The sequence below is a fragment of the Cibotium barometz genome, chromosome 17 (genome assembly GCF_041138505.1).
Source record: "Cibotium barometz isolate CiBa-2024 chromosome 17, ASM4113850v1, whole genome shotgun sequence".
Classification (NCBI taxonomy): Eukaryota; Viridiplantae; Streptophyta; class Polypodiopsida; order Cyatheales; family Cibotiaceae; genus Cibotium; species Cibotium barometz.
Genome location: NC_141062.1, coordinates 53849730 through 53993908, shown reverse-complemented (window position 1 = coordinate 53993908; position 144179 = coordinate 53849730). Strand labels below are relative to the sequence as shown.

At 42.7% G+C, this 144179-nt stretch overlaps 1 protein-coding gene across 1 annotated transcript; it reads left to right on the top strand.

Moving 5' to 3' along the window:
* Positions 1–47199: 47199 nt before the first annotated feature.
* LOC147630174 (nonsense-mediated mRNA decay factor SMG7-like) lies at positions 47200–77998 on the top strand. The gene is made up of 8 exons (XM_086811817.1): positions 47200–47420; positions 63775–63851; positions 63968–64561; positions 64683–64805; positions 64908–65128; positions 74950–77158; positions 77237–77487; positions 77740–77998. Exons 1-6 carry the CDS (start codon positions 47285–47287, stop codon positions 77060–77062), a joined length of 3264 nt encoding a protein of 1087 aa, XP_086667943.1. The 5' UTR covers positions 47200–47284; the 3' UTR covers positions 77063–77158; positions 77237–77487; positions 77740–77998.
* Positions 77999–144179: the final 66181 nt, after the last annotated feature.

Here is a 144179-nt window from a genome sequence, read left to right as displayed (position 1 = left end):
TGTAAGGGCCTGAAGCTTCAATTTCTTCTTTCCTTTTTTGATGTTATACATAGGGACTCCATCTAATGTTTCTAAATGAGCCACACTACTTTTGGAGAATTCAAGAATTCTATGAGGGCCTTAATTTTCTTCTTTCCTTTCTTGACATTACAGATCAACACCAGGTCACCCACATGGAACTTATGCTTTTTGATATTGGCATCAAACCAATGTTTCTGTCAGCACTTTTTTGTCCACATTTCGATCATCACATATAGTCATTTTTCACCTTGGCCCCCACATGAGGCCATGCCCAAGACCATAGTCCATTAGCACTTTGTTGCGAAAGGCCCCATTTGAAATCATGTATGACTACGATCATGAACAATACATCTATCATCCATAAACTCAACCAGTAAGCCAACCTTAGGAATGGCAGAGATAGATAACAAGTTCTTCTTGATCCTTGGTATATATAATACATCTAAAAACATGATTGTTCCACCATTTGTAGCAATGAAAACAATTTTACCAACACCTTTTACATGATATGGGGTGTTGTTTGCATAGGTAACAATGTTTTCATATGGAGTAGATTCAAGTGATGAGAACAAATTACGATAAGAAGTAATGTGCTTACTAGCACCACTGTTAAAACACCAGACATGTACATTTGTAACAGCCATGCATATATCCTTATGTAAAGGGTTAAAATTGCACTGCACAATGAAAACCCAATCATCATGTGCATAGTTTACATATTCTTTGTTTCTGCATTAGATGCTGATACATTAGCCAGCCATACCTGAGTCTTTCTTTTTCTCCTTCTCTAGCCATTTACTGCACTTGTTAATGTAGTGACCAGGTTTCCCGCAATAGTTATAATTTTACTTTTTCTTTGGCTTGTCACCTTCCTTATCTATACAGGCTTATCCGATGACTCTGATTTCAGCTTATAACTACCCTAACAAAGAGATTTACCTTTTCCTCTTTGTTAACTACTAGCAAAAGCTTGATCTCCTATACGCATGACAGATCTGTTTTTCCTGTATTTCTCTTCTTGCAAGAGCATAGAAACCAACTCCTCAAATTTCAAGGCATTTGGATTACCTTTTATCATGAGTCTGGTGGTAGAAGCAAAACCTTGATACAAGTTCAATAACACATTGAAGAGTAGGCACCAATGAACTATGAAGATATACTTCATCAACATTGCCCAACTACTCCTTAAAATCCTTAATTTTTAGGAAACCGTCCATGGAGTCTCCCTCATCCATATGCTCTGACTCTAATTGCTTGTATATATAAGCATCACGTGCTTCATCACGTACCTGGTACAATGACACAAGTGCATCTTAAGCTAGTAATTATAAATGACCAAAAGTGAGGAATGATATTCCTCTTGATTGACAAAGCAAGCAATGTATGTGCTTGCGTATCTCTTCCATCCCACTTTGCTTACTTCTACATACGAAGTATGCTATGCTGCGATAATGCACCATGTGAAATGATTCAGTGTCTGCAGATGTGCCTTCAACATCATGTTCATCAGAGGAACCACGTTGTTTCTCAGTACCAACCACAACATTCCACAGCCTTTTGGCTACCAATATATGTCGCATGATATAGGACCATAATGAGTAGTTGGTCTTATCCTCAGCGGGTTAACATCTAAAATACATCATTGTTTGCCATTTTTGATAATACCCAAGCAAGTAATCACGTATCTTGCAAAGTGCTCCTTTGATGCAACCAAGGTAGCTACTAATAAGGCCACTGACAAAATGGAGACTTGCAAGGTGTATGAAAGAAATGCGGAGTATAGTGAATAGAAATTTTACTCGTAAGATGCAAAGATTGATGTCACTGAAGTGAAGCCCATAGATAAGATCCGATGAGGTGAGTGTGTGTTGATGCTTTCTCATGTATTTACACACCCATTATGTAGTAGATTTGATAAAACTACTCCAGAATTCGATGAGAACAATGTAAATCCACTCCTCGAAGACATTTGTGGAAAACCAAAAACCACGCAACGGCCCCCCACAAAACATGCCCGGAATGAAAATCTTAACGAAAAACTTTAGTACAAAGTATCGATTTACGATCCTCTTCCTTCTCCGAGAAGGGATCCGATTCAAGAAGATAGGTGGCTCAGGGTGAAGGGTAGGTAACAACATAGGGGCAAAAGGAGTGTATGCTCTGATACCAAATGTTAGAAATAGGGTTGCAAGAACACACACACACACACACACATAGTGGAGAAGCTTGAGACACACAATGAGATGATAGATAGATCATGAATGTGTGCTGTATAAAGATGATAAGTATACCCCAAGATGGGTGTATACTAGCACGAGGGAAAAAAACTCTTGAAGAGGAAAAAAGTGCCTCGATTGGTCCTAGTTTCACATACATCACTACCAAATATGGCTACGATTGGCAACTATTCATGTGATGTCCAAGGTAGGTACCAAATACCTAGATTTTGAAGAAGATATGAATGTACCTAGTATTTCTCCCAACATGGTTAGTGATAAGATTAGTAAAAAAAAAGAATGAATCATACAACACTTATGCCAACACTTTCAATAGTGAATCCTGTGATTCATCTTATAGCTCATTAAAATTAAAATATTAGAGGAAGTGCAAGGGTTACTAAGCCAACTAAAGCAATCTCTTAATTAAGAGACTTTATTTACGGATGCTCAATGGTGGTTACATTATGTGAAAGTGGTCAAAGTTCATGATGGATTTACTAATTAAGAAACTTTCAATCAAGAATCACTCATTGCTCAAGTTTGCACTAAGATTTATTGATTTTTGCACTTAATCTTGTAAAATTTACAATTATTCATTAAAAGAAACTTGTAAATTGCGCTTTGCAAATCACATTCTTCACAATCTTTAAATAGATTTATAAATTGTACCACTCTGCATAGTAACTTTGCATAAATATGTAATAGAACTGAAATCTTCAATATGTACCCTTTCTTTATTAAAAAATTACACCTTTCATGTCCATGTATTTCCACATCAAATGGTCCTTGAACTCGTTCAAAAGATCAATCAAATCCTTCTTCTCCTCTAGTGAACCAATTTAGGATCCTCTCCAAGTTTTGCAATGTCTACGTCTTTAACTTTGGTCAGGCCATCATCAAAGACACATGAGCATTGAGCCTTAGTACACACACTCTTCTCTATATTATAAGATTTAAAGTGATATGGTCTAAGATCAGGTTCTTGGCTATCCTCTCTTTCCTGTAGGACTCATTGGGCTTCTTCTTTTTCTTAAAGCTAATGATTTATTATTTACAACACCTTTGCTCAAATTTAAACAGTGTTCTCACAACTAAGATCTCAACTTTCATTATCGATCGTTTTGTCTTTGCAAAACGTTGGAGTGCTTCTACCCTAGTTCTAAATCTAAGTCTACCTATGAAGCATCTTCGAAGGGATATACATCCCATTTAACTAAAACTTCTACTATAGTTCTATTTCTAAGTTGTCTCATCTTCTATCCAAAATGTATTGAGGTTTGACCCTCAAACTCCCATCTTCCTGAATCCTAGCAACCATGTACTTCAACTGCATAGAAGGTTGGATAACCTCAGAAAACACTGAACTACATGTCTTCTTATCCCAACCTTTATCCAAAAATTGTGGCATGCATGCCAGACTTGTTGCTTTAACTGTGAACATTGTTTTTGAAACCTTCGCTGGAAAGGTATTAAACAAGTCTACAAAAACTGTGAGAGGCATGCATAAAGAAATTTTTATTATCCTTGTGGCAATATTGGGCCTCAGAGCTTTCTGTACTTCTTTGAAAAGCTTAGCCCTATATGCCTCTGTAACACTAAAATGTGGGAGAGGCCAATCCACTGAATTCCATGCCGGAAGGTCTTGTTTTCTTAACACACCATGTGTGTTAGCATTGCCTAGCAACTGATAAAAATCATCAGTAAAAAATATACCCGATTGAGTTAGCTCTGTTGCACATCGACCTTGGTATTGTTGTTCTCCTATCGATCCATGCAAAACATCTATAAATCCCAGAATACAATCGATGTTTTGCCATGTCTCATACGATGAAGGGTATAAATCTGAAATAAAATAACACAAGAATGTCAATAAGCAAAGAAAGAAAGCTTTATCTTAAAAATCCATACACCTCATAAAGAACAAAACCACAATAGAAAAATATACAATTAGGCCTGTGTTGCGGAAGATCATTTGGATAGTCTCGCAAGACAAGTCCTTTATGCATGTACACATGCTGAATCAAAACTTCTTTCACCGATATCTTCCCTTTGGTGATTTTAAAATCTCGTACTCTTCCCTTCCATGACGCCAAGAAAATGTTTTTTGTCTGGGGTCTCTTTCTTTTGCTAGGTTGCATGAGCACCCATGCTCCTTTCAAAACACTAAACCTTTCCCAAGTTCCTTTCGTTTTGACTGTACTTGAATTCTCTACTACCGAAGAAATAGAAGAAGCAGGTCGACGGGTAAAGATGTATGGTATAATTCTACCTTCATAGCATTATCATCCACAGAGTATCTTCCATAAGAACAGCCATAGTTTTTATTCACCATGGAGACCTTGTGAGTCTGTAACCACAGCAAAGTAATGTAAACAAGATAACAAAGTGAAGTTTCAAGAAAGAGAAAGTGGGCAGACAGTTGACAAGAAACATCTTACTCTAAGCCAAACAGGATTAAGGGAGCAGTTTTGGAAAAGAAGAGGTTGCTACACAATGAGGCAGTGGTGTAGAATGGTAGACCTTTCGAAGGAAAGGCAGCACAACATTTTAAAGTTCAAAGGAAGGTGGAAGCGAGAAGGCCCTTGTCAGAGAAAATGTCAGACTAGATTCTATCTTCATGTCCAAAGATCTTGTGAGAATAAAAAACCAATCTCCACATTAATGTAGCACGCTTGTACCTACATAAAATATTGTTTCTTTTATTTATTTTCTCTTATTTTTGTAAATTTCCAACGTTACGTTGGCCCTCTGTTGATTGGTTGAGAGCTTATTTTTCCAAACCGTAAAAGGCCCCAAAATGAGCTCTCTTTTTTCCTAATGTGATATAGGCTTTCTAGCCTTATCCCACTTTACACATCATCATCCATGTGGCAACTCCTTTTCCACTCTTTTGGTCAACACTCACACACCATTCAATATTACATATGGCATTCTTATCTTGCCACAATATCTTGCACCTCTACGGTGCTTTTCCACATACACAAATCACCACGATTACATCTCTCAACACCCCCTCTTAATCGAGGTGTTCCACAACTCACCCATCACCCATCACCCATATCAATATAGTATTGCACAATCGCAATTGCTACCTCTCAACACTCCCCCTCAATCATACATTGGAGTGTCCATCAAACGAACCATCTTAGACACCTAGTCCATTTTGAGCCGACTCGCGAACCACTGAGTCTAATTTGAACATAGAAGTTCGGGTGGGAACCAACCCATGCGCATGCACCTCACACGTGCATCGCTCATGCACACATCACGACAACCATTTTGAGCTTCTCGGTGAGCTTAGGCAAGGCAACCCTCATACCAATGGGTGAGAACAAAAAATACATATCTCGTTTTGAGCACACAAGCTCGGGCACAATTGCCCATCATCAATTATGGGTGAGAATAAAAATTACAAAGTCTTTTGCTCATCATCAATTATGGGTGAGAATAAAAATTACAAAGTCTTTTGGCCGAAGTGAACCCATGTGTCAACACATATACATGGATATTTTATACAATCCTAAAATCAGATTAATCATGGTGCAGGATATAGATTAAGCAACATAATTAAGGTGGATTATACCACACTAAGAACTCCATAAGAGAGAGAGAGATTGATTGCACATGCAACACTCAATTCTATTACACATATCTCAAATGTTAAACAATCCTAAAATGAGATTGATCATGGTGAAGTACATAGATTAAGCAACATAATTAAGGTGGATTATACCACACTAAGAACTCCATAAGAGAGAGAGAGAGAGAGAGAGAGAGAGGAATTGCACACTTAACACTCAACACATATACATGGATATTTTATACAATCCTAAAATGGGATTGATCATGGTGAAGGACATAGATTAAGAAACATAATTAAGGTGGATTATACCACACTAAGAACTCCATAAGAGAGAGTAAGAGAGATTGCACACTCAGCACTCAATTCTATTACATATCTCAAATGTTACACAATCCTAAAATGGGATTGATCATGGTGAAGGACATAGATTAAGAAACATAATTAAGGTGGATTATACCACACTAAGAACTCCATAAGAGAGAGTGAGAGAGATTGCACACTCAGCACTCAATTCTATTACATGTCTCAAATGTTACACAATCCTAAAATGGGATTGATCATGGTGAAGGACATAGATTAAGCAACATAATTAAGATGGATTATACCACACTAAGAACTCCATAAGAGAAAGAGAGAGATTGCACACTCAATCCTAAAACGGGATTGATCATGGTGAAGGACATAGATTAAGCAACATAATTAAGGTAGATTATACCACACTAACTCCATAAGAGAGAGAGAGAGAGAGAGAGAGAGAGAGAGAGATTGCACACTTAACACTCAATTCTATTACATATCTCAAATGAGCCATACAATGATATAGGCTTTCTAGCCTTATCCCACTTTACACATCATCATCCATGTGGCAACTCCTTTTCCACTCTTTTGGTCAACACTCACACACCATTCAATATTACATATGGCATTCTTATCTTACCACAATATCTTGCACCTCTAGGGTACTTTCCCACATACACACATCATCGCGATTGCATCTCTCAACAATATCCACACTCACATAATACATAATAGAAGAAGACTACACAACCGCACACTACATGTGTTGTGTTTAACTAATGTCCACACAATGTGGCTAGCTAGACGCGGCCATTTATTGCCACACACATGCTACTGTATACCATGCTAGCACATATCGTGTGTGGCTCCAGCTATCATCGAGCTTGTAATCTTAACAGCCCCTCTCAAGCTCATGATGTACAACCAAAGATGAAGATGAGCTTGGGCTATAACCACTCCCCCTCAAGCTCATTGCATGTACTCCCACATGGTACGGAAGTACTCAAAGTTCTCTCTCCCAAGTGGCTTTGTAAATATGTCAGCAACCTGCACTTCAGTCTTCACATACTTCAAATCCACTATACCATCCAATACTTTCTCCCTGACAAAGTGATAGTGGACCTCTATATGCTTGGTCCGTGCATGAAAAACTGGATTATTGGCCAACTGTATGCTGCTCATGTTGTCATAATGTATGACAACCTTACTCTCAATAGGCTCACCCAAATTAGTCAGGAGTTTCTTTAACCATACTCCTTCACATGCAGCTATGATTTCTCCTCTGTACTCAGCCTTTGTACTAGATAAAGAAACAGTGGGTTGCTTCTTGTTGCTACTCCAACTCACCACTGTACTCCCAAATGTAAAGGCATAACCACTAGTAGATCTCCTGTTAAGAGCTACCTGCCCAATCCGCATCTGTGTAGCCATATACATCTAAGCGTTTGTACTAGATAAAGAAACAGTGGGTTGCTTCTTGTTGCTACTCCAACTCACCACTGTACTCCCAAATGTAAAGGCATAACCACTAGTAGATCTCCTGTTAAGAGCTACCTGCCCAATCCGCATCTGTGTAGCCATATACATCTGTGTAGCCATATACATCTAAGCGTTTACCATGCTCATAAAGAATACCATAATGTGCAGTGGTCTTTACATAACGCATGATCCATCTCACTGCATCCAAATGAGGCTTCCTAGGGCTTTGCATAAACCGACTCACTAGCCCCACAACATAACTCAAGTCTGGCCATGTAATAGCCATGTAAATGAGGTTGCCAACCATTTTCATATACATAGATGGATCTTCTAACTCTTCACCAAAATCAGCCCTCAACTTCAGATCTTGCTCCAAGGGTGTACTCATGGGTTTAACCCAATCATCCCATATCTAGCTAACATATCCAATGCATATTGACGCTGGACTAGCCATATTCTTGCATGATCTTTGACCACTTCAATGCCAATAAAATATCTCAGATCACCCACATCTTTCATATCAAACTGCCCACTCAATGCCTTCTTGACATGCATAATGTAGCATGATCACCTATCAAAATCAAGTCATTTACATAGATGACAACCACAACAATCCCATACTCTGTCTTCACATATAGTGAAGAATCTGCCATAGAAACTTGAAAGATAAAAGACAGATAGTGAGAGAGAACACACACACAAGAGCAAACCCTAATAGATTGATGTAACCCTAACCATAGAGGGAATCCATATCCACACTCACATAATGTATAATAGAAGAAGAATACACAACCACACACTACATGTGTTGTGTTCACACACAAAATAACCCTAACTAATGTGTCCACACACTGTGGCCAGTTGGATGCAGCTATTTATTGCCACACACATGCTACTATCTACCATGCCAGCACATATCATGCCTCACTCCACCTGTCATCAATCTTGTAATCTCAACACTTGTAGAGCATTCCCTCTATCAATTGATAGGGGTTTGCCTTTCTAAAATGAGGCATTTGGCTCTATAGAAGTGGAGTGTTCTCTCTCTCTCCCTCTCTCTTACAACTTTAATCTAGCACGTGTGGTGTGCTTAGGGTTCGGGTTTGGGAGTGATTAGTGTTAATCACTTGTTTCCTCTTGCTTCCTCTCTCTTACAACTTTAATCTAGCACGTGTGGTGTGCTTAGGGTTTGGGTTTGGGAGTGATTAGTGTTAATCACTTGTTTCCTCTTGCTTCCTCTCTCCCTCTTGCTTAAGTGATTAGGGCTAGGTTGCATTACCTGTTGGATTAGAGCAACTGCCTCGGGGTGACAACGAGTGTGAGAGGACGGTTGTTGACAAGTGGCTATGTACCATCTCGAAAAAAAAGTAAATTTTTTAACCACGATCGTACCTTCCTAAATGTATGCCCATACCAATCTTAGCCATGGCGTACCAACCTAAGCGTACGCCCTAACCTAAGTGTACGGACGTACCATCCCAAAAAAAATTTTAAGAAAATTACCACGATTGTACCTTCCTAAGCGTACCCATACTAACCTTAGTCACAACATACCAACCTAAGTGTACGCTCATACCAACCTAAGCGTATGGACGTACCATCCAAAAAAAATCAAAAAAATTCTAAAATTTCCAAATCTTTAGAGGTGCTTATGGTCTACCTCCCCAACTTACTAGGGTCATTTTTCAGGGATAAAGCACCTCAAAAGACAATTTTGAACCTTAAGGGTGTGTTCACGCACAAGGTAAAAGAGAGTCAAAACTCCTATTTCAAGACTGCATGCACGTCGTTGAAGCTTCTTGAAGCTTCCCTGCATACCATGGACGCCTTTTGGTCATGGTTGCATGCCCCCAATGCCCCCATTCCATTTGGCAGCACCTCGGCGCCCCAATTAAACATTCACATGTGGTCGCCATGCTACACATGTTTGGTCGTGAGGGCGAAAAGATTTTTGAAGAGCCCTCATCTATTGGAGCCCCTCCATACATGCACCTCGGTGTGGATAGATACCCCGAGAACACTCACGTACCTTCTTCTCTATCCACCACGGATCTATTTCCATCCCCCACCCTTGCACCCCCTCCATTTGCGCCACAACTTGATATTCCGATCTTAGCACAAGCTCTAGGAAGGGGAGTGTCACAACACTTGCACCCACAAACCTCATATACACAACCTATGTGGGTGAAAATTTTCAAGCTTCTGCCAAAATTCCATAGAGTTGGAGACCCCATATACCACATCGAGGTCTTTAATCAGATTTGTCATAGGCATTTGAAATTTTTGAGGATGCAATCAAAGTCCATCTCCTTGGACTCATCCTTGAAGGCAAAGCACTGCAATGGTTCCAATCCTTGGACTCTCGGCACAAAGGTGCTTTCAAAGCAGTGAGAGAGGCCTTCATACTTGGCTTTGCACCCTACGGGCCCAAATGGAGCCATCATCCAACTGTTTCCAATTGGAACAAAAACCTGACAAAACATTATGCAACTACATTGCACACATCAAAAGTGCCTTGATTCGCGTTGCGAAGAGAGGGAAAATTTGAGTGACAAGCACTTAATGGATAATTTCCTCTTGGTGTTGCACAATCCAAAGCTACACAACCACACGTTGGTCAAGGACCCCTCCACCTTTGATCATGCCTACAAATGGGTGATCTTTCTCGATGACAACATGCCTACAAATGGGTGATCTTTCTCGATGACAACATGCAAGAAAACTATTCCCCACCGCACCAATGTGACAACCTAGAGCTCATTTGTAACATTACCTTCCTCTCCTCCAGGGTCTCAAGCCTTACTGGTGGCACCACCCTAAACTAACTACTCACACATAGCGCCACCACGACCTTCCCCAGTACCAATCTTTCCATTCCAACCATTGCCTCTCCAGGAGAACCCTATTGCTCATGGAAAGATTCAAACTCGGTCCATTACTACACTTGTGGAGCCCATCCACTTCGCCATTCCTGAGGCACCTATAACACAGCATCTCCCTTTGACAGTGCATCACAGCACACTATAGGTGCACCCGCCACACCGAAACCACCTCTTTTGTGTTTCCTCTACCAAGGACCCCATACAGTGGACTGAATGCCCATAAAAGAAACGCTTGCCAGTGACACCGTAATGTCATGGCTCTGTGGAATTGACCATTAATTCAAAGATTGCACTTTGCAATTGTTTTCTCACTCTAGAGTCGAAGGCATGCCATCCCTCAACGTGTTGAGCGTTTAACGTGGGAAGATTACGTCTATCCCATTGAATGTCATCATACGGTTTTAGGCCAAGCTAAAGAATGCCACATCCCAAAAGAAACAATGCTCTAAACACATTGGCCACTGAGAAGATCGGGTTAGCATCTGCACTGGGCTCACATCCTCCTCCTTTGGGAGTGATGATCGTGCCAAAATGCCACTCCCCCATGCAGTCCACCAAAAACTCACCAACGAGGAAAATGACTAGCCACATATCCCAATGCCATCCTTGAGGAGCAACGTCTTTAGGAGGCCCAAGCACTGGTAGAGCAATACCAAACTCACCTTGAACTGCCACCATTTTTGTAACCTTTAACCTAGTGCCTAAGTGCACGTTGTCCCCCATAGAACCTGAACTTCTACACCAGGTAAGGCTGGAGCCCCCACTTATGTTCAAGGCCAAGGAAGATCCGTCTGCCAACATGATGTTGACAAAACGAAGATTTTTCCCCACATGCGCCTCCTAATCCTCCAGTGCCTATTCCACAAACGGCCAAACTATAATCCCATGTTCACATCAAACAACTCGATGAAAACAATGATACAGAGTCCGACAGAGACTCACTTGGTGCCCACACAAGATTTGCTAAGGTCTTTCACCCTCCTATATGGCACCCAAATCTCGACCTCCACCCTTGTCAAATAAGGACCAAATTGAACTTTCATATACTATTGCTGGTCCACCTTATGATCAAGGCCCCACACCTCAGCACACCTCAGCAGGCTCCTACTCATCAACGTGACATGGCCGGCCTTTCAGCCTTCCTTTCCTCCAAAATCCAAACACCCATTGGCACCTGTTAAAAGGTAGTCCAAATTTATGGAATGATCTTTGAGATTGGATGGAAATAAAATTGCAGGCTTTTGTGGAGGAGGGAGCTAACTTAGATTTCTTGGATGAATCTGAGCCCCTTTATTTAGACTTACTCCATCACCATAACCCACAACCCAAAGGCGCACCAACAATTTGTGTAAATGCGATGGGCCACTACATTGTGAAGGTGATGACACCAATGCAGCCTTGCCCATTTCCTATAATGGACATGTGGTCAAATGCATCCTGGATGGTAGTGCTAGCGTAAGCATCCTCATAAGAACATGTTGTGGGGGGCCAACCTCGCCTTGATCATACCACATTGGTCATAAATCTTGCGGACAAGAAATCTACAAAACCCTGGGCCTAGTGCATGACCTCAAGGTAAAAGTCTATGACATGACATTCCACCTCACATTTGTAGTCATGGACTTTCGTAATTCCACCTATGAAAACATCTTAGGTATCCCCTTCATGCTACAAACACAACTGATCCATGACTAGGACATACATCATGTCTACCTTCGCAAAGGGTCTCAAATGCTTAAAGTCAATTTATATACCTGGCACTCATATCCCATGGCCAAAGCTCCCTTTGCCAAAGACTCTGTGACCACCGCCACTAGGAGCAACGAGCTCTTTGGTTGTGCGATGCTTTTCATCAAGCCCTTGATGACACACAGGCATGTGCCATGCACGGTTGCTTCTGTCAATAGTGATGAAGTCGACCATGGCTGGCTGAAAATCCTTGCTACACTCAACACCCTCCCCGATCGCAAACTCAGAATGCAATTTGTGCTCCCAAATGGCCAGACCCTTAATGAACCCTATAAGGCCATTGCCTTGCTTTAACACCCTGAGTGTAAGTGTAGCTCCACAACTTGAAACAACCACCCTTAGGGTCTGGATAGATTTTCCCTTTGGTAGAAATATGCAAAGAAAGCGTGCCTTGTTGTCTCCCATAGCTAGCCACAATCTTTTGCCGTGGTCTCTCTAGGCAAACCATCTCTTAAAATTACCCATGCCAAAATTTAGTTGCCTAGTGGAAATCGTATACAAATCCTTGGGTCCTTTACACAAACTATACATACTGTATCTAACCCATTAGCTTGTAAGTTTTATGGTCCACACCAATCTCATATTCTTGGAGGTGTGGAAAGCTCTTAGAAAACCCACACTAACAAAAACAAACACTTATCTTCAAATATCACACGAAATGCATCTAATGAGTGTTGGTTATTTCATTCCTAAATTTTCTATTAGAAATAACCAATTGGAGTGCATATTTCATGTCATAGATGCAAGAGAACTCCAAGGCCATATTATCATTGAAAAAGAGTGGATTGATGCCACTCACGTCCAAATCAATTGGCGCGAAGAAACGGCCACAGTCCTCTTGTGTCCCCCCCTAAGAGGAAATCATATACACATGCTCACCCCCGACTGCCCTTCCACCTCACGCCCCATCCTCATCACCGGTAGTCTCCCATGTTTCCACACCCCATGCCTCACCAAAGCCGGTCGAAAGGCCATTGTCAACAATCCCTCTCCACTCTACATCCTCGACCACCCACATCAAAAGCAGCCCGAACTCTTGCCTTTATCATGATAATCAATGGTGGGTGCCCAAGAATCTTCTTGAAACTCGGGGCTTCTACGATGGCTACACAGAACTATGGATCCCCAAATGGCCATCTCCCCCACCTAAGCGCAAGAATCCAACTAAGCTAACAAAAACCAACCCTAAGACAAAGCTTCAACATTGGCTTATCCGACCACCGCTTGTTACAAGCACAAGGTTACTATGAAGGCAACACTTGCCTTTGGCTACCCAAGCATGCCACCTGTGCTCATCCCCCACAACAACTCCTCCTAGGAAGCCATAACAAAAGGTCCCAACGCCATGGGTTAGGCATCCCCAAGCACAACGAAGCTAACAATGTTGGGTGCCTACCAACGTGCTTAAAGCTCAAGGCTTCCATGAAGGCAACACATACCTGTGGCTCCCTAAGCCACAGGCCTTTGATGGTGGCTCCCTAAGCCACCATCAAAGGCCTATCCTCAGTATTGACAACCTCCACCTAGCTCAAAGCCTCATCGACCAAATCCCAAGAAGCCTCGACAACCATGGACGTTCATCACTCGGCAGTGATGGGTGCCCACACAACTCTTAGATGCCCAAGGCTTCCGATGAGAACTCCATCATTTGGCTCCCACGGCTTAACCCCCAGCAGTTCACCCAAACCACACCAACCAATCAACAAAGATGGTTTGGCAACAAATATGCAAGCAAGTCCCCTCCTCCTCGACAAAATCCTATGGACTTGCCCACACCCCACCCGTGAGCACTCAAAAGCTCAATTTCCCACCCCGGAGCCTTGACACGACACTCCCCCTCGCCCCTCAACTTCGTCTCACCAAACCAAGGGGCAATGCTACAAATGGCTGAGCTTATCCAACCACTCAAAGATAAACTCAAAGGTAAGCTCACACATTTAGCCACCTGGCTAATTAGTATTAAACCCTATTTAGGGGCACTGACCAATAAACACATGTAAAAAAAAAAAAGATAGTCTCTTGGTGATTAGGATCTAGGTGATTAGGACCACGGGCACACCTTTTCCCCTTGCCCATGCACAACACCTGCAATTCTCACAGGTCTCTATCCTATGCGCACACACTGCACAAAGCTTCATCATTAGAAGCCATCTAGATACATCTCTGTGGATGGGGGGACCATGGAGGGCACAAGCCTGAGATCAATGGTACAACTTGTTGCCTGGATTTTCTTAATCACCCCCACTTCACCCAAATAATTGTGCTTCATGCCTAATTAATCCTACCCTTAACTTCTTCTTTGGTTCCACATGTCTGGATCCTTGCCATCAACTACCACTGATATCAACATAAGATCCTAGAGCTCCATATCAGAAGAAGATAAACCACCAAAAGAAAAAGAGAGAACACTACAACCTGATGACTCCACATCCACGGGAGCCAAGATACCCATCACGATGTCTTGACAACGATACTAGAACTTCATGGAAGACAATGTACATAAGGAATGCCATGGTTTCCTCAAGCACTCTACACTTTCTGGTGTGCAAGTTACAGCTGAATTTATATTCCTCAGGCAGGCTGTCAAATCTTCTATTCACATGGTACCTCAGCCTGTCTCAATGGAGACAATATGATTTATATGCACAAAAACCTTTTCACCTTCCACAATTCTTCCTGCCTCTGTCAGTTGTTTGAAGGTATCCCAATGGTTTGAAAGAAAATCTCTGTGATGCTCCAGTACAAAGCTCATTAGTGAACTCCCTGTTGAAAATATTATGGTATATGTGGAAGTTCCTCTGAGCCTTGCACTTGTGAAGAAAGTCAAATAGGAGCAAATCTAGAGATTTATCCTCTTCTGGTTCCTTTTGTTTTGAAAGGGAAGACTCACCTTTCTGCTCTAGTCTCTTGCTTTTGCCTGAACAAAAATTTATATATCATGAATTCTATATGCTGACATATGCAATCAGGGAATGTATAGGATATCACCAAACAACTCTCTTCATGAGCACACATGAATCACCTGGTGATTGCTGTGGTCTAAGTATAGCAGCAGAAAAGTCCAACTTCCTCTTGCTTCCTCTTGAAAGGAGGGGCCTGAGAATCAACTGTTCCAAAGCAAAAACTTTTCTCATCATCAAGGAAGAAATCCCCAGGGCCAAAGAAAGCAAAACAATGAGGAAGAAGTGAAAACCAAAAGGGACACAGGAATTTGCAAGAAAACACGATGCAGGGCCATTTGGAAAATGTCAAGTGCTCTCCTCGCATTTTGTTGCAAATTCTCCATTTCTATTGACATCCATCTCCAATCAAATGCTAGGAACATCTTACAGTGTCCTGGACAGTAGATGATACTAGGAAGAATTCCCCAGGGCCAAAGAGAGCAAAACAATGAGGAAGAAATGAAAACCAAAACTAATACAAGAATTTGTAGGAAAACACGATATAGGGCCATTTGGAAAATCTTAAGCACTCTCCTCACATTTTGTTGCAAACTTCTAGGTCCTATTGATATCCATCTCCAATCAAATCCTAGGGTGATGTACCAGATTCCTGGGTAGTAAGATTCAAGAATTCTATGGATGGAAGAAATATATATCAAAAAAATTGAAAAGAATATAGATCTCTGACCTTTCTTTTCCTTTTCCATGCTGTTGGAGTTGCACTGGTGATTCTTCTACTCTCTTCTAGACTTAAGCTGCAGCCTAGGTAACCTGGAGATCTAGCAGTGGTAGTAGTTTTCAGGCAAGTTGCAGTGTGGATGGAGTGTGTTGGGTAGGAAGTGATCAGAGGGGGAAGGAAAAGGATGATGGGAGGGTGCTGGCAGGGATGAAAAGACGGGGAGGGAAGAGTGTTAATGGATCTGATTATGAAATCATGATTGGCACAAGTTCCAAGGCAAAAAGTGCCATTCACACCTGCCAAGTTTCAAACTCCAAAAGATCTGGGTCCCATCCACACGTGTGAAAAAACGACTACATTCCACAGGTGTGGTATTTATTAGCTACTTTGTTTGTATTTTGCACTAATCTTTTCCCTCTTGTTTAATCTCTCCTATCTAGGCCCTCCCCTCTCAGCTCTCTTGCCTCTCTACCTCCCTACTCTGCACCATCAGCATCCTGACCAGAAGCACAGGTTCATCCCCAGCACAGGGTTCTCATCACCAGCACAGCACACCTACAGATAGCTTCCAGGTCAGTGAGACACTCTATATCCTTTTCTTCTTGTTTAATAGTATATTAGGATAAGGTACTGAGTGATGTGATGTAGCTTAGATATTATGATAAATATTATATGCATTCCTTAGCTTTTTCCACTGCAACCACAAGCAAGAAGACTTTTGAATTGGGCTTGTTGAGTGAAAGATTGATCACTTTTTGCCTTCTATAGACTCAATCCATCTTGCACCAAGTTGCAAACACAGTGAAATGACTGAAGGCATGTTCCAGTATGCTGCCTCATGAATTTGTAGGAAAACGCGAGGAGAAGGCTTTAGGAATTTCAAACAGCCCAAATCGCATTTTGTTGCAAATATAAAACTGTTACTGCATCCACCCCTATTATTGTGATTTTGTGTCTTTCTAGGCTATTCAAGGTTGTACACTCCTTGCATAAACTCAATCCATATTGTTTTTAGTTGTAAAGACAGAGAATTCACTGTAGAAATGTAATAGCATGGTACTTCAGGTATTTGCAGGAAAACGCGAGAGGGAGCTGTTAGGAATTTCAAATTGTCAAAATCGTGTTTTGTTGCAAATTTATAAATGTTGCTTCATCCACCCCTGTCATTGCCTTCTTATATCATTCCATGTTCTCCATGGCTGTAATCTCTTTCCATTACTTTGTATGCAGCTTTTCAGTGTGATGCAAACAAGAACCAAGTCAACTAAGGAGGGCTGGCAAGGGGCCAGGGCTTGCAGCAGCAACAACTGGGGCAGGTATCAAGGCATGTAGTGTGCCTCCAAAGGGAAGAGTTGCACATGGCAGCAGGAAGGCGAAGCCAATGAGCCTGCTCCAGCAAAAGTCCAAGAGATTGAAACATGGTGCAGGTGTGCTAAAGGAGATCAGGAAGCAACAGAAAGCTATAGGCTTTGCAATCCCCAAGGCACCTTTTTAGAGACTAGTGAGAGACATATGTGATAGTTGGCACCTTGGTTTCAGGTGGAACAGGACTGCCATTCTTTCCTTACAGGAAATGGCAGAGGATTACTTAGAGAAATATTTTGAAGATGCAATGCTGGTAGTAGCCCATGCTCACAAGGTAACTCTGATGGCCAAAGACTTCAACACTTTGTCCAAAGTGAGATGGAGGTATGACAAGCTGGTCCATCCTGTGGAATGGCAGGACATAAAAATGAGAGACATATTATTAATTCCACCTACAAGAAAGTTGAAGGTAGATGAGGTTAAGGTTGTTGAAGTAACCCACAGAGGGAAAGCTGCTTATGATGAGGAGTCACTCAAGCAGCAAATAAAAGAATCCAAATCTGCTATAGATGCGGAGACTGTACAGATGGAGCTGCAGATACAGAGAAGGTTGCAGGAGCTGGGCCCTAACATAGTTGTCCATATTGAGGATGAAACTTCAGAGAATAATTTTGACTTGACAAAACCATGCTTGGCAGCATTGGCTCATAAGAATGAGTATTGCTTAGATACTATCATTCTTGCAATGCTCTAGTAAGTGTCTTTTATTTTACATTTGTTTGCAAAACAATAATTATTGTACCTCCTCCTTTACACCCTACCCTAATTATTGTTTGGTCCAATGTAGCATGATGAGAAGCTGGCTTAACCATGCTGTACAGCATACAGTTCATATTATTGATCCTGCCATTTCCTTCAAGTTAAGAGATCCAAAGGAAACTCCCATGGATATTTCCAATTGGTTCAAACACTGCGATTTTGATGTGGTCGATATTTTGCTACTTCCATACCATAACAAGTATGTGGGTGACTGCTTCTTTTGGGATTTTTCTTCAAGATTGAGAACTCTTGTAGCCTTTGATTTCTTAATGCTTTTTTCCTTATGCAGTGATCACTGGAGCTTTGCTTCTATTGACATCCAGCAGAAGCCATGCTTTTTATTCAACTCTCTTAGAAACACACACAGAGAGCTGAAATTGTAAGTGGTGTGTGTGCTATTTTTAACTTTAAACTTCATTATTTTGATTTAATGCAAACTAACTGAATTATATGTATTGCAGTTGTATTAGAAGGCTTCTAGATGCATTGGATCACTGTCCTCCTAATGTCAATCTTTTAGATTCAATAGAGCCAATAGATTTAGAGGTAGAAAGTCGTTCCCTCTACTGATGTCTATTTCATGCTATGCCTTTAAACTTATTGAATAATTTTGTTTTGTTCAGATATTAACAGTTTCTAACATATCTTTCCAAGTGTCCAGACACCACAACAAGATGATTCAAGTAGCTGCGGGGCTGGAGAGTGCTAATTAGTGCCAAATATATACTTTCAAGCTATTTTAAGATAGGACAGCTAGAGCTTGTAAGAAAAAATAATTTTCATTTAGCTTCAAAATAATTGATATTGGTACAAAGTGTTCTAAATCATCATATCTCATTGCAGATGAGAGAAGATAGCTTCAGCTCGAACTATGTATATAGTTTCAGAGCTGATACAATTTGGAAGTTTTTGAAGTATGCCTTCCCCAAACCTATTGTACTAGCTACTGTCGAGTTGGGTGAGAGATCTAAAGTCCGAGAAGGTGTCATACACCTTGATGACACAGATGATGCTGATGTGGTGCCACAGGAACAAGGACCTAGTGCTGATGAGAAGAAGCCACAAGAACAAGGACCTGCTGCTGCTGCTGATGTTATTGAGGACAAGATGGAGCAGCAGTAAGCAGATGCTCTAGGGGCAGTAGAGGAGACAATGGAGCGCATTTAGTATAATCATTTTATCATCATGTGTGTAATTAGGCTACACCTACCTTAGGTTAACTCACCCTAATCAGGTTTAGGGTTTAGATTAGCAAGCACACCATAGACATGCTTGAGGTGCCATGTCCAATTCTTAATAGATACTTAGTCATGATTTTGGCTTTTGTATGTAGCTTGTATTTTGTGCATAACCACCCTTTGATTTCGAGAATGAAATCATTATAGGAGGGAATTATTTGTAACAAAGGTCTTTTAGGATGCACATGGGGGATGGGCCTAGGCACATGGGATAGGGGCATTTACACATGTAGTATTAGGGTGTGTGGGCCTTGGGGCTATAAAAGGCACCATCCCTAGGACTGTTGTACCCTTTTTTATATCTTCTTGATTATTTGATATGATAGACATCTTGTCTTTGTAGAGTACATGGTACTACCACCCTTGGGCTTTCATGGGAGCTCGCCTTTCATGTGTGGGTTAGCACATGGCTTCTCATGGATATGACTTACATCCAATCCCATATCTCAGCTTAGTTAATGATCTCTACGTTATAGATAAAGTGGTTGTTGGTCATGAAATGTATAGTTTTGGTTATAGTAGGTATAACTAGCTAAGAATAGGCTTAGAAAACATGCTAAAAACCACCTTCATATTATGGAGTGTTCATTATGGAGTGAGGAGCATTCACATATAATGTTATGCCATTTGGAATTTATAAATGCCTTGGCAAAATCTTTCAAACACTACATAATGGAAAACTTCACATAATTGTTACACAAATTCATGACAATTTTTTTGATGATTTTATAGCTTTCTAGAAGAAGTTGGGCACCTAGGATACCTAAGGCAAGTATTCAAGAGGTGTTAGGAGAAAAGTATTTCCTTAAATTCTTTTAAATGTTTCTTCTTTTCCTCCTTCAAGGGACAAATCTTCTTGTGGGGAAGGATCCCTTGTAATCAATCCCCTTTTCAGAATAATAAAAGATCTTGTTGCTACCTGTTTTGGCCTAGAGAGAGAAAATATTCTAGAGAGAGATAATTTAATTTTTTGATATCTTTGGATGGAAAAATATCCCTTCTTATTAAAATAAATTCCCCCAAAACAGAAGTTTAAAAAGAAATAACTAAGGTGCATTAAAAGACCTTAGCCTAAGGGTCAAGATTTTCTAAAAATTTTGGATTAAGGTTCTCATGGACCAATAAGATTAATCCAAATGTAGGGAGGAGATAAATTGAAGAATAAAAGAAAACCCCCCAAATGCTCACATAAGATGAAGAGTGGACTAAGGACCAAAGAAAAGAGTTAAAAAAAACTGAATTTTGACACCTCAGAGTGGGGATATTCCTCTCATGAAGTAGGCACCTTTTTTCTCATCATTACCCCCAATTTTTAATCAATAAAATGAGATATTTCATCTCTCCTCTCTCCTATTTCAAAACTAGATCCAAAAAGTAAGCTGAACTGACCAAGGTCAAAAATTGACCAAACAGATCTGGAAAATTCTAGAATCAGTTTGCTTGGTTAGAGGCTCAGTTTTTCCTATAAATAGAAGCCTCCCCCTTTGTAAAAGCTTAATGGTGTTTATGCACTGTTACTCTACTCTTGTCGCCCTGAGCCATCTACATTGAATTTCTTAATAATTCAATTGTTTTTGGCCTAATCCTCTCCAAAGTGAATTGGTGGCCACTCTTGCTTCAAACAAGAGTAGAACCCTCAATCCCTCAAGCAAAAGGAGAGCTTACAAGCTCCATGTAAGCTAATTTTCTTACTTATTTATAAGTTTTAAATATATGGTTTTCTTGATTTTTATGTTTTACAGTTAATTGAATTAAATTCAAATGCTATGTTTTGCAGTTAATTGAATTAAATTCAAATGCTATGCCTTGATGAAAGGCCACCCCCTTCTCTTCTTTACATTCCAGCCTTTCTTAATCCTAGAAAGATTAACTAAGGAATTAATTAAAATCTTCTTATTGTTTACTCTCTTGAATTTAGAAAATTTTGTAGATTAGAGTTCTATGAATCTAATTTGGGTTAATTTAAGTTAAATAAAGAATGATAAAAATGAGAAATGGTCAGCCATACAAAGGAGGTTATGGCAAAATTTTCTAGAATTTTGTGGAAAAGAAAGTTTATTTTTATGTTATTTCAAAAGAGTAATTCCCACCATTTTTGCATCTAAAAGAAATATTCTAATTACTCCATGTACATATTCACCTATGAATATGCATGGATATCACTAATATTAATTATTAAACTTGATTTTTATGCATAGAAAGATGCATAAAGGAATTTTTTATTACAAAAGTGTTTTTCTTATTAAAATTGATTTTTATGCATAGAAAGATGCATAAAGGAATTTTTTTATTACAAAAGTGTTATTCTTATTGAAATTGATTTTTATGCATAGAAAGACGCATAAAGGTATTTTTTATTATAAAAGTGTTATTCTTATTAAATTTAATTTTTATGCATAAATAGATGCATAAAGAAATTCTTTTTTTAATATAAAAGTGTTATTCCCATTGAAGTTGATTTTTATGCATAAATAGATGCCTAAAGAATTTTTATATCAAAATTAGAATTCTCTTAAATTCTATGTTTAGATTCTATCAGTAATTGATAAATGAATAATTAAATACTCTAAGAGAGAAATTTCTATCGTTTTATATTCACACGGTTTGTAAAAAGAAAATTCAGGAAATCTATCAAGATCGAATTATTCAGATAAATGATTAATTTATTCCTCATTGGAATTCATAACAAATACCAAGTGTCCAACTGTTGTTGGTGACTACATCACTATTGGCACATGGATTTCTTGGGAGGAATGAAAGATCCAACATACGCAAAGACTCATGAGCATATGCAAAGGTGCCTAGCGTGCAGGGTCAGGAGTATGCTAGGAAGGGGAGGTCTATGTCTTGGGCGGTAGATTTTGTGTTTTTGGACCTCCCCTTTGGATATGTTCTACATGGTTCCATCTCTAGGCCTCCTTGTGGGACACTATCACTGAGGACCATGTGCAATATGGAGTCTCTTTGGTTGCATTGACACTCTTTGATTCAAGCTGGTTGTTGATTATGGCACACACACACAAAAGAGTGCAAGACACAAGAGAGATAAATGGCTAAATTTTCTTCTTACTTCTTCTCTTCTCTACAACCGTATAACTAAAAGATAAGAGTACATACATAAAGGGAAAGTACTCTCCTACAGCAACATATAAAGTAGTCGGCCTATAGTGTGAACCCGACTATATGAGCTACTGGCACTATAACTATGCCATAACTCTAGTACTCCAAAGTGGCTATCACACAACCTGTCATCCACTAGAGGCATATCAACCATAATCTCACCAACCATGCCAGTGAAATAAGTGCGAAAGCTATCACCCAGGCAAGTCATCAATGTCCACCGTAGCACTAGTTGAGCTTGATATCTCAACATATTTGTCTATCTCAGGCAGATTTTATATCCTTGTAGATAGACCCTAACTGATGTTCCATCTTATCCAACATTTGTTTAGAGATTTTGGTTGGTCTGAATAAGTTAAAGATGTGAGACAATCCTATCAGTATAATGCGTTGAATGGACTCATTTTTTATACTATGATTATAAGAAGCATTAATTCTACCATATATAAATAATTTATCCATATTTGGGATTCACGGCCACAATATGCTTGAAGAATGTCTTAAATCACTTTATTTACCCTTTTTTATTAGCCATCTGTCTTTGGATGATAAGCAATACAAAGATCCAAGGAGGATGTCCCTATAGCTTCAAAGAATGTGGTATAGAATCTCAAAGTAAACTTTGTATCATGTTTGCTTATGCTCCTCCTAGGAAATCTATGCAACCTGAAAATCTCCTTGAGAAAAAAAATTACAACATCTAAGGATATACACATATTCTTTATTGGAATTAAGTGGGCAATCTTTATCAATCTTCCACTACTACTAATATGGAATCATAGCCTAATTAAACTGAAGACAATCTGGTGATAAAATGTATACTAATACATTTCCATTTCATCTGAGGAATGTCCAGAGGATGCAATTTCCATTGCTATTTGGCCCTTTTAGCCTTTACCTTTCAACATATCAAACATTGCTTGACATGATTCAATACTAGCCAAAAGAAGCTATCATGAAATTCTATTAAAGGTTGGATGGCGATAAAGGTTTTTATGTAACCAAGATATCTTGTTATAGGGCTATCATGAAATTCTATTAAAATTTTCTCTTTGATTACACTAATATCAAGAACACTAAGTCTGTTGTTGTTGTAATAAAGACATCCATCTTCTTCCTTACATCCTTGAACTCGATTCGATTTCAGAGGAGGTTTCTTCCTACCACAATGTGAGTTTGCTCAAGAAGTATGTTCCAAATCCTAGCCAAGAAGATTGGAGATCAGGCTTATGAACTTTTACTTCCTCCACATTTGATGTCGTGAGTTTGAACAAGAAGTATGTTCCAAATCCTAACCATGTGCTTGATAATGAACATATAGCTCTTCCATTTGAGGGTCAGATAGAGCTTGAAAGACCTCTTAGGAGCAGAACTGTGTGAGAATATATTACCAAATGGAAATTTACCTAGTCAAAGACGCAACTTGGGAGAAAGAGGATTAGCTATTCAAAGAATACCCCCACTTTACAAGATGAGAACATCTCGATTCTTAAGTGTAGGTGTCACCATTTGGCTGCCCAAGTGGTCTTCCTCTATTTTTGTGCCAAGGTATGGGAGGCAAGGGAGCTTTGTGCCGCACGTATTGAGGCCAGGAATTGTGTCACCTATGGGAAGCCAGGCCTTGTGTCACCCGTAGTGCGGCTAGGACATGGAACCCACTGTCAAGGATCCCGGTTTAGGCTCCCATTGAGCTAGTTCCATGCTCGGGAAGACCCGCTATTTACAAGTTCCAGGAATGGGAGATATTTCCATTACATAATGTATATGCATGCATCTGTGCCTATTTGAAACTATTTTTGCATGACTTGTTTTCATGTGAATGCGTGTTATGACGTGTCTAATTTATAGGCAGGGGAAGCCCACTCGTGAACCGTGTGAATGCCCTGTATTTTGATATGGTTTGTGGCATATGAATAGGTGGTAAGTATTCATTTAACCCTTGTTTGTTATTGCAAAGGTTTTATTACCTTAGTAGTTCACATGTATTAAAGCTAGGCACTGACCACACCACTGGCTCAGTGCCCAAGGCCCAAGGTTAAAAGTGTGGCTAGCCCAAATGCTGGGCACCCACATAGGGCCTCATAAGTGTGTGGACACTTTAAGGAGGTGCCCACCATTAATTATGGTGGGCTATGCCTCATGGCACAAGGGATTTGGACCCCTCCACGTCCTCTCCCCTATTCTTCTCCACCTCTTTGCACTTTCCCTTCTCCTAGAAGCTGGCACCCAACTCTCCTTGGCTCACTTCCCTTTTTTTGCTGTGGGCACCTGCTGAAACCCTAACACCTTATGTACCAATAGTATCGATTGTACTTGCTATGTACCTATTGTGGTCACCTACTGGTACCCTGTTGGTGACACCCTAACAGTATTGTACCAGCTATACCTGCTAGTACCCTGTTTTGCTGACACCCTAACAGTATTGCTATACCAACAGTATCGACTGTACCTATTGTGTACCTACTGTGAAACCCACAACAGTACCTGCTTTCTATGAGCACCTGCTAAAGCCCTAACAAAACTTGTTGATGTACCTATTGTACCTACTACAACCTAATAGTACCTGTTGTACCTTCTATACCTATGCTGTACTTGCTATGGGCACCTATTGTACCTACTGTGTCAGCTATACCGCGTGTACCAACCACTGTACCTGCTAAAATCCTAACTGTACCGACTATACTTACTAAAAATTAAAATTGTACTCCCTTTTGTACTTGCTAAAATCCTAACTATACCAACTGTACTTGCTAAAAAATCAGAACTATACTCATGGATATACTTCCTGAAGCCCTAATAGTATTAGCTTGTGTACCGGATCTTCTACAAGTACCTCTTCGTGTACTTGTAGAGTGTGAGCACCTATTTATGTGCCTACACTTAGGAGGACCAAGCCCGTTCCTCTGTGAGTTGTGCAAGCCAAGCTCTCGAGTCCAACAACATTTTTCACCGGCAAATACCTATTTGGGTGATATATCTTCATATTATGCATTGCATGGATTATCTAGCTAGCAAGCCCTTGGAACTTTGTACACAAATAAAATACTCCAATAATATACTTCAGTATTGAGGGGGGGTTGGCCCGTTTGCAGCCCCAATGGTGGTGTATTGTGCAATGCTTCTCTTTTGCATATTATCTTGAGCATTGATTTATCTTTCAGTGATTATGTGTATTGTGGCTAGTTCATTTTAGTGTTGATGAGCGTATTGTTCACACGAGACGGTGCTCAAGGAAGTTCACACCTAGTCGGTGTAGTTTTAGTGGTATCAGAGCACGGTTGTTTCCCTCTTCTCAGTGGGGAAACGGTCGTTTAGGCATTGAGCATCATGTGAACAACCATCATTCACAATGGATAGCCATGCACACAATGGACAAGGGCCTAGTTCAAGTGGCCAAGCAAGGGGTACTCATGTTTCTGAAGCCTTGGGCAATAAGCATATGAATACAAGTTATGTAGAGAAGAAAACACATGTCGAACAACCTTCTCAAGGCAAAGAGAAGATGCATGAAGATGAACCAGGTGTATTGAAGGCTAAGATGGAGTACGTGAAGAGGCACTTGTATGCCAAGGAAGAAGAGCTCAAAATGTTGTATGAGAACCCGCAGGTTCACAAGCTTATGGAGGCTACAAAGGCTGAGTCTATGGTGGCACACATGATGGATTCTATTGCAAAGGAATTTGGTGTGAACCCTCGTGAGATAGCTCTCAATTATCTCATACGTAGTGGGGATGTGGTGAAAGGACTTGTAGATGAACTTTGTGTTAAAGAGCCCCCATATGTGGAGATGGGAAATGATGTATCTCACAGGGTTAAATCTTATGTATATAGGTATTAGGCTTTGGTGACTTCAAAGAAAGCCTTCACTCCCCATGGGTCAAGAAAAGAAAGAGATGTACATGGAAGAATGAGTGGCAGACATGCTGAACATGTACATGTGATACATGTGATACATGCTTCTCATCATGGGGAAAGTGATAGGCATGTAAGCCGCAACACTTTGCCTATGGAATTGGCCAGAGAAGAGCCCCATCATGGGCTGAAAGCTATGTATAATGTTGAGCCAACCAAGGAAGACCATGTGTCATTGGCTACTCATGCCACCGACGAGTATGCCCATGGTGAACAAGTTTCATGCAGGGACCCTTATGTGAATGTAAGTATTGGGAGACCACCGTTGCATAGATCACCACTCATTGCATAGGGCACCTATCTCGGTGCCACATTTTTCTTGCCATGGACATATGCATGTGCCTACTGTTGCCCCATTGGACAAAGGAAGAAAACGTTGGAAGATGGGGGGGGGTCACCATGCCAAGAGGCTTAGAGAATTTCAAGTAGGTGACAAATTTGTGAAGTTTGAAACCTATCATGGTATGATGCAATCAAGGCAATGGCTTTTATAGCCTAATTTGCCTTCATTGATGAGGAATTATCTCAGAAATCCAAGATTCACCATGTAAGCATGTTTCTAAAGGGCTTGGCTGCCCATTGGTGGATTACAAAAAAGCTTTTTAGTAGCCTTGGGTAGACATGGGTGGACTTCAAAGAAATATTTTATGCACAGTTTTTGCCTCCAAATGCGATAGAGAAGATCATGGAGCAAACGGGACAAGATAGAGCAAAAGGACAATGAGTCCGTGCACGCATATGTAAACTGATTTTGGAAGATCTATTTGGAGATATCTCCATTTTCGCTTGTGGGGTGAACTTGAGAAGAAAAGGAAGTTCAATTCTGGCAGTCTATAAAGCCGGACTTGATACGCATCATAATGCTACTTTACAAGACTACATTGCAAAATCACTCTTGCCATCGAGAAATTGGAGCACAAATTGCAGCGTTCTGGAAAAGGAGACCATGCATTCATGGGCAAAGAAAGGGCTGGTCATAGCATGAAAAAGAGAGGAAATCATGCTACACCTTTTGTGAAAGATGTAAAGAGTGGTGGGAAGGCTGAAAATAAGGAGTCAAAGGATGCCTCTCAGAAAAAGCACAAGTTTAGCCTCACTCCTGAGCAAAGGGAGAAATATGCCGAGGGTAAGTGCTTCTCATGTGGTAGCCAAGATCACATGTTTTGTGAATGTCATAAGCACAATAATAAGGACAATGAGAAGCAACAAAAGGCTAATGTGCATGCCATTCCTAATGTGCAAGGGAATACAAGTAAGGATCACAAGGAGAGGATGGTTTGCAAAGCGTGGGGACAACTTAAGGATTAGCCCGCACTCTTTTATGTTTGCTGATTATGCCATAGATAACTTCATTTCTCTGGAGATGGCATCCCCATTGAACATTGATGTAACGAACATGGGACCTCATATTGAGGTGGAGACTACTTTTGTGGGAAAACAAGTGCAAGTGACCCCTATCATTGGAAAGTTGCACATACACATCCCCAGGGGTATCTTGATCATGAGAATTTCTTGGTTGCACCATTGTAGGGATGTGATGTGTTGCTGGGAAAGCCGTGGCATCACCACATTGAGCCACACAAGGAGTACAAGACTAACAAGATTACTTTTATACATAAAGGCTGATGCTTGCCAAGAGGGGGACTCCATCCCATATATATCTCATGTTCAGATTATCTCATGTTGTCGCATACTTCATCTTTGTTCGTGAAGGTTGAATATAATGATGTATGCGTAGATACTCTCACAAGTGAAAGGCTGAAATTTTTAAATGCATGCAAAGATTGCTTTGCAGATGCATTACTAGGAGAGAGATGTCCTCTTGAGAGACTTGAGGATCATCGCATGGATTTGGTGCTGGGTAGTTCCCAACCAAACATACCTACATATAGGGTAAGCGGAGCATAGCAAGAGGAGATTATGAAACAGGTGACGGAGCTTTTGGACTGAGGTTTGGTTTAGCAAAGCTCTTCGCCATATCACTGGTCTTACTAGTGCAGAAGAAGGATGGTTCCTTTCATATGTGTGTGGAGTACCAGGATTTAAATAAGCTTACTATCAAGAACCAGTTTCCAATCCCGTGCATAAATGACATCCTCGATAAGCTTGATGGGTCTACATTTTTAGCCGCATTGATCTTAAGAATGGGTATCACTAGGTGCGTGTGGCACCATAGGATAACACAAAACGGCATTCAGGACATCATTTGGACTATATGAGTTTTTGGTTTTGTTGTTTGGTCTTACGAATGCACCGATCATGTTCAATAGAATGATGGATCACATTTTTCGTGAGCATCAAAAATTCACAGGTGTGTTTTTTGATGATATCTTGGTATTTTCCAAGAATGAGCAAGAGCACCACCAACATTTGGCCATTGTTTTTGAAGAGCTTTGTAACCACAAGATCTTCATTAATGCGAAAAAGAGTGAATTTTTTCTTTCCAAGATTCACTATTTGGGACATCAAAGAATGGCATCAGGATGGATCCTGCAAAGATTGAAGCCATTCAAAATTGGAGCATGAAGTGCAAAGCTTTTTGGGTTTATGCTCATATTAGAGGCATTTTATCAGACACTTTGCATGGATTGCTTCACCATTGCATGAGCTCACTAAGAAGAAGGGTGTCTTCAAATGGACAGTTGATGAGAAAGAGGCTTTCGTTCACCTCAAGGATGTCGTGTGATGAGTGGGCCTGTATTACTTATTCTAGACTTGCAAAAACTTTTCTGTGTGATGCATCCGAAAGTTGCATTGGGGCTATCCTAAATCAAGAAGGACCCATAGCTTATGAAAGCCATCGTTTTCATGATGCAGAACTTTCTTTGTGAATTTGTGAGGAGTTGCTGGTTGTGATTCATGCCCTGAATATTTGGTAACACTACCTTCTTGGGGTAAATTTTATGGTCAAGACAGATCATCAAAGCCTAAGGTACTTCTTGACACAAACAAAGCTTTGGGAGAAGCATATGAGGATGGCAAACTTCTTATCTATGTTTCATTTTTAGATTATGCACACTCTAGGAAAGATAAATGTGGTGCAAAATGCATTGTCTAGAAAAGCATATGTGGTTACAGTGTCAATTGCCTCACATGGGGACTTGTCTTCCATGCATGAATTGTACCATACAGATACTAATTTTAGGCATATATGGATTGATTTAGTGTCTAGACATGCACATGCTTCTTATGTGATCAAAGAGGGGTATCTCATGATGAATAACTGCCTATGTATTATGTCAAACATGAAGCAAAAAGTCATTAACGAGTGCCATGCTCTTCCGTATGCAAGACATAGAGGTATAATGCCTACTATGCGCATGATTGAGCGTTACTTATTTTGGCCAAGAATGCGCAAAGATATTGTTACCATATTATAGTAGTGATGTGTGTGAACACACTTAGGACCGCCGGGGCACTTTTTCCCTCACTAGGAGTTTTTTTCCCCCGTGCATTGTATATACGCCCATTATCTTCTAGGGCTTGTTATCTTTCATTTTTGGCACTCATAATACACTACTGTGTTGTGCTCAAGCTTCCTCATCTTCTTGAAGTTGTGTGTGCATTCCTGCAACCCTAATTCCAACAATTGGTATCAGAGCAGGCTTCCTCCTCCCGGGCAGCATCACCGACACCTGCCGCTTCATCTCCTCCGATTGCGACGAGGTTTCACGAGCGTCTGCAGGTTAGTATATGCCGTGGGACGGCCCGTAGGGCTTGTTCGTTTCAGAATTTTGATCTGAAGTCATTTCGCCCTCCGTTTTTGCATTCCAAGTACTGCGCAGGCAAAATCGTCCTACTGTGCAGATTTTCTGTCAAGATTAAAATCTGCAGGACAGGTGCCCATTCGTCTGTTTTGGGCTGTGCTACATAGCACAGGTCGATTTTATACAGGTTTACCTCTTACAGACAGCATTTACATCTAGTAGTACAGTCATTGGCCATGGCTGACAACAACGATGTATTCCGCATGTTGGCTGCTGAGGATAAGTTGGATGGCACCAACTATCCATTGTGGGCATATATGATGCGACATGTATTGGTAGCAAAGGGGTTATGGAACATTGTGCAGGGTATTGATGCACGTCCTATTGTGGCTGGGAATGCTGCAAACACATCAGAAACAGGTACTGTTGATGATGGTGCAGGCACAAGTGCTGTAGCAGCTGTTCGAGAACCACCACTTTCAGCAGAGCAGATTCGTTGGGATGGTAGAGATGCGCAGGCTCATGCCTTGATTGCGCTGTCTGTCAAACGTACCATTATCCCACATATTCGCTCCTGCAGGACTTCTAAGGATGCTTGGGATGTACTTGCCACATTGTATCAGGCAAGAAATGAGGCTCGTGTTGCTTACCTCCGAAAACAGTTGGAGAGTGAGCATATGAACGAAGGTGATTCTATGGATAGCTTTTTGACAAAGATCAAGGATTTCAAAGAGCAGCTCATTTCTGCAGATGAAATCCTGTCAGACAGTTCACTTGTGCAGACTGTTTTGAATGGTCTACCAGATTCTTATCAGGGTTTTGCTTCCACTCTTCGCTTGATGATGAAAGGCAATCCCAATGCCTTATCATTTGAGGAGTTAGTTTCTGTTTTGCTGCAAGAAGACCAGTCAAGGCAAAACAGGAATATTATGCGTGTCGCAGATCAAGCTTTCGTTGCTAGTCAGAGAAGCGGGAAAGGTAAAGCTGGCTTTTCTTCTAGTAAGCAGAAATCTGCAAATGCTGCGCAACCAAAGAAGGAAGACAAAGATGAGAAGAAGGGTGACAAACAGAAGACATTTTGCAAGTACTGTAAGGGAAATGATCATGTCATCAAAGCGTGTCCTAAGCTGGCTGCGAAAGAGGCTGGTATGGCTGTTGCAGATGCCTCTCCTTCTAACAATGAATCTGCTAATGTTGTTCAAGATACAGAATGGGCATTCAATGCGCAGTGCAGTTATGACCCATCTTTGCATGACACATGTATGTCTGCAGTAGATTCAGATGTATGGTACTTTGACAGTGGTGCCACTAAGCATATCACCTCGCAGCGCAGTTTATTCACTTTCCTTGAGTCTGCTCCCACAGGGAATACTGTCACTTGTGCCAATAACTCCTCTTATCCCGTTAAAGGAGTTGGACAGATTGTGCTGAATGTTGCAAATTGCAACACCTTTACACTTTTTGATGCATTGTATGTGCCAGGGATCAAAAAGAATCTGCTGTCAGTCTCCGCATTTGCCAAAACAGGTTTGGTTGTAAAATTTGTGGATGACAGATGTACTGTTCATGATCTCTCTTGTGGTGACATCATTATAGCATCTGGTTCACTATGTCGAGGGCTGTATAAGCTCAATATGGATGGCAAATGTGTAGAGGATTCAGCATGTGCTATTATGGATACGCAGGCTATTTCAAATGCAAAACTGTGGCATGCACGTTTTGGTCATCTGAATTTTGCAAGTTTGCTGCGCCTGCAGAAATCTGAAATGGTGTCTTCTTTGCCTAAGCTTGAGGCACCTGTCAAGCATGTTTGTGAGGGCTGCATATTGGGTAAAATGCAGCGTGCTTCCTTTCCCAAAGATGGATCAGTGAGAGCTGAACGCAGATTGCAGCTTGTTCACAGTGATGTTTGTGGTCCCATGCAAACTCCATCATTTGGAAACTACCTTTACTTCGTGACTTTCATTGATGATTTTACCAGGCATGCATGGGTATATCCTTTGAAGGCAAAGTCCGAAGTGTTTTTGTGCTTCAAACAGTTTTTGGTTATGGCTGAAAATGTGTCAGAAAGTAAGATGGGCACCCTCCGTTCAGATCGAGGGGGGGAGTATATGTCTTCAGAATTTAATGCATTTCTGGCTGAGCGTGGGATAAAACACCAATGTACAGTGCCGTATACACCACAGCAAAATGGTGTGGCTGAGAGAAAAAACAGGTCTCTCATGGAAATGGCAAGATGTATGGTTAAGAGTCAAAGTCTACCACATGGTTTTTGGCTTGAGGCTGTCATGTGTGCCACTTATGTACTAAACAGGTGTCCCACCAAAGCATTACAGGTTGTCACTCCATATGAGGCTTGGCATAGCCGCAAGCCATCTGTTGGCCATTTACGTGTTTTTGGTTGCCTGGCATATGCATTAGTGCCTGTGCAACATCGCAGAAAATTGGATGACAAAGCTGTCAAATGTATTTTTGTTGGATATAGTGCTGAGAGCAAAGGCTATCGTTTGTATCATCCACAGACAAAGCGCATTTTGGTTAGCCGTGATGTTGTATTTGTGGAAGATGCAGTTCAGCCCTTGGTTTCATGTACTAAGGAGACAGATATCAGCTCACGTGATGTCTATGATACATTGTTGCCTCTTTTCAGTGGTGCACAGTCAAGTGCAATACCTCATGAGGCAATTTTTCAGCCTATGCAGGTTTTAAATGATGGCACAGATCAGCCTATATCTGATGCAGATGTGCATGATGCACTTGAGGATGAGAGACAAGAGATTGAGGGCTCTAGGAACATGCCTAGATGGCTGGTGCAGACTTTGCGTGACAGCAAGTTGGATGCCCCTTTGTCTAGTCGCACTCGTTCTGGCTCTCATGGTGCCTCTTATGCGTCAGATTGTTATGCATTGGCTGTTTCTAGTATGTGCGATGAAAGTGAGCCTGTTTCATTTGATGAGGCACAAAGTTCAGAAAATTGGATGGCTGCTATGCAAGCAGAATACGATGCTATTATGAAGAATAGTACATGGTCTTTATGTGACTTGCCCCCTGGCAAGAAGGCCATTGGCACTAAGTGGGTATACAAATTGAAGCGTAAGCCTGATGGCACAGTGGATCGCCATAAGGCTAGGCTTGTTGCAAAAGGTTATGCTCAAGAGAAGGGCATTGATTTTGATGAGACTTTTGCTCCCACATGTCGTATGACCACTGTTCGTAGCATCTGTGCATTAGCAGCTCATAATGGTTGGAATGTACATCAGCTGGACATAAAGACTGCGTTCTTAAATGGAGATTTGCATGAGGAGGTGTATGTATCGCAGCCTCGTGGTTTTGTTCAAAGAGGGCAGGAAAACAAAGTGTGCAGGTTAAAAAAGGCTTTATATGGTTTAAAGCAAGCTCCACGAGCTTGGTATGAAAAAATACATGCATATTTGACTGCACATGGGTTTCAGAATGGTCCAACAGAAAGCACTTTGTATGTTAAACGTGTGGATGGTGTACATCTAATCATTGCTCTCTATGTCGATGACATGCTGCTCACAGGACCAAATGAGAGTCATATTGCTAATTTTAAGGCTGATTTGAATGCCTCTTTTGAGATGTCAGATTTGGGGCATTTGCATCATTATTTGGGGATACAATTTAAGCAGTGTGATGGAGGTATTGCTTTGTGTCAGACAAAGTATATTGAAACATTGTTGCGGAGATTTGGCCTTGAAGACTGCAAGCCTATTGCTACTCCAATGGAGACAGGTTTGAAGTTGAGTCTTCATGATGCTGGAGATCACTTTGATGTCACACTCTATCAGACAGCTGTTGGTTGCCTCATTTATGTATGCATTACGAGGCCAGACATTCAGTTTGCAGTCTCACAGGTGAGCAGATTTATGCATAGCCCAGGCATTAAGCATTGGCAGGCAGTGAAGCGTATCTTTCGCTATTTGAGTGGTACTCGGCATCTTGGGTTGTTTTATCCCAAGGGGGGATCATTGCCGCCAGATTTACATGTTTTTTCAGATTCTGACTGGGCTGGTTGTTATGACACACGCGTGTCCACGAGTGGTTTTTGCTTCATGCTTGGAAGCTCATGCATATCATGGTTGAGCAAGAAGCAGCCTACTGTGGCCACTTCTAGTTGTGAAGCTGAGTACAGGGCAGCTTTCACAGCTACGGTTGAGTGTGTGTGGCTCAGACGCCTTATGGCTGATTTGGGTGTTGGGCAGCCATCTGCCACCACCATCTTCACTGACAGTCAGAGCGCATTGGCAGTTGCGCGGAACCCAGTGTTCCATGCTCGTACGAAGCACATTGAGGTGCACTACCATTATGTCAGGGAGAGACTCTCTGCAGGAGAGATCAGTTTGGCTTATGTGCCAACACAGGATAACCTTGCAGACCTTTTCACAAAGGCTCTGCCTCGTGAGAAGTTCGAAGCTTTTCGCAAAGCTTTGGGCTTACTCCCTTTTGTGGATTCATCCACATAGCTAGACACTTCCCTATACATGAGTGCTAGCTCTTGTTCACCGCATCACTCCAGGGGGGATTTGTTACCATATTATAGTAGTGATGTGTGTGAACACACTTAGGACCGCCGGGGCACTTTTTCCCTCACTAGGAGTTTTTTTCCCCCGTGCATTGTATATACGCCCATTATCTTCTAGGGCTTGTTATCTTTCATTTTTGGCACTCATAATACACTACTGTGTTGTGCTCAAGCTTCCTCATCTTCTTGAAGTTGTGTGTGCATTCCTGCAACCCTAATTCCAACAGATATAGAGGCATATGTACGTACATATGCCTCTATATCTTACATGTATAGAGGCATATGTACGTACATGTATCACTTGTAAGAAAGTCAAGTATGTACATGTATCACTTATAAGATATAGAGGCATATGTACGTACATGTATCACTTGTATGGACTACAAGCCTATTTTGGAGAGCTCCGTTTGACAATATGGGCACTAAGCGAGACTTCTCATTGGCTTTTCACTCCCAAATAGATGGGCAAAGTGAGGCTGAAAATTTAGCTATGTTGGATCTTCTCAATACTATGTTGTAGACCAAAAAATAGCTTAGGAAAGTATCTACTATTGGTAGAGTTTACATGCAATAAAACGGTGCATGCCTCCACAGGAAAGGCCCCATTTGAAATTGTTTATGGTGGTAAACTGATATTGCCACCCATCCTACGCACTAGGGATGAGATCTTTACTCTATAAATTGAGGCATTGGCCTAATGAGAATTTGCTGGTTTTGATTATCCATGCCTACATTAAGCTATCAATTAATTGCTCACTAATCACGTCTTAATTATCATCTAATCTCTTTGTTAATGGTGTTGATTCTAGCATTTGATCCACCATAGCTCATCATATTGTTGTAATTTTAACATGGTATCAGAGCCTAGCCTAGAATCCCCATCAGTTTGTGAGCCCATTATCTTACTAATCACATGGCTAATTAGGATTAGTAGATAATTAATATTTTTACCTCTTTTTCAACAAACCCTCTGTACCCCCAGCTAGTGGAGGAGCTCTATCTCCCATCATACATCAAATTAGCTCAAGCCACTTTAGGCAAACATAGCTAACACACTTGTGCTCCAGCCCATCCAAAGAGAAGGTCAAACCGCCGCGCACAGCTAGAGAAATTTGCTAATTTGCAGGCGTCGTTTTTTTGAGGAGAAATTGAAATCTCTGCTTCACCAAATGCAATGGGTCTAATTCCTCTTTGGCCTAGGGGTTTTCAAGGGTGCTCTACAAGTTGGTGAGAAGACAGAATTTGATTTGATCAAGTCTATAGTGAGATCCAAGCTCTTCATCAAATCTGCAGGTGACTTTGGTAAAATAGAGATTAAGCATTCAATGTTTGGTCAAATCTTGTGTTTCTTGGCTTAATCCTCTACTAGACTAATTGCTATTGATGGCCTTGAAAGGATTTGAGCTCATTTGAACTCTAAGGCCTCAGATCTGGGCTCCCCACATACTCTGTTTTTTGCACACAAAACATAGGATTAATTTGCTAATCACTATTTTTTGGCAATTGAGGGTTCAAATTAACCATTAGGTTTCAAATACAGATCCCTATAATTCAGATTGCAATTCAGAGATGGTTTGATACTAATTCAGATTGCAATTCAGAGATGGTTTGATACTCCAACCATTCGGTACAAATTGGTTACCATTGATTTAATGTAATTTCTGGTGATTTTATGCTGATTGTAATCATCTCCTAAACACCAGATTGAGTTGTAAAAGGGTAGACACTGCCCTTGAATCTTGAAATTGGATCAAGAGGTAAGACCCCCTTCACATTATCATGAGTACGGCACAAGAAATGGCCAAATTTAATGGGAAGCAGTTTTACACATGGCAGACAAAAACCATGTATCTGCTCATGAGGAAAAATCTGTGGGGGCTAGTTGAGAGAAGAGATGAATGCCCAGAGGTGAGAGGGAAAAATGAGTAGAAGAGCAGAAATGAAAAAGCACTAGGACTTATTGCATTCAGTTTAAATGATGAAATCATTTATCACATCACAGGGATACAATGGGCAAAAGATGCATGGGATGAACTCAATAAATTATTTAGCACACAAGCTAAAAATTCAAAGATAAATCTGTTAATGCAATTTTACGAATCGGATATGAAAGAAAGTGAACCTTTAATCACACACTTGAACAGATATAAAAGCATTAAGCAACAAGTGGCAGCTATTGGCAAAAAAGTAGAAGATGATGAGGCACTAGCAGTGCTTCTGAAAAGTGTGGACAAAGGTGAATATGAAAATATTGTAGCAACACTAAAGAATGTACCTGAATTGAAGCTACACGAGATAGAAGGAGCTCTACTAGAGCAAGAGACCAGAGGCAAAGAGAAGAAATGGCTAGCTCAACAGCAGCAGGAGAAGAAAATGCATTCTACACCCGAGGAGAATTCTCTCGAGGACGAGGATGAGGACGAGGAAGAGGCAGAGTAGGAGGAAGGACCTTCACTTGCCACGACTGTGGAAAGCCAGGACACATGGCAAGAGACTGCTACAGCTAACCCAGTTGGAGAAGGAACGACATCGGCAAACTTCATGGAGGCTCCTAAGGAAGTGGAGTCAGATCATCTTTTTCTGAGTGAGAGAGAGAAAGAGAGAGTGAAACCCCACAACCCAATGTAACCTGCCCCAACAGAGTAAAACCACCTCTGAGCGATCAATGATGTAGGCCATGTGGTAGATAGATGTATGTGTGAGCACTTTAGTCAAGGTCATGGGCACTTGTAGCAGCCTTGGACACATAGAGAGAGAGTGTGTGTGTGTCAAGGACTATGAGTTTAGGGACTTGAGGCACTGGTCACAGACTATCAAGTAAGAGGGAAACTTGGTATAGGGTCCAGGTGTACTAGGAGTATTCACTTGAGGGGAGGTGTTGAAATATACAAGTGAATAGGGTGTGTGCGGGAACAAGCCCTTGGTGTGGTAAGAGGTTGTAATAGAGAATCTGTAAATGTGAGAGAACCTGTGAAAAGGTAAGAAGTATCTACTGGGAGATAATAAAGGGTAGCATGAGGAGATTTAGGAGGTGTGGAGATATTCTGGGAGAGGTGGAGAGAATCAAGCATCAAGCAAAAGCGGTGGAGTGAATCAAGGAGAAATCAGTGGGATTGGATGCTTGGATGTAAACTCTATAAATTGAGTGAATCAAGGAGAAATCAATGGGATTGGATGCTTGGATGCTTGGATGCTTGGATGTAAACTATATAAATTGAGGCATTGGCCTAATGAGAATTTATTGGTTTTTGATTATCCATGCCTACATTAAGCTATTAGTTAATTGCTCACTAATCATGTCTTAATTATCATCTAATCTCTTTGTTAATGATGTTGATTCTACATAGCTCATCACATTGCTGTAATTTTAACATGTACTAGAGTACTCTCTCTCTCAAGACAAAAGCAAGAACTCTCATAGCACAAAGGGGGATTGTGTCCATTCATTATGAGAAAATACCTTATATACAATTGGCCCTTATTCACACTTGGGTGCCCAAAAACTTACTAACTAAGGCCTTGGGTGGCCAATATCTCATAATGTTACAACTTTTATAGTGCCTTTGCATGAAACTTATTAATGTCCTCAATTGGAGGAGCATAATTGTTAATCCTAGTTGGGATTAACATCCCCCCTACCTAATTTAGGTTCTGTCCTCATCATAACCTGTCATCAAGGTCTAAAGACATGGTTGCTGAACTCGTGACAATAGAAGTTCCAGCGTGATTAAAGATTTTTTAGGGTTCTTTTTAATGCAGAGTGTGATCTCCGGAACCCGGCGTTAACCATATCTTTAAATGTTACATGCATGTATGCAGGTGTCTAGACACCTTAGGCAATGATAATATAACATCATGCCTCTATCACTAGAGCCTTGATGTCGAATTGTAGCTGATCAACATCATATCCATCATATCTCTCTTTAGGTTGATCTATGAGGACCACGATCAATTTCAAAAATCGGACACTGGTGACAATGGCAGGGTCCGGGATGCGACACCATCATGCATATATCCAAGTCATTCTTTGTTATCCTATATTTGTAAATATTGCTGGCAAGAATAAAGAAAAGTTGTAGTAGATATGTGAATCCCTCTGCTTAGCCTCTTGGAATTCCAATGGTGTCCATGTTCTTTTCATTGGCATATACAAAGGGTCCACTCTCTGTGTTAGCAGGGCCCACATATACTGATGACTATATTTTGGAATAGTTAGATACTCCTTCCTCCATGCTGGTTACCAAAATCTTGCAGTTTGGGGTTGGCATCATCTGTGACAATGGTTTTATATCCCCCTCGTGTACGGACTAGATTTGCCTTTCTCCACCTACGAAGGTAGTAACTGATCATGAATGTAACAATTTTAAGTGTGGGTTTGCCAGCTTTGTATGTCGTGCCACATTTGACCATAATGTGCCCTCTCCAACCAAGGGCTACTCTTCTAATTCTGGCTTTGGTGCTCGGAGAGAGTATGGTACATATGGCTGCTTCGTTGGAGTAATATCAGAATATGCCTCTAGTAGGACCCGTCGAGTAGGTTCAAAAGGTGTTATTTGCATTAACACTTTGAACATTAACTTTGGCTTGGGTAGAGGATTCCCTGCTCTGATTAATCCCTCGTATTCTGTAGTAGCAGACAAAGACTCAAGAATATTATTATCAGTAAATAGCTTAAGAGTATCTTGGAGTAGAGTGTGACTAACCTCTTGAGTTGGCCGTGGTGGACACGGGTCGGCGGGTGCCGACAACTCCTCGAGAGTGAGAGTGTTAGTGGAAAATTCTAAGGGATGAGCAAGAAGTCTAGAAAATATACAATCGGCCTGAGATTTGTTAGTAGGAGGAAAACTTGGGTATGGATTAAGTAATTTACTTGCGACATTTGAAAATACAGGGTAAGTAGGATTAGATGAGGAACTTGATGTTTCGTCTTGACCCTCTCTAGAACTAGGGGGTGGGTGGGTCGGTTTGTTGAGCTTCATAAATTCTTGTAGCTCAATGATATCCTCTAGAGATATGTTAGGATATTCAATATGTATTTTATCAAAATTATAAAGTACGGAAGTCAACATGGCTTCTAGATGTTTGTGGATATTTCGATATAGTTTAAGAATACCAAAAGGATGATATAGTGTAGACTCACAGAGATTTAAATGTTGGTGGGTATTATATACTTCTAACCACCCATGACTTATGATCCACTGGTAATAACTGCAAGCTACAACCTCGTAATTGGCCAGTGTATCAGGAATATCATCTGGAACAAACAAGTCTGATTTGTTGACACTCTTATCCATGATGTCTGAGTTTTGTAACACCCGACACCAACTACGAAGGTCGAGCACAATGGGGTGCAATGGATAGAAGAAAATATCCTTTGGATCAGTTAGTATGGATCAGTTAGTAATAGGTCCCCCCCACAAAATCCCCATGATTATAGAAGGGTCAGCATCACGCTTTGTATTTTGTTTAATTAGTGTTAATTCTCCTAGGCTCAAATCATTAGACAGATTGATTTCATATTGCAGTAAAGAGAGTGTTAGTGTAGACAAAAAGAGAGTCAAAGTTTGAGGAGGGGCACGAGGAGTTACTAACAACTGAGGCTTGTTCAAGAAGTGTTTGCAACTCGTCATCAATAGACTTGTGTCTTTCATTGCATTCTTGGATTGCCAATTGACACTCCAATTCCTGTATGCGAGAATCCTTGGTGGTGAGAAGATTGAGATGCTTATTTCTCGCACCATTCTTGCGGCATCCAATTCTTCAAAGCTTCTTGTGCCAGCCTCCTCTGCTCGTCTGGCCGCAGCTTCCATTTCTTGAGCCTCTGCAATCTTTTGAAGCCTTTCAATGACCAAAGCTTGACTAGCTTGGAGCTGCTGAGTAATCCTCAACATTTCCTATTTGTGTGTGTCTATCAACTTCTGCATCTCCAAGGATTTTGTGTTGATGGTCTCATTCAGTGCTTACTTTTTCTGAATTGGCTTTATTCATTTGTTCTCTTTCTTGTTGAAGTTGGAGCACTCTTTGATCAGTATCCTTAACGGCTACGGATACTGATTTCAAGTTGCTTTGTAGTTCCTCTTCCTTAGCCTGGAATGTATTTTGGAACTCTTGTAGTTGTTGAGCCTGGATGCTCACTTGTTCCTTGTTATGTGCCACTCCTCTTTAAATCTATTCCTTTAAGTCTGTATTTTCTTTAATTCTTTGTACCAATGCTTGGTTGAGAGAACAAGATTATTACTTTCAAGTGTTGATACCTTACTTCTTGCTCCTCGGCAGCCTTTAAGCTTTTTAAGATTACATCTCTTGAGTTGCTTCTGCTAATGTTAAATGCTCTTGGAGCGTTTGAACTTGGTTGGTGGCATTCACTCCCAAGCCCTAACCCTAAGCACACCACACATGCTAGATTAGAGTTGCAAGAGAAAGGGAGAGAGAGAACACTCCACTTCTATTGCACAAATGGGAGAATGAGTTACAAACAAGAGAAATTGGCTTTCATAGTTCCAAGTCTTTTCCCACTAGGCTGCCTGGGAGTAAGTGACTCGGGGCGCCCAAAACATAATTACAAGGCTTTTCTCTATGGTTTGGCCAACTGATGAAGATCCTCTTGTGTGTCCTTTGAAGGTAAATACTTGGGAGCATCTTTAGGGCGTTTCCCTCATCAAATGATGGGATTTACAATATAGCATGGGTGCCCATTACATAAGTGTGCAGATATAGTTTTCATAGGAGTTTGTTAACCAATATGTGGTTAGCATCAATTCTCCGCAATGTCTTTTAAAGTATATCTTTCCCAACTGCAAAAAATCTTCTAGGTGATGAATCCACTTCAACTCTTGAATTAGATGACTCACTACCTATGGAGGAAAATGTGGCATTATCATATACCTTGATGGGGTATAGCCTCTTTGAGTTCCAAAATCACATTCGAGGATCTATGGGGAAGTTAGTAGATCTACAAAGGTAAAATGAGAGATTGATGTAGAAACTCCATGAGGCCAACAACAAGGCAATCACTCTACAAAAAGAAACTGATGGAGCACCTGAAATGGAGAGAGTGTCCAACGACCTCAAGCAAAGGCTAGATATGATTACACAAAATCACGAACAAAAGGAGGAATCCCTTAGAAAGCAGATCAAGATGGTTCACTCACTCACATGGGAATTGAAAACAATTACTTGAGGGACAAGCTAGCGAAGACTTAAAAGACTCTGGAGGACAACGAAAACCTCTACTTAGAAGAAATTGGAAAGGTGGTTGAAAGGGTTAACATAGCATTACAAAAAGCTAAGGCCAAGTACCAGGAGTTGGAAGGTAGATCACTCAAAGCACAACAAGAAATGCACGATACCTACCATACATCACTTGATTGAGGAGAGAGACCAATACAAAACAACAAGTGAAAAATTGGCACAAGAAAACAAGGAGCTCAAAGCAAGGGTGGCCTGTAGAAACAACAAAGTAAATACAAAATAGGGAGGTAGGGGATCTTGCCATGCTATCAGGAATTATGATGCTCCTCTTCCAAAGTTGATCTCTTTCCCCCATTCCCTAAACACCTCATGGATGATGATAATCTCAACTCTGCAGCTCTCTCGCATCCAACAGAAGGTTGATCTCTAGAATACAGTAACATTCCACCGACTTGCAAGATTGACCTAGGTGCTGACTTGGTATTCACCCTACCTAGATAAGGATGCAGAGGATCTACAATACAAGTTATAGGATGATGAAGATTACATAGAGAAAGATGATGCAATTGATTATGATACTTGGAAGGACACCCAGGATGTTCTACCACCCTTGCCTTTGTTGCTAGATGAATCGTTAGTAGAAAATGAGCTTGATTCTGCAAGCCACAAAGACATATGTCGTAGATTCAAAGTAGTGCTTTGACACAGTAATGCTAATATAAGTGGGCACCCGATGAGTTATTAGGTGTGGACGCTTAAACTTATAACTCCCTTGTATATATAAGTAAATTTATCTAATGAGAAAGGGACATTCCCTTGAGTGTTGATTGAGAGTGTGCTCTTGCTCCTTGTGCTTTAGCTCTCTACCCTTTCCTCTTCCCCTTTTGGTAGTGCTTGTGCGCTAGAGAGAGAGAGAGAGAGAGAGAGAGAGGGAGAGAGGGGGGGGCTATTGTCTTGCATGGTGGAGCATGGTCTTGTAACACCTGGGAGCTCAAAGTTCTACATGGACAACTCTTGTGGTGACAATGGGAGGAGGGTCTTCTCAAGTACTAGCCAGTATCTTTGCAGTTACCTCTTCTATACGAGATGGTGGGTAAGCAACCAGGTTCCCCAATGACATGTGAAAGGTAAGCTCTCTTCACTTGGTTAACCTTGAGCTAGTGAGTGTGGTGGGTTTGGACTTTCCAAAAATCTGCCTTAAAATTGAGCTTAAAACTTCATGCCAAATGTAATTTTTTATAGCAACAATTCATACATGCTTTTTTGAAAAAGATTACAAGAGTAAATGTGATGTTAAAAAAGAGAGTAGATGTGTAAAAATCCAATTATAATTTGTAAAAGTTAAATTTCCTTTAAATCTCTTCTGCAGCTATCTCTCCTTATATGGTGAAGGATTTTTTGTCCCTTTATTACCCATGCCCATATACAATAGAATCAAAAAACCACCTAACAAGCTAGATCTTCCTTATTGCATAATTTATTCCATTAATTTGTATATACCTCTGTATCTATTACATTCCTTTTTTGAGTTAATGGTGCCTAATGTTATATTAATACATTTAACCACATCATTTTGATCGACACCCAACCAAATAGGGTAGATTAGTTTTGTAGGACATATAAGAGCAAAGCTTCTTTTTTAACATCCACCAAAGATTTGAATGCATTCTTTGTTTTGTTTCTAACAAACCACAATAATGATCATCTAGTTCCTCCACCCCCAAAAGCTAATGATCAAGTTGTCCACTTATACCACTTTCATATATCATTTATGATGTCTTTGGCCAAAAACTATTATACAAACCATCGTTTTGAATGTTTAGGCTCTTAACTTTTGTTATCATGTACTGACTCTTTGGATGGCTTGACGTGGACAACAATCCCATGTCATTTGAGTTGTGCCAAATAAATCATGTAGAAATAATTAAACTTGAGTCGAAATCGTTAGAGCTATATGTAAGCTGGTTGACATAGTTGTAGAGCATTGTTTAAAACATAGTTCAAAAGTGGCCATAGGAATGGAAGAATGTTGAGCAATAATAATGACTGGCTATAACAATATATCGTGTGTCCACATTGAGTTAAGTCATTTTAATAAGTCCCATTGAATGATAATGAGCAATTAAAAGTCTATGTAGGAAGTTTCTAGAGGCAATGGCGATTCTTGACTGCCACACCATGTGTTATAAATAGGGGTTGCACATATATATTCACGTATGAGGACAACAATTCACAAAACAAATTGTATTTGCATGTAATTATCAAGATCTAATCCTTTGCAAATAGTTGGAAGTGGTAATAATTCATTCTACTCTTTGCATTTTCATTATTCTACATCATACTATCATTATTATGGCTTTACATAGTGTCCATATGTACTATTGGGTGAGTATCCACATTTTCATATTGTGCATGTGTATTAGTGGGTGAGTATCATGGGTGAGTACTAGGTGAGTACTCAATAATGATTTTTTGTAACTCCCTCTACCTATTTTTATTAAGTTTACTGTATGTGTATTGGTGGGTGAGTAATGATCAATTGGAACTCCTAGTACTACATGTTCGCATTTAGTTTAGTGCACATGTATTGGTGGGTGAGCATCGAGTAATGATCAATTATTGTAACTCCTAGTACTACATGTGTACATTGAGTAATAATGTGTACTATTGGCTGAGTATCCACATTTTCATATTGTGCATGTGTATTAGTGGGTGAGTATCATGGGTGAGTACTAGGTGAGTATTCAATAATGATTTTTTGTAACTCCTTCTACCTATTTTTATTAAGTTTACTGCATGTGTATTGGTGGGTGAGTAATGATCAATTGGAACTCCTAGTACTACATGTTCGCATTAGTTTAGTGCACATGTATTGGTGGGTGAGCATCGAGATCAATTATTGTAACTCCTAGTACCATTGTGTACATTGAGTAATAATGATTAATTCTACATCACACTATCATCATTATGCCTTTTCATAGTGTGCATGTGAAACTAGTGAGGTGAGTATCCATATTTTCATATTGTGCATCTGTATTGGTGGGTGAGTATCCTAGGTGAAAACTAGGTGAGTTTCCAATAATGATTAATTGTAACTCCAACTACCTATTTGCATTCAGTTTAGTGCATGTGTAATGGTGGGTGAGTAACGATCAATTCTAACTCCTAGTATTACGTGTTTGTATTTAGTTTGGTGGGTGAGCATCGAGTAATGATCGAGTAATGATTAATTATAACTCCTAGTACTACGTGTTTGTATTTAGTTTATCTATTTTACCCTACGTAATTACAAGCAGGTAGTATCTTTTGATAGCATTTTACTACTGTCAATAGTGATTTTGGCCCGAAAGCATCGCGCTTTTTCACTAAGCCATTAGGTGAAAGTCACACAAAGTGACCCAATGGTGGTTGGAACCAACTTCTCAAAAAGAAACTAGTTCTTGTAAATCCTCGTACTTTACTAGAATTTGACTTTAGTCAAAGTCATTAGTAAACTACTTTATGGGAAAAGAAAGGCGAGTCTCATTGTGCCTTAGCCAACCATTGGAAAAGAAAGACTAGCCTCACCATGCCTTAGCCAACCATAAGCGTAGCTTGCATTAAAATATTGATTTGAACAAGAGTCCCACACTTTTAGGCGGCTTAGTCCTTACCACCTAAATATTGATTGACTTTAATTGCTTTTTATTTATTGATCTCACTTGAGATCAATTAGCCTTAAGATGCCAATTTACATACTTCAAGATTAATTGGTATCACTTGAGATTAATTAGCCTTAAGCTGTCAATTTACACACTTCAAGATTCATTGGTCTCAAATTTTAATTAGATATTAGTTAATGTTAATTGATGTTAATTCGCACAAGTTTGCTTTTCAATTAAGCTGAATGAAAATTTTGGGCATAAATTGATACTCAATATCAATGGAGGAGAATTATCCTCCATTGGACTTGGTCTAACATCCATGTCATAAATTGATATCCATGAAAATTTTGGGCATAAATTGATACTCAATATCAATGGAGGAGAATTATCCTCAATTGGACTTGGTCTAACATCCATGTCATTCTTTGCCCTGGGGTAGCCACCACTCTTCAAGAGATGTCCATATCACATGCATTCAAGCCCCTATATATAAACCCCCTTTTGTTTTTAAAAGACTCCCTATTGTATATAAACTCCTTTTTATAAAAGGGTCTAATGTATGTATACATGTATCCTTCCATATTTTTTGCACCCCCTATGTATAAATACTACAAAGGAAACTTATAAATATACCCTTTGTATACATTGTATCATTTAAAAATATCTCGTCGGTTAGCTCACGTGATATCATACATTTCTGAAGAGTGACCATCCTAGGTTCTTTGCCTTGAACCTAAGCCCTATTACCATATCAATATCAAACTTGAGTCAGAATCTTTGAACTCTTGAGTCTACATATAAAAAGGGGCAATGCCCTAGGAATCTATATGCGTGTATTTAGGTTAATAATAAGATTTGGACTTGAGTCCGAATCTTTAAGTTCTTAGGTCTTGTCAATGGGGCTTGGGTTTTGTCTAACCTTTGCCAACCTTTGACTTGAACCTTATTGTCAGATTCGGACTTGATCCTTAGCCTTAATCCTTGGACTTCTCTAGGCATTCACATGTGTCAATTCAGCTAAAGGAGGTCTAGACTTGAATACGAATCTTTTGGGTTCAAGGCTCTAGGTCTAGGTCTTAGCCTTGGTCTGATTTGAATACGAATCTTTTAGGTTCAAGGCTCTAGGTCTAGGTCTTAGCCTTAGCCTTGGTCTGATTTGGACTTGATCCTTGGGCTCTGTACGGATAATTACCTAAGCATTCACAAGTGTCAATTTAGCTAAAGGGGATCTAGACTTGAATATGAATCTTTTGGGTCATAGCAAGTTCCTCGTATAAATCTTTGGGCTTCTTAGTTTATATCCATGAAAAATGCCCTAGGCAAACTTATGTTTCAATTCAGATTAATAGAAATTTGACTTGAGTCAAAATCTTTGGGTTTTGGGATTTACTTATTCAGCCTTGAGTTCGAATCTCTCAGTTCTTGGGTCCAATCACTTTGTCTAACCTCCATATGCCAATGACTTAGACCTATATCAAGATATAACCTATGACTTGAGACCCAGCCATTCCTCAATTGCTAACATATAATAATGCATGGTTCAGAGTTGACACCCTTCTGATCTTTTATAAATCCTACCAAGACATCACGAGTGAATTGCAATGTTTCCTTTCCTATTTTCCACTGGCAATGTAACCTATCAAGGTGCCAATTGGTTTAGTGATTAAACAAGAAGAGGATAAATACAAACGATTGTATATTATATTATAAATATACATAAAAATACACGAGCACAACTGGTCAAGCATTCTAGTTAATGGGTTAACACCCTTGCTTATTATAGTCGGTTAAAATTGAATATTTTAAAGGATAAAAAATCGTGCATCTTTATTTTTTTAAACATTTTGGTAATTTTCTCCTCCTTTTTTTTGGGGTATATTTTGATTGGTGTGGAAAAAACAATTTTTCTTTACGAGCTTCACGAAGTTAAAAATAGCAAACAGCGTTATTTCTTATGATGTGTAAAACGGAGTGCGAGGAAGAGAGCAGCGCAAGAGGCGGTTTGGGACACCGTTCGCATCACCATAGCCATAGCTATAGCCATAGCCATAGCCATAGCCGATCATCAAACGCCACAGATCCGGGTTCAGGTAATGGCTTCTCTGGCTTTTGTTTCTTTCTTTTCCGATATATAGGTTTTTGCTCTTATCGTCTGCCGCAGTGCGTCGAAAAGAAATCTGTTGTGTGTTGTTGCAGCTTTAGCAGAATCGCAATCCCTTGCTTGCGTGTGGTGAGAGAGAGAGAGAGAGAGAGAGAGAGAGAGAGAGAGAGAGAGAGAGAGATTAATGTCTTACAAGAGACCACATGAGTCATTTTGTGCGTGTGTGTGTTGACGGGTGAACCTTAGCCTCTCTGTTGAGCTTTGGAGAGGAGCAGCATCGTTGACTGATTAGCAGGATTTCTACCCGGAAAAAAGAAGCCTCCTTTGAAGCTGAAGCATGAGAGGAGGATGAAGTTTTTATGGAGGTATGAGGAGGCCTGGGGTGATGGTCGTAAAACGAGTACGTACACTGGATGTTCCCGCTTTATGGGAGTGTGGTAGTTCAGAGAGCTAGTAAACTGGATGAGCACTTTTCTCAGAGGAGTCTGAGAAAGTACAAGGCCTGCACTCTTGCTTTATCCTGCACTTTTGATACTGTTTCAATGCTTCAATGTGCTTTCACCAGGCTGGAAACAAAGAGCATGAAGAAATGGGGGACAAAGTTCAAACCAACAGTAAGAAGAAATGATATAAGCTGATAATTGTAACATAGCAGGCACTTCACAAGCATAGAATCTCATCATGATCTGTATTTCCCTTGATTGGCACTCTCTTCTAGGCTCTCATTCCACGATGCCTAGGTCCGTTGGACCTCTGTGCTGTCAGAGGTCCGTTTGCAATCAGAGGTCTTGTGGGCTAGTGCCATGTGCCTCCAGCACTCCACATTGGCCAGCAAAATGAGGCATCTATGTGGAGCAGGCCACGGGTTAGGTCTATTGGATGTTGCGAGTCTCTGTGCTAGTCTCCTGCAATCCAAGGTCTTGTGGGCTAGTGTCACGTGTCTCCAACGCTCCACATTGGCCAGCGAAATGAGGCATCTATGTGGAGTGGGCCACAGGCAAGGTGCAACCCCCCCTTTCCCTCAAGTATTTGCCTTTCTGATATGATGTAGAACACCTTTGTCTATGTGCAAGAGAAATAGAGGAGTGTGAATGGAATCACTCAGCACACAAGCGTCCTAAAACTAATGTTTGTATTATCTACAAGAAAAGGATGATTACAACTGAATTCTGTGTACAAGAGAGAGGCTGAGACTTAAAACATCAACACATAGCCCAAATGACCTTCTGAACACCTCCTGGCTAGCTTGTGCGTAAAGAAATGCATTGCTGAGATGTAGCGTTGAGCACATGCAGATGATTATGATGATTTGGCTACCCACGTATATATATGCACCAATGCTATTGGTCGGTTTGTTTTAGTGCTGTCAGCCAAGATCACGACTTGCCACGTGTCATTGCTGCCATGTCATCATTGTTTGTGGCACATGCAATGTCAGACTGCTTCCAAGGCTTGTCTGGTTGGTCCATGCTTGGGGTTTGTGCCTTGAATACTCTTAGGTGTTTCACATTCTCCTCTACTTGCATCGCAAGTGTCCTCAGTTGCATGGCCTCTTGATAAGCTCTCAACAACAGGGAGACTCGTTTGTGAACTGATCCTCATCAAACTAGACTGATCGTTGGATGGATAGCCCTTGAACTTGAGGAGATACTATAGTTGCTGCCAACGAGAACCCCACTTGTACTGGTGCAAAGCAGCCTGCGTCATCCACTAACTCGGGTTCATCCTCATTCGTTTAGCGGAGCACTCAACTTTGGAGTGGGTGACTTTGGTTGAGACTGCGACCACATAGAAGGTTTGACAAGTCCGCTCCGACAATGGAGGAGAATCATCTCCAAAGCCTTCTATAATTTTTGCTCATAGAAAGGTGTAAGTCATCCATAAGTGTTACTTTTATCATTATTGAATTCTATGCATAAAAGTATGCATAAAAGAATATTTTATTATTATTATCAAAGTGTTACACTTCACACTCCTCGGTAGAATGGTGTGGTTGAACGCAAGAGTAGGACTGTTCAGGAGATGGCTTGTACCACGCTTTCTTCTTTTCATCTTCCTCCCTCTTTCTGGGGAGAAGCTGTGAGCACTGCTGTTTATATCATTAACTGTTCTCCTACAAAGGCAGTTTCTCATATGACTCCAGAGGAGGCTTTTACTGGACAGAAACCCTCTGTCTCTCCATTTTAGGGTTTTTGGTTGTGATGCCTATGTTTATATTCTTGATTTTGATAGATCCAAATTTGATCCCAAGTCCAAGAAGTGCAGATTTCTTGGATATAGCTCTCTTTCCAAAGCTTACAGATTATGGGATCTAGTGTCACGATCCTTGGTGATTTGTCACGATGTTCACTTTGTTGAACCCTCATCAGATGATTCTTACTCTCATTCCGAGCTTACCATTGAGGTCCCTTCTTCTTCCCCGGCCACCACCACTCAAGAAGAGCAAGAGCTTCTTTAGCTGTAGTAGGCTCATATGACTATATCATTGTACTTATTAGGGCGAGGTTACAAGAATGACGAAGCTACTGTAATCTCCATGCCCGTGTCAAAGATTGTGCTAAAGAATCAGCAAGGTGATGAAGTTCCATATTGGAGAGATGAGAATCATGAACAATGGTTTCTAGCCAAAGTGGAATCTTGGGAACAATCCTTCGTTGCATAGGAGCAGGAGGAGGAGAAGAAGCGAGGAAAGGAGGAAGTGGGGGTGGAGAGGCAGGGGGTAAAGAAGTTGATGGTGGAGAAGCTGGTGGTACCATGTAATTACCTCAGAGTACCATGCAAGTACCTCATAGTACCATTACCTCAGAGTACCATGTACCTCAGAGTACCATGTAATTACCTCAGAGTACCATGTAATTACATGGTACATTAGAGTCAGTGGAGCGTATCTTAGCTAGTATAGATATTTGCTGTAGCTCTTGGAGACATTCGGGATAATTGAGTGCTGTCCAATTTCTTGTTCGATGGATCCTAACTCCAACCTCTCCCATGATGATCCCTCTCCCCTCTTGGTGAATAGTACACAGTATTGGAGGCTTGTTGGTTCTCTTATTTATTTGACTTACACTAGGCCTGACATTTCTTACAGTGTGAGTGTTCTTAGCCAGTTTTCTTTTACTCCTTGACATTCTCATTGGTAGGCCGCTCTGAGGGTTCTCTGATACTTATGCGGTACCTTGGACTATGGTCTCTCTTTCAGAGGAGGTATTGAGCTTGTTGGATACTCTGATGCTGATTGGGCAGGTGATCAAGATACTCGATGATCCACTTCTGGTTATTGCTTCACTCTTGGTTTCGGTCTTATTTCATGGGGATCTAAGAAGCAAAATACAGTTTCATTATCTTCTACTTAGGTTGAGTACCGTGCTTATCTGAATACCTGCTGTGAGCTGTTATGGTTGTTCCAGATGTTGAGCAATCATGATGCACCCTCAGATTGTCCGATCTGTATTCTTACGGACAACCAGAGTGCCTTGGTGTTGGCTTGAACTTCATCCTTCCATGGCAAGGCCAAACATATTGAGGTCCACTTTCACTTTGTTCGTGAGCTGGTCGTTGACGACATCGTTACATTGGAGTATTGTTCTTCTCAGGACAACATTGTTGATCTCTTCACCAGACCCCTTCCTCGAGATACTATTGATCAACTCCTTGCTTGTACGGGAGTTGGACCCCCGTGCTGGAGCTGAGAGGAGGTGTTGGACATGTCATCTCCAGTTCTCTTTTACTCCATTTTATCCCCTTTTTATCGAGATATTTATTTGATATTTTTTGAGATGTTGTCAGATGCTATGTATGATGCCATGATGTTATGTATGGGACAAGGTTTTTTGTGCACATGCTTCCGTATTTGTGACACACCCACCCTCCCTTCACAAGACCTTGTGAACCCTTGAGATGGCAGATTGGCTTGAGATGGCTGAGAAGCACGTGAAGATCCCCACTCTTCCCACATTCCCGGTGGATCGACAGTTGGACGGGACTAACTATGGCATTTGGAAGGTAATGATGGAGTGTGTCTTGAAGTCTTATGACTTGGTTGATTTCATTGTGGTTGGTGTTCCATGGCTAGAGTTGGAGGATGGGGAGCTTTTACCCTCTACTAGGAAAGAATGGGAGGCTCACGCACAATTATGGGATCGTGTCAATCATAGTCACAGGGGACGAGGACGGGGACGGGGATTCTGTCAGAATACGCAGCGGAGATGATGACCAGATCTGGGAACACAAGAACAAAACGCATGCAGAATAAAAACAGCACAAGAGAGAGAGAGATGTAGGCGTGTAACTCTGCTCGATATACACAAGAAAATCTCGGGTATGATACACAAGTGGTATGGGGATTGGGGGCCTATTTATATGCCCCCATATGAGCAGTTGGCCTGCTGAAAAAGGCACTCCAAGATTGCATCAAGTCGGCCAGCAACATGCAGCCAGTCGGCCGGCACTGAGGGTCCACGACTGGTCAAGTACAGTCGGCCAGCTCCAATACACACATCTTGATGTAGTCGGCCAGCAAATGGATCCTCCTGCCAACTCAGGGCTGCCTCCCAAGCCACATAAAAATGGGAAAAATAGGAAAAAAATGCGGAGAGTGGGGAAAAATGATAAAACACCTCATAAGGACGGGCACACCCACAACAAAGGCCCTGGTGTATAAAACTAGATAGGAGATGACTTCTAATAGATTCCTGGGAACTGGGACAGGGAACGGGGGATGACATACAAAATATGCAGTTTTAAGTAAGCACTCATTCAAGAAACGTAACAATACTAAAACAAAGTCACTTTACACTTCCAAAGCATCAATATTAAGTCATACTAGCAAAAAAATGGGTGTTACAAAAAAGGAGATCGGGCATCTAGGACCAAGTTGCCAAAGGCTAAAGCAAAAGACAAGGGCAAAGGCCTAGGCCCTAACCACGTAAGTGGCATACAAAAAAGAGACTATCACTAGAGTAGTACAAATGTCAAAAAGCCTCAAGGGGCATGTGGAGTGTTGGCCTCACGATCATGGGTCCCTGCAATGCCCGTAGGCTCCATAGAGATGTCCTCCACTTGCTCCTCCAACTCCTCATCATCCTAAGACATCTCCCACTCGGTAAATGCATCAGTCTTTGCAGTTGCACTCTTGCAAAGCATTCGCAAGTTTGCACTCACAAAGACTATATCATTTGCCTGTTCCACCCCAAGACGGTTCCTCTTCTTCGATGCAATGTGACTAGATGAGCTCCAAAGTTGCTCTAGGCAAGAGGAACTCACTGCTTGGCTGAGAATGCGGATGGCTAGATGTTGAAGCTCAGGTCCATCCGAACCAAAATCTTCCCACCACAAAGCAGCCCCAACTTTGAAGCGATCATCCTGTGCATCCATGTCTACATAAGAGCCCTGAAAGCTTCTATACCTGGACAATTGGTCACGGATCTTCCGCCTAACATTTGGGTTAGGCACAAGTAGAGTCAAGACAAGTCTCCATAGCTTGCTCACCTCTGCGTCACTTTCTTGCCCTTTACCTTGAAACTCAGGGTCCACCACATAGGCTGCTGCATGCAAAGGAGAAGAGTAGGAGTTCCACCTACGCACACATAGGACACGGATCTCCTCATACCTGTCCTCATCTGGCTCCAAATCCCTCAGCTTCTCTATCATACTGTCCATAGCCTCATAACCCTGCAATGCAAGACATATCATTATCTGAAGCACTTGGTGTGTCACTAGTGCATGTGACCTAAAAAGTGTACTCTTACTGAATTACGTTAGCTGATTGTTGTGCTTTGTCATAAGAAGAGTCTGCTACTGCTTTGCCTGCATCTTTCTTTCTCTCTTTTGTAATCCACTTTCTACGTTCATTGATGTAGTGGCCAGGCTTATGGCAGTAGTGACATTTGCCCTTCTTTTTAGGCTTGTTTGCATCCCCTTTGTCAGACTTTTCACCACCAAAAGAGGGCTGTCCATGACCAGCCTTACTAGACCGTTGTCCCCCATGCCTAAAGCTCTTTGCTTTACCCTTATCCTTGGCAGTAAATGCCTTGTCTCCACCACGGTTGCTAGATAGGTTTGCTCTTGCTTGCTCTTCTTGCAAGAGTAAACCCACTAGCTCTTCAAAGGTGACGGGATCACCCCCTCCTCTCATAGAGAGGTAGAGAGAGGTGTGAAAGCCCAAGTAGGAAGGTGGTAAAGAATGAAGAGTGTTGGTGACCAGCTGTTTGTCTTGGATAACCTCATCAATGTTCGGCAATTGTTCCTGCAAATCTTTCACTATGGTGAGATGATCTGCCGTGGAGTCACCCTCATCCATAGAAAGAAGATCCAATTGCCTCTTCAAGTAGGCAACTCTTGCCTCGTTGCGTACCTGATACATTGCTTTCAATGTGTCCCATGCAAGCTTCGATGTCTTGCAAGACTAAATGTGTGGAATAATAGTCCTTTTCACTGAAAGGGCTATCAAGGACATGGCCTGTGCATCCCTAGAGTCCCATCTCTTCTACTCTTGTGTGGGAGCAGGTTCTACCTCAGGAGCTCTTTGAGCACCTCCCCTTTGAGGCGTTGCTGGTTGTATGGTAAGTCGGTGTGTGTCATCACCACACACGATGCCCCAAAGCCCTTTGGCTACCAGCAAATTACGGATCATGAAACTCCAGAGGGAGTAGTTTGATCCATCCAACTTGTCCTCCTGGGTGAGCACACCAAATACACCTGTAGCATTTTGAGCCATGTCGACAAAATACACCTGCAAGCAAACCAAACACCACTGTGCACTGCCAGGCAACCAAATGTGCTGTGCAAATTTTTGCCCGCAACTTGAAGCAAGTATAAACCTGCACCAAATTGTTCAATTACACACAATGTGTATACATATGCGACAAATCATCGTTGTAATCCCCAATTACATGCTCCAATCTGAAAAGCCCAAATTTTTATGTCCTGCAATTGCTTCAATGTGCAATCAATAGCTCAATTTTCACAAAAGTCCCAAATTTTTGCGTCCATAGGAGGCTTAATTTGTTGATTTTGAGCTTAATTTGGAAAACCCCCAAATTTCAACCAAAGTAGCATGTTGAAGTTTTGGCAATTTTGCAGCAAGCACTCTCTATGGCAGGCCAAGTGGAGCATGTGAGCTGGACAGAGCAGGTACGGACGGTGGCGGGAACTGCACGAGTAGTCACGGACGATGGCGTCAGACGAGTGGGTACGGACGGCGGCGGGAATTGCACGAGGAGGTTGGCGAAGCTGTCAGCCTGCCAGGCGAAGTTGTGAGATTGTGTACTACTGAAGACAGCATGGAGGCTGGTGTCTGATTACTTGCGGTCAAGCTATTAGATTGTGTATTGTAGACGGCGTGGAGGGATGGAGCTGCTGGGCAGTCGCTGGAGGTGGAGCGAGCACAGGCGACGGCGAACGGACGTGAGCACAGTCAGCGGCGGCGTTTGTCTGCGTAGTCGCACCGCCAGAAGCAGGAGGCGAAATCGGACGGCGGCGGCGGTTCTCTCCGCACTAGCGTCGCCAGGGCGGGAGGCTGATCTGGGCTGAAGCAGCGGACGGATTGGCGCTAGTGGCCAGAGGGACGAAGTCTGGGCGTCGTTCGCTGGACGGACTGCGTGCCGGAAATCCGTAGGTGACGGAGAAAGACAGTTGCAACGACTGAATTTCCAGAGAGCTGTGACTGAACTTTGAGAGCTCTGATACCAATTGTTGGTGTTGGACTCACACACTCACACACACAGAATCTTGCAAATTAGGGTTAGGTGCAGGAAGAAGAAGCTCACACAGAAATGAGAGAGAGAGAGAGAGAGAGAGAGAGAGAGAGAGAGAGAGAGAGAGAGAGAGAGAGAGAGAGAGAGAGAGAGAGAGAGCCAAATGTGTGGTAGCCACAAAATGCAAGTCAACTCTTGCATGTGTGTCACATCCATATAATATAGAAGTATAGAATATTATATGGATAGAGTGTCCTTTCACACTTGATATCCAAGGGGAAAAACCACATGGGAAAAAGTGCCCTTGGTTAAGCCCTGTTCACACATAGCACTACCATAAGTGAGCATATGCCTACATTACTTTGGTCAAACGAGCTACCTTGCTCTTAGCCTTCAAACAACTCGCCTTCATATGGCCCTTTTGACCGCAAGAGGAACACCTGCCCTCCCTAATGTTCTGGAGGGTTTGGTGATGCTTCTAATCCTTCTTCGGATTGAGTTTAGCCGAAGACTGGGTTTGGTTCCTTGGCGACTTCTCAAACTAACCTTTTGTTTTTGCTTGGAAGCTTGCTTAGAGGTTTTTGTGTTTTGACTCTTTGAGGTTTCCTAGAGACATTCTTTTGTGTCTGGCCACCCATCGTCTCTTCATAAATCCTAGCATACTGGATGGCATCCTCCAGTGTCGTGCTATGATTGTTTTTTACCTCTAGCTTGTGTTCCCGTGCCAACCACGGAAAGAAAACCGACCCAATGTTGTGGCATCTATGTGTCAGCCTTCAGACAACTCGCCTTCGTATGGCCCTTCTGACCGCAAGAGGAACACTTGCCCTCCCTAATGTTCTGGAGGGTTTCGTGATGCTTCTAATCCTTCTTCGGATTGGGTTTAGCCGAAGACTGGGTTTGGTTCCTTGGCGACTTCTCAAACTAACCTTTCGTTTTTGCTTGGAAGCTTGCTCAGAGGTTTTTGTGGCTGGACTCTTTGAGGTTTCCGAGAGACGTTCTTTTGCATCTGGCTGCCCATCGTCTCTTCATAAATCCTAGCATACCGGATGGCATCCTCCAGTGTTGTGCTATGATTGTTTTTTACCTCTAGCTTGTGTTCCCGCGCCAACCACGGAAAGAAAACCCACCCAATGTTGTGGCATCTATGTGCGCCGCTTGGGACTGCAACTCTTTGAGTCTCTGTAAGTACGTATTGAAAAATGTGTTCTTCATGTATAAGTCTGTAAAGTTGGCCACAATATCAAAGTCATCCTCCACGTGGAGGAATTCATCGTGGAACATTGTCTCGAACCCGAGTGTACTCGGTTTATTCCCTGAGTTTTTTTTTTTTCCGAGAAAAGATCCTTTCATTAGTTATGTAAAAAACGCCCGTAGGGCTACAAAAGAGATCTCTCCTGCTCCTAACAGAGAGAAGAGCAGTGAATACATCATGGCAGCCCGGGAGACTCTCCCTAGGTGTTGCAAAATACAAGCATCAGTCTAAAGAACTGAGCGGCTAAATCATACAATAGGGGGGGGGAAGAGCCAAACAGGTGGCCTGTAGTGCCAACGGGGGGATCCCGTGTGTAGGGTGTAGAACGGGCCGCAGCGCCAAGTGGTGTGAAAGGCCTGGCGCCGTAAGATCGCCTCATCCGAGTCTCCCCGGATGCGGTCGTACTGTCCTCGCAGGGTGTGGATCAACTCCTGCCAAATCCCCCGAACAGTCTCTGCTGGTGGCTCTAATCTCCCCTCAAAGGCCGTAAAGCACCGGGCCCTCCAGGTGAACCAGATGGTGAGGCTGCTGAGGAGCTCCCATCGTAAATCCCTCTCCTGTGTCCAGCTGGCGGACGAGAAATCCGGTGCCGGAACCAGGTGAGGCTGGCCCCTAATAAATCTGATGGCCTGACTGCCCTGCTCCATCTCATAGCCCATAGCAGGCCCTGACGAAGTCGACCAAGCAGCGGCACCCCACGTAAACATACCCTCTGGAGAGAGGGGGGCCAGAATACGCAGCATCCGCAGCCAAATCTGCTGTGCCTGAGGGCAGTCCCAAAGGCAATGTCTCTGTGTCTCCATAGGGTGGCCGCATCGGACGCAGGCCGCCGGAAGACCGCTGTAAACAAGCCAAGTGCCAACTGCTGAGCCCCTGTGGGCGACCAGCCACTGAAAAGCCGAGATCCTGCGGGCTTGTCGACTAGCCCAGAGCCGAGCCCAGAAATCCTCCAGGAACTCCTGTGATAGTCCCTGCAATCGCCAATGCCCCGCTGCCGCTGGAGAAACCGTCCTCCTCGCCGTCAAAATATGTCGTCCCAGCCGAACAGTATACTGGAAAAAGGTGATCTCTGTGGCCTCAAGGGATGCATAAGGATCATGCCACTCGTACTCCCCGGGGTCCCACTGTAGCCGGGCCAAGGGGCGCGCTGCATATGCCCATATGCGCCAATCCGGGAGCACGTCATCAGGGTCGGGGTCAATATGCCACTTCCGAGAAGCGGCAGCCACTACCCGAATCCTCTGAAAGGTGCACTCTGCAACCAAAGGCGACTCCACCTCCACTCTCTGGAGTCTGCCCTCATCCTGAATCTCATAATAGAGGCATCTGCCATCCTCAGTGCTAGCTCTGACAGCAATCAGGATCTCCAACTGTGTAAAGGCTCCCATCCACCGTGGGGCCACTGGCTCGAGAGGTGTGAACCACTCCTCTGTAAGTGCCTCCTGAATATCATCCCTCATAATCAACCCCCCTCTGAAGTGACTCAGCCTCTCCACCTGGGTCTCCTCTGGTAGACTGCAGAAAGCCTGCCAGTCTCCAAAACTACGAGCTGGGCCTGCCGCTAAAGGTCCCCAGGCTAGACGAGGCCGAGAACCCAGCATATGACCCTGCTCTGTACGAACCGCTGGGCTCCAGATGAGCGGCTGCCTGGCCCGCTCCTCAACACAAGAAGGAGGCCGCTGAGAGAGCCCCGGTCTCAGCAGCTCCCAAGCTCTCAGGATACTCAAAGCAAATCTGTCCTCCCATCCTCTACTGAGGCCTGTCCTCCTCATCTCTATGAAGATCCAGCGAATCTCTGGTGCCCAAGTACCCCCTGCAGGAGGCGCCCGGGCCTGCAGTCGCTGCAAGAGGAGCTCTTTCCAAGGCTCAGCGCCTGGAAGCAACCCCCGAACAATAAGCTTCCCCAATAGGGCTCTACTCTGATCGACTGGATCTATAATGCCCAAACCGCCCTGAGCCAGCGGAAGTGTAATAACTGCCCATGCAACCTTTGCCCGAGCTGGCTGACCGTCCCGCCCAGACCACAGAAAGTTCCTGATCAGCCTCTGTACCTGGCTGATGCAAGAGCTCGAGAAAATCCAGCAAGACGTAATGTACCACATAGTCGCTAACAGCACCTGATTTGCCACCACCACCCTCCCAGCCAAGGATAGTCGAGCTGTACTCCAATACAATAGCTTCTTCCGAATGCTCAGAAGAAGCGGGGCAATCTGCTGCTCAGGTGACAAATCTAGGCCAATCTGGCATCCCAAATACCGCACTGCTGTGCCTGGAGGAATCCATCTAAAACCGGGGTTCGGGCTCCATGCCGGAGTGGGAGCACTACTGATCCAAAAGGCCACTGTCTTGCGCCAATTGATCAATGCTCCCGAAGCTGCACTAAAAACCTGGAGCGACTGCTCTGCCCGAATAAGATTGGCCTCTTGGCCATGCAAAAATAAGCCCGTGTCGTCTGCAAACTCAGCATCAAGCAAATCCTCCCCCCGGACTGGGAGCTGGAGTCCTCTCAAACCAACCTCCTCTGCCGTCAAATACATACTCATAGCCTCCGCAAAGAAGAGAAAAAGGAAAGGGGCGAGAGGACACCCCTGACGGACTGATCTGGTCAGCTCAAAACTCGGCCCCCGACCTCCTGCAATCAGCACCTGGCTGCGAGCTGTGGAATACAAAGCTGCCACCCCTCTGATCCATCCTGGCTCAAAGCCCAGGCGTAGCATAGTGCCCTCTAAGAATCCCCAATCAACTCTATCGTATGCCTTCTCAAAATCGAGAAGCATCACGACCAAGTCCTCGCCAAGAAACCTAGCTCGGGCCGTCGCCTCCCAGAAAGTAAAGATGTTGTCAAGGATACTGCGCTCCTTGACAAATCCTGTCTGAGTAGCATGAATCAACTCCCCCAGGAAGGGCTGGATCCTCAAACTCAAGGCCTTTGCTAAGACCTTGTAGACAGTATTGAGGATCGTAATAGGCCTCCAATGCCGAATGTCATCCGATACTCCCTCCCCCTTGGGGATAAGATAGATCAAGCCCTCTGAAAAGCTCTGCGGCATCACCCCAGTGTCCAAAACATGCTGAAAGCCCCTGCGGAGGCCTGGCCCCAAAAGGTCCCAATAGCGCATAAAAAAGGCCGACGTCAGTCCGTCCTCCCCTGGGCAACTATGTCGCGGCAGGACCCTCAAGGCCTCGGCAAGCTCAATCTCTGACAGAGGCGCACCTAGAACTGTGCGCATATGGTCTGTGACCCTCCTCTGCACATGGGCCCACACAGTCTGTCTGCACACATCTCGATCCTCAGTGGCAGGCTCCGCTGAAAGCAGGTCACTATAAAAAGCAGTGGCAATGGCTCTGATCTCCCCGAGCTCAGTAGCTATCGATCCATCCGGTCTACCAAGCTGGCGAACTCCTGCTCGCGCATGACGGGGTCCAGTGATCTCAAAAAACTCCCCAGTCACTCTATCACCAAGCTGCGTCCACTGAGAGGCCTGACGACGATAGTAAAACTCATGTCTCTGCTCCTCTACCTCTCTAACCTCCTGGCGTGCCTGGCTCAGCTGGGACGCCACCCACTCACATGCAGGCTGCTGCTCCTGAAGGCGCTGTAGCGAAGCAAGGCTGCGTCTCAGCCGTTGCTCCCGCTCGCGAATCTCTCCCAGTCGTGTCAAAGCTGCAGCATGTAGAAAAGAGCTAAGATCAATGAGTCCCTGGGCACACTGGCCCGCTGCATCCTGGTCAGAGCACTGACTATCATGCCAGATCCTCTCAATGTCCTCAGCGAGACTGGGATCTGCAAGTACCCTCTCTGGGATCCTCAACTGCAAGCTGGGCTCCCGTGTCCCCTCCTCCAATGTCAGTATAACTGGCGCATGATCTGAAAATGAGGTGCCAGCAAGAATGCCGACGGAGCCCCCTCGCTCCCCTAACCAATCGCCCACATAAAAGCGATCAATCCGAGATAGATTAGTCCCTCCCTGCCGGCGATCCGACCGAGAGAAACTAAGACTGTCCTGAGACCGGGAGAAAGCCCCATGCTGCCATGCATCAGTGATCCTCAGTGACATGCAAAACCGGTCCCAAGTTGCAAGCTCCGTGCCATGCACTGTAACATGACTGCCTCCCACCCTATCTGCCGGGTCCTCGAGCATGTTGAAGTCTCCCCCAACACACCAATGTGCGGCCTCTGGCAATGCATCTGTAACCTGAGTCCAAAACTCTGCTCTGGCACTAGCATGATTGGGCGCATAGATGTTGAGCACACCCAATAGCTCATCATGCATCCTCAGAATGACATACTGTGCTCTACCAGGCACAATGATCCCTCGATCCACAATGGCCTGCCGCCATACATCTGCAATAACCATGCATACTCCTCCCTGTCCACCCAAAGGACCAAACCCTGCAGACCAAAAAGTGTCCCATCTACCAGGCATCACCGAACCATATCTCCGGATCCTGCTCTCACCCAAGTGGTGCTCCTGCATCATCAAAATGTCAATGCTGCCACCAACCAGGCATCTCTGAAGCTCCTGCCTCAAGCAACCTCGATAGCGTATAAAGTGTGCTCCGCCAAGGCCCTGCACATTCCATGAGATGATCCTCATGGATGCCCTGCTGAGGTGGATGCTGTCTCAGCCATACGGCGGGCCTTCGCAAGCGGCTTGGATGGAGAGTAGTCCCCATCCGAACGGCTGCGAATCTGCCCACCCGGTGTACTGCAAGAATCCCGGATCAGGCGCCAGTGGCTGTGGCCCATGGCGACTGCCTCCTGCTCTGACAGAGAAACCTCGTGTATACTCACATATCCAGGGTCGCGCGCCAAGTCTGCCACTATGCGCACGACCAAATGCCGAATCCCTGAGGTATCCACACTCCCGGGATCCAAGAAAAAATGAGCCAACTCCCAAAGTCGGCCTATCACATCAGTCACCTCCAGATCGCTCATGTGGTGAGAAAACTCAACTGCTTGAGTCTTCAAAGTGCTGAGAGCGAGCTCTAGAGTCCACTCCCGATCACAAGGTCCACATAGAGGGAACGAGAAGGCCACCGCTGAGTCTAGTGCCTCCTCCCCGCGGGCCGGAGGTATCACTACATGAACTCGAATGGGTGCTGGCTCATGGGGGCCCTCTGCTCCAAAAAGCCGTGTAAAGGTATAATCAAATCCTCCGAGCGCTGTCTAATGCCAAGGCGACTCAGCCGACTGCGGATAGATGAAATCCGTGAGGCCCTAATCGGCATAGGTCTCCTCTGTGATGCTCGAGCGAGGTCAGTGCTCAGCGCTCTCCGGACTGCAGGTGAGCGCCAGGGAACTGCCAGGGTCTCCCGGGAAGGTGAGGCGGGAGGAGGGGGAGGCGAGGGAGGTGGAGAGGGAGCCGCTGCCGAAACCGGAGCGGAGGCGGGAGGAGGCGAAGGTGGAGACGAGGCGGTGGGAGGGGACGGGGGTGGGGGGGGTGAAGAAGGGGGAGCTGGCATCTCCTGGTCCTCAGTCGCTGCAGGGGTCTCCTCCTGAAGGGGAGCAAAGCTGTTCCTCATGGGAACCCAGTGAGGCTGAGACTGTGGCTGCTGCTGCAGCGGTCTCTGGGCGTGCTGCTGTGGCTGTCTCCCTCGGCGGCGCCCCTGTCCAGGCTGCCACTCCGAGGTCTCTGTGGCCTGAGCAGGTGTCCCGGAGGCAGCCTGCCGAGCCGAATCTGTGGGCGGGCCAACAGTAGCCTGCTGCTGTGGTGGTGAGGGTCGGGGTCTCCTGCGAGGGCAGGCCTTGGCCAGATGACCGACCTGCCTGCAAATGAAGCCCTGGTTCGGGAGCCCCGAGAACTCCACTCTCTGATCTATCCACCCCCCCCCTATCCTAGGTAGCTGAATGACCTTAGGAAGGGAGGAGATGTCAGATACCAACACTCTGACCGAAGGTAGCCCAGCTGCTCTGGCCACCACTGAAGCTGCTGAGGGGCCCGTCTCAAGAACCGAGCCCACCAATGCTCCGAGCCTGGAGAGGAGCGGAAGATACTCCCGGCGGAGACCAGGGAAACAAACTGTAATATGGAAGAGGCGCTCTCCCTGCTCCGCCGCAGCTGGGTCAAATCCATGCTGCCAAGGCCTGAAGAAAGCCCGAGCACCCCTGATGTCCAGAGGACTCATGGCAAGGACCTTGGCAACGCTCTGGGCGGCCTCGAACTCGATCTGATAATGTCCCCGGCCCAAGAGCTGTACATCCAGGATCTTGCCCACATCTGCTAGAAGGCGGGCCTGAAGAAGATCCCTGATCTCCCCTCTGCTGGGGCGAGTGCCGACTATACGGCAGATGGTGGAATGAGCCTGGAGGCGTTCCACCTCTGCGGTGAGGCTCGCTTCCTCTTCCGGCGAAAGAGAAAGCCTGATGGGGATGTCCTCGGGGGCGGGCGAGGGGGCTGCGGATGAGTCCCTCTGAGGCGAGGCGGGAGGAGTCTCCATCAGAGTCTGAAGCTCAGGCGAAGGCGAGGCGAAAACGGGAAACCTGCAAGAAACGGGCTGCACACGAAGAGGCGGAAGACCGGAAGAAGAGGAAAAAAAAACAGAAACCCCCCTGGGGGTGAAGAAAGGCACGAAAGAGCAGGGAGGGGGCGAACAAACTCCAAGGAGAAGCCCGGGGGGGGGGGGCGGCAGCAACAAGAAGGGGGGGGGGGCGGGGCACTGCTGAGAGGAGGCGGGCGCGAGCAGGCGGAGAGGGGGGGGACGAATCAGGCGAAAGAGGGGAGGGAGGGCGAATAGGCGAAGAGGGAGGGGGGGGGGGTGAGTCGGCGCGAAGAGGCTAGGAGGGGGGGGAATGAGATGGCGAGAAAGGGGGAGGCGCAGCAGCAGCGAGGAGGGGGGGCGCAAGCAGGCAGGACCGCGAGAAGGGGGGGGGGCGCAACAGCGAGTAGAAGGGGGGGAGCAAGAAGCGAAGGCGGCGGTGATGGGCGAGCAGCGGGAGCTTCAGCGAGCGATCGTTTATTCCCTGAGTTCTCTTCACCATGTCAGGGCTTTCCCCTTCAGGAGACCCCTAGCCATCTTAAGGCCAAAGAAGTTGGAGAGAAAGGAAATAATGTTCCATTATTGTCTACAAAAGTCCCAAGGGTCAATGAGACCAAAAGTGTTACAATGTGTTCATGTTGTGACGGAATCATGGAAAAAACATTAAAAAGAAAACCCAAACAGAGCTAAAAGAAAAAACAGCCCTGTAAGTGCTAGTGGCACAATGATACAATGTGTGTGTGTGTGTGTGTGTGTGTGTGTGTGTGTGTGTGTGAGAGAGAGAGAGAGAGAGAGAGAGAGAGAGCATATTGTTGCTACTATACAAGGAAAATATACTGATTACTTTTTGGCTAGCTTGTCCCTTCATTGGTAAACCCATTGAGCCTGAAGACCTTTTTTGACTTGTTTTATAGGTATGGTCTATAACAAATGGATGATGAAGCAGTCAAGTCAAAATTCCTCTTCTTCTTCCTCTGAAGAGTTAGTGCAGGTTTGCAGTAGTTCTTGTCAATGTTCAGTCCATGTTCTGCTGAAGTGAAGATTGATAGGAAATGCAATCTCTATTGTTTTTTCCTATGTTTATAGGGTTTCCTTTTTCTAATACAGGCTAAAGAGTTGGAAACGAAGTTTTTGGCATCCCTCTCGGCAAGGGGAGCTCTTGATCCTTATGTGCGCAACCTTTGCAATAACATACGGGTCCTCTATGAAAGCATTATTCTGGCAGACCATGCCTTTGCTGAAGCTCATAATGTGGAACAATCTCTTTGGCACCTACACTACAGGCAGATTGAGGATTTTAGACATCGTGTCAGCTCTGTAAAGGGCTGGTCTGTAGCAAGATCATCTCTTTCTAAGGAAAGATGGACTGATCTATTGCAGAAGGAACCAGTACTAGCAGGGTTCAAAAGCTTTCTTGTAGAAGCATCAGGCTTTTACCATGAGTTGATACCAAAGCTTAGGGCCCAGTGTGGGCTTTCCCCTGATTTATTTGATGGTGTGCACTATCATGAAAGCAAGTTTGTGGAATTGAAGAGATGCCAGCAGTCTTGTTACAGGTGTTTGGTTAACCTTGGGGATTATGCTCGTTACAAGGAGTTCTATGTTGGGAATGACCCGGCCAACTATGACTTCTCCATTGCAGCTGATTTCTATCGTAAGGCAATCGCACACTGGCCAGTGGATGGCCAACCTCACAATCAGGTGAATATATCTGCATCAAAAGTCAGAGTGGAAAAACTGAGTTGAGTCTTTTGAGTTGTTAAAATATGACAAACTTAAGGATACCATACTCTTCTTTTCTGGCTTCTATCTATTTTTGCAGTTGGCAGTCCTTGCAGTATATGTTGGGGATGAACTACTTGCAGTATACCACTACTTTCGGAGCTTGGCAGTTGAGAAGCCCTTCCCAACAACACGAGAAAATCTAACAATTCTATTCGATAAGGTGCTCTGTTTGGATTCCAATCACTACAAAAGACTGAAGTAATTGGTTGCATAAGAGTCGTGTACTGAGAGAATTGCTAACATTGTTTCTGGCCTTCTACAGAACAGGGTAAAGTATGAACAGCTTCCTGCTGCTGCTGTGGACACGGTCTTGCCTTTATCAAAGCGTACACTAAGGAAAGCCTCCGAAGGAGTCAAAGCCAGCCGATATAGAACTCCAAAACCAGCTAAGAGGGGAGTTACTCAAAAACTTCCGGGTGAACTTATCAATTGCTTCTTCGTGCGATTTGTGCGCTTGAATGGACTACTTTTCACAAAGACAAGGTTAGTGGCAATCATGTAACAGTTATTCTGAACTTAAAAATGAAAAGATGAAAAAGTGGTCTAACTTGTTGAGTAGCGGCTAAAGACTAAATTGTTATGGGGAAACATCTGTTTCAATTTTAAGCTTTTTCAACAACACGTTTAATTTCGTAAGGAAACAGATGCACACACCTCAATGCTCACAAAACTAGAGCTTTCCACGAACTTGAGTCGGCACAATAAAGTGAAGGGAGAACAAAATAATTATAGAGCTGAAAACCGATAGTTATGAGTTCTGTGCACCAGCTTAGACGGTTGGAGTGAAGATGAAGGGGTCTGGCCTTGTGCCTTGTGGACCTCAATTGTCGAGATGTTGGGGGACTTTGATAGGTTGGCTGGTAGGTTTGAGCAATGCCTAACCAATGATCTTTTAGCACCAAGCCCTTGTATGTTTAAGAAACTTTTAAGTGTAGAACAAACTTTGGCCAAATTATCTATTTTTGCGTGTAAGCATTTTCGTGTATTACACTATTAATTGCATATTTATAATGCTTTTGGTCTTTCGCATTAAATGGGATTAGTGATGTTCTAAGCCTAAATATGCTATTCTAGTTTCTTTTACAACGGATTTTGCTATAGCACCTTCAACTTATGTGTAAATGCTCCAAAAGGGTTTGAGCACAATGTTTTGACACATACAAACTATTAATACTATTAAACAAGATGAAATGGCACAAAACCAAACAAGATAGCAATGCTGAAATTTAAATGACATTACAATAGGGCCAATCCCCCTTGTAATATGATTGTATTACCAAGGATTCCTCACTCTTCCGAGCCATTTGATGTTGCCACTTATCAGTAGGCTGTGGGATGCCTTATGTATCTATGCACTACTTGTCTTGATATTCAGGATGCCGTGTCATAATTGAGCAGATTTATGCATTACCCTAGCACTAGGCAATGGGAAGTAGGGAAGCGTGGCACTCAGGACTTTGCATTGTTTTATGGCAATGCGTCTTCTTTATGCTTGACCGTCTACACTGACAGTGATTGGGCAAGATGTTATGACGCTAGGGTGTCAACTAGTGGTAACTGTTTCCTTCTTGGAAGTTCATGCATTTCATGGCTTGGAAGGAAGCAGCTAACAAACAGTGGCCACTTCTAGTTGTGAGGCTGAGTATAGGGCAACATTCATAGCTACTGTGGAGTGGTATGGCTTCACCGTCTACTGGCAGATCTTGGTATTAGACAGCCTTCTTCTACCACCATTTTCACTGATAGCCATAGTGCATTCAAAGTGGTGCGGAATCTGGTTTTTCATGCGTGGACAAAGCGCATTGAGGTGCATTATCATTATGTTAGGGAAAGGCTCCATGCGGGGGAGAGAGCCTTGACTTATGTGCCTACACAAGCCAATGTGGTAGATGGGTTTGCCAAGTCCCTTTCTAGGGAGAAGTTTGAAGCTTTTCACAAAGCTTTAGGCTTACTACCATTTTCAAGGTGATCTGTCACACACCCTGCACATTCACACCATTCACTTCAGGGGGGTTTCTTAAGCCTTTGGCCTTCGGGAAGTCCTGGTGTGAACAGTCTTACACATGGGCACTTTTTACCTTGTGCTGGCAGGGGTTTTTCCCATGTGAACACACTCGTGTGTTGGGATTTTTAGCCTTGAGACTAGTGTACTTTAATACACTCACTTGTACTCACTACTATTATCTTATTAGGTGAGTTTTCCAACACACCCCTTGCTTGCTCTCTATGTTCTTTGTGTGTGTCTGTGTGCACAGGTGGAGGGCCCCCTACCCAACAATGAGTGGGTAGATCACGTTAGTTTCAGCTTTTTGTAATGGAACAACTTAGAGGTCGACTTTCAGCCCACGCTTCAAGCATGCAGGATTTTTTGAGTATGTACCCAGAGAAAGCAAGCTTACACCCAAAGTAACAAGGCGCCCAGCTCTCAGCTTTCTTTTCCCCCAGCCGACTGGCTACCTAGGCCCCTCCAATGCCTTGATGAAGCCCTTATGGGCTGGCAGTGCTTATGCTAATGCAATTTAATGAATCCCTAATGCTAAGGCTGATTGCTACATGCTTAACTAATGAATTCTCCAAGTGGGTTAAGAGGATGGACTCCGGACTGACCTCTATGACTCAGAGACTGACATACGTAGCTCGTGCCTGAGTGTCTCTGGGCTGAGGGTTCACAATGGGGTCATGGCGTACGGCAAATATTCGTAGAAAAGCTATTATTTTGTACAAATATTTGCATTGATGATCATGCCAGTGTGTCACTGTGTACTCCACTGTAGGGTGCACGTGACATCCCTCCTGGTTAACTTGGTGGTAGGTTTAGGGCGTTGAGGTTTATCGTGGTAACACAACAAGGCGTTATTTATACCTTTATGTGGTGAGATCTTTGGCATCCAATTCACAGAGTAGAGAGAGAGAGGAGAGAAGAGAAGTGAAGTAGACAACACACAATTGGGTCCCAATTACCCACTGAAGGGCCTCCCGTGTAAGCAGGTATTTGCTTATATTAATTCTTTGGAGAATGCTGTATAATGCTTGAGAACAAGCGATATGACTGTCTAACGCAAGGACGAGGAAGACCATACATCGGCTGAGTATCCACCAATCCAAGGTATGCAAGTCTAGATAGCTATAGTACTGCACGTATGCTGGCTGAATGCTGAAGAGGAGCTTTGGAGATTTGCCTTGGAAGACTAATGCTTGAACTGCTCAAGACTTCTGCTGAATGGTACAAAAAGTGGCTTAAATGCTTGTACATGCTTCAGGCCTTGGTCAGCCCCATAGGGGTGACTCCTGGTTCCTTCTACATATCTTCTATTGAGGAGTAGACTTTAGATGAATGAATGATGACTTGATGAATAATTGAATGAATGACTTTATGCTTTTATATATGCTTGGGATGCAGTCGGCCAGTAGCATAGTAGTGCTGTCGGCTTGTTGCATGGACAAAACCTTGGAACAATACTGATTAAATGTTGCGCTTGTGTCTTTTGGTCCTGCCCAGACCTATTGCCCACTCTATAGCTCTTGGCTTCTTGCTGTAGAGGGTCCTGCTGCCAGCCGACAGGCCCCCTATACCTTCCCATGATGCTGCTGATGTTGAAGTTGATGATGATGAAGATAACGATTGATCATGCCTTTTGCTAGGTCTTTGGAACTGATTTGAGAGCTTAATGATGTACTGGTTCTATGTACATGCCTCTTTGCAGACCACTCCATTTGCTACTGTACCGCTTTCTTTTGCTGGAACTGTGCACGTCCTTGAGACTAATGCTTAGTGCCTGAGCTTGAATGCTCTGATACCAATGTTGCATGCAATAGGAAGCCTTGTTGTCCTAATCCACAACCCGAAGCGGATTAAGAACAAGATGTTGATTAAACATGATTAAGATAGAGGAGAGAGAGATTTGGTGTTAGGGCTTGCTTGTATTTTTATATGGTTCAAAAAGGTAGCTTAAATGCTTGTACATGCTTTATGTTGGGTAGGAGGGCAGCTAGCTTGCGCGCGCACGCGCACACACACACACACACACACACACACACACAAACAACCTCAAGCACAGAGAAAACATGAGAGTGCTGGAAAAGATGTACTTAATAATGATAAGATGAAAGTACAAGTGAGTACATATAGTAGCCTATGGCAAAGTGCCCAACACACATAAGTGTGTTCACACGGGGAAAAAACTTGTGTCCAGTCACAGGGAAAAAATGTTAGCAGTCAGCTCCTGTCTGTATATTTACACCAGGGCCTGTGTTGTGGGTGTGCCCGCCCGATTTAGGTGTTTTCTCATTTTTCCCCACTTTCCATATTTTTTTCCTATTTTTTCTAGGTGTGGGAGGCTGTCCTGTGGCTGTTGGCTGATCCAGATGATGGCTGACTGTCCCTGCTGCTCCCCTACTTTCCTTGTGTGCTGGCCGACTGGAGTTGCAGCAGGTCGTGGACCTTTTTGAGTGCTGTGGGCTGCTTTTCTACTGGCCGACTGGTCATTAGGGGCCATATAAAATGACCCCTTGGTCCCCCACACATTGTATTCTTATCTTGGGATTTTCTCTTGTGTATATAGCAGAGTTACACGCCTCTCTCTCTCTCCCTCGCTATTGCTGTGTTTTTCTGCAGCGCACTTGCTCTTGTGTTTTCAGATCTTGTCTTGCATATTCTGACATGGTATCAGAGCTCTAGGCTCTTGGAAGATCTTGGGAATTGTGTGAGCAAGAGGGGGGCTGTTTTGTTGCTGATTTTTAGCCATGGCATGAGCGTGCACGTGACATTCCCTTTTGGTAAACTTGATGACGGGGCAGACTCTCTGTCATCCTTCCTCCCTGGATTGCTACTAATTCTGAATTGCTATTGATTTTGACCTTCTACTTTACTGACTTTGACTTTAAATTTTAATTGATATTCAGATTGTTCATGTAGACTTTTAGCCATGGCATGAGCGTGCACATGACATTCCCTTTTGCTAAACTTGATGACGGGGCAGACACTCTGTCATCCTTCCTCCCTGGATTGCTACTAATTCTGAACTGCTATTGATTTTGACCTTGTACTTTACTGACTTTGACTTTAAATTTTAATTGATATTTTTGCCTGAACACCATTACTCCTGATCTCCACTTCCAAGTCTTGCTGAAGGACTCAACATTTGTTCCATTGTTGCTCCCATGCCCGCTTTCCCTTACCCTTAACACAACGGTGGGTCACCTGCCGGAATTGATCATGCCTGTTGCTAGGTCTTTGGAACTGATTTGAGAGCTTAATGATGTACTAGTTCTATGTACATACCCTCAAGGAATGTTTTCTTTGACTTCGCCTGTTTGCAGACCACTCCATTTGCTAATGTACCGCTTTCTTTTGCTGGAATTGTGCACGTCCTTTAGACTAATGCTTAGTGGCTGAGCTTGAATGCTCTGATACCAATGTTGCATGCAATAGGAAGCCTTGTTGTCCTAATCCACAACCCGAAGCCGATTAAGAACAAGATGTTGATTAAACAGGATTAAGATAGAGGAGAGAGAGATTTGGTGTTAGGGTTTTCTTGTATTTTTATATGGTTCAAAAAGGTAGCTTAAATGCTTGTACATACTTTATGTTGGGTAGGAGGGCAGCTAGCCTGCACACACACACACACACACATCCTCAAGCACAGAGAAAACATGAGAGTGCTGGAAAAGATGTACTCAAAAATGATAAAATGAAAGTACAAGTGAGTGTATATAGTAGCCTATGGCAAAGTGCCCAACACACATAAGTGTGTTCACACGGGGAAAAAACTTGTGTCCAGTCACAGGGAAAAAATGTTAGGAGTCATCTCCTGTCTGTATATTTACACTAGGGCCTCTGTTGTGGGTGTGCCCGCCCGATTTAGGTGTTTTCTCATTTTTTCCCACTTTCCATATTTTTTTCCTATTTTTTCTAGGTGTGGGAGGTTGTCCTGTGGCTGTTGGCTGATCCAGATGACGGCTGACTGTCCCTGCTGCTCCCCTACTTTTCCTGTGTGCTGACCGACTGGAGTTGCAGCAGGTCGTGGACCTTTTTGAGTGCTGTGGGCTGCTTTTCTACTGGCCGACTGGTCATCGGGGGCCATATAAAATGGCCCCTTGGCCCCCCACACATTGTATTCTGATCTTGGGATTTTCTCTTGTGTATATAGCAGAGTTACACGCCTCTCTCTCTCTCTCCTTCGCTATTGCTGTGTTTTTCTACTGCGCACTTGCTCTTGTGTTTTCAGATCTTGTCTTCATCTTCGCTGGATATTCTGACATGGTATCAGAGCTCTAGGCTCTTGGAAGATCTTGGGAATTGTGTGAGCAAGAGAGGGGCTGTTTTGTTGCTGATTGGAGGACTGTTTTGGGCCGTACGGGAAGAGAAGAAGCAAGAGGAAGGCGGGCTGATTTGCTGGACAGCCACTTGCAGGTTTAGTTCTTCATTTTTCCCACCCACCCACCCTTTTCAGTTTCACCCCCGCAATGGCAGATTTACTTGAGATGGCTGAGAAGCACTTGAAGATCCCGACACTCCCCACGTTCCCAGTGGACCGTCAGTTGGACGGGAACAACTATGGCATATGGAAGGTAATGATGGAATCTGTTTTGGAGTCTTACGACCTTGTTGATTTCATTGTTGTTGGGGTTCCACGGCCAGAGTTAGAGGAAGGGGAGTTACTCTCTATTCGGAAGGAACGTGAGGCATAGGCACAGTTATGGACAGCATGATAGAGAAGCTGAGGGATTTGGAGCCAGATGAGGACATGTATGAGGAGATCCGTGCCCTATGTGTGCGTAGGTGGAACTCCTACCCCTCTCCTTTGCATGCAGCAGCCTATGTGGTGGACCCTGAGTTTTAGGGTAAAGGGCAAGAAAGTGACGTAGAGGTGAGCAAGCTATGGAGACTTGTCTTGACTCGACTTGTGCTTGACCCAAATGTTAGGCGGAAGATCCGTGACCAGTTGTCCAGGTATAGGAGCTTTCAGGGCTCTTATGGGGAGACATGGATACACAGGATGATTGCTTCAATGTTGGGGTTGCTTTGTGGTGGGAAGATTTTGTTTTGGATGGACGTGAGCTTCAGCATCTAGCCATCTGCATTCTCAGCCAGGCAGTGAGTTCCTCTTGCCTAGAGCAACGCCCTGCACTCCCTGTGTATATAGCAGTGCCGCCCGCCACCCAGCCTTCCAAAAGCAAGGGAAAGAGAGATATTCAGCTGCGCCTGTATGTACTGCAGCGCAGCCTGCCAGCCAGCCTCTTCCAAAAGCAAGCGTGAGAGAGAGATTCAGCTGTGCTTGTGTTTGTTCCAGCGCAGCCCGCCAGCCAGTCTCTTTCCAAAAGCAAGGAGAGAGAGAGTTTCAGTTGGCGCCTGTGTGTGTACTGTAGCGCAGCCCACTAGCCAGCCTTCCCTCCCAAAAAGCGAGAGAGAGAGAGAGAGAGAGAGAGAGAGAGAGAGAGAGAGAGAGAGAAAGGGTGCTGACCCAACTCTCTCCAAAAAAAATGTAGGCCCCCCAAAATAGCCTAGGGGCCACGATGCTCCAAAAAAGGGAAGGTTTATAAAGGTTATAAACCCTTTTTTTAAAAATAAAGGTTATAAACCTTTGTTCCCTTTTGTCCCCTCCACACATGGGGTTGTCCACACATGGGGTTATAAACCTTAGTTCCCTTTTGTCCCCAAGTATGAACCTTAAACATATATCTTGCTCACCGACCACCATGCTCACACTTATGTTGCACAAATTCACAGGGTCGTGACACCTGCTGCCAGCCAACAGGACATTGGCTGCGAGCCGATAGGCCTCCTATACCTTTCCATGATGCTGCTAATGATGAAGTTGATGATGATGAAGATAACGATGCTGTAGAATCGTAGATAATGATGACGATGATGGTACTATCGCTACTACTGATGATGCTCTCACTTGCTGACTTAACTGATGATTAGTCAAGGATTCAGACTGCTCATGCAGATGTTTAGCCATGGTATGGGCATGCACGTGACATTCCCTTCTACTAAACTTGATGACGGGGTAGACACTCTGCCATCCTTCCTCCCTGGACTGCTATTGATTTAGAATTGCCACTGATTTTGACCTTCTACTTTATTGACTTTGACTTTAACTGATATTTTTGTCTGAACACCTTTACTCCTGATCTCCACTTCCAAGTCTTGGTGAAGAACTCAACATTTGTTCCATTGCTGTCCCCATGCTTGCTTTCCCTTACTTTTAACAGAGTGGTGGGTCACCTGCCGGAACTGATAATGCTTGTTGCTAGGCCTTTGGAACTGATATGAGAGCTTAATAATGATGTACTGGTTATGCATACATACCCTCAGGGAATGCTTCCTCTGGCTTCGCATGTTTTTACAAACCACTCCATTTGCTATCTTGTTGTGTCCTTTTGCTGGACATGTGTACCTCCTTGGGACTAATGATTAGCGGTTGAGCCGGAATGCTCTGATACCAATGTTGCATGCAATAGGAAGCCTTGCTTTATTGATCCACAGCCCTAGGCTTGATTAAGAACAAGATGTTGATTAAACATGATTAAGATAGAGGAGAGATCTGATGAGATCTGGAACTGTTGAGATGTGACAATGACCAAGTTGCAGTGCCAATCCCTCACCATCCTCCTCATGTGACATGGCAGCCTCAGCCATCGTAGTTAGGGGGTGTTTGAAACGGGTTTCCTAAAAGTTTCAAATGCGTTTCAAACAGGTTTTGTAAAATCAGCCCAAAGTTTCCTACCTACAGGTTTTTGCATGTACAAAATTTCAAATATATATTGTATAAAATATGTAAAAATATCACTAAAAGCATAGAATACATGGAAACATCAATTTGAAGCCTGTAGTTTGTGAATCACAAATAACAAAAACCATATAATCATCCATCATCAATGTCAAATGATCATGATTCAAAGACCATGGTCCACTGTTACCAATCATCCATCATTCCATGCCACAAAAAAAAAAAACATGGCACAGATTTGGACGTGAGATTTGGGGGGGGGGGGGAATGTCAAAAATTTTGCTTGAAAAAATTTCGGAAACCTTTCCACGTTTCTTTCCTTGTAAGAAACGCATTTCCTAACTACTATGGCCTCTGCCCCGATCGCATCAGCGAATCTTTGGAGATTCCTCACATCTTTTGACAAGTATGATGCTATGTCATCGGTAAACACTCAGTCAAGTAGCTTCTCCTGTGAGTGGGTAGGTAGGCGCAGCCCTTGTAAAAAGGTCTTGTGGGCAGAGAGGAAACTGCTCATGGCCTCGGCTACCATCAAGAAAAGGAAAGGCTTGAGATGGTCACCCTGTCGGACCATGTGAGTAAGGGGGAATCTGTCACTTTGGGCCCCCTTGATGAGCACCTGATTGTGAGAGGCAGAATAAAAGTCCGGAAAGCTGCACTTGTACTTTGGCCATGCTGCTCAAGGGTTGCTACCATACACACACTGTGCTTTACTTCGTAGGTTCCGTCATGTAAGATCTCTGGGTGCCTACCTCTTGCCTGCCACCGTCGGAACCTTGACATCTACAATACTATGTGCATGATGGAGATTGAAGGCAGGATCCTATGCTTTATGGATTCGAGCTAGTGCACATTATTGAAATAGCACTAAGGGACAATTAGACAAGCAGGAGGAATCACATCAGCTATCACATCCCTAGTCTTGTTTTAGGGGATGGCACCACATAGGCTTAGCCTTTAGGTGAGGTCATATTGTCCAATTTGTGAGCCCTGATACCAGGGGAGAAAGAGGCTCTATGAGAGTATTTATTGAAAAAGCACGAAGGGAGATTGCAGGGTGCACCACCCTTAGCCTTCCTATGAGAGTGTGGGGCCAGGAACATATGGAGCAAGTGGGCAGACGACTTCTAGAAGAGCAGCTAACACGGTGACCAAATTGGTCCAGTATCAGCAATTTCCCAGCGGACAAACACTCCAATCAGGCCACCCAAAGGTGGTCCAGCCCACGATTGAGCCAGGCATAGTGAGACAACATAACACAGTTTGGACACATCTTCATGAAAAATAGATCCTTTCTTTGAGCAGAAAGACAAGTGCAATTGTCAGGGCACAGGTCTCCAGAAGCTTGAACAGCAACAATCAACACAGACTAATCCGGATCTTTCTACTGCAGGAGATTCCTCCCTGACTCTTTTTTGAGTCATACATTTGCGACTGGAGGGTCAGTATATTCATGGGTGGACTGTGTGCGTGTGCTATATGATAAGCTTTTTATATTAGCTTGTGATAATAATGTCATTTATATACATAGTTTGTTTGTTAACATATCTTTATATGGTTTTTTGACAGCTTGGAAAAATACGAAGAAGTATTTTCTGGGGTACTTCATGATTTGGAACAGCTACTTGAACTTGATGACAAAAATTTGGAGCTGGTGTTAGGCTCTGGTAGTTGTATTGGAATGGGGCCTGAAATCCATGGAGCTTTTGGAGCCCTAAAACTCGTCTCCATTCTCATCTGCACAGTGGAGAACGTAAAATGGGGATCAAGATATACAGAGGCTTCACAACAAGATGTTCTCTTTCAGTATGCATTCACAGCCTTTTTGGGAATTGTGGGCCAACTTATGCAACGTTGTGCAGAGGCAAATGATGCTTCTAGTAGTTCTCTCCTGCCGGCAATACTAGTTTCTTTGGAATGGCTAGCTTGTAAACCTGACATGGTGCAAGGGATTGAGGCAGGAGAGGAGCAGTCAAATTTGCTGTCTTTTGTTTGGAAACAGTGTGTGACACTTTTGAACAGGTTTTGTGATGACAAGAATGCCATGGATGATAGTTTGGAAGAATCTTCCCTAGAGGATTCCAAAGTTGGTGTTGCACTTTGGGAAGACTTTGAGCTTCAAGGGTTTTCTCCATTAGCTACTGCACATGTTGCTCTTTTGTATGCTGAAAGATCTAATGGTAAAGGTACAGAGATCAAAAAAGATAAGCACATTCGCTTACATAGGCTTCTGGCGACAGGAAAAGGAATCGTCAGTATGGTGGAGGGGAGTGGGACGGGTATGTCGTTTAATGAAGATCTGGGGAAATTCCATCTTCCAGGAGAGATGCTTAAGAAGAAACCCTATAATGAGTCTTATGGCATTGAAGAAAATGAGATATTCAGACCAGTTGATGGGAGTTTGAAAACTGTGGCTACAAAATCCAAAGAGAAAGAACCTGTAATTGAATCCTTATGTAATAAGCAGGCATGTGATGATGATGATGAAGAGTTGATAGTGTTCCGACCTGTTCTGAAAGAACAACCCATAATGGCAGCACCTAGTGGATGCAGCACCTCTGTCGTAGAGCCTCTGAGGGATTCTGCATCTTCCTTTTGGAAGGGGGGATTTTCAAATGGACTCAGCATGACAGGTGTAGTTATTTCATCTGTTCCAGAGATCAGTAAATCATCATCAGCAATGAAACCCTCGTGTATGTCGAATGCAATACCCTTGTTTGTTGGCACTTCTCTACCTGGAGTAGAATCCTGCTCTGCAGATAGTACAAATTTAGCTGCCATAAGCACTCAGTTAAAGGATCTTGACCCCAAAGCTAATTCAGCCAACCACAACCCGGCTAGTAGGCCATCTTTTGCACAGCATTGGCTGGACCAGACAAGGATGCCTTCTATGCAGTTTGTAAATGGTATTGAATCAAGCTCATCACCGGTCTTCAAAAAAGCAGCGAACTCTTTAGGAGTGATTGGACAGCCTAAGCAGCTTCAGACTTGTGTGCTGGAAACAATTGATGATTTCACGAGTGATGGTTTAGATGGATCATATAAGCTTGCTTATGAGAATTTTAATGGTACAAGTCAATATGGTGCGCTGCCTTTTACTACTATGCCTAACTCTTCTTCACGAAGACAACCAACACCACCTTTTATGGAGAAGCTCAACGAAGAGGTCCAAAGAAAAATCTATGCAGGTACAGCCTCCAAGTTAGTAGAATCAGCTGCTACTAGAAGTTCAATCCCTACGAAAAAGCCTTCATCTCTTACTTGTGCAGTCATGTGTCCGCCTCCGGGTTTTGGTCCTCGGCCAATGAAAACCTTAACAAACAAATTAGTGCTTGGAGAGAACAAAGTGAACAATCAACAAATAGGGAATGAGCAGCCAAAATTGGATGATTATTGCTGGTTAGATGACTACAAAGCTTCTACTCCCACACCGAACTATGAGGAAAAGCACAAAATTTCGACAAATGGCAGCTCTACTTATAGTCTTTGGTCTTGTGATAACAACAAAACGGTTGAGTCTGGAGGTGGAACATTGTCGCGTCTACCTTCGATGCAACTGGCTCATCAGGAAGAGAAGTGGAATCCAGCAGCGCAGCGCTTACAGAAGGCAGATGACAAAGAAACCTGGTCTTTGTTTGGACCAACAGCTCCGTTTCATTGGACCTCGACTATCTTTTCTTAAGTGGGCAAGGTGATGTTCTTCATATCTGCTACACCAGCATCTTGAGCTTCAGCAGTGATCCTTCAATGTCAGATGCAGACCATTTATCAGCTCTAGGTATGCTTGTACTTTTGTCTTTCTTTCGTATGTTTCCTACCATGTTGTGACTGAAATCAATTGCTACTGATATGGCAGTGACTTTTGGAGACCATGTGCACCGTGAGTTTGATTAGCAGGGCTGAAAAGGCAAATCAAGAAAATCAAGGGCTATTTTTGGGAGCTTAAAGGCAAGATCATCTAGTTTCTCTTGCCTTGACTTTTGTGTGGAACATTGAGGTTTGCGTTCAGGAACAAACATAATATAAGACCCAATCACATGCTGCTATTAGAAAAGCTCTTGCAGAAGCAGCGACTGGGCGGCGAAGGCTTCAAAATCTAGTGCAATGGTGAGCACAGAATATACTGTATTTGGAGTTTTTTGACATTTTTGGTCAGTTGGAATGGGATTGTCCGATGTAAGCTGTTCCGGAGTTTACTGTTTTTGAGGTCAAGTTAGAACTTTGAATCAGCTGTTTTATGGTGATTCGGCACACGAGTTCAGCAAATGGATGTCTACGGTCCCTTATCTTCTCTCTTCATTTTTGAAAAAAACTTTCAGATTGTGTATAACGCTGATGAGTTTTTCCGCACGTTTGCAGGTCAGTTAAGGGGGTGCAGTGTCTAAGCCTTAAGGCAACGTCCTCAATCATACAAGCTGTATTACTGGCAAGCTGGTTTGGAAAAAAGTTACAAGAACTTTGTTCGATTCAACATTGACTTAGCTAAGCTGATGCTTCAAGCTTTTCCTGTTTTGTAAACTCTAGAAAGAGACTTGAAAACTGTATTTTTTCTTGTAATAACTGAATATTTTGCTATAATGTGTTACTTTGAGGAGTCCAGATTATGGTGTGAGGCCTATACTGTTGTCTAGTTCAATGGCCAACCTATATGAACGTTACTTAACTTGGGGATGAAGACTAGACATAGCCTTGACAATATTAGTGCCTTTCTGTGTTGCTACAGAAACTACTAATTTTGTCATTAAGGTTGCTGTGAGTTTCGTCTCATTCTCAAATAGCCGTGGCTTCAAAGCCGACTTGTGGAGGGTTAGGCGGGGTACTCTTTTACAGTCCCTGTTGGTGGTAGATGCCATGGAGACCATACAAAAATCTCTTGGCTTGTTACATCCTTGGCTTTGCCAGGACCCTTGCCCATGTGGCTGCAAGTATCTGTATGAATTGCACAGCTTAACCACGAGGCTGCCTTCCCTTGCTCATCAATGGTCTGACTTTCTCACTGGATGTCTCCCGAACATACATTAGATGGAATGAGATTTTCTCACTGGACATCTCCCGAACATACATTACTTTCTCAGTGGATGTCTCCCGAACATACATTAGAAGATGGAATGAAATTTTTCACTTGAAAGAATCTGGATGGACTAAGGATTGCCGTGACAACTTTGAAGCTTTGATGGTTGAATTGACTGGTGATCTACAAGAATTAATCCTCCAAGTGACAGGGATGCTAGATATGCAGTGAGGGAGAGTAGAGGAAGAATCAAATGACATTTGAAGACTTAGCTCATTTGGAACTGTCTGTAGACTCCGAAGAAAAGCGAGAATTCTTGTACACTTCAGGCCATATGGATTTCTTTGAGGATGAAATGAGAAAGTCAAAATAACTGTTTCTAAAAGAGGGTTTGCCAATTTAAAAAGATAGGCTACTGGGAAGATTATTACGAAGAAGAGGTAGAAACTCTCGTCTACTTAAACCAACTATGAGGTCTCAGACGTGTCTGTTGACCTACTGTATTTGGAGTTGTGTATGGACTCCAAAGAAGAGCATTAACTTTTCTATGGTGTGGCAGTTGAGGCCATATGGAGTTCTTTAAGGATGGATTAAGAGAGAAAATAAGAATCGTAGTAGTTCAAAATAATGAAGGTTATTGGGAGGGTTCTTAGGAAGAGGAGAGAACCTGTCTGACCTACTCGAACACCTAATCAAAGCATCTCCTACAGCTTTGAGTGTGTAACAAAAGGCACATAGAATTACATATTATTGGCCATCCTTTGTGCCTTTTTCTTTTTTCGGTTGAGCCTAGAATAATTTGACTAATATTTGTGTGCGTGTGTGTGTGTGTGTGTGTGTGTGTGTGAGAGAGAGAGAGAGAGAGAGAGAGAGAGAGAGAGGGTGCTCATCCAAAAAAAACCTCGCTGGGTCTCTATCCCTATCAAGTTTTAACTATCTATCCCTATCAAGTTTTAACTAGTGTCCCTATGAACACCATTGATGATATGGTTATCTTGAAATGATGCCTCAAAGTTTCAATCTGGAATTTCCAGAATCCAATCTTCACTCGCATGATATCTAGACCAATCTGTAGTATTGCACTTGGGATGGTTCAATCGTTTCTATGGCAATGGGCCCTTGGCATCGAGAGTATTCATGTATGTGTCCATGATCTCCTCATACCCACAATGGCAAGCACTTTAATAAGAACCAAGCGTAAGATCTCTTTTCCATCCTTTTAATGCTGACTCTCACAGTTCAAATTTACGATTATGTATTTATGACCAATGACATATGAATACCCTCTTCCCTTACAAACTTCCAAGAAAAGCCTTAATTTGTTTACAACAGAAGCTGATAACGTATAAAAAAATACAAAAGCTGTAGGATGATAGTAGATATCATCATATTGCATAAGATCCATAAACAAAGAAAAAGCTTTAAGTGAGCGATTGTGTAGGCAAGTTCTTTTTTTTTCCGGGAAATAGATCTTTCTGTTGGTTAAAAGAAAAACCAGCCAACAGGCTGAAATACATGCTCACAACCTCCAAAGGATCCAAAGGAGGAAAAGACAATGGTGAGGGCAGTCCCCTCCTTGACTGGCTACTCTATGAGCGAACTACCTCATACAAGGAGGAGGGTGGTGGGGCAAACCGGTGGCCTATAGTGCTAGGTAGGGTCATCGGCACTATCCAAGATGAAGGGGCAATGCTGTCAGGTGAAAAGGAGGGCCTCTTGATGTCTTCGCATGCGTCCCCCCACTGACTGTTGAGGGTATGAATGATATCTATCCATATGGCGTGGATGGACTTTGTTGGATGGTGAGGGATCCCTCAATGGCCTCACTGCACCGTGTCGCCAGCTGTGCCATGCGGGAGACAATGTTGCTAATGATCTCCCACCGTCGACAAGTGTCGCGGGGATCAAGCTACTATTGGAAAATTGGGGGTGGGTGGTCGTGAGGGCTTGATCATCATTTGTCTCCTCATGGTGGATGATGGGTCCCGACTCCGTCACCCGGACAACTGCCTCCCAATTGATGATGCTGGAGGAAGTTTGAGAGGTGGTGAAGAGACAAAGAATCCTCAGCCAAACCTGCTACGCTTTGGGGCAGTACCCAAGGCAATGTCACTGGGACTCTTGCGGTGGCTGCATTGTGCTAGACGACCACCGATGGCTAGCCTGTGCCAACTGCTAAACTCCTGTGGGCTATCAAAGGAAAAGAGTTACCTTCTGAGGTCAGATACTGTCCCACAGTCACTTCGAGTAGTCTTTGAGGAAGCCAGGTGAGATGACTCAGGAGAACCGGTAGTCTACTGAAATGGGAGTACCATCAATCTCGTGCATTTGGATCCCGCGGTCTAGCCTTGCTGAGGAGTGGAAAAAGGGGGCTATGTGGGCTGAAAGGGTCTGTCCACTCCCACTTGGCAAGGTCCTACAAAATCCGTGTCAAGGACCGACCCTCCGAGAGCCAGAGTCTCCACAACCTGTTTCGAGCTACTTGCGCCGTGGGGCGGGGGTTTCAGTGTGCCAACGGTGCTCATGGAAGATGATGATCCATACCCTCTGAAGTGAGCCACTGCTAAAGTCCTCTGCTAGGGAAAGGGTCAAACATCCACATCCGACTAAGAAAATGAGAGATGGTCTCCTTTCTGAAAGCTCCCAGCCACTGGCGCCGGGGGGGGGGGGGGGGGGTGTGGGGGGTGGATCTTGGAGGGGGGTTTGCTAGTTAGGGGGGATGGCTGAGTTGATGGTGAGGACCATCTGCTATCTGCCTCTTGATCACCCCGTGAGGTGCTGTCTTGAGCCTCTTGAGGCTAGTCCACTCGCCAAGAGACCAGGCTGGGCCAAAACTGAGGGGACTCCAGCTCTCATCAAACAGGTTGCAAATGTGTTCTCGAGCTGGTGCACAGGTGGGTGCGAGCCTCTGAGTGAAGATCCATTGAATATTGGAAATCTCGGGGCCCTCTAGTGAGGGGGTTTGAGCCAAGATCGTATTAATAACAAAGGCTCACCACCAAGTAGAAGGCTTGTGTTGTTCAACTTGCCTAGCAGGGCTTTGCTCCGCTAGGTCTATGATGCCCAATCCGCCACACGTCTTGAGGCTAAATAATCACTCTCCAGGTCACCTTGGCCCGAGCCGGTCATCACAACCGTCGGGCCCGGCCCACAGAAAATTCCGGATCAGGCTGCACATGCAAGCTCTGGAAAAAAATGATGAGTAAGAAGTGATATACCACATGGTGGCTAGCAGCACATGGTTGGGCACTAACGTGCGACCGGTGAGGGAGAGGTGGGTGGTGCTCCAATACAAAAGCTTATTCCGAATGCTCAAAAGAAGGGGGGCAAGCTGGTGCTCGATTGAGATGACTCTACCTGGCACCCGAGGTATTTGACTAGGGTGTCCGTGGGGATCCACTGAAATGAATAAATTAGATGCCAAGTTGGGGTCGGTGAAGGTCCTACCCAGAATTATGCCAATTGATCTAAGCTATGTAGGCTAAGGACACGGTCTCGATGGTGAGGGCAAATCTTTGCAGGTTCACCCCCCCCCCCCTCTCTCTCTCTCTCTCTCTCTCTCGGAAGGCGCCTGTGTCATCTGCAAACTCCAAGTCAAGTAGCTTTGCTTGGGATCTAATGGGGAGGCGAAGACATTGGAGTCATGGCTCCTTCGCGGAGAGAGAGCTACTCATTGACTTCGCTAGGAAGAGGAAGGGGGCTAGGGGGCATCCCTGTTTGACTGATCTGGAGATCGGCAACCTGTCCCCCTTGAGGCCCCGCCAAGTATAGGGTGGAGACTATCCTAAGCATGGTGCCCTCCAGAAAAGCCCAATGGACCCTGTCATAGGCCTTCTCAAAATCTAGAAGAACTACCATGCCCTCCCTACTATGAAGTCTAGCTGCTGCCACCTCCGTAGATGTTATCTAGGATGCTCCTACCTTGGATGAGGCCATCGGTTTGGTTTCCATGGATTAGGTTGGGGAGGTGAGGCTGCAGGCGACTTGCTAATGTCTTTGGCGAGGATTTTGTAAGCTTTTCCTAACAGGGTGATGGGGCGCCACTCTTGGATCTCCAAAATGGTCACCACTCTCCTTAGGATTCAAGCGAATCATCCCCTCAGAGAGTCATGAGGCCATGATCTCATTGAAGGCAGCCATGAAACCGTCTTCCATGAGATCCCAATGAGGTAGAAGGAGTGAGACTGGCAAGCCATCCTTGCTTGGACACTTGCCCCGCAGAAGGGCATGGAGAGGAGTACAAGAGGGCATGGAGGCCTTGGGGCACCACCTCCCGCGTGTGTTGCCAGACTCTCTCCCTCGCCACCTACACTTGAGGTGTGAGGGAATCTGTAGAAAGTAAAATTTTGAAGAAACCTGTGGCTATGGCCTGAACCTGGGGGGGGATTAGTCTCAATGGTACCAGCTGGGCTCCTCGCCCTTCACACCCCTCCTCTGTGGTGGTAGTCTCAAAGAAATCACGAACGACCCTGTCTCCTGCCCGAGTCCAAAAAAGCATGGTATCGATACTCCACCCTCGAATCTCTATGCAGGTTGTTTCTAGTTGAGACTCCACCCACATACTATCTGAGATCTGCTTCTGCGCCCATGGGAGGGAGGCTAGGCCCTTGTGGAGACTTCTCCCCTATTCCCTGATTCCGATGAGTCGGTCTTGAGCTGCACTCTGTGAAAGGGTGCTGATATCTTGAAGTCCATAGTTGAGCAAGGTGGTTTCTGCCTCTCCTGGTTTAAATGTCACAATAAATGAATCAAAGGAAGGGTCTCAAAAGGGACACTGATGACGTCACGTGGAGGAACACATACAATATCATCTCTAAGCTTGGGGCATCAATGTCTCCATCCTAACCTCAAAGGCACGAGCCTGCTAGCTCCATGTAGGACAAGGCCCAAAAGTGGGTCATGATGTCAACTAGATGGCTTAGATGGCCTTCTCCTAGATGCTAAGCTAGAGAGACTACCTAGGATTGTATGTGTCACGATTGTGACTAACTCTGTTAATCTCTCCCTAATTACTCCTTAATCCCTCATTAACTATAAAGACACTTGTGAAGGGTCACACCCTTGCACATGGGTCACTATTAAAGGACATGCCTATTCATTAAAGACACACCCCTAAGTCCTAAGGACATAACTATTGATTCAAGAGCCACACCCCTTCACAGGGATGTGCCTCTTCAATTGTACCTTTTCGGCCTCTATTTAAGGAAGGTCCTTGTTTCAATGCAATCATTCAGTCTTTTCCTGCAGCATTTGTCTTATGTTCATTAATCAAGTCGTTAATAATGTTAATTAAGCTATAAAAGCTTTAGTGGTATCAGAGCAAACTTTTTTCTACCTTGTGACATGCCCAAATCCTAACCCTAACCCTAAAATTAGTCCTAATCCTAACCCTAAATTCAATCAGTCCAAATCCTAAAATTGGGTGTAGCAGGTATTGAATGGAAGAGCAGGAGAGAATGCCCCATCAAATTTAGTCCCAAACTCCCAATTTTTGTTGATTAATGTCAGGCCAGCCATATGCAGAAAACTCTTGAACAGAGGCAAGACAGCATGCAACTTATCAATAAGGGATCTTACCTCTTCAGTAAGGTACCCCTTCATGAAAAGGCACCCCTCCTACCCCTCCATCAAATTGCCACACCCCTTCGTGGGTTTGCTCCAGCCGGCTGTCCGTTTGAGAAGCAAACGACGAATAGACGGTTTTTTATTTTAAAAAAAACACATCACAAAACAAAACATTACGGGTCTAAGGTGTAAAATTGCCACGCATACAAAAAAAAAACTATACGTGAGCCATAACTACCCGACGCCACTTGTTAGTGCCGGTTTTGTGCTTCTTTCCACGTGCTCTAGCCTGCAACCACCTCCTTCTTGACGGCTCCAGCTTGCCTCAGCCCTTCACCGTGTGCTTCTTGCTGTCCACTCCCTCTACTTGGACCAGTCGCTTCCCGTTGAAGATTCTCGTATGATTGATGGCCACCTTCTCCTAGTGCTTCTCCTATAGCAGCAACATCATTTATGGCAATATTTTTCAGGTGATTTTTCCATTTTCTTGGGCATTAAAATCTCACATAATGTGGTGCATTAGAATATCGGAAACCTGTCACTTCATTCTTTTGCATGCTCTCCACTCATCAGGGGCCAGTATCACTTTTTACGGGTTTAAGAGCACCTCCCAGATCACTTGGACTCACATTACCCTCTTCTCGGACTCTTCTTGGACGGCTTATGGCAGAGGAAACCTATGAATTCAGTTATTTAAAGGATACACCCTCATAGTGCATAGTGTCCTCTCCTACCCGTGTTTCTTTACTGGTCTCTGCCCCTGTTCCACTGAATGTGCTCGCCTCTTTATAGCCCACTCATTACTGTGTTCAGATAGCCACACCGACTTCTCACCTCCGAGAGTTCTATGTGTGGGTGATCAGTGTTCGTACTTTAGCTCATGATTTGGATCATTACTGTTTTATGCCTAGGCGTCATCCTTATTTGGGTGCTATCCTTCCCGAGTGAAGCATCATTTTTCATGAATATTGCATCTATTCTGAGAACATTTATCCATCTTTGTTCATGGTGTGCCCTTCTACATCAGATTATACACCTTTGACACTAGCAGTTGCCCCTACCCCTATAGCTTCTTCTCCAGTAGCAGACTCTCGTGCAAGCCCAGTCCCAGAGGATCGCCCTCATTATACTGGATGGTCCATAGCCGCTTCACCAGCACGTAGCCTCTCCTCACTGGATTCACAGATGCCGCACCCTTCAGTCGATGGTTCTTACTAGAGCCCAGGGGCATCATCAGTGGCAAAAACCCCCCAGAGCCTCGTCACCCTGTAGCCTCTACATCAGCATCTTCTCTCATGGCAAAACCTATTGACACACTAGCTGCTCGAGAATGACAGCAAGCTTTGCAGCAGTTCCAACAGCAACTCTAGGAGTCCATGGCATCCTTGGCTTCACAAATCCAGCAGCTCCACACGGACCACCACTCCCACACAAGTTGAGTATCAACAGCAGAGGCTTCAGCAATAGTACCAGTAGTAGACGAAGACATCATTCCTTTCGAGGTAGAAGGCGATGATCTTAAAACTCTGTATTGTCTTTTACAAGCCAGTAAAACAAAGAAATTGGAAATTAAACCCCCTGAATCTTATGGTGGTCAACGCAATAAGCGCATCTTAGACCAATGGCTCTACAAACTATGGTTATACTTTGAAACCATGACCCTTTCTGATTCCAAAAAGGTTATTTTGTTGGTATCCCTCCTCAAAGACACTGCTTTATTGTGGTGGCAACGACGATAGCACGCCGAAAAATCGGTTACAATGTGGGGAAAATTCGAGCGGGTCCTCCGTAAGCACTTCATACTTGCTAATGCGGATTTCCAGACCCGTACTCGCTTACGCCATTTGGACCAAAATGGTTCCTTGGCCTCTTATATCTCCTAGTTCACCAACTTGATACTGGAGATTGACTCCTTGTCCCCAACGGACGAACTCCATGCCTTTGTTGAAGGTCTTAACCCCACACTGCGTGCCAATGTTCAGAAATATAATCCTGTCGATCTGGCCGATGCCATATGTTACGCGGAGTGCGTTGCAGACATTAATTCTCAAAATTTGGCCTCTTTCGGTCGAGCTAATGCCTTCCAGAAAGCCAGTGGGTCTCGTATGAACTGAAATAGTTGAAGAGAATCTTCTGGCACTTCTACCTCTCGGCCTAATCCCCAATGGAATAATTCTCAACAACGTCGTTGACCAGAAGGATCGTTCTCTTTTCAGTCCCGATGTCCTCAGTCCTTCCAACCACGTAGTTCGGATCGTGGACGGGACCAAGGACGTGACCAATCTCGCAATCCTCATCCTTCCACTGTTCCTTTTGTATGGCATGAACAAAAAACAGGATTGTGCACAATTTGCAATGGACCTCATCGTTGGTTTGAGTGCCCCAAAAGACCAACCCATCGACAGGATTCTAATGCTGAACCCTCCACTTCCGAGGAGAAACCCCCAATTGTTGACAAAGGAAAGCGTGCGGTTAATCACCATGCTATTGCACATGCTTCGGTGATCACCACTACTGCCACAGCTCAATCTTCCTCTTCACCGTTACCCCAGCGGTCTACTCACGTTTTGGTTCTTCAAGGTTCAATTTCCAATCACCCCATTCATGTGCTCATAGATAGTGGGTGTTCTCATAACTTTGTGGGAACCACCTTGACCTAGAGATTCAAGATTCGGACTTCTCAAAGTGCTATTATTTATGAAGTAGAGCTTGTCGATGATTTCACATCCTTGTGTAACACGCCAAACACATTATGAATGGATTTCCAAGTCATGTCTTTGGCACATTATGATATGATTCTTGGTCAAGAATGGTTGTACCAATATGATCCCCTCATCAGTTTCTAGAACCATTCCATACAATTTGCTCAAAATGATAAGCTTGTGGCACTCGAAGGCATCAAAGACCAACCCTCAACACTAACCCTTTCAGCTCTTCAAGCAAAATGGTGGGTTCGCAAGAGTGGTTGTTCCTCAGCACTTTTAATGGTCTATTTAGCCAAAGATCCTCCTGAGGTCATGAATATGAAGCCGATGTACCTCAAGCAACCTTTCTTTGCTCCATACTTGGATCTTTTTCTCAGGAGCTTCCCACGGTTGTCCCACCTTGGCAACCAGTTGACCATGCTATTGATCTCCTTCCTGGCAGTGCTCCCGCTACTCGTGCTCCATATCGAGTTTCTTTTACGGAATCTCAGGAGATACAGCGACAACTTACTGAACTTTTGAAGAAAGGACATATTTGACCAAGCAAAAGCCCTTTTGGAGCTCTAGTACTTTTGGTGAAAAAGAAGGATAAGTCTATGCGCCTCTGCATCGACTATCATGCCCTTAATAAGTTGACTATGAAGAATAAGTATCCTCTTCCGCGCATTGATGAATTGTTTGATCAATTGCTCCATGCAAAGGTCTCCAAAATTGATCTTAAGTCTGGATATCATCAGATTCGTAGTCACAAAGGTGATGAATATAAGATAGCTTTTCGCACAAAATATGGTCATTATGAGTACCTGGTCATGCCATTCGGGTTAACCAATGCCTTGCAACATTTGAGTCTAATGAATGATCTTTTTCGTCCTTTTCTGGACAAGTTCATTATTATCTATCTTGACGCCATCTTGATGTTCAGTCGGTACTATGGAAGAACACAAGGCACATCTTGAGATCGTTTTCCAGGTGCTTCGCGACAATGCTCTTTACATTAATCCAAGCAAAAGTGAATTCTTCAAAACATCCTTGGAGTACCTCGGACATGTTTCAGTAGATGGTATTTCTATGGATCCGAAGAAAATACAGGTTATCGTCAATTGGCCAACTCCCACAAACATCCATGATGTTCGTTCTTTCTTGGGACTTGCCAACTTCTATCACACAAAGGTTCATCGATTTTTAGAACTAGCTGCTCCTCTCACAGAACTTTTAAAGTCTGCTCTTGCATTTAAGTGGAATGAAGTCGTAACTCAAGCTTTTGAAAGTTTAAAGACAGCTTTGACCACACCTCGTGTCATGGCTATTCCTGACCCTACTCTCCCCTTTGATGTTTATACAGATGTGACATGTGAGGGATTGACCGTCGTAAACACAACCTTAGGCTAACTAAACTTCACTTAATGATGCTTGGGAGCCGGCATCGAAGGGTGGACCTCAGCATTGGAGCGAGGAACAGTCCTCATCTTCAACATTCAGCCCATCCATCTCATCTTGAGAAGGATCTTCATCTAGGACATCATCGAAGATCTATTTAGATCTCATTGTAAACCCATTCATCTAATATAGCTAAGAATGATGAACTATATGCTGAATATGCTGATTTGATGACTATCTGCTAGATGAACTACTGTCCCACTACATTTCCCTTGTCTCTTGGTGGGAAGGAAACGCTGAAGGGAATGCTTGGAACTGATGCGATGCTGTCTGTATGCTAAAACACTGATGTAGACTGATGAATCAAGGTTGAAACTACTGGGAATCTGCAAACGTAGGTCTGTAGGGCTGAATACTGTTGTAGGACTGATGCTAGACTGAAACGCAGACTATAGGGCTGTTGTGGGATTGTAAACATAGGGCTGGGCTTCTATAGAACTGTAAACGCAGGGTTGTAGAGGAGTGAACTGCAGGTGGCTGTGTTCTATGCAGAAACGCAGAGGTGCTTGCTGTTTTGGGCCTGTGGATGTGCTGTATGGCTGCGCCTATGGCTATAGGGACTGCTGAACTGCTACGTTGGAGAACCAGGGCTGGCTGAAGCAAAACTCAAGTACTCCAAGGGTTGGATGAGACTAGTCTAGGGCTGAAGGCAAGGGTACTCCTAGGGCTGAGGAGGAAAGCTCTTAGCACAGTAAGACTGAATGGGAAACTAAGCCCTATGCAAGCTCTTAGCACACTGAGGAGGAAAGCTCTTAGCACACTGAAGACTGAATGGGAAACTAAGTCCTATGCGAGCCTAGTTATACTTGATAGGGGTTGGTCAAGTTGGTTGGTCATAATTTAATAAACTTTATGTTTATAAATGACATTAAATGCTAAAAAATACCATAAAATATGGAAAAAATACCAGATAAATCCTAGTAGATTCCCTAAGGCTTCTGGGATATTCTAAATGATGCACATGCATATGAATGCATATTATGCAGAATGCAAAGTTCTTTTTGATGCAAACCCTAAGGCTTCTACTGACTCTACATGCATGAATGATTCTCTCCAAGTGGGTTAAGGGACTTGACTGACTGACTGACCCGCTAAGGCTGAGGAATGACCTACGTAGCTCATGCCTGACTTATCCTGGACGGAGGATGTACAATGGGGTGTCATATCATCCTACTGGGTTCTAATAATGTACAAATGTTGCACTGTTGATGATGAGCTAGTTTGTCACCATGCACTGAGTGCAGAGTGCATGTGACATTCCCTCCTGCTGCTTAGCTTGGCGGCAGGTTCATGGCTTCCAACAACTAGGGGTACTCCTAGAAGAACTCCTCGTCTAGCCATACGGCTTCGTGGTAGGTACCTCGATCTCGAAATTTCGTATAGAACTGACGTATCCGTCGATCGGAACCATGCTTCCATTGATGAAGAAGGATCTGCTCAGGCTCAATAACTTCTACTTCGTCTACCATGTCTAGCTGCTGTTCATCTGAAACATCAAACACTTCTAGACCAACATATGGTTTTAGCCAAGAAACATGGAAAACATCATGCATTGTCCAACTGGTAGGCAACTTTAACTTCATGGAGACATCACTTAACTTTTTGACTATTGGAAAAGGGCCAAAACTACGGAATGAAAGCTTGGGACAACGTTTGCCCACTTGTTTCAATCTCTCTTTCATGATACACAAATAGATCCAATCCCCTTCCTTGAAGTGGACATCTCGTCTAGACTTATTTGCCTGTTTGCTATATGCTTCCTGAGCTTTGGTCAAGCGGTCCTTGACTGACTCAATGATCTCGGAAAATTCTTCCGTGGTTTTATTAGCCTCTAAAGATGGAGACACCACTCTTGTCAAAAGAGAAGAAAAACGGTGACCAAAGGCTGCTTCATATGGAGTCCACTGGATGAATGAGTGTCGTTCAAGATAGCTTGGACCAATGGAAGATAACGTTCCCATTTGGACTACTGGTCACAATAGTATGACTTGAGAACATCAAAGGCCAACTGGTTATAAATTTTTGTTTGGCCATCTGTCTCTGCGGGATGGAATGCACTAGACAACTGCAACTTAGTTCCGAAGTTCTCAAATAATGCCGTCCAGAAATGCGAGGTAAACTTGGAATCTCTATCTGATGTTATGGTGCTAGGCAATCCACAAACTGGATACCAATGCTTGAGAAACAGACGGGCTACGTCCTCGGTTGTGGCCGTATGCTTGCATGGGATGAGCATGCAGAATTTACTAAAGTGATCCACAATGGTAAAACACTGAGTGTTACGGGATCCGGTGGATGCTGGTAGGGGCCCTACAAAGTCCATAGATATGTCGATGAAAGGTCTGTCTCAAGGATAGACAAAGGTTGAAGTAAACCTGCCTTCTTTGTATGGGGAACCTTGACTTTTTGACAAATCTTACAGGCTTGTACATGTGCGTAGACATCACACCTCATCTTTGGCCAATAAAAGGACCGTTCTAATTTCTCGAGGGTACTGTTGATACCCCTATGTCCTCCAACTAAGGAGTCATGGGCATCGTGGAGAAGAGCGGAACGCTTTTCCCGAGTAACGCAGAGATGGTTCTTGTAGAACAACCAACCGTTATGTACTGAATAGTGGCCATGCTCAGAATTGAGGGCCAAACTGTAATGAGTACCAAACTCAGGGGAGTCGACATATTGGTCTTTCATACTATCTAAGTCCTTCCCCGTGATTTCGAGAATGGTAGATTCTTGGATTGCCTGGATGCTGGACTTTCGACTAAGAGCATCTGCTCCTACTGGGTTATGCTTACCAGGGATGTATTCAATCATACCTCCAAACTGTTGGAAGATTTGACTCCACCTGGCCTATCGAGCACTCCATTGGGCACTTGGCATAGTTTGAAGCCAGTTAAGTGCTTGGTGGTTTGTTTTCAATGTGAAAGCCTGTCCATAAAGAAAAGGCTTCCAATGCTTGAGCGCTGTGATCACACCCAAAAGCTCTTTGTCATATACCGAATAATTCTTTTGCAACATCCAACTTTCTACTGTAATATGCCACGGGTCTATTGTCTTGCTGGAGGACTGCACCTATGGCTACATTGCTGGCATCGGTGATGACCTCGAAAGGTTCGTCCCGTGATGCTAACTTTAATACAGGTGCTTTTGAGGCAGCTTTCTGGAGTGCACGGAATGCATCAAGCGCCTTGCCTGTAAAACTGAGACTTTCTGCTTGCGAGTCTTCACCCCCTTGAGCAAGTCGGTAAGAGGTGCTACAAGGTTGGAAAACTGATGGACATGGGTACTATAGGCCTGACAAAGACCTACGAATGAGCGGATTTCTTGGGCGGTCTTAGGAATGTCCCAATCTAAGATCTCTTGAACCTTTGATGGATCGAGTCTAATCCCATCGGAACCGATGATGTAGCCTAAATACTGAACTTCCTTAACACCAAAGACAGACTTTTTGGCGTTTATGTAGTGCTGATTATTTTGAAAAAGTTGCAAGACTTTCTCCACATCTTTCTCATGCTGCTCCGCAGTGGCCGAGAAGACTAGTATGTCATCAAGGAATATGAAAATACACTTCCCAATGTGGACTGCAAAAATCCTAGACATCATCTTATTGAAGGTTGCAGCTAAACTTCACTTAATGATGCTCAAGAGATAGACAAATAGTGTCAATGCAATGCAATGTAGCTATATTAGATGAATGGGTTTACAATGAGATCTAAATAGATCTATGATGCTGTCCTAGATGAAGATCCTTCTCGGGATGAGATGGATGGGCTGAATGCTGAAGATGAGGACTGTTCCTTGCTCCAATGCTGAGGTCCACCCTTTGATGCCGGCTTCCCTCTATGTAGGAGGTAGGAATGATGACTTAATATGCTGCCTATATGCTGGATGAACTGCTGTTCCACTGACTTTCCCTTGTCTCCTGGGAAGGAAACGCTAAAGGGAATGCTTGGAACTAATGCGATGCTGTCTGTATGTTGAAACGCTGATGAACTAATGCTGAACTGATGCTCTCCTTGTTGCTTGGGAAGAAAACGCTGAGGAGATGGATGATCTATGCGCTGAACTGAGATCTGATGGACTCAATGGATGCGCTTCTCATATATATGTGTGAATAATGCTGGTCAGCCAGCCTTGCTACTGTCGGCCAGCTCCTAGATGCTCATGACCTGCCCTAAACACCATGAATGCTGTCGGCTGGTCATCATGTGCTGTCGGTTGGTGCTAACAACCCCGACCTGATGCAAATGAATGCCTTACATGCTCATGAAGATTAAGGTACTGATGTTGGTGCTGAAACACCCCCATATACATGCTTATGCTGATATATGCCTGAATAATACTTAAATGTCCTGTTTAATGCTTGATGATGCCATGCCACTTGTACACCTGATGGGTGTGCACGTGACACAACAGATGCTTTCAATATTGCCACTGGTGCCGTCTTGATGCAACAAGGACATGCTATTGCATTTGACAGTCATAAGCACTCTGCGATTCAAGTAAGATACCCAGTATATGACAAGGACTTTTTGGCTATTGTTCATGCCTATCATGCATGGAAACATTATCTCCTTGGTGTGGATTCAGTGGTGAAAACCGATCATCATTCTTTGAAATACATTTTTGACAGCCAGATATGAATGCTGGGCAAGCACGTTGGGTCGAATTCTTAGCCAATTTTCATATGACAATTGATTATGTTCCTGGTCTTACCAATGTGGTTGCGGTTGCTCTCAGTCGTATGCGGCCAGCTTTTCGGTCTTGGCTATTTCTATAATTGAAATGGATATACCTCAAAGTTTCAAGGATCGTTATTCAAAGGATAGTTATTTTGGAAATGCATCTCGCATTCTCAATTCTCAGAATGCAACTCTTTCCGAATTGAAGATTTATGGACCATATACATTAGTGGATGGTTTACTATATTATCAGGATCATATTTGTGTACCTCATGATACTGGTGTTCGAAGAGTCTTGGTGAAAGAACATCACGAGGTCACTTATGCTGCACACCCAAGAATTAATAAGACGTATTGTCTTTTGACAGCTACATACTATTGGTCTCAAATGAAGCAAGATGTTATTAAGTTTGTCACAGTATGTCTTTCGTGCCAACGTATGAGACCTAACAGACAAGTTCCAATTGGTCTTCTTCGACCACGTTCAGTTTCCAATGAACGCTGGGAAAGTATTAGTTTGGGTTTTATCACTTCATTGCCACGTTCTTCTAAAGGCAATACACAGATTCTTGTGGTGGTTGACAGATTTTCTAAGATGTCACATTTCATTCCGTGCAAGAAAGCAGCCCAGGCTTCGAATATTGCAATATTGTTCATACAATATATCTTCAAACTTCATGGGTTACCAAAATCTATAGTTTTTTATCAAGATCCAAAGTTTACATGACATTTTTGGACTTTGAGATTCAAGTCTCTTGGTACGAATTTCCTCTTTAGCTCTGCTTATCATCCACAGACAGATGGACAAATGGAACGAGTTAATCAGATTTTGGAAGAATTGCTGCGTCATTATGTTCAGTCTTGATTAGCTTCATGGGAAGAATATTTACCTTTGGTGGAATTTGCTTATAATAATTCTTATCATTCAACTATTGGAATGACACCTTTTCGAGCAGCTTAGGGCCATACTCCCCTTGTTCTTGCCAACTTTGTTCTTCTACATAAAGTGGCTTTAGCAGACCAACTCATTCAAGAGATGTAACATATTTTGTTACAAATTAAGGATAAGATGGTCAATGTATAGGAGCAATATCAGTGCACAACTAATAAGCATTGTCGTCACATTAAATTTCAAGAAGGAGGCCTTCACACCACAATCAAATGTTGTTCTCTTTTTATCTATTCCTTCTACTCGAAAGTGACGTCTACGTGACCAAATTGCCCCAAACTTATGATACTGCAAGCACAATAAATAAGTACTTTTATTGTATAAATTCATGAAAGCACAACATAAAAGACAACGTGTAGATATCTCAAACTCACATACATGGAAATCACAACCATATGCAAGCTCCTCCTCCTCATCACTTATTGATTCACCATTGCGTTTAGCTTGCAGTATGGTTTGCTTCTCGAGCCATTTATTAGAAGGAAAGTCTAGAAGAAGTGTAAGTTCTATTGGGTACAGTAGTGTGCGGGTTGTTCGACTCCTTCTAAAACTCAAACGAGCTTGGTCCCTTTCCGCCTTTACCAAGTTATATCTCTCGATCCACTTCTCCATAGCACACCTTTGTATTATTAAGAAGAACTCATCTCTCAGTTATAAGTTAGAATTACCGCCTTCTTGGGATAGAATTCATTCAACTTTCCATATTTCTTGGCTCAAGAAGTTTGTGGACGGTGATTTTCTAGTTTTAGATGTTTTGGATCATGTTCCAAAAATCGAAGATGAACACTTACTCTTAATTCCAGAGAAAATTCTTGATGCTAGACAAAAAGAAACACGACATAAGCTCACTATAGAATTTTTGGTTAAATGGAGAGATCTTGATGATTCTGACTCTAGTTGGCAAAGTGACGAAGACTTACAAGAATATCCATAACTTCTTCAAAAATTCTTTCAAAGACAACCATCTCTTCTTAGTCTTATTTTAAGTGGGAGGGAATGTCACGATTGTGACTAACTCTCTTAATCTCTCTCTAATTACTCTTTAATTCCTCATTATCTATAAAGACACCTGTAAAGGGTCACACTCTTGCACACGAGTCACTATCAAAGGACATGCCTATTCATTAAAGACACACCCCTAAGTCCTAAGGACATAACTATTGATTCAAGAGCCACACCCCTTCACAGGGATGTGCCTCTTCAATTGTACCTTTTCGGCCTTTATTTAAGAAAGGCCCATGTCTCAATGCAATCATTCAATCTTTTCCTACAGCATTTGTCTTATGTTCATTAATCATGTTAATTAAGCTATAAAAGCTTTATAGTATGGCTGAGGAGGCAGACTCACAATCCCACTCCCTACTAGGGGCAACACTGAGAAAGAGAGAACCATCGCTCCATTGCCTCTCGGGTATGGTGGAAGGCCACATAAACGCTCGCTTGCCTCAACATGAAGGCATCTGAGTAGGCCATAGTCAAAAGGCGCCCCCATGGTGACGGGGGTTTGACTCAAGGGGAAGGGAAGCCATTACGGAGGTTGCAATAATCATCTCCCCCACAAGATCCATGAAATGGTGAATCCATGGCCTAGATAATCTCATCACATGAGATGAAACATCCAGAGAGTTTGGATGATCTGTTGTTTATCGATCGATTCATGATTGGTCTTAAGAGCAAGAGGCTTCACGACCATCTCTACAGGTCTAGGCACTACATCTTTGATGAGTGTTTTTGTCCGGTGAGGCAATAGACCTAGTGGATAATCTTTATAACAGAAGGATGGAGAAGTCAGAATCAAGAGATAGGGGACATTATCCGAAGCCTCGTTGGCCAAGAGTGCCCAACCAACAAAGCTAGAGTCCTAGTTAAAAACATGAGCATGGAGCAGAGAATCTTCCCAATCGTTTAGGCCAACAGTGGCAAGGATATCCCCAAGAAGCATCTCAAGGCCAACAATGGCACGAATAGCCCTAAGGGCAACATCAAGCTAGCAGTGGCACAGATAGCCCTAAGGGAAACCTCAAGGCGAATCTCAACCAGTACCTCAAGCAGGACACCCACATCTATTCCCACGAAAAGATATGGTTTGGTGTGTGATTTGCTACTAGAATCATACAAGTACCTAGATAATAACAATGTTGTGCTCATTGCTAGCACCATAGGAACCATGACACAACTCACTTTTGGTACTAAGGAAACCCAACACGGTGGACTTTGGCATTATGAAATATGCTCCCTGAACCATGAGCCTCATTCCTCAGCAAGTTACAAGTTCTAGTGCCTACATACCACTGCCTACATATCAAAATTCTTTACCGCCTCAACAATATGGTCCTAAGGAAACCCAACACGATGGACTTTGGCATTATGAAATATGCTCCCTGAACCATGAGCCTCATTCCTCAGCAAGTTACAAGTTCTAGTGCCTACATACCACTGCCTACATATCAAAATTCTTTACCGCCTCAACAATATGGTCCTCAGGCCATCGACGCATTGTTTCCAATACAAAGGTCCATACCTTATTGTGGAGTGGCCTCACAAAGACCCTACACTAAATCCCTCAAGTGCTCCAAGCACTTCAAATCTCATGCCCAACCCCAACGTAACTCCTTATGGAGGCACATGTTATAAGTGCGGATGTGACCATGCTTACAAGGATTGTCCCAACATAGTGACAATCACCTCCGCGGCACATAAGCATCTGCTAACACTTCGATGCGCATTAACTTATTAGGCATACAAGGGGGAGTATTTCACAAAGTCCCCCTTAATGTCATCCCAAGGCTCCAAGGTGGTAGAGCAAAAGGAACAACCAAAGGCTGCTAATAAGCAGAAAAAAGGCAAGGTGTCAACTTTGAAGCAAGAAGCCAAAGAGCCAAAGGCTCCAGTAGCCCCTATAAAGGCCAATGAACCATAATCAGAGGTCTAGAAGAAGAAGATCAGTGTAACAATGAATGTATTACTTGGAGTATACTCCACAAAACATGGGTGGTTTAGACATACAAGTCCCTAGTAGTATTGAATGGATACATATTTGGTGTAACATTTAAGAGGACTATTAAAACACACTAATATAAGATTTCACTTACTTGTGTGGTTGCCCAAGACCAACTCTTGTTAGTTTTCATCCTTGAAGCTCGTTCATTACTTGGCATCGTTGCTACATACTGTTAAATGATTATAAAAAAACAAAGAAAAAATATAGGGGTTTAGCTAGTACTCGTTGCCGCCCGATCTTAGGCTCCAAACCACGTGTGGTGGTAAGCCACCCACCACTGAGCTAGACACATGCATAGATCTAGTAAACATGTGCCCACAAAGCATGTGACCCCCATCAATCTTGACTATCATCATTAGTAGTGACCACTAGTGAGCTAACCACTAGCTCGGACCCTTGGGATGCCCCAGTTTTCCAAGGTAGAGATCCACAACTAGAACTACTCACAGATGAGCTATAATCCTAACTATATAGCCACTTGACTAGTTCACACTGTTCTTAGAATTTTCTGGTCTGGTTAGCCTCTAACACTAGTTGCATTATGTCTACACAACACGGGACATAACATTCTCCCCCTCCTAATGAGAGGAAGATTGGGAGACAAAGTGTAGATACAAGCATCCAAGTGAACCAACATTCTCCCAAGTGTTGTTTGCATCAGTACGATCTCTCCATCTTATCAACAACCACTCCGTCTTATCAACAACCACTCAAGAATAATCTGATTCCTAAGGGTGTGATGCCTATGATCCACAATGGCCATAGATTCATGGGAAACATAGACAGATATATCCTCAAGTCTCGTGAGTCTAGTCAAAAACTAAATTATCTCTTGCACCTAGTACCTCTTCAAATCTATTGACATGATGCACTCCGTCTTATCAACAACCACTCAAGAATAATCTGATTCCTAAGGGTGTGATGCCTATGATCCACAATGGCCATAGATTCATGGGAAACATAGACATATATATCCTCAAGTCTCGTGAGTCTAGTCAGAAACTAAATTATCTCTTGCACCTAGTACCTCTTTCAATAATCTATTGACATGATGCACGTGTACTCCATTCGGGAGATGCAACCTATAAGAAATCTCATTAATCTTTTTCACGATCATAAAATGCCTAGCAAATCTCAGAGACAACTTATAGACTTTTCTAGTCTTCATTTTCATAGAGTCTTTTGGGATTCTCAAGTAAACCCATTGACCTTCTTCAAGGACTCTAGTTGATTGCTTTTGGTTGGCAAAAAACTAGCCTCTATCCTACACACTCTTTATGCTCTCTCTTGAAAACTACATCATGTCTTGTTCTTATTCCAAGAAATCATTAAAGGCACCAACTCGGACTTTCTCTGAGCTAATCATCATCCACGGGGCGCTAGGCTAAAAGCCATACATGAGCATAAAAGGGCTCATCTTAGTAGCAGAATACTTAGCATTATTGTAAGCAAACTATACTAAGGGAAGGTAATCTTTCCAATCAGACTGCCTCAAAAAGACATATTCACACAACATATCTTCCATGGTTTGATTTACATGTTTTGTCTGCCCATCAAAATCACGATGGTCAAATGAAATCATACTCAACTTTGTATCCAATTTCTTGAATACTTCATGCAAACATGTCTAGTGAACTTTGGATCTCAATTATTGAAAATATCAACTGGCAAGCCATAAATGCTCAACTTCTTCTCAATAAACAAATGAGCAGCTGAGATTTTCTCTTTTGTAGGGCTAAACCTAGCCGATTTGGTGAGTTGGTCAATGATTGCCCAAATGGCATTATTTTCCCTCAAATTTTGTGGTAATTTGACAGTAAAATCCATAGAAATACTTCGTCATTTCTTTTTGGGTATTTCCAATAGCATCACCAAGCCATCGCATCTTAAGTGCTCAGTTTTATTGATTAGTATTGCCAGTCAATTTTGAACATATTGTTGGATATCAACCTTCAACTTTGGCCCAAAGAAATCTCTTCTTCCCAAATTCTTGGTTCTCGGCACATCTAGATGTCAAAAGGCATGTCATAACACTCAAACATGATGCGACTCCTCATAGCATCATCATCGGTATTATGCAAGTACACAGAAGCTTCCCTTTTGGAAGAGTTAATCATTCTGAATAAAACACTCCCTCATACTAGCAGAAATAGGCATCACCCGAGCCTCCTGAATAATATCCTAGATCCTACAAAACAATCTATCAGGAGGATAAAAGCCCTTGAGAGAGTCAAATAAGTCAGATTGAATCTCAACAAATGAAAGTTGATTCATAAGGCCGATTCTACTCAAACCATCTACCACTTCATTGGGGCAGATCCTTTTTGATAATGAATTTGAAATCAAACTCTTGGATAAAGCTTAGACCAATGAGCCTTTTCCCCCCTTAACTTTGGAGATTTGCAAAAAGCATTTCAGAGATGAATTATCCACACCACAAAAGTAAGGCCATAAAGATAATGTCTCCACTTTTCCCAAAGCATGAATAAGCAAAAATCTCTTTCTCATGCGTAGGCCACTTAATCAGAGAGTCAGTTAGCTTTTTAATTTCAAAAGAAATTGGATTTTCATCTAAGAACAATGTATCTCCGATAGCATACTCTCATTGGCATCCGTTTCAACATGATAAATGGTTTACTTGAATCCATAATCTATAACATAGGAGAAATGGTGGCTTGGTGTTTCAATTAATTAAAGCACCCATCCATCTCCTTAGTCCACTCAATAGGCTTATAATTAATTAAAGCACCCGTCCATCTCCTTAGTCCACTCAATAGGCTTATAATTCTTTAAAGCACCCATCTATCTCCTTAGTCCGCTTAATAGGCTTATACTTATTGTACTTGCCGTTCTCATGCCCTTTGAAAGATCTAAAAGAGGTAATGCAATCTTTGCATAATTTCAAATAAATGTCTGAAACAGTACAAATCCTAAAAAGGATTTGACTTGAATAATGGTCTTTAAGGTTGGCCATCACATGGACCTTCATAATCTTCTTATAATCAATATGGATACCATTAACATTAATAATATGTCTATGGTATGCTAGCTCTTATTTAAAGAAATCACATTGTCTTTCTTTAGCAAACAAGAGTTTTGAGAATATTGAACACAATTCTCAGATGCTGAGCATGGGTCCTACTATACACGAGGATATCATCTAAAAATATAATCATAAACTTTCCTAGATATGGACGAGATAAATCATTCATCATTTGTTGAAAGTTTTTGATACATTTGTAAGGCCAAATGGAAAACCAAGAACTTGTAATACCCATGTTTAGTCCTAAATCTAGTCATAAAGACATCATCCCCTCAAATATCCTAATCTGATGGTAACCTATTCTTAGATCAATCCTCATAATGTATTGCGCTCCCACAAAATCGATCAATAAGGTCATCCATCTTTGGCAAATGATATTTATTCTTAATAGTAAATTAAGACCCTTTAATTCTCTTGGTCTCCTATCTTTCTTGTTCATGAAAGGTGCATCCCATGGGGACTTACTAGGTCTTACATGCCGCATACAGAGGTACTTTTATAGGTATCTAGCAGCTTTATCCTCCTCAATCTAGCTTAACCTATAAGGCTTCCTAAATACCACTTGAGCCCTAGGTAATAGCTTAATCTTATGGTCTACACGTCTGTTGAATGATGGTAAACCAAGAGGTAGTTTCTATGGAAACACATCTGAAAATTTAGGCATAATCTCTTGAAAAGAGTATTCCCTGAGGAGATCCACACTCTAAGCTTACCATATTAATAGAACCAGAGCTCAAACTAGTCTGTTGGTCTCCCATAACCAATCTCTTAGGAAGAATAGAACCACTCTTTCCTCCCTTCTCTAGAGCTAAATTCATAGCCCTAACAGCTTGATGCCTATAAAGCATCAACTTAACGTTGAAGAAGACAACTAGGATAGAAAGAACTCTCTGGATCTAGAAAACACTTCAAATTTATTAGAAGATGCACGAATACCATCATTGCAATGTACTTCATTCTTTAGAACACAATAAAGAACATCACATTCATTATTGTTGAGCATTTCTCTTGTTTCCAAAGTAGAACACACATGACTATCATCATCAATTACATTTGATACTGTAGAAGAAATTTTACTCATTGGACCATATAAATCATTTACCAAGAAAACTTCATCATATTATGTTCAAAAGTAATTACATACATAATTAATATTTACAATGGGGATTTTGTGGAAAAAACACTCTTTGCCCAATATTATATCTATGTTGTCAAGGCATATAACAAAGAAAAAAAGTTCTTGGATCTTTAAACACTAGGACCTTCTTTTTCCAACACTAGGACAAGCCTTGGGCAAATTGACCATATAGTGATGGTCACTTGGTTGATGCCACTCGAATACATAATCTCTAGACAAGAGAAGCATCAATAAAGTTATGAGTTCTGCCATCATCAAAACCCTTAATAAATTTGTGAGTACTACCATCATCATTAAATAAAACATGTAAGGGATCCCACATAGCTTCACTAAATAAGGTCATGTGGACTAAACATCCCCATGTTAAAACGATAATTCTCACAGTTGTTGTTGAAAGAATAAACATAAATAGAATGATTACCTGGAATAGTACATGTCTATACCAAACGAGTGTGCATTGGTGATTGAATTGCTTTGCCACTATCTCCACCACCATCTGAAGATATGGATAATTAAAAGCATAGTGGCCTTATCTGTGACATTTAAAACATGCCCGCTTGCGAGCATCAAAGCTCACTATAGAATTAGATCAAGGTCTCTTACCAACCAGAGACTTTGATTTAGATTGTTCCAAAGATGAGGCTTGTCCACCGCTAGGCCTCAAAGCCCACTGCTTATAGCAATCTCTTCCCTTTTCTTTTATTTTTAATTGCAGTTCTCTCGTCAAAAGGACCTGCATTATCCTTCTTCACAGTTGCAATGTATCATAAAAAATAGATGAGGTGTGCCAAGAAGGTTGCCCACTAGGCCTTGAAAAGGCTGGTGCGCACTGTTTGGTGGTTTCTCCTCTCTTGTCTTTTCTATTTCATTGCACTTCTTTGGTTGGAAGGACCTACAATATCCTTCTTCATAGTTACAATTATATCATCATAAATACATGCAAAGTTGTGTAATGCATCCTCGAAGGGCTTAATTACGTCCGCAAAGTGTAACGTGCCCTCAAAGGACTTGATTACATTTCATCTTACCTCATTTTAATAATCACGAGGTAACGCCTAAAGAAAGAACAAACATGCATTATGATCTAGGAGATTTGATAACTACTTGGCTATAAGATTTTGAAACTCTTGGATGAAAGCCTCAAAAGGCCTCCCTGAGAACTCTAGTTTTTGAAGTCAACAAAAATCCATGGTTTCATCAAGTTCTCTAATGAAAGTCTCCAAGAACACATCCTCAAAATTTTTCAAGGTCCTAGGAGCCTTAAGATCCATCTTAAGATTTTGCCACCAAGTGAAGGCATGACCACTTAAAAACATTTCCATTGCGATTATTTTATGCTCTTTCATGCAAAATGTCTCACCCAAAATGACTCAACCAAAAGCTCTCAGAAAGTCTGGATGCCGCTTGATACCAAATAAAACACACTTATATAAGATTCCACTTGTGTTCTTTTCCAAGATTGATTCTTACTATTTATCATCCTTGAAGCTTGTCCATTACTTGTTGGGGGCATCATTTTATACCATTAAATGATTACAAAATAACAAAGAGAAAATATAGGGTTTGGCTAGTACTCGCCACCCAACCTTTGGCTCCAAACCACACGCGGTGGTAAGCCATACACTAAGCTAAACACTAGCACAACCCCTAGCAAGCACATGCCCACAAAGGATGCATGTCCCATAGCATGCACCCAGGCATTTTGGTTATCAATGGCACTACCCACTAGTAGGCTAACCAGCTGGGACCCTTATGATGCTCTAGTCCCAAGGTAGAGCACCCTAACTGGAACTACTAAAAAATGATCCATAATGCCAACTATATAGCCACTTGACTAGTTTAAACTGCTGTCCGATTGTCCTCTAACACTAGCTACATTATGTTCACACAACTGGAGACAAGTGTGGTTCTTGGTTCTGTTTTCTTCCTTTAGGGTTCTTGTAAGATCACTTTAATGCACTTAAAAGATTAAAAAAACACATGGTAAAAAGAATGTAAAGATAATTCCTCCTCAACTTTATTTGCAAAACTAATCCTACAACAAGGAACTAAGAAGCTAATCTTAATGTCAAGTGTTGCCTCAATGTATCAAATGAGGAACTAAGTTTCACATTCTTATTCAGATGGTTGTGTTTATGTCCCCCCACCTCTTCTGCTAGGACCATTGCTTCCTCATTAACCCATTGTAATTGCCAAAAAATAAAGTGAAAAAAAAAAGATCACAAAAATATAGGAAAAATGTAATCACATAAAAGACCCGTACCCCATTTAGGTAATGCCACTTATCACTAACTTTTACATTTACTAACCAGCAATGGCTATTCATGTCAAAAAACCTTCTTGCTCTCTAGCAAGGAACCATAGTGATAGTGGTTAGTCCTCTTGTCTTAGATCGTGGAAGTCCTAATTGGAGAGGTAAAGGAGGCCAAGCGGTGTGCCAATTTATCTTGTTTGAGCCTTTCATCCTTTAAGTAATCCTTCTAAAGCAAATGGTTAAGCTAGAAATCTAGAACCACTTCCTCTCCACTCTTGCTCAATCACATTGTCACTCAAGCTAACAAGTATGAACACACTTCAATCACACACACAAGCATGCATAATATAATCAAGAAAACAAGAAGGTAAGAGCACAAGAGAAGAATAAATATTTGCACTTAAGAAACAACTGATTATTGGGTCAGACAGACAAGGTGCACAAGACTCAAGAAGCCACAAGATCAACACATGCCCACCAACACGGGAGCCCGTGTTGGCGTGCATTGATTGTTGTGGCCTCTTGAGCCTTGTGCATCTTTTTCATCTATCAACAATGGTATCAGAGCTTGGTGGCAAGGGGCATTTGTGCAGCTACTCATGTAGGTCATTGTGTGTGGTAGAGTCGGCATGCATAAAAACCTCGTTGGGCTTGATTGTCAAGCACAGAGCTGGCGGACATGGATGGTGCAACTGGTTGTTGGGCTTATGCTGGTGGGATATTGGCATGCGCATTTGGCTTGTTGTCAGGGATTCACTTTTGAGGGGTGTTGAAAGGAAACCTTGCCCTCCTCTCCTTACACAGGGGGCAGGCTGGCTGGATATGTCCCATAGTTGAAAGGGAGTGGTTGGGCATTAAGGGTATATAAGGCATAGGGCTCACACGATGCTGATTAATATCCCCCCACATTTATGTGGATTGAGGGGATGCAAGGTGGGGGGAGCCCGTGTTGGTGGGAATACGTTGAGATCGATGTGGCTTCTTGAGTCTTGTGTGGCTTGTCCATCTGACCCAACATTAATTATATCCATTCACATTATAAAAAGTTGTATATATACATAAGGGCTTTGCTCAACCACCCAACTTAAGTAGGTGGCGATTACTCATATATACAAAGCTTATGGCTGGCTTTTATTACATCATGGGCCCATGGCCATACATAATGTGAAATGTTCTTAGGCTAGAGGCGAGGATTCTATAAGTACGGAATGTGTGAACAAACCCCTTGCCTAGACCTACTTCCGTCCTCGAAAGCTATGAATGATGGACTTAGTATCTTCAGGTTATCTTCCCAATGGCATCATCATGTGAAAGTATTGCAACACCTTTAATCATTGGAGTGGTTTCCCATTGTTGTTGTAGGTGAACACGAAGTTATATCCCAAGAGGATAAACTTGGATGATAACATCTCTTCAAAGGCTCGCATCCAAAAGCCTTCCAAAAATTGGATGCACACAAGAAACCAATATATTTGCCTGAGTGTAGGCCTAATGTGATGTCAAAGGCAAGGCCCTACACATGGGATTCATCATACTTGTGCCATTGCATATAGTATTTCTCTTCTTTGAAGTCCTATAAATAGATTCTGCTTGTATCCATGAACTTGATGATGGCTGCTTATATTGTGATGTCAAGGGCTTCTTGATAGGAAGTGATGAATTGTACAATCAGTCCACACATCCATTCCTCTGTCAGGACCATGCCAAAGGGCGGAGATTCAAATTCTAAGAACTTGAGTAGGAGAAGATTTATCTTTTTTTTTTCTCATACTCTTTCCACCTCATGTGTCTTTGTAGTGGCATGTACATGCACCACATAATATTGTTAACCCAATTCTAGGGTTAACAAGAGCTACCGCCATTATCTTACATCAAGGAGTCATGTTAGATACACCAAAGAGTCATACATTCAAGATATATACAAATGAGAATCAAGCAAAGACATAAATCGAGGGAAACAAAAGGAAACTCCTCCTGCCCCACAACCAAGTCAGCTAATGCCCTCTCGGCTACCCAGACTGACTAAGACTCTCAAAGACAAGCCACGTGGGCCAAAAACCCTCAAGAAAAAGATTGGGACTTACCCAAACCCAGTAGAGGAGATTGAATGAGTGCAACACTTAAGGGGTTTGGTGGAAGAAACACAAAGAGAACTGGAGCCAGAACCTAGAAAAATCAAGATCCCAAACAAAGTGTTTCCTACACAAGTTCAGCCTCACAGGAGCCATAAACCATTAGCTATACCTAGTATCATTCGAGAAGAAAGTGAGGATAGGACACCTATAGCTAAACCTATTGGAATGCTAAGGGACCTTAAGATCAAGGTTTTGGGATACAAGGTAAGGCATACCTTCATTGTAATGGATTTCTCTGAGCATCCTATGTCATATCAAATGATCTTAGGACGTCCTTTCATGAGGGAAGCACAAATGGTGCATGACTGGTCGAAACACCATGTCTACTTACAATTCCAGGACTCTGTCATTCGAGTTGATCTTGAGAATGGTCGCACGCATCCTTTAGGAAGCAAGGTTATCATTGATAATCGATCGGATACCACTATTCACTCAGCCCCATTAAAGTATTGCTATACATGCAAAAAAGAGACCGATGATGGGGAAGATTCTCCTTATATGGATGTCCTACCAGGCATGACTGAGTCAGATAACGTAGATTGGGTACACCTAGCGACAACCCCATAGACACATGGGGAAATAGAGGCACAAGTTGGGTAACACTTGAGGGGCAAGATATGCCACCATTAGTGCCAGTAAACATGATAGGTGTTATGCACTTGTGGCAAACTCCCTTGACACTGAAAGTAGCGAAGACTTTGATTAATGCGACTCCGAGTCTGAATCTCAAGAAGAAATTGACTCTGAGCCTGATAGGGGGTATGAATTGAATTTTCACCCAAGTGTGGAAGCCACGTGCTCAAGGCCTAGGATAGTAACCTCTTGCAGTTCATCCAAGAGTGAGGGGGACACAAGTGAAAATCAATCAAGTGAGTCTGAATCTGATATAAACAAAAATCAAAAACTAGGTAAGAAGAAGACGAGACATAAGCAACAACACTATCGAGCTAATGTACGAGCTAGAATAAACAAAGAGAGATTCACTACAGAACCTCATGACATCGCCCAATTAGAAATCGAAGAGAAGCCGAAACTAAGTCGTACTACGAGAAGGCGTCAAAACCGAGCTCAGCAACAAAAGGAAGCGGAATTTAAAGAAAAAAGCATGGCACAACAAGAACCGGTGGACTTACACCCCACACCTGAGCATTTCAAATCTTTTACCACGGGGGAACATAAAGTCGTCTACACAAAAGCCCAACGAACGCCTACCAATGGGAGTAGCGGTGTCTACGATGGCCCGACGGTAGTTAAGGAGATAGAACTAGCAGATCTAGGTGAGGAGTCTAAACCAATTTTTAATTCTCAAGACCTCACCAAGACGGAAGAAGCTACACTTAAGATGCTTCTTAAAGAATTCAAGGACATATTTTCTTGGACATACCATGATATGAAGGGTGTTCCGCCCTCTGTGGTGCAACACACAATTCCAATGATTAGCACTGCTAAACCAGTCCAGCAACGTCCCTACCCAATGAATCCTAAGTATGCAAAGATTGTATAAGAGAAAATTGAAAAGCTTATAAAATGTGGATTCATATACCCTATTGAGCACTTAGAATGGGTTTCTCTGATAGTCATTGTACCAAAGAAGAATGGGAAACTCAGAGTGTGCATTGATCTAAAAAAGGTTAATGCAGCCACCAGAAGAGATCATTACCCCTTGCCGTATTCGGAACATGTGCTTGAAAGAGTTGCAGGAGGCAAGGAGGCTTATAGGATTTTAGATGAGTACTCTGGTTATAATCAGATCACAATTGCAGTAGAGGACCAAGCTAAAACAGCTTTTATAATGGAGTTTGGAGTGTTTGCCTTTCGTGTCATGGCCTTTGGCTTAACCAATGCACCTGCAACATTCCAACGATTGATAAACACAGCCTTTAAGGAATATCTAAGGGACTTTTGTAAAGCCTTCTTAGATGATCTTTGTGCTCATTCCTCTTAAGACGAGCACTTGATGTGTTTACGAAAAGTATTTGAAAGGTGTAGATTATATCGCATCTCATTGAATCCTTTCAAATGCCAATTCTGGGTTAAACACGGAGTTATTCTAGGGCATATAGTGTCCAAAAATGGGATTTCCATCGATGAAAGTAAAATCAAGGTCATTCTGGAATTGCCCCCACCCACCAACTATAAGAAAGTCCAACGCTTTATGGGCCATGTTGGTTATTATCGAAGGTTTATTTTATTCTTCGCTGTTCTCATCGAGTTTATTTGGACCGAAGATTGTGACCGTGCATATGAGTTATTAAAGAAGGCCCTGGCGAGTGCTCCAATCTTGCGAATGCCTAACTGGGATTTAATCTTCCATGTGCATATTGCTGCATCAAACTTTGCTATTGGGTGTGTACTAACTCAACCTGGAAAACATAAACTAGACTACCCCATTAGCTTTGCCAGTCGGTCGTCGCCAGTTGAACGATGCTGAAATGAACTACACCACTACGGAGCGAGAAGGGTTGGCAATGATATATACAGTAAAGAAATTTTGTTTTATTACCTTCTTGCCACCAATTTTGGTTTCTATGTGGATCATCAAGCATTGTTGTATCTGGTGAGCAAACCATGCTCCACAAGAAGAATCAGATGGTTGTTGATTCTTCTTGAGTTTGATTTCACTGTTGTTTTGTGAGACCTGGCAAAAAACATGTCATGGTGGCTGATCATTTGTCTTGCATACCTAATGGTGAAGCTCCTACGGAGTTGATGAGATGACTTACCTGACACTTCCTTGTTCATGGTGGAGACAATGCCTGAATGGAGTGAGAAGATTGTTAACTTCTTGGCTAATGGTTTTCCACCCAAAGAGCTTCGTAAAGATCTAGCTCGAAAGCTGATCAAGGAATGCGAACCCTATTGCCTAATGGCCGGGACTCTTTATAAAAGAGGAAAGGATGACGTTCTTAGGCATTGTGCCCGAGAGGATGAGTATCTATATATTTTGCAAGAGGCACATATGGGCGTAGCCGGTGGTCACTTTTTAGGAGACTTAACTGTGCAAAAGATATTGCAATCAGGGTATTGGTGGCCCACTATGTTCTAAGATGCATCACTTTTTGTGAAGGGTTGTGATGAATGCCAACGCTACAAGAAACCCCAGCGGAAAGATTAGATGCCCCTACATCCAATTAAAGTAAACCAACCGTTTGAAAAGTGGGGTTTAGACTTTATAAGTCCAATTAGCCCAGCGGCCCGTAACACACAATCTCGCTATATTATTGTGGCCACTGACTATGTGACCAAATGGGCTGAAGCCAAAGTGACACGTAAGGTAGATGCGAGGACAACAGCCAAGTTCCTCTTTGAAAATATAATCACATGCTTCGGTTGTCCTTTTGAACTTGTGAGCGACAATGGTACGCATTTTATAAATGAAGTGATTAAGGAGCTCACAACAAATTTTATAAATGAAGTGATTAAGGAGCTCACAACAAATTTCATGATATCCAATTAAATCTACTCCTTATTATCAGCAACAACAAGCGAATGGCCAAGCCGAGAGTACCAACAACAAGACATTAATCTCTATTCTGACAAAGACAGTTGAGGCTCATCGCACAAATTGGGATCTAAAGCTTACGTCAGCTTTATGGGCCTATCGTACTGCATACAAAGTGGCTATTAATTGCATACCATTCAAGATGGTATATGGCCAAGAAGCAGTCATGCCGTGGGAATTTGTCATTCCTAGTCTTCGTGTTGCTACTCAAAGAGGGCTGGGATGGTAATCCCTTAGTAGAGCATTTATATATCCTTGAGCGGTTTGACGAAGAAAGACAATTGGCAGTGTACAATGCCCTTGTAGAGAAGGATAGAAGGAAGAAATAGTTTGATCACCACCTGAAAAACAAGGACATCAAAGTTGGGGAGATAAAGTCCTAATGTATGGAGTGCGTAACAAAAAGAAGAAGCTAAAATATGCTGGTAAGGGACCGTACAGAGTATGTGAAATTACCCCACAAGGTACCATCCGAGTGGAGACTCGATGGAGTTGAAACCGTTGGGTTCCTCAATGGGAGTAAATTCAAAAGATACTATGACCCCCTAAGCCAAGAGGAATTACATGCAATCCATCAGAAGAAGGAGGCAGCTAAAGAACAGGCTGAGCTTAAGAAGATACAAGCAAGAGTTGAAGCTAAAGAATGTCAACATCGTGTTAGGCACCAAAACGAGAGGCCAACTTGGGGATTACGCAAGCATTTTTCGAGGAGGCAGAGGAGGATTCACTAGAATCTGACCCACCTCTATGATACCCAATTGAGCTACAGAGTCCTTACGGGAAGGTGCTATACAATGCATTATTATTGGATACGGAAGCTCAACACAATTTGCTGTCATATGGAGTGTGGTGTCAACTTGGAAAACCACCCTTATCCAAGAGTACCATCCAAGTTAAGGGTATCAATAAGAAGAAAACCAAAGTCTCGAGAATTCTACACACTCCTGTTGCCTATGACAAGGGGACTGTGGTTCAAAGCTTTTTGGTTATGCCTGCTGGTACCATGGAGGGAACTGTAAACTTAGGGCGCAAATGGATGTTAGCCACCAAGTGCAATATTGATTGGGCAACCAGCAAGTTACAACGCAAGAACCAACTGACCACTCATGGTCCCACACCTAAGCCATCAACTCTGGACAAAATGCTAGATAAGGAAAAATCACAAAGTCAAGTGGCTACACCATCTTTGATTGTTTGCCACCCCTCTAACGCTTCAACGCCAAGAGTGGAGACAGGCAGTGTGGTCCCCAAGGCTCTGCTTACTTTACCGAAGAGTACATACAAATGGGTCCCAAAAGCTTCGTTAACGGCGGCGGCTACCTCTACTGCTCAATCTCGTTCTTCAGAGACAAGAAGCCTCGTAGTAGGAAAGCAGCTACCCGCCCTAGAAAAGGCAAGGTAACATCACGTTGGATTCCTAAAATATTATTAGCAACCCAAGGGTACTACGAAGGGAATGACTAGATTTGGGTCCCTAAACATAAGCTGAATTCCTCTGCATAGCCTGTAAAATCTTGTAAGCCAAATGTTGCCACCCCAACGACAATTCAAGACCGTGGTAAGGAAAAGGTAATAGAGTACTCCACACCACTTCTTCTAGAGCTAGCTTGGATTCCCAAATGATATCGATCAATACCACCTAGCTCAGGAAGGGGGGAGTCACAGGAAGCTTCTAGCTCCTCATGCCATTCACACGTTGATATAGAAGTTTTTGCATGCTCTACACCTACCCTCACACCTACCCTTGTCAATACCCACCAAGAAACCAATGAGTCTACATCTCCCCTTGTAAATGTATGGTCGGAAGCCATATCCTCCATTCGTTCATGGGAGCGTACACTACCATCTCTGCAACTTGATATGGCCCACAAGGGTCATAAAAAGCTATCTACCCACATCACCACCTATAATCCACTGGACAAATTGGTTCTAAGGGGCTACAACATCATTACAAAAAAATTGATCTACCCAAGGAAGGGGGGAGCATGTACTCATGTTCAACATTTTATTGCTTCCTCCCTAACCTTCTCCCCTGACCATGTAACTTCCAAATTCGAGGGAATGTATATATATAGCTTCATACAAAAAAGAAAAGAAAAAAAAATATAGTAAAAAGAGCAAGAGCAAATTAAGAGGAGAGTTATCCGCACACAATTAGAAACAAGATTGACCTGTCTTCATGAACCTACTGATGCTATATCTGTGTTTGCAGATACGGCAGATGCACGAGCATCACACACTTCATTCACTCCCACCTTTGGTGAGAGGTATCATCTGTACCTTTCTCAGATATTTCACATGCGCTACCGAATTGGGTCATATAGATGTACTGGCCACCAGCGAGGGAAATGTTGAGGAATTAGAATGGCTAATTTGCCTATTGACCACGACTGACCCCTACTCCGTAGAGGATGTATCCCCGATAGCCCAAGTCTTTACTTTTCCACAGGATAACTATCCTCGTATAGTTACATTCTTGACGAGTCTATGTGGATGGGAGGACGAAGAAGATATATCTGACGATGAATGGACGGATGAGACTCATGGCACTACCGAGGCTGATTTTATTTATTTGGATGATGCGGATAGAGGTTGGCCTTAGGGCTACAGCCAGAACTCTACAACATCCTCTTACCTTGATCCTCAGTATTAGTGTGGTAGATTAGTGTTTTCAAGTTGTTTCTAGTTTTGTGTCCTTAAACGAGTCCTTATTTTTTCCCACTGATGTGCCTCTCGAAGTATAGTGCTTGTTAGTTGATTATACAGGTTGAAAAGTTTGAGGTGGTTTTGCTTTCATAGTCCTGGGACTGCCCCAATATTCATACATGGATATCTACATCAAATTACGGGCATTTCTCATCGAATCAAGGAGATCTCCAAAATACAGGTGTAATTCTTCCATGCCCACTCTCTTTCATTTTTACTGTTCAATTAATTGCATGAACTATAATGCATGACCACATGGAATTTGTCAAGCATTACTTAGTTTTTGAAGTTGCATAAGGTCTTGAATTACTTTCAATAGTTTTAAACTCCTATTAATTTGCTACACTAGCTCCTTAATGTGACCTGTTAAACTAGGTTCTCATGGCATACTTCCATTGTGGTCTATTATGCTTGATTTTATTTTTGATACACTCTATATCTTTTGAAGACCAAGCATGCTTTCACTCTACTTCCCTGTTTTGCAGATACAGTTTACCACAACAAACCCTATCGAGCTTACCATACCATAGCGAGGACGGAATCTACATCAGGAAGGGGGGCATGTTAACCTATGGTGGACATTGAGACGTATTACTTTTTACGTCATATAATTATTTTACGTATTGTGAGTCATGGGTCGGGCTTGTCGGCACCACATGTAAAGGGTAAGGGGATTGGGTGAATCGCCTGATGAGAGGCGCACCTCGAATTTCATCAGGATAAGGGTTAGGATCGGTCGGCCATGTGTGGGCGTCCATGTGTGAATGACCAGGTCACATATAAAAGTCAAATGTAACCTAAAACATCTCATTCTCTGAGTGTTGAATACAAGGAGTGCTCTTCCTTCATCTTCTCCATCTCCTTCTCCAGTGTGTGTGTGTGTGTGTGTGTGTGTGTGAGAGAGAGAGAGAGAGAGAGAGAGAGAGAGAGAGAGAGAGTGTGTGTGTGTGTGTAGCGATCGAGCATTGCATGGCGGCACGGCGGCGGCGAGGCGGTAGAGCGACGGCGGTGGCTCCTTCTTCATCGCGACACGAGAATCCTTCACGACGGTCTGAGCGATGAGTGACACACCATTGCTCCCTATTTTGAGCTTATTGGTTTCCTAGTTGTGTGCTTGCAGCCATTTGTGGCGCTCACACACGGTGCTTGGCAAGTCCCTAGCTCCGACACGTGCGGCAAGAGTGCACACTGAGCAGCCATTCGTGGCTCACACACGGTGCTTGGCAAGTCCCTAGCTCCGACACGTGTGGCAAGAGCGCACATTGAGGAAAAGGAGAGAATTTTGGTAGCCAAAGAGTTGGTCAGGGAGTGCCAAACGCAAATAGAAGATGACCCTCCTACCGCTACCTTGAGCCGTGCCCATCGGTTTCAAACCTGAGACCCGCTGAAGAAGCTCAGGTATATCCTAGAGAACTCCCAGACCAACCACCCCCACAAAGGTTAATAGAAGCAACAGCTTCCACTTCAGCAGAGCTACCCCCCAGCATGGAAAAAGAGTAGCTAACTATCTTATATCTTAAACAAGATGTAGCAAAATTTATGGCTGAATGTTCTGTTGTCAGAAAATTAAAAGCTACAAAGGTAAAACCCGGGACTTCTTACTCCTTTATCGATTCCTATAATGATACTTGGGAACAAATATCCATGGACTTCATCATAGGTTTGCCTACTACATTGAGTCATAATGATATGATTTGGACTATAGTTGACCGTTTAAGTAAGCAAGCATATTTCTTACCTTGTAAGAAAACTTTGACTTCTCAACAAGCTAATATGTTTCCCAAACAAATCTTTGTACATCATGAATTGCCAAAAGTCATTGTTTTTTACGAAGACTCAAGATTTTATAGTAACTTTTGGATCACGCTATTCTCCAACTTAGGCACTAAAATAGATTTTTCCACAGCTTTCCATCCATAAACAAATGGACAAACTGAGGTTACTAATAGTACTATCTTGGATCTATTGAGAGCCTATGTTGCCCAACAACCTAATTCATGGGATAAGAACATTAATCTTCTCCAGTTTGCTTACTATAATACTCCTCATTCAGCTATTTCTCGGGCACCTTTTGAAATTGTGTATGGAAAACTTTTGCCTATTCCGGCAACTAGACTTTCCCACAAAATTGAAGCTGTTGATCAATTCACTGTCGATTTTACTAGCATTTTGAATGATGTAAAACGTTTTATTGCTCATGATCAAGAAAAATATATTAAGAAAGCAAACTGTAAACGTAAAGCTATATATTTTAAACTTGGAGATTATGTACTTTTGAGAATTGAAAAGCATCGACTTAAGAGTGTCAAAAAATTCCTAGCTATTAAGCTTGCCCCAAGATTTTATGGACCTTTTAAGGTGATTCACAAAATTAATGATGTTGCATATAAACTTGAATTACCTACTCATTGGTAGATTCATAATTCATTTCATGCTAGCTTGTTGTATATAAACTTGGATAATTTAGGGACGCTTGGAATATCTTTGCGTTGTCAAGCCAAATTATGTTAATATCATGGGTGACGCCATTATAAATATTAATACGTTTGGTAGATATTGACGTATGTTTGGGGTCTCCATGTTTGTTTTAGTTAGTTTGTATGGAAGTGTGATTCTCAAGTTACGCCGCCTGGAAAACATGTGTGTGGCTATGGTTTATATGCTTATGGAATATTTGTTTTACCAATTTATTGTTGAGGAGGAATTGCACAAATTTATTACTTAGCACACCATTTTTGTAAACAAGCTTTGTATATACATGTGCTAGCTTGTGCACATTTTGATTTATTTAGAATAGCCTTAGTTTATCAAGAATAGACTTGATCTTTAATATTTTTGAAAAGTGTGATATGTTTTGAACCCAAGCCTCAATTTATGGGTACTCTATTTTTGAAGATAAGAGAGTGTCGTGTAGAAAAGTACCTTTTTGTATTTTTGGAGGCTATGGCCTAAATTGGAATAAAGTATCTTGTAAATACTCATGTGTGCGCGGGAAATAGGCCATACACACATGAGGGAGGATGTTATGGCTCACCCTAACCCTCCTTGAATTATATCCAAAAAGAGATTACTTAGTGAACTGCAAATGTCGTGAGAGGATCTTTCCAATGGCCGAGCTCATAACCCTTGAGGTGTCCAAGCTCTACAACTCCTTGAGAAGTAATTCCACCACGTCTCGCGAGCGTTATCACACTGCTACATTGCACTGCAGGATCCTCGTCCCTCCTCTCACCTCACTTCACTCACACACACTACTCTCATAATATATCCATGAAGTACATCACTTAGGACTTCATCCTAACTTGCTACCACATGCTCTTGAAGCAGGAATCACCATAAATACTCCGTCATACCATTACAGGTGCCCGTCCAAGTTGAAGCTTTGGACACTATTACTTTATATCTTAAATGTATGACCCTTTGGTGTATCTACTATGACTCCTTGATGTAAGATAATGGCAATAGCTCGTGTTAATCCTAAAATTGGACTAACATTTTTCCCTTCCTGATGGCGATCGATCGCGATTCTTGTCGAACTTTAGGTGAAGTTCTTGGGGTTGAAGTTGGTGGTAAGGTTTTCTTCACATTATTCGATTTTGGTAACCATATGATGGAATTACCATCATAGTATCCTTCTTGTTGAAGTACATGCACAGGAACCCATCTTTGACGAACACTGTAATTTGGTGGCCGATATGCTTGGTGTTGAGGCTTTCTTCTTTGCGCAAGCTTAGGAGACTTTGTGATACACTTGGGGACCCAAGCTTTGGTATTTCTTTGGTAGTATCCTTGTGCTTGCAGCAGCAAGGTTTTTGGTACTTTGTTGCATTGGTGGAGTTCTTTGAGTGAGGAACTTGTAAAGACTTTTGTGGACGTTGTTATGGAGTACTCTTCTTCTTCCTTGGCTTTCGAGTGCTACGTTGAGGAAGAGGTTTTGAATGTCAAGGCACCCAAATTTGATTGGCACCTTCATAGTAGCCTTGAGCTACAAGTAGCTGCTTCTCCACCCACATTTTGATACTATTAAGATATCGTGATTGTGGGAGTCTTGGTGGAATTTTCTTTAGGGTTGATGTGAAAGGTTTGGGGCCCTCCTTGACTTTGGCTAGTGCTGAGGCTGCAGGGTTGAGACTCATGGGCATTGTTGATAATGATGAGGTTAGAGTCTTTTGTGGAGTGGCTATCGCTCAATGACAAGGCCTTTGAGCATGTGGTAGGAAACTTCCTCATGAATAGCTGCTGATTGTAAGGTTTTGGCATCGAACTTCGTAGGTGAGGATGGGGTTGAAGGAGTAGAGACTTTATCGGAGTTGGTTGTTGACCGCAGATGGTAGGTCATTGTGTAGAGGGGCTTTTGTGGAAGAGGCTTGTATCCTTTTGCATTCAGCATCATAGATATCCATTAAAGTTGGATCCTCTTCTTGGTAGTATGGTATTGTCAACTTTTTGTCGTTGACCATCATGATGACTTTATCGCTAGCAAAGCACATTGGTGCTTGGGCATAGCAATAGCCCATTTATGCCCCAAGATCAAATATGCTTCCAACACATACTCAACCACAAAAGATTTACAAGTGAGGGGGTTAGTTTCAATATACATTATATGTTCAAAGTACCCCATACATGGCATGCTCAAGTCTTGTGTATAGGTAATCCTTTCAGGATGTGTCATGAGTGTTGGTTGATCTAACAAATCCCATAGCTTGAGGGTCATGAGATTATTTTCACATGCTGGATAAAGCTGTGCTTGAGCTATGGTGATTTTATTTGAAATTTCCAATCCAACCAAAATCCTAGGGATCTTTTTAGTAAGATATGTTGGAAGTTCTATCTCTTGCAAGGTTTCTTCCTCCCGTAATAGCAATTGTACATTGCCTGCACAGCATGAGTGTTCAAGGTGATTGTTTGCATGGATTCATCTAGTGAATACAACGATTCACTTATCCAAGTTCCACCAAAAGGACGACATCATACTCAAGGGAGTCTAGGGTAGCATGGAATATAAATTCCATTATCGTCACATCAATTATTTGAGTAGTGTATTTAAAGTAACCTGGAACTTCAATGTTTTGTCCATTGGCTCCTCTTGTAAGACTATTGCTTGCAGGGATGAGTTTAGGTTGTCCCAATGACACCCAAGTGTCTATTGTCTCAAGGGCTAATCAATGTGTGTTTGCATTGAACATCATTGCCTATAGGGAAATCCAACCATACCATGATAGAATCTTCTAAAGGAACCATGGGTGTTTCGGTTATTGTTTCAGCTTCTTCTGATCTTGTATCTATTTCATATTCCCATTCACTTTCATCCTCTATTTGGGTCTCAGCTTTTTCAAGAGTACCCAATGCATACACTGGAACACTTGGCCCTGACAATTCTTAATTGGAAACTTGTGAATCCTGACAGTCCTGTTTTATGTAGTTCGTTATGTCCTTGTATAACTTAAGTTAAGCCATTAAATATGTAAGTGCTGATGTGATACTGGCTTTATTATGAGAGAAGAGCATTCCTTCGAATGAGGTTTTGAGAGACTGTTTTAATCTTGTAAGGGAATTATCGAATTCCTCACGTGCTTTCTCAAGCCTATATTCGCACAGTCTGTTTCAAATGACTCTTCTGTAGAGAGTATATCTTCCTCTTGAAAGGGGAAGCGGTACTCCTCTAGGCTTTGTATCTTGGTTGCTCTTTTAGGATTAGCATTATGAGGCTCAATCACAACCAGTGACCGTGTAAGACATTCAACCAAGCTAAGCATGCTCTCTTGAGCTTGCTTTTTGCATTCCACATATGTCAGGTGATCGTTATTATCCATTTGGGATGGTTGGGTGGGTTCTAGTTTCTTGATTGGTCTATGTGGTGCACTGAGCGAAGAGTAAGAACTTGTTTCATCCTCACTTAGTGATGTACTAGAACTTGTTTCATTTTGTGACTTTCTTTGGTTTGTTAGTTCTTCATTATGTTTACCCATGTGACGAGATCGATATTTTTTTGAGTTTTTGTATCCTATGTTGCACATATGGGTGTCGACGTTTGTGTGGTGGTCTTTGAGGTGGATGCTTCTGCATCATGTATAGCTTTTGGCTCTTTCATGTTTATGTCCCTTTTTGGGTTCATGTCCTACAGACTCCTTTTCCATGTCTTTTAATTTGACCTTGGTTTCGCGATGGTCTGTTGTCCTTTGTTTTTCTTAGTTTTAGAAGGTTTTGTTTTCTCTTTTGGGTTCTATTTTAGAGCATGTTTTTCTACCCATGTTGAGGTATTGTCTTTTGCATTCTTTTTGACAGTTTCTCGTGCCTTGGCTTGTAAGCGACTATGGGCATGGAAGTATTCCAAATTGTGCAGTCTGCCACCTTGTGAGGTCCACGACAATAGAAACACTGAAGTGTCCGATTAACTGCTTCTTGAGCAGTTTCTACCCTTTGGACTATTTTTGTTTGGTGCACGGGAGATGGAGGTTTTGAGTCCATTGTGGATGAAGCGGGACACTTTTTAGTATCATGGTTAAAGGTTTTACAATATATGCAGTATAGAAGAATAGGTGCCTTGTATGCACAATGAGGATTGGGATGATCGTAGTGATTGCACTCAACACAAGGCATTTCGCTCCTCACTTTTACAGGCATTAAGGATGTCTGCGCTTGAAGGTTTTCATCCTCTTTTATAGATGTCTAATGTAAGGTTTTAAGCAATGCTGCATAAAATTCGGGGGATGGAAGTATTCCAAATTGTGCAATCTACCACCTTGTGAGGTCCACGACAATAGGAACACTGAAGTGTCCGATTAACTGCTTCCTGAGCAGTTTCTACCCTTTGGACTATTTTTGTTTGGTGCACGGGAGATGGAGGTTTTGAGTCCATTATTGTGGATGAAGCGGGACACTTTTTAGTATCATGGTTAAAGGTTTTACAGTATATGCAGTATAGAAGAATAGGTGCCTTGTATGCACAATGAGGATTGGGATGATCGTAGTGATTGCACTCAACACAAGGCATTTCACTCCTCACTTTTACAGGCATTAAGGATATATGCGCTTGAAGGTTTTCATCCTCTCTTATAGATGTCTAATGTAAGGTTTTAAGCAATGTTGTATAAAATTTAGGGAATATTAATTCCGAGATCGATCTTTCTTTTGCCATTGCTTCACTGGGTTTAGATGAGAAACACCTCGTAGCATGATCATCTTCTAGCATGTTGTCATCTAAACGTATTGCTTCTTTACAACATTAATCGAATGTTTCCAAATTGGTTACAATTATCAAGTTGTGTAAGCTGTTATTCTTCAAGCCCATCATGAAACATCTCCTCAATTGAATAATTTTTCCCACGACTCACAACGTGAGTCCAAGAGTTTTATCCTAAGGATAAAATCTCTAATGGATTTCTCAATTGAATAGAGTTCTATCACTGCACTCCACCGATCACCTTGTCTAGAAAAGCCATGTATAAAGGTTGATTTCAAGGTTTTGAAGTTGGACTTGATCATCACTGGCATCAATGCGATGAACCATCGACTAGCTTTTCCTTCTAAGCATAAGTTCAACGCATGTACCTTAGTGGGGCAGTTGGGATTTCCAAAGACTTCACATCTCTGTTCAAACATTTGAATGAATTGAATAGGGACTGTTATTACGTCATATTTGCCCATAATTTTGAAAATTTGTACAGCCGTATTTCTGTATTTCTGTATGAGTCACTAAGGTCGTATGTGAGTGCTCTTGTTGGAAGAGACTCGATGAGTCCTTGGGCCACCCCCCTTCCTAGACTAGTCAATATGTCCAAGGTGTGGGCATCCAGGAAAGGGTTGGTATTTAGAGGATTTGCAGATTTGCGGCATAGATCTCAATGGCTCGAAGATGTCAGCCCCCATTAGGTTTAGTCCTTGTATGATCCCTGGCACTCCCTCTATCGTGGCCTTGTCGGACTACCTAAATGCTCTTTAATGAGCAATTTCAAATTTTTTTGTGCTTTTTATACTTTCCCACAGCCCATTACAGTGTCAAGAGGCTTGGCGTACTCTTCGTTGGATCAAACGGGTGTCCGTTCGCCCTAATTAGCTTAGGTGCTATACGTACGTGAACAACCTGAGATATTTTTTCAAAAAAAGCGTATGCTAGGAACTTTCCAGATGGAAGAGGAGGTCCTAAAACCTATTTTCCACCACTGTCTCAAGATGGAAAAAAAATTGAGAATTTTTTCCCTGTTTTGCAGCACGTTTTTGAGGGTATTCCAAAGGAAATTTGAAAAACTCTGCATGAGGTGATTTCGAGCACTCGAAAAGGTCCTAATCCTCTGGACTTGAGTTTCTTTTTTTTGGTGCTTCCCACACCATACATGAGGACAAAGTCCCTCGTTTCCAGCTCCTTTTGTTTCAAGTTATTGTCAAACCAATGTTTTCTTCGTAATTTTTCGACCATAAGACCATGTGATGCAATTAATCGAGTTTTATCAACTTTCTCTAAGTCAACTAGCCTTTCGGCTAATGCATTCTCAGTCAATCGTTCTTGCACCGCAATTCTCAGGCTTGGGACTAGGTACTCCATAGGCATTACCGTTTCAACACCATAAGCTAGACAGAAGGGAGTATATCCCGTCTCGTCGCTACCTTATACGATGTTCGATATACCCATAAAGCTGCTGTTAGCTTATGTTCCCAATATGTTCGACTTGCTTCTAATGTTTTTGTCAAGATAGTACATAAAATCTTTTGTTTGTACTCTCCGCTTGACCATTAGCCTATGGATAATAAGGGGATGACTTCCGGTGGACTACAAGGAATCGAACAAGTAAGTGATCAATGGACTTCCTGCGTTGTCAACCGGATACATACAACATAATATTGGGAAGACCATTCATGAGGGAGTCCAAATTGGTGCATGATTGGGCCTTGGATCACGTGTATGTACGTAGGGATTCACAAATCTTAAAGATTAACCTAAGAACATGGAAATCCCACCCCATGGAGGGGCATATGTTTGGTAACAACTCGGTCACAACAACAGAACAAACAATTTCTATACAGATATACCAACCCACCCCCCCCTCCGGACTTCAGTGAAAACTGGATGCATGTGTTGGCTACCATTGATGTAATTCAGCCCAAGGGAACCCAATATTTGGAATCTGGATTTGTCCCTACAACATCTATCTGCATGGTTAATTGGCAGATCATGGATGAGGACTTAGGGGGAGAGACATCGAGTAGCAGGTACAATAGCATGAAGCCATATTACTGCTCAGCACCTCAGACGATGGCGGAAACAGAAACGATATATAGCCCTGACGAAATGCTCTATTACGAAGGAAACCCATGGATGCCCACCAGTGGGTGAGATACCTTGAGGCCACTAAGGTACATGATGAGTTCTTAAAGCACTGGGGCGAGGAGTTGAGTAAAATATCGTTTGGAAAGAAGGCACAAAGAGAAAATCTTCCTTCAAGAACCCGATGCACCCAAGCTTACAAAAACTGGGTGCCGAAAACACAACAAAGCCCTAGTAGAGGTAGAGCGTGAGGCCAAAAAGATCATGGCAAAAGCCAAAAGTGACAATGAAGACAAGCCAAACTTGCTTTCACTACCTGACCATTTTAAGAACTATACAGTTGACGAACGGAGAGTTGTCCGACTGACAGCTACTAGGGTGAAAGAGGAGGGGCTGTCTACATCATACGATGGCTCGACAGAAGTCAAGGAGGTTGATATTGCAGGATTAGGGGAAGAAGCACGGCCCATATACATTGCTAAAGATTTGACTTCTGTAGAGGAAGAGGAGCTCATTAGTCTCCTCAAGGAATATAAGGATTGTTTTGCCTAGAATTACAAGGAAATGAAGGGGGTATCCCCTGAGGTGGTACAACATACGATTCTTCATATATCCCTGGGTTCTTTGGATATAGAGGGTTCTTCCCATGTAGGTGTCTCGTATTCTTCCATAGGGAAGGAATGGATGGACCCCCCAACTCATTTTTCTCAAACATTCTAAACATTGTGTTTGTTTGGGAGTCCTCTTCTGTTCCTTCCAGAATCGGGGCTGGCATGTTCAATACCCTATTCCGGGTTGGCTCGTCTCATGGATAGATGGTATCCCTCACCTGACTGGTCCTTAGCTTAGTTTCATGAAGTTGTTGGTACTCTTTGACTAAGGCCTTGGCATCTTCGAGCTTTCTTATTTCTTCGTCAGCATTGGGATATTCGCCAACCCCCTTAGGAGTTATTGGTTGTTCTCCTTGCTTTCCCTAGTCTAATCCTCCAAGATTGATCCCTTGACCCCCCTCTTCCTTTGATTGGGTGGATCCGGTATTAATTGTATCTTCTTCGGACGTGTGTGTCTCCCTTACCTACTTTCTTCACTCTTCTCCTGCGCGGAAAGGTCTGGAAATAGTCGCATTCACCCGATTTCTTCCCTTTTCTCCAAGTTGAGCTTGAGCTCTTGTTAGGACATTGAGCAGCATGATCTTCCCAGATCGTACACTAATGGTCTAGATGGTGGCTTGATTAGTATTAGAAGCAGAGCCACTTGCTCATCAGTAGTAGGGACAATCTTGATCAAGTGATCAACTCCACATTTAGTGCAGGTGAGCACTGGCATGTCATTGGGCGAGGCCGCCACTTGTTGTGGTTGATGTGTATGATTCATATTCTTGTTTGGGCACTCGACTACTCAATGTGGCCCTTTACAACCAAAGCATTGCAAAGGTCCTCTTCTTAAATTCAAGTTTATGTCCTTGCCCATTGTATCGTGGTTTGAAACACAGGTACTAGAGTGTTATTCTGTAGGACGTAGTATTTTGGTGTAACCTCAGTCGTGTCCTCGTAGTATTCCCCATAAGTTCTATTTCTCGCACCATGTCAACATCTTCTGATGGCTCTTCAATCACTACTTGATTGATCTTCGCCTATGGTGGTTGTGGCGGTAGAACTGGTGGTGGCAAGGGCAAAGCATCTTGTACTCGGAACATCCCCCTAGGTAAGTAGGAAGAGTTGGGTTGTCCAGCAGTGGTGGTGATCTGCATAGGTGGTGCCAGCAAAGCCAATGGGGCTCTAAGTGCTGGTAGTTGTGCCACATTTTGAAACCTTAGATATCTACACATTGAAGTGTCATGATTTCCCAATTTTACACAATGAGCACAATAGCGTAATGGCCTTGCTCTTAACTGTGGACATTCGGTGGTGGTATGATTTAATTTGCACATAAAACACCACACCAATTCCTTGCGGGGGTAAAGGTGGTTATGCCCATGTCCAGATGTTTCTCTTCCCTCCCTGACTTTTAATTTTTCTAATATGGCATTATTGAGCTCATCCACACAGTCATGTTTCCAACTTGCTTACTTCAAGCTCCAATTTCTTGGTGCCTCGAGACACGCGAAGTTATGGTTTGCTCTGCAGATGTTTTAACATCTTCGGGTTGTGGCAATTCTAACATATTATCTTCATATTTTATTACCAATTTGCAGCATGCATCAAGAGTGCTGGTCAGGCTAGTACCAGGTAATCATCCATTTTATGGTCTCTAACCCCCCTCCGGAAACAAGGCAACAATTGTTGATCATTTGTCAACCTTTCTCGAAGTTTGCACCTTGAATTTAAGTGCTTCAAACGAGAGACATAGTCTCTCATCGACTCATCTTCCTTTTGTTTCATGTTATGTAACTGTGCCACAAGGCTCCATCTGTCACCCCATTGCAGGTGAAATTGGGCACAAAAATATTCTTTAACCTTGTGAAGTTAACCTTATCCCTTAGGCTTAAGGGTTCGGAACCACTGATGAGCTTTTCCCTCTAAGATCAGTGAGAAGGCATGTATCATTGTCACATCACTAACCGGTCTGCAAGTTTCACATGTGGATTCAAAAATCTCTACATGTTGGATAGGATTCACATCCCCAGAGAACTTTTGGACAAGTTTTGAAATGATATGGGGTTTCATCTGGGAAGGTCGGGGTTCTAGAGTAGAGCCTAGTTCCCTGACTATTCCCCAGCCCATCTCTGCCTGCCATATTTAATAGAATATGTTGGATAGGATTCCCATCCCCAAAAAACTTTTGGACAAGTTTTGAAATGATATGGGGTTTCATCTGGGAAGGTCGGGGTTCTAGAGTAGAGCCTAGTTCCCTGACCATCCCCCAGCCCATCTCTGTCTGCCCTTGTGGCCACATTAAGGTCCATGGCTGGATCGTTCCTAGGCCTTTGGGAAATTGCTCCCCCCCCCTCCCTAGACCTCGTCCCCTGCCTATATTGGCTCTCTCTTCTAGGTATCTCGGGTTCATGGAATGGTCCAGTTGCGGTACCCTGGTGGGATTCCCCCTTAGTCTTCTCGGTGCGTCTTTGTATAATTAAGAGCCCCATGTCTTGTAGGAATGTAGGGTTATTGATCATTAGCTCAATATCCTTTTTGGTATAGAGTCGGTCCTCTACTTCTACTGCCATGTTAGCTAGGTTACCCTCTTCTTCTCTGGTTGTAAACCCTTCCTCCATTCTGGATTCCTCATTGATGGGTTCCAAGTTCAGAATTTCTCCCAGTTCTACCTGTAACTATTTCAGGTTCCTTTTCTTGTGGGATTGGAGTGGGTTAACACTTCCTGTCTCCTTTCTCTCAGCTCTTGTCCTACGAGTATCAAGCTCTTATTTCCTTAAGCTCAATTCTTAGAGTTGTTGTTCTACTTGACTTTGTTGGAGGTCTAATTCCACTTCCTCAGTGGTGGGAAAGAATATTTGACCCATCCTAGCCGCACTTTCCACATCTTGTCTAATTCGAGGGGTGCCAATATTCGACAGCTTAGTATTCAACAGCTTAGAATTCAACGTTTGGAATGGCACTTCTTGTCTTGGACCGAGTCCAACGCTAGTTGACGGACCCATGCCCACAGATTGCGCTTCTTCATCATGACTGGTTTGGAGACCAAAAAATCCCCGTGCGATATCAATGATCCCGCTAGACTTGGTTGGGGAATGTGGTTTATCCTCTTCCCCAAACCCAGCGTACCTCAGCCCTTCTTACATGGATTCTTTGCTTTTCAGTAGGCAGTCAAGTTTCTAACACTCAAGTGTGTGCTTGCATTGGGATAATCTGTGTGCACACTCTCAATAGATAGATCATTTGGCTTGCTTTGAGAAAAGTGTTTGAGCGATGTCAATTGTATCGTATATCCTTAAACCCTTTAAAGTGCCACTTTTGGATCAAGCACAGTGTGATATTGGGACACATTGTCTCTAAGAACGATATCTCCACTAATGAAGGCAAAGTCAGGTTGATCTTGGAATTTTTCCCACCCACTAATTACAAAGATGTGCAGAGATTTATGGGCCACATTGGGTATTATCGCCGTTTCATAATATTTTATGTTGAAATTGTCATACCATTATATAAGCTACTCATTGTCTTTAAATGGACTGAAGAATTCCAGGAAGCATATGATAGATTAAAGTAAGCACTGGCTAGTGTGCCAATTCTGAGACCACCTAACTGGGACCTTATATTTCATGTGCACATCGATGTCTCGAACTTTAATATTGGATGCGTATTGGCATAGCCTGGTCAGTTCAAACTAGACTACCCAGTCTACTTCGCTAGTCGCAAATTGAATGATGCAAAGGTGAATTATATCACCATAGAACGAGAAGGGTTGGCCATGGTTTATGCTATCAAGAAGTATCGATATTACCGATTGGCCAAAAAAGTTATATTCTTTGTAGACCATCAGGCCTTATTATACTTGGTGAACAAGCCTTGCACCACGGGAAGAATCACTTGACGCTGGTTGTTATTACTATTGGAATTTAACTTCACGGTCACACTATAAGAAAGGGAAAACAACATGTGTTGGCCGATCATATGTCGAGAATTCCAAATGGGGAACCGGCAACTGGTGTTGATGATAACCTCCTAGATGCTTGTTTGTTCAAACTAGACATGGTGCCCGAATGGAGCAAAGAAATATCAGAGTATCTAGCTTATGGTTTTTCGCAAGAACGACCCTTGAACAAAGATAAAATGTGTTGGCTTGTTAAGTTAGCTCCACCTTATCAATTAATTGCTGTGAAGAACTATACAAGCTAGGTAAGAATAATGTCTTAAGAAGATGTGTGTGGGAAGACGAATTTGTCACACAATATTAGATGAAGCACACTCTGGGATAGCTGGAGGACATTTCGCTGGGGAAATTACAACTCGCAAGGTTCTTCAAGCAGGACTATGGTGGCCTACGTTATTCGAGGATGCCATGGAGTTTGTTAAAAGTTGTGAAGAGTGTCAGCGATTTGCTATTCCACAACAAAGGGACAGGATGCCACTTACCCTTGTTATTGTAAGACAACCTTTTGAGAAATGGAGAATTGATTTTGTTGGACCTATTAGTCAAACTGTGCATCCATCCACAAGCTCGATATGTGATCGTGGCCATAGACTATTTCACAAAATGGGTAGAGGCCAGAGCCTCTAAGTGAGTTGATGCACGAACAACAGCTGAGTTCTTATATGAACAAATCATTTTGAGATTCGGTTGCCCAATTAGAATTAGTCAATGAGATCATGGTTCACACTTCATTAATGTATGGTGATAACGGAATGCAAAAAGTCTAAGTTTAACATTTTCCAAAAGCCCCATGGGTGGTCTTGAAGATGTTCTATTAGCCATTTTAACGACCAGATTTGCTCTTTTTAGATTAGGTTTCCCCCAGTTTTCCCAACGTCTTGTAATGATACTAACCCCTGCCCCTCCATCCAGGATAGCCAATGCTTGGTATCCATTATGATGAATCGGAATGGTAGCGTTTGTGTCGTCACTCTCGTAATAGCATCCGAGCTGGTTAACTGTTATCTTAATAACGACTCGCGTTGTCTTTGTATGCGTCAAGGTTCTTTCTGCTACCAAGGGTAGCAGAGTTTCATTTATAGTCTCAGCTGGCCGTAGACCACCCTCTACCCACTTTCTGTTCGTCCATAGGATTGGTGAATTACGTAGCAGTTTCCCTAATGGAATTTGGACAGCGGTTGTTGGGAGGGAAGCATACAGCTTCTTGGATGGTTTCTCCGGTTACAATCAGGTGTCCATAGCGTTAGAAGACCAACATAAGGCATCCTTCAACACAATGGGGGACATTTGCTCATAAGGTTATATCATTCAGTCTCACAAATGCTCCTACAACCTTTCAAAGGTTGATGTGCATAGCTTTCAAGGACTACTTGCAAAAGTGGTTGGAGGTATTCATTGTGACAATCTATGTGCGCATTCTCGATGGGAAGATCATCTGGCCTGGTTGAGGAAAGTGTTCGAGCATTGTCGATTATATCGTATATCACTAAACCCCTTGAAGTGCCAGTTTTGGGTCAAGCATGATGGTGTGATATTGGGGCACATTATCTCAAGGAATGGTATATCCCACTGATGATAGCAAGGTTAAACTGATCTTGGAGCTGCCACCACCTACCAACTACAAAGGAGTGCAAAGCTTTATGGTCCATGTGGGGTATTATCGACGCTTCATAATTTTTTATGCTGATATAGCCAAACCCTTGTACAAACTTCTCATTGTCTCTGAGTGAACTAAGGAGTGTCAAGAAGCATATGATCGTCTGAAGCAGGCATTGGCAAGCGCGCCTACTCGCCATTGTAGCAAGTATCAGATTTATGAAATTGTTGGTGGTGCTAATAGATCAACCCAAAAAAACCTACAATGGCTTTGAAGCAGAGAACCTGAAGTTCGACATGAATCAAGGGCCGTCGAGCAGAGGTATCATGCTGTACTACCACCGACTACGATGTCTTCCAACATATATGCATGTTACATTCGAAGACATGGTGGACATTGGATTTTGGAAATCACACTCAGCATTCCGTCATACACTTTAGAAGCTCCAATCCAGGAGAAATTTCTACCGACATGAGTTCAGTGACGAGGTCTTCCGACTTAGGTAACAGGTTCTGAGGACGACAGAACCTACATCAGGAAGGGGGGGGGATGTTAATCCCATTTTGGATTAACAACATGATCCTCAATTGAGGACATTAATAAGTGTCATGAAAAGGCACTATAAAGGTTATACATTATGAGATATTGGCTACTCAAGACCTAGTTAGTAAGTTTTGGGTACCCAAGTGTGAATAAGGGCCAAATGTATATAAGGCATTTTCTCATAATGTAAAGACACAATCCCCTTTGTGCTATTGATAGCTCTCTCCTTGTGACTTGAGAGAGATTGTTGAAGGAGTGAGAGCATTCTAGCATTGTGCCTTTTTCATGCTTGTGTGACAGAGTGAGAGAGAGAGAGAGAGAGAGAGAGAGAGAGAGTGATTGGCCTATGTGATGGTGTGAGCAACTCCACGGTGGACAGTGTGGAGGTGCAGCTTGACAAGCGAGCTTGGAGGACTCAAGGGGCTCAAGATCGAAGCATTGGTAAGTACCCTATGATGGTCGTGATCTATTACTCATCCATTCTCGCTTGGAGGTGTGGTAGCCCATAATATAGGGTCAGCATCTCTTTCAGTATTTTGTTTAATTAGGGTTAGTTCACCTAGGCCTATGTCTTCAGATAGATTTATATCATATTGAAGTAAAGAGAGTGTTAGCATAGACAAAAACAAGGTGTGAGTTTGAGGAGGGGCCCAAGGGGTTACTGGCAAACTGACCCAACTCTGAGACTCAAGGAGGAGGCAGAGGTCATCGTTAGGCTCTGGCCGCTAACTTCTGTCTTGGATCACCAACCGATGTTCTAACTCTTGTAAGTGGGAGTCAGTGTTGCTGAGGAGGTTTGAAATTGCAATTTCCCGAACCATCCTTACGGCATCTAACTCCTCAAATCTTCTGGTTGCGTCCTCTTGTGGGCATGCCTAGCCGTTGCTTCTCTTTCTTGAGCTTCGGTAATTTGTTGGAGCCTTTGGGCAGCCAGTCTGTGTAAGATGTGCCATTTCTTCTTGGTGGGCCAATTCTTTCCTTTGCACTTCAACCTGGCTTGCACTTATTGTGTCGTTAAGTGTTCTTATTTTTTTTGCATGGGCCTTGTTTGTTTGTTCCCTCTCTTGCTATAAGTGAGTTGCCCTCTCCTCCGCTGCCTTTAGATGTGAGGCTAGCTGCTGCTGGATCTGGCTTTGCAATTCTTCTTCTTTGCCCCTGGCATTGGTTTGGAGCTCCTGTACTTAGTGGGCATGAAGTGTAGTGAGCTCATTGGTATGGGTGACCTCTTTCTGAAACTGCTCCTTAGCTTGTTCTAATTTTGCCTTGAGATCCACATTTTCCTTGATTCTTTGTACAATTGTTTGGCTGAGGACCATGTTATTGCTTCCAGGGCTTTATACCTATTCTCTTGCTCCTCCGTGGCCTTCAAGCTTTTCATGATTACATCCTTATGGGTAGCTTCAGCTGCTACTATGCGGTCTTTTAAGGTTTGCACTTGTGTGCATGCATTGTTAACCTACTTTCTAAAGGGCAGCATTACGGTCATGGAGCATGTGCATTGTGTGAGGAGGTGGCACCGCCAGACCTTTTGTTCTTGCTCCCATATTTCACTTGTGCTTGCTCCTTCTTCAAGCCCAACCTGTGGTTGGTTTAGTAGCTCATCCAGCCCTTCCATGGTCTCTTACGAGAATTGTTGATAGTCCATTTTCTGTAGGGAGGCCAACTAGGGTATTCTTTCCTCATCTTCCAACCGCCTTCTTTTGCTTAGACTGGAGGGCTTTGCACTTCTTTGTCTTTTGCTTGCTTCATTGGGGCCTTTGTGCCATCAACCTTAGTGATAGTTCCCCGTTTGGTGCCCTTGTTGTAGGTCTTGATGTATTCGGCGCAGAGTTCTATGTCGATACTTCTTGGGAGTATTTGTGCCATTTTCCCAAGCCAACCTTTTCCAGCTTTGCTTTGACTTCAGCCTCTTCCAGAATTTGGAGGCATATTGGGCTGTGGTAATGTAGGGCTACCTTTCCATGGGCCGTGAGGGCTTCTTTGCTGATGATGGCCCCATGGAAGGCTTGGGCATAAGGGCCCAAAAAATTCAACTTCAGGACTCGCACTAGCTTCTTTTTATGACTTGCTGGGGATCCAGTTGTGCTGGCTTGAGTTGCAGTTGGGGTCTTGAGAGCTTCTGACTCTGAGGAGGCCGACATCTATACATGAACAGCACATCAGTCTTTTGACTAGTGGGGTTGATGCCATTTTTTATCTTTTCTCTTTTCTTTCTTCTTGTTTTTTTTAAAAAAAATGGGTAATCCGTTAGTTGAAATGAGGAGTGTGTTAGTGTTGGAGCAATCACAAGGTGTGTTAATAGACAGGTTAAGGCTATGGCATGAAGGTGTAGGGTCAGAGTGATTTCGTGAACCTGTAGGCTATGAAGTTAGGTTTTATAAAACATTGAGGTTCCGTGAAATAGTGAGGTTCCGTGAAACAGTAGGGTTTCATGAAACGAGGTTCCGTGAACTGGTTAGGTTTCGTGAACTGGTGAGGTTTCGTGAAACATTGAGGTTCCATGAATCGTTGAGGTTTCGTGAACTGGTGAGGAGTGAGGCTTTGTGAACTAGTGAGGTTTCGTGAAACACTGAGGTTCCGTGAAACAGTGAGGTTCTGTGAACCGTTGAGGTTTCGTGAATCAGTTAGGTTTCATGAATTGGTTAGATTTCGTGAAACACTGAGGTTTTGTGAAACAGTGAGGTTCCGTGAACCATGCAGGTTCCGTGAACTGGTTGGGTTCCGTGAAACCATGAGGTTCCGTGAACCATGGAGGTTCCATGAACTGGTTAGGTTTCGTGAAACACTAAAGTTCCGTGAAACAGTGAGGTTCCGTGAACCATGGAGGTTCTGTGAAACTGCAGGTTCACGAACTTGAGGTTCTGTGAAACCGCAAGGTGATAATATCGTGAATCTTTAGTGAAGGTGACATTTGTTATGTTATTGGTTTTTCATTTTTTTATTTCGTGTTGTTAAGATGCCAACTGTGCTTAATGCATGTGAGGATACCCCATGAAGAAATTTTTAAAATGATTATGATTCGGTAATTTATGTACAATAAGCATTGCTGTGACAAGATATTGATCAATCATGAAGATCAAAAAATACAAGAAGAAAAAGAAAACAAAAAGGGAAAGGATCAAGCTCCTACCTCGATAGGAGACAGTCGATTATAGCCCTAAATCCGAGATGGAAGATGCACAGTGATCAGTAGCAGTAGCAGAAGCAACGCACAATCAAAAAGCAAAGGTCACATGATGCAAAATGATGAAAAAGGAAAGAAATTTGATTTTATAACGCAGCCATCAGATAGGGCGACTACCTTAATGAAGAAAACAACATGGCGTTGCTTGATTGGCCCATGAGAAATGATCGTTTCATGACAAACACCTTCCGACCAAGGAATTATTTCTGATGATTGGCCCATGAGAAATGATCGTTTCATGACAAACACCTTCCAACCAAGGAATTATTTCTGATGGAAATGTTAACACTTAAAAATCCCTTAGCTCTCGTAGTTATTAAGTGAGCACTGCGTACTTGCACATCAGTGGGTTCAAGGCGTGGTCTATCTAATGCTATCCAAGTTTTATACAAGATCAAGTTATGACTTGACCCCGTATCTATTAATGCAATGCACGTTGCATGGCCTTTAGCTGTAGTAAGTCTCTCCTTGAGTCATGCTGGCTCAATGTTTAGTTTCTCTTCCTCCAAGAGAGTCACGAAAGCCATGTTGACATGTATCAGTCTCTTCTGTAGTAATTGTTTAGCTTTGGCCTCCTTGGCCTTAGCTTCTTCTTAAGCTTGCTGGATTTTTTCCTTTGCGAGTTGTTTCTGTTGTTTTAAGAGATGTTATTGTAAGAGCATCTCTTGGGTCAATGGTCCAAAATATTTTTTTAATTTACTTCCATTGACATAACCCTCCATCTGTATGCCGTCAATTGTCTCAATTCGAACAGACCCCTGAGGCGTGATCTTAGATACTCAGAATGGTCCCAGGCCTCGGTATTTGAGTTTCTTTTTCTTGGTGCTTCCTACACCATACATGAGGACAAGGTCCCTTGTTTCCAATTCTTTTTGTTTTAGATTTTTGTCGAACCAATGTTTCCTACGTAGTTTTTCAACCATGAGTCCATGTGATGCTATTAGCCTAGTCTCATCAAGCTTCTCCAAGTCAATTAGCCTTTTAGCTAATGCATTCTCCGTCAGACATTCTTATACTCTGCAATCCTTAAGCTCGGGACTAGGTATTCCATAGGCATAACTGCCTCAACACCATAAGTTAGACGAAAGGGAGTGTATCCGGTCACTACCTTATATGATGTTCGATATGCCCACCATAGGGCTATTGTCAGCTTATGTTCCCAGTCTGTTCAACTTGCTTCCAAGGTTTTTGTCAAGATAGTACACAAAATTTTGTTTGTACTCTCTACTTGACCATTGGCATGTGGATAATAAGGTGATGATTTCTGATGGAACACTAAGAATCCCACAACTAAATGATCAATCAATCACCTCATTAATAAAATGTGAGCTGCGACCACTAACTAATTCTAATGGTGGATAGCCAAACCTCGAGATAATTTGCTCATATAAGAATTTTGCTATTGTTCATGCATCAGCTCTCTTTGAGGCTCTAGCTTCTGCCCATTTTGTGAAATAGTCCATGGCCACGATCACATATCGGGCTTAGGATGGATGTGCCGCTCAACTAATAGGTCCAACAAAATCTACTCCCCATTTCTCGAATGGTTGTCGTACAATAATAGAAGTGAGCAACATCTTGTTCTTTTATTGTGGGATACCAAAACGTTGACATTCTTCGCACCTTTTGACAAATTCTATGGTGTCTCTAAATAACGTAGGCCACCATAGTCCTACTTGAAGCACTTGTCGAGCTGTGATCTCTCCAACAAAAGGCCCGCCTGCTATCCTTGAATAAGCTTCATCCAATATTGTGATGAACTCATCTTCTCTCACGCATCTTCTTAGCACATTGTCTTTTCCTAGCTTATATAGTTCTCTCACAATCAGTGTGATAAAGTGCAGCAATCTTGATAAGCTACCGCATTTTATCTTTGTTTAAAGGTATTTCCTATGGAAAACCATGAGCTAGATAATCTGAGATTTCCTCGCTCCATTCGGGTACTATGTCCAATTTGAACAAACAAGCATCAGGGAGATCATCTTTAACACCAATTGTATTTGGAATTCTTGACATATGATCGGCTAACACATACTATGTTCCTTTTCTTACTATAATTGTAAAGTCGAATTCTAACAATAGTAGCAACCATCGTGTGATTCTCCCCGTGGTGCAAGGCTTATTCACTAGGTATAATAAGGTTTGATGGTCCACGAAGAATACAAATTTGTTGACCAAGAGGTAATGTCAATACTTCTTGGCGGCGTAAACCATGGCCAATCCTTCCCTCTTTGTGGTGGTGTAGTTCACCTCTGCATCATTTAACTAACGACTAGCAAAGCAAACTGGATAGTCCAATTTGAACTCACCAGGTTGGCAAAAATCAATAGCAAAATTTGATGCATCAATATGCACATGAAATATGAGATCCCAATTGGGGGGTCCTAGAATTGGCACACTTACCAATGCTTGCTCTTCAATTGATCATATGCTTCCTGGCATTCCTCTGTCCATTGAAAGATAATGAGTAGCTTGTACAATGGTCTAGCTATTTCATCATAGAAAATTATGAAGCGGTGATAATACCCCACATGGCCCATAAATCTTTGCACACCTTTGTAAGGTGTGCAAAGATAATGAGTAGCTTGTACAATGGTCTAGCTATTTCATCATAGAAAATTATGAAGCGGTGATAATACCCCACATGGCCCATAAATCTTTGCACACCTTTGTAAGGTGGGCAATGGCAGCTCCAATATCAACTTGACCTTGCTATCATCCGTGGATATATCATTCTTTGAGACAATGTGTCCCAATATCATACCATGTTTGACCCAAAACTGATACTTTAAAGGATTTAGGGATATATAATATAATCGGCATCGCTCGAACACTTTCCTAAAGTAGGCCAGATGGTCTACCCATCGAGGTTGTGCACACAGATTGTCAATGAATACCTCCAACCACTTCTGTAAGTAGTCCTTGAAGGCTATGCACATCAACCGTTGAAATGCAGCTAGGGCATTGGTGATGCCAAAGGACATAACCTTGTATGCAAATGTCTCCCACATTGTATTGAAAGCTGTCTTATGTTGATCCTCTAGTGCTATGGACACCTGATTGTAACCAGAGAATACATCCAAGAAGCTGTAAGCTTCTTCCCCAGCCACTCTTTCTCCAAAACATGTTCCGTATAGGGTAGTGTGGATAATGGTCTTTCCTAGTGGCTGCGTTGACCTTTTTAAGATCAACACATACCCTAAGTTTTCCATTCTTTTTTGGCACTATTAACGATTAGTGAGACAACCAATCCGTATGTTCGATTTCATAGATGAAATCCATAGTGAGCTTGTCTATTTCCTCCTTTACAATTGTTGCATACTTAGGATTTATCTGGTATGGTTTCTACCTAGTTGGCCTCGACCCTTCCATGATTGGAATCGTATGTTGTACCACCTCAGGTGGTAACCCCTTCATCTCCTTGTAATTCTAGGTGAAACAGTCCTTAAATTCCTTAAGGAGAGCAATGAGCTCATCTTCTTTAGTCGAAGTCAAGTCCTTAGCAATGTATACGGGTCGAGCTTCCTCCCCTAGTCTCGTAATATCCACTTCCTTGACTTCCACCAGGCCATCATATGATGTGGACAGCCCATCCTCCTTAACCCTTATTGCCGTCAGTCGAACCACTTTCCTTCATCAACAGTATAGGTTTTGAAGTGGTCGGGTAGTACTGAGAGCAAGTATGGTTTGTCTTCATTTTCACTTTTGGTTTTAGTCATGATCTTTCTAGCCTCACGTTCTGCTTTTGCCAAGGCTTTATTGCGTTTTCAACGCCCAGCTTTTGTAAGCTTAGGTGTTTCTAGCTTTTGAAGGATGACTTTCTCCTTGTGTCTTCCCTCCATCGATATCCTACTCAACTCCTCACCCCAATCCTTAGAAAACTCATCGTGTACCTTAGTGGCCTCAAGGTATCTCAGCCACTAGGCGTCCGTGGGTTTTCTTCGTAATAGGGCATTTCATTCGGCAATATATCGTTTCTGTTTTTGCCACCTTCTGAGGCATTGAGCATTGGTACAGCCTTGTGTGCTATGGTCCCTTCTGTACTCATCGATGTCTCCTCTTCTGATGCTTCATCAATGGTCTTCCAATTAACCATACAGATAGAGGTCATGGGGACAGTTCCAAATTCCACATATTGGGTCCCCCTGGGTTGCATAACATCTATGGTAGCCAACACATGCATCCAGTTTTCACTGAAGTCCGGAGGAGGAAGTGACGCATACATTTCCGTTTCCTCTTCTTCCTTGGGATTTCCCACCAAGGGCTGGCATATTTGTACAGAGGTGGTCTGTTCCATGTTGTGTCTGAATCATTTCCAAATAATTGCCCTTCCATGGGGTGTGCTTTCCATGTTCTCAGATCTATCTTTAAAATTTGTGAATCCCTACGTCTATACACGTGATCTAATGCCCAATCATGGACCAATTTGGATTCCCTCATGAAGGGTCTCCCTAATATTATGTCATATGAATATGGTTGGCGCAGAAAGCCCATAACCACAAATGTATGATGGTAGCAAAACGTAAAGAGTTTGAATTTCACATTCTCCAGAAGTCCACTGGGCCTTGAAGATGTTCCATCTGCCATTTTAACGATTAGATCTACTTTTTTTAGATAAGGTTTCCCCCAGTTTTCCCAGCAACGTTTTGTGATGATGCTAAGTCCCACCCCACCATCCAGGATAGCCAGTGCTTGCCTGGTACCCATTATGATGAATCGGGATTGTAGCATTTGTGCCCTCGCTTTAGTAATAACGCCCCAGTTGATTAACTGGTATCTTAAACGACTTGGGTTTTCCTTATGTGTCTCAAGGTTCTTTCTGCCAGAGGTAGCAGAGCCTCATCTATAGTATCAGGCTTTAGTTTGCTTTCTACCCATTCTTTTATGTTTGTCCATAGGGTTGGTGAATTACGTAATAGTTTCCCTAATGGCATTTGTACAGGCGTGGACAATACAACCGCGAGACTTCCTATGTCTCTAGGTTCTTTGGAGATTAAGGGTTCTCCCTAGGTGTGTGACTCACATTCATCCATAGAGAAGGAATGGATGGACTCCCCCAACGCAGTTTCCTCAAACATTCTGGACATTGTGTTTGCTTGGGATCCCTCTTCTGTTTCTTCTGGAATCGGAGTAGGTACATCCAATTCCCTTTCCTTGGTTGGCTCGTTTCTTGGGGATAAATTGTATCCCTGACCCAATTAGCCCTTACCTTGGCTTCATGAAGCCGTTGGCATTCTTCGACTAAGGCCCGACGTCTTCAAGCTTTCTTATTTCCTCATCGGCATTGGGGTATTCACCGACTCCTTTAGGAGTTGTTGGTTGCTCCATTTGCTCTTCTAGGTCCAACCCCTTGTGATTGTTCCTTTGATCCCTCTCTTCTCTCGATTGGGGATCCGGTGTCAATTGTATCTTCTTTGGATCCATCTTGGATTGTGACCTTTGTGTCACCCTTACTCACTTTTTTCACTCTTCTCCTGCGGGGCCAGTTCTGGAAATAGTCACATCTACTCGGTTCTTTCCCTTGTCTCCTAATTAAGCTTGATCTCTTGTCAGGACATTGAGTGGTGTGATATTTCTAGGTTACACACTAATGGTTCGGATGGTGGCCTAGTTGGCAGTAGAAGTCGAACCACTTGCACAGTATGAACAATCCTTGATCAAATGATCAATCCCACATTTAGTACAAGTGAGTATTGGCATGTCATTAGGCATATAGCAGTCACTTGTTAGGGTTGGTGCGTATGGACCATATTCTTGTTTGGGCACTTGGGGACTTGATGTGGCCCTCCGTAGCCAAAACATTATAGCGGTCCTCTTCTAAGATTTGAGTTCATGTCCTTGCCCTTCCAATGTACCGTGGTTTGAAACACAGGTACTAACGTTCTGTAGGACATAGAATTCAGGCATGACCTCCACCGTTTCCTCATAGTACTCCCCGCTAAGTTTCACTTCACGTACCACATCAACATCTTCTGATGGCTCTTCAATCAATACTTGATTGATTTTAGTCTGCGGTGGTTGTGGTGGTAGAAGTGGTGATGGTAGAGGTGAAGCGTCTTGTACCCTGATCATCCCCCCTAGGTAAGAGTTGGTTTGTCCTGTAGTAGTAGCAGTGATCTGTACATGTGGCGCAAGTAAAGCCAATTGAGTTCTAAGTGCTGGTAGCTATGTAGCATTTTGGAATCTTGGATATCTACACATTGAAGTGTCATGATTCCCTAATTTTACACAGTGGACACAATAGAGTAATGGCCTTGCTCTTAATTGTGGACATTCGGTGGTAGTGTGATCTGATCTGCACATAAAGCACCACACCAATTCCCTACGGGGCTAAAGATGATTATGCCCATGCCCAGATGTTTCTCTTTCCTCCTTTACTTTCAATTTCTCTAATATAGCATTACTGAGCTTTGTCCATAGACATGTTTCTAACTTGCTTGCTCCGAGTTCCGATTTCTTGGTGACTCGAGACACGCGAAGTCGTAGTTGCTGAAGATGTTCTGACATCTTTCGGTTATGGTAATTCCAGCATATTATCTTCATATTCAATTGCTAGTTTGCAACATGCATCAAGAGTAACGGGTCGGGCTAGTACCAGATAATCATACATCTTGTGGTCTCTAATCCCTCTTTGGAAGCAAGGCAATTAACTGATCGTCCGTTAACCTCTCCCGTAGTTTGCACCTTAAATTTAAGTGCTTAAGTCGAGACACATAGTCTCTCATCGACTCAACTTCCTTTTGTTTGATATTATGTAACTGTGCCACAGGGCTCCATCTATCACCACTTCGAGCAAAGCTGGGCACAAACACATTCTTGAGTCGTGTGAAGTTAACCTTATCCTCGGGCTTGAGGGTTCGGAACCACTGATGCGCTTTTCCTTCCAGGGTCAGTGAGAAGGCATGAATCATTGTCACATCACTGATGACAAGCCCACAGGTTTCATACATGGATTCAAAAATCTCTACATGTTGGATAGGATCTCCGTCTGCATAGAATTTTTGGACGAGTTTAGAAATGATATGCGGCTTCATCTGGGAGGGTCGGGATTCTAGAGCAGTGCCTAGTTCTCTGACCATTCCTCGGCCCATCTCCACCGCCATATTTAGGAGATCTGTCCTTGTGGCTACATTAAGGTCAATGGTTGGATCCATCCTTGGTCTTTGAGGAATTACTCCCCCCTTCCTAAACCTCGTCCCCTTCTTGTATTGGCTCTTTTAGGTATCTCCGGTCCATGGGATGGTCCTATCATTGTACCTTGGAGTGGCTCATCATTAGTCGCCTCTGTACGCCTTTGCAGAATTAGAAGTTCCATGTCTTGTAGGAACGTAGAATGATTGATCATCTGCTCAATATCTTTTTCGGTATACAGACGGTCCTCCACTTCGCCGGCCACTCTTGCTAAGTTATCCTCTTTTTCTATGGTTGTAAACCCTTCCTCAGCTCTGGGCTCCTCATTTATGGGTTCCAAGTTTGGAATTTCTCCCTCACTTCTTCCCATGACCAATCCCGGTTCCTTACCCTGTGATTGGAGTAGGTTTAAATTTCCCATTTCCTTTTGCTCAGCTCTCGCCCGTCAAGTATCGAGCTCTTGTTTCCTTAAGCTCAACTCATGTAGCTGTCATTCCACCTCGCTCCTTCCGAGATCTAGCTCTACTTCCTCCGAGGTAGGGAAAAATATTTGACCCGTCTTGGTCGCACTTTCCATGTCCCGTCTCATTCGAGGGGTGTCAGTATTCGACAGCCTAGAATTCGATGTTTGGATGGGCACTTCTTGTCATGGACTGAGTCCAACGCTAGTTGACAGACCCATGCCCGCAAATTGTGCTTCTTTGTCATAACTAGTTTGGAGACCAAAAAATCCATGGGCGATATCGATGATACCACTAGACCTGGTTGGGGAGGGTGGTTTCTCCTCTTCCCCAAACCTAGAGTACCTCAGCCCTTCTTCCATAGATTCTTGACTACTAGTTTCAACGGTAGTCAGGTTTCTTAAGACACTCAGGTGTGTGCTTGTTTTGCTGAATGACCTGAACCCACACTTTTTTGATAGGAAGATCTTGGATAATTCGATGCACTATCGTCAGCAGCAGGTGTAAGATCATCTTCAATGAATTTTCCAGATCTTAAGTGCATGTATGTATGATTTGATAAGCTACTTTGTTGACCCAATTTAATTTTGATATGATTCTATCGCTCTGTTTCTGAGGCCGTGAGATTGCAAAGAATATAGTTCATGGCGTGAAGTGTCAGAAAACAGTTCAAGTCACGAACGTTTTTCTGCACTTTCGCGTGTTCAAAATTTTTTGCTTTTAAGGTCAGAACCCCTTGTCCTTGTTGTAAGCGTCCCTCCCTTACCGACCTTCATGGCCTAAGCCTGACTGTTTGTTGGATTGGGCTAAACCGTGAGTTTGCAGGAAAAGTTCACGTCGTGAACCAAAAAGTGTTCACGCCGTGAAGAGTTATGAAAAAGTTCACGGCGTGAACGTTTTTTTGAACTTTCACATGTGCAAAATCTTGTCAGACTTCATGGCGTCAAAGGTGTCAAGATAAGGTTATCTATTTTTGGCAAGGCAATCCCATGATTTGCGATGTTAATTGCAGCGCTGATGTCAAGAGTGATTTGCAACGTGTGAAGTTGTAGAAAAAGTTCACGGTGTGAGCATTTTTTACAGTTTCACGTGGAAACTTCCTGCGTCGAATGTTATGTTTTTGGTTGCAAAATACTTATCCAAAAGATCCCAAAATGATTATGCAACTCCTAAGGAGTGAAATACAAGTTTACAGCGTAGTCAATGGCTCCTTATGTTTTTTATTTTTGTGAATTTTTAGAAAATAAGAAAATAGAACACCAATATGTTCATTCACATTGATGCTTCCAATGATGCAAATATCAAAATTAAGAAGAAAAAATAGTGAAGCTCTATTCTAAGACCATTCCACCACACACATACACAACACAACCAATTTCACATGATTTCTTACTTCCACACAAATCTTATCCATTCATTTTCTACATAATGCACTACCAAAATGCAAGGGCAATCATGAAGCTTATGCAATGGGAGCTGAAACTCCAAGAGGAAGGAAGAAACAAAGGTGTTTCCCCGGTAGCGGCGCCAAAAATTTTATGGGCTACACACCTCCAAGAGGAAACTCAATGCATTCACCTAAAGGATGAGCAATAGATCACAACTGTCATATGGCACTTACCAATGCTTCAAACTTGAGTCCCTTGAGGCCTCCAAGCTCACTTGTTAACTTCACTTGTTAAAGCTCCACCTCCACGCTGTCACCATAGAGTCGCTCACACCATCGTATAAGGCAATCACTTCTCTCTCAACCTCCATGCTGTCACCATAGAGTCGCTCACACCATCGTATAAGGCAATCACTCCTCTCTCACTCTCCCACACAAGCATAAATCATACAAGCATAGAAGAGGAACAATACTAGAATGCTCTCTCCCTCAATCTCTCTCAAGACACAAGGAAGAGCTCTCTATAGCACAAAGGGGATTGTGTCTTTTCATTATAAGAAAATGCCTTATATACATTTAGCCCTTATTCACACCCAAAACTTACTTAACTAGGCCTTGGGTGGCCAATATCTCATAATGTACAACTTTTATAGTGCCGTTTCATGATACTTATTAATGTCCTCAATTGGAGGATCATGTTTGTTAATCCAAAATGGGATTAATAGGTAGTTGACTCATCTAACAATGACTTCTCCATGGAAGAGACTTCCACATTACCCATAGTCACCCAGTCAAGAAAGAGAAAATCACATAGGAAGCCTAAGAAGTATGTTCTCCCCATGGACATAAACCTTCTTTGGCTTTGCTATGTATTGAGGTTATGGATTCACATGTGAGGCATACACTATATGATGGGAAACTACTTACCTAAACAAGATCAGCTTTTCGACAAGTGTGAAACTACTTACCTAAAGGAGATCAACTTTTAGGCCAAGATAGGGGAAACTACTTTTACCTAAACAAGATCATCTTTTAGGTCAAGATAGGGGCCGATAAAGGTAACGAGGAGCCCATAAGCTCTAAGCGAGCCAAAAAAATCAAGGCAAAGGCAAAGAAGGAACCTAAACTCAAAGAGCTTGTCGATTCTTATGAAGAGAAAGATATCTCAGGTAGTTTTCCAAATACTTTAAGTAATACAACATTGGGGGATAGAGTGGCACATAACGAGAAGGCCCAAAGAAGCCTAGGCAACGAAGACCCTCATGTCCCCCGGCAAGGTTAAGGAAGTAAACCTCACTCTTCCTAGTGAAGAACCAAATCTAGTACTCATTACCAACAAAGACCTCACCACTAAGCAAGAAGGAGAGCTAATTGCCTTGCTTAAAGAATTTCGAGATGTTTTTTCTTAGAAGTACACTGGCATGATAGGAATTCCTCTTGGAAGTACATTGACATGAAGAGAGTTTCTCCAATATCATTCGTCTCACTAAAAGGTGCAAAACCATCAAAATAGAGAGCCTACCACATGAATCCCAAGTATGGCCAAATGGTCAAAGGAGAGCTAGACAACCTCATTGTATATGAGATTGAGCCCACCGAATGGTTATTTATTGTTGATAGTGATTATTCCCAAGAAGAAGGAAAAGCTTTAGTGTGTATAAACTTAAAAATCTTAATCTTGCCATAGTTTTTTATCATTATCCATTGCCATACAGCATAAAATGACATGTTAGAAAGAGTCATCAAGAGTAGAGGCTTATAGCTTCTTGGGTAGCTTCTAAAGCTACAAGTAATGATGATCGATCTAGTGCAGATCAATACAAAATAACATTTGCTAACGAAGTGGGAAACCTATGCTTATTACATCAACAACATTCGCTATGAAGTGGGAAACCTATGCTTATTACATCAATACCATTTGCTACAAAGTGGGAAACCTATGCTTATTTTATTAACAACATTTGAAGTGGGGAATCTACGCTTACTTCATCATTATGCAATTTAGCTTGACTAGTTCCCTTGCCACCTTCCAATACTTTATGTATTAACATGAACTTTATGTGCATTCAAAGTGGAAGGAGCATTTTACTCGTCTTAGATTAGTTTTTGATATATGTCACATCTTATTGAACCCACTTAAATGCCAATTCTAGGTGAAACATAGAGTTATTCTTGGATAGATTGTTGTGTCTATATTTTGGTTTGTGTATGTGTGAGTTTTATGTGTAAGGGACATAAAGGGCATGCATATGCGAGTGTGTGCCACTCATTAAGGGGTTTTCCTTTAAGATTATGTCTCCATGCAATTTCGAGGCTTGAAACCAAGTGTTCCATTAGCATGACTATGTCAAGCCCAAATGAAAGTTAGAAAGGTTTGCTATTGATAAGCACCTTGTACGCAGTGTAGTAGGCCCATAGAGCATAGTGCAATTTATGCTCCCAATCTCAAGAACTCCACCACTGCATCTATAAAATGCATACCATGATCGCTCAATATTTCTAGTGAGAAGCTGAAGGAATAGAAACTTAGTGGTAGACCTTGCATGTCAACTTTCTGTGTACCTTTGCCTTAGCCCACTGGGTGAAGTGGTCAGCTTTTTATGTAGCTTTGGCATCAACCCACTTGGTGAAGTAGTCAACTTTTTATGTAGCTTTGGGGTCAACCCACTCAACCCCACTGGGTGAAGTACGCTTGGCTTCCATTATTGGTTGGCTAATGGGCCCCACAAAATCAAAGCCCTATTTTCAAATTATTATTTTCTTGGACCATGACGAAACTTTGGCATTCATTACAACACTTCACAAATTATGTTACGTCTCCAAAGAGTGTACATCACCATAGTCTAGCTTAGAGAACCTTGCCAGCTATAGTATCCTCGGTAAAGTGTCTTTTGCCTATGTGCCATAATGAGCTTACTCAAGTACAGCCACAAAGTCACATTCATGAAGACATTTCATGATGATGCCATCTTGACCCTTCTTTTAAAGCATTCCCACTATCAATTGATAGGGGGCATTCTTCTAGATGAGGCATTTAGCTTTATCCTTCTTGATGGGGACAATTTATTAAAAATCCATTATCCATTGGCCAACGATGTCTTCACTCCATTCCAGCACATGGTTAGTGATGTCTTCACTCCATTCTGGCACATGGTCAATGTGGAACAAAGGAGCATTAAGAAGATCATCTTCCACTCCTGGAGGGGGTTCTAACACATGGTCAGTGATATCTTCACTCCATTCTGGCACATGGTTAGTGATATCTTCACTCCATTCTGGCACATGGTCAATGTGGAACAAAGGAGCATTAGAAAGATCATCTTCCACTCCTAGAGAGGGTTCTTTGTTCAAACTTCTAGAAAAGTGATCCGCATGGCCATGCACTGATCCCTTTCTCATAGTGATAGTTAATTATAAAATTAACAACCATATGGTAATGTGCCATGTAGTGAATATTCACCAAATAAAGTAAGACTTGATGGTCGATAAAGGGAAAAAAATTGGTATTGTATGCACTTCTTTATAGCATACACCATGGCTAAAACCCTATCTCTCTATGGTGGTAGAATTGTGTTCAATGTCACTAAGTTCATGTGGCTAGAAAAGGTCACAAAGGGGAAGTCAATGTTGTGCACCTTCAGCGCTATGCTGACATACATCCCCAATATCAAATGGAGAAGCATCAATATGGACACAATCTAATAAGAGGATCTCAAGATGGGTGTACTTGTGGGTGTACTCACTAATGTATTCTTCAGCTTTTTGTATGCCCATTCGTCTATCCAGTCGAAGACAATTAGCAACTCTTACAAAGATCTAGCGTATATATCATACAAGAAGATGAATCTTCTGTAATACCCTACATTGCCCCATGTATCTCTATATCCCCTTGTAATTGATGGGTGGCGGTAATTCTAAGATTACGCAAATCTTATTCTCATATGTGACGCAGAACTCTCTCTCTCTCTCTCTCTCTCTCTCTCTCTCTCTCTCTCTCTCTCTCTCTCTCTCTCTCTCTCTCTCTCTCTCTCTCTCTCTCGCGCACACACACACACACACACACACACACACACACACACACACACACACACAAAGTAGAGTTCAAGATGGAAGAGCTAATTCCTCCAAGAAGTTTAACTTTGATGTATAAAAACTCTCCTTGAAATTTACAAAAAATATTAATAAAATTTATTGTAGAAATTGTAAAAAGAAATGTGTATTTTACCTTAGGAGGCGGAATATTTGACGTAGGAATATTCTTCTTCATTGTCATCAATCATATTTATCCCAATTGAAATATTATTTGGCTTCCGTGGACAATTTGATGCAATGTGTCCAAACTCGTTGCACCTAAAACACTTCTTTGAATCATCTTTATTAGCTTGTTAAGAATCATCAACCTTGGTATCAATACTTGTGTTATTGCCATTGACGGGTTTATTAAATGTTTTTTGAAAGGTTTTTGGCTTCGGGAACTTGATGACGATGTTTGAGGTGTCATTTCTCTCTTTGGAATGCCATTTTTCGTTTCACAATTTATGGCTAAGAAAATAGC

Coding starts and splice junctions, on each gene's coding strand:
- LOC147630174 (XM_086811817.1), top strand. CDS start 47,285: ATGATGTGTAAAACGGAGTGCGAGGAAGAGAGCAGCGCAAGAGGCGGT. Junction 47,421..63,774: donor CGCCACAGATCCGGGTTCAG/GTAATGGCTTCT, acceptor CTTGTTTTATAG/GTATGGTCTATAACAAATGG. Junction 63,852..63,967: donor CCTCTGAAGAGTTAGTGCAG/GTTTGCAGTAGT, acceptor TTTCTAATACAG/GCTAAAGAGTTGGAAACGAA.